At 36.0% G+C, this 144,179-nt stretch overlaps 1 protein-coding gene and 2 long non-coding RNA genes across 5 annotated transcripts; 2 read left to right on the top strand and 1 right to left on the bottom strand.

The window, feature by feature from the left end:
* Positions 1 to 42,019: 42,019 nt before the first annotated feature.
* On the top strand, positions 42,020 to 45,629 carry LOC140685486 (uncharacterized). Its single transcript, XR_012058730.1, has 4 exons — positions 42,020 to 42,175; positions 43,800 to 43,966; positions 44,326 to 44,434; positions 44,906 to 45,629. It is a non-coding gene; the product is annotated as an uncharacterized lncRNA (long non-coding RNA).
* Positions 45,630 to 56,525: 10,896 nt separating this feature from the next.
* UFM1 (ubiquitin fold modifier 1) lies at positions 56,526 to 67,103 on the bottom strand. The gene is made up of 6 exons (XM_015244321.3): positions 66,984 to 67,103; positions 66,853 to 66,909; positions 64,115 to 64,172; positions 61,158 to 61,197; positions 59,937 to 59,969; positions 56,526 to 58,572 (listed from the first exon to the last, which is right to left on the bottom strand). Coding segments are annotated over exons 1-6 (258 nt in total). The 5' UTR covers positions 66,986 to 67,103; the 3' UTR covers positions 56,526 to 58,504.
* Positions 67,104 to 67,401: 298 nt separating this feature from the next.
* Positions 67,402 to 130,413, top strand: LOC140701108 (uncharacterized). 3 transcript variants are annotated; one of them, XR_012079948.1, is made up of 4 exons: positions 67,402 to 67,517; positions 67,570 to 67,671; positions 115,406 to 115,502; positions 130,363 to 130,413. It is a non-coding gene; the product is annotated as an uncharacterized lncRNA (long non-coding RNA). The 3 variants fall into 3 exon arrangements; XR_012079947.1 differs by lacking the exons at positions 115,406 to 115,502; positions 130,363 to 130,413 and adding an exon at positions 105,706 to 106,131; XR_012079949.1 differs by lacking the exons at positions 115,406 to 115,502; positions 130,363 to 130,413 and adding an exon at positions 84,738 to 84,937.
* Positions 130,414 to 144,179: the final 13,766 nt, after the last annotated feature.

Raw genomic sequence — 144,179 nt, 5'->3', positions numbered from 1 at the left:
ATTCTGCTCCTCTAACAGTGTATCCCAATGCCGCTGGAGAAAAGAGAGCCACACTGCATGGACTCACATCAAATTATCACAAATCTCAGCTCCTTGCCTTCTCTTGCAATTTGAAACTTCCCCAAGATACTGTCCAACTTGACAGAACATCACTTCCTAAATTCTCGCTGCTCAAATCTCCAGCATGGCTTTCTCCCTCCCTTCTCTCAAGGCATAACCTTTGTCCAATCAAGAAAATTTTGAGGTATATTTTGAGGCTCAGCACTGTCCTAAACCCTTGGAACACATAGGTGAACCAAACAGGCATATTCCTTCTTCAAATATCTTGTACTGAAGAAAGAAAATAAGCAATAAACATGATTAATTGTATAGTAACTTAAAGGCATGATCAGGGAGGGGGCTATTTTTTCCCCTCGATCCTTGTTGAATTCTTGTGGCTGTACTAATAATAAAATTGACACAAGACAGATAAACAGGAGAAAAAGAAACAAACGTTAATTCATGCACGTGGAGGGCTCATAGAAATGAGACCTAAGATGTGGTCAAAGCAGGCAGTTTTTATACTTTCTAGACAAAAAAAAAAATAACAAATTTGTGAGGAATTGACAGGACAAAAAACATAGGCTTTGGGTGCTCAATTAGTGAAGAATCTAACCAGAGTTTGACCTTGGGGTAGCAAATCAATCAAATAACACACTTTGTTTTTATGGACTTTGCAGCCAAATTCTCTATCTCTGGTGATATGGGTAACTTTCTATCTCCAGATTCTGGGACTGTACCTTTCACATGAGAGATTTGTTTTCTGCTTTCAAGGAGACAGACAGGAGGGTCAGAATGTCCTTTGTGCATTGTCCATTTCTTAAGTAACTTAATTTCAAAATAATTAATATGCCATTGGACATATTTGGGGGTGGCCCATCCTGAGTCCCAACAGTATATTTATCTAGGTCCATGGTTTTAAATAGTATCTATATGCCAATGGCACCTAAATTTATATCTGCAATTCAAATTTCTCCCTTAAGCTCCAAATTCTTATATATATAACTTCATCCCTAACGTCACCACTTCGATATCCAAAAGATGTCTTAAATTTAACTTGCACAAAACATATATTTTTTTTGCTAATAAGATATTCATAGCACAATCAGGATATAGCATAACTTTCCACATATTTAGAAAAAAGATCAATGTGAAATGTATTCTTCGCATGGCCTATATTTCCTTAACAGCCAATCATCGATAAACAAAGTATAGATTGAGGGCCTGTGGGGTTGGTCCACCATACAAGCCTCCTCAGAGCCTCTTGACTTAATGTGTTTGCAAGAACCTCAGGCTCTCAGCCCACTCCAGCTGTTGCCCTGGTAGATTCACGCTCTGTGGGCCCAGAAGGTGCTGCCCCTCCCACGGCCCTTGGCTGCTCCATTTTATTCTGACTTGGATGAACTGCCACATCACAGGTGCAGGATTTGGCTTCCTGAGCAGCTTGTGAAGGACTGGATGATGGAAACTCAGAAGTCCAGGGTAATTATCTTCCCTTAGAGCCAACTTTAACAAATGGCAGAAAGGAATTCGAAGGGGACCGTTAAATCCCTTCTCCTTCTTCCTTGCAATGGTTTGCTTTGAGGCAGACCTTGTAGAGACGCCCCACATCCCTGAGCTCTTAGCTAAGAGCTAAGAGCAGGTGCCCCTGCTGGTTGCATGGCTGTGTCTTTCTACAGCTCCTTGTGAGGCAGCAACAAGCACAGGACCACGTCATAGTACCACCTGGTATTACTTCCTAGACCCGTTTCCTTTTTCTCCCTCTGCTCCTTGGGGTTGCACTTCCTTAATCACTCCCTCCCCCATTTTTGAAATATTGAATGCTATGTTTACTTGGTTAGCAAACATATCACATAATTAAAATTTGGAACTGTGTGCTAAAGATTAAACACCTCCTTTAACAAATGAACAAATCAAGACCCAAAGAAACTGTGTGATTGACCCAAAGTCGGAGAGTTTTGTTTCTGGCAAATGGGGGCTTTATTTCTTGCTCCTGTAGGGAAAAAAAAAATCACTTCACTAGAGCATGAACTTGGAGAATTCTGGAGATGCATAAAGTGTTTGATTGGTATAGCTTTGCTGTTCTGCACAATACTATCAGAAAATATCCGTGGCCATCCATCACCAGATAACAACAAGATCATCCCATGTTTAGATTTTTGTGCATTGAGACCCAGATCTTGATTCAAAGAAATTAGTTATTTCAAACCAAAAGCAAAATTTTCAGTACTTGGCCAAGTAAACATGTGTACACAGAAATTAACTCATCTTTTGACATAAAAGGTTGCTTTTGAAAATGTTCAGTGCTCGGCTATTTCTTTTCTCTGAATTCAAAATTGTTGAGGGAAAAAGAATAAACACAATAGACTCTTCCTCATCTGTATTTATTAAACCAAACACCCATTTATAGGCATGTTATGTATAATTTGCTATCTGGGCTTTTCAAGTTCTGTTTTAAAATAAAATACGTGTGTGTAACCAGCATTCTTATACTCCAAATCACTGTTTTTCTTAGATCATATATATTAAGTCAAAGGGACAACAAAGAGCCTATGCCAACATATAGATATTGATTCTCTAACATTATATCCTATAGAAAGAATAAAATGCAAACATCAATTTCTAAATAAGTGGGCTCATAAGGGCCAAGGAATGCAGTTTCATTACAAATATAAATATGATAATGAGCTCCTTATCTAGAACCACTGAATATGCCTTTGTCACATATCCTTCTCCCTTCTACCTCAATCTTTTGCTGAGCCACATGCAGAGGGATGCAAATATCTTCCGGCCAAAATGGTATCAGGAAATGGTTTAAACCAGGGGCACCACTTTGAGAGCAGTGACGCTTACAAAGTAGGCTAAAGATTTTAAATTTAAAGATGCTCTTTAGGGAAAAGTTGAGATGCTCAAAAATCCAAGAACGGTGATTAATACCAGTGTTATAACAAGGTTTTCCTAAGATAGAATGGGTAGATTTATAACTTTGAGAGCTCTCTTTACTAGAAGTGAACTGGATAGTTAATTGGCATTGATGTTGCAGAGAAGATTTAAACACTGATCAATGGATTTGACTGATATTTTTTTCCAGTCTTGATTTTTGCTTTCACCTAGATATGCATTTTTTTCACCTAGAGATGTATCATTGTATATTCAGTCATCATAATCAACAAATGGCAACCAACAGTAAAATGATAGGAAATCTGAGTGTTTGTAGTGCGTTTTAACTACATTTCTTTTTCACAGTGATTTATGGTCAGTTTGTTATGTTTGTTGATGTTTAGCACCAAGGTTTTCAAGCATTTATAATTTTAAAGCAGAATTTGAATTGTAATATTAAAATGTTGGAGTAAAGGCATCTCTAAATCATTTTATTTTGAACATCTTCCAAAACAGTAAGGATAATGGGAAAAATAAATATATTTTATTACTGAAAACCTATGAGATAACTGTTTCTCCAAACTACTAAAGTGTGAATATCAAACAGGAGTACAGAAAATGCTTAGAGAGTATGTCTGCAGAGACAAATGTAAGAGCAAACAAGGAAAACATTCTTATTTAAAGTTTGTAGAAAATCAATAACTACTTACTTGGAACAAAGAGAAAAGAATGCACAGACTGATTGTATGTGTTTCCTAGAACCATTTTTGGAACCAACCATGTAACAAGGAAGGCAGGATTGAATGAGGACAATCAGATATGCCATCTGGCAGAAATCAATTGTTTGATAAGGCAGAGCAGAGAAGTGGGACTCTGAAATGCGAGCAGTTGTCAGTTTCGGTTAGCTGGGAAGAAACAAAGGTTACAAGAACTCACACACATACACAGCTCTGCATCCAAACACTCTTCAGTGGTTGGGAGAAATTCTTACCAAGCCCTTTTTCATATGAAGCTCCTATAAACACCAGAAATGAGTGGTATCATTTTAAAATTATGTGTGTACATGACATACAGAATAATGCCCTGCAAAAAGGAAGAATGGAAACACAGAACAGAAACATACATGGCGGAAGCAGGGCACCTGACTAGGAACACGTTTTTTACTGAGCAGATAAAAATAATGATCAACTATTTTTATATTTTATTTTATATTTTGTTGTGTTTCAGTAGTTCCATGAATTCAAAGAAATGTTTTTTCAAAAGATACAAAAGCTCATGGATGATAGAGTGCAACAAAAGAAGGAGATAAAATACAATATGCTAGCAGAGTTTGAGAGAAACAGAAATTAATAAGAAAAATTAAAGCCTTATCTGAAGCAGCACATATGAGAACAGAAATTGTGAAAAAGTATGATGAGGAACATGGATGAGAGAATAATATTGATACATAAGCAATGATTTTTTAAAAAATAAAATATAGTTAGATATGAAATATTAAAAAAGGGAACATACTCACAACTGATGACCCTGAAAGAAAGTAGCAAAAATCATAGAAAATTAATATGTACATATGTAATTGCAGACAGTATTGCAGTAATAAGGACTTCGCTGCACTTACCAAAATATCATTCTAAAACTTCCACTCTGGTTGTGATGGGGTAACAAGACCCTGGTTTATTCTTCCTTCTTAAATGTGCATAAAAAATATGCAAAGTATCGGAAACTGTGGGTAGCACAAGAGTGGGACCATGATCAAAGAGTAACAACTGATGTGAGCCTGTCACTGAGCTTGAAGTATCAAGAGGAGAGAGTCAAACAGAACTCAGGTGTCCCTCCAAGTTAAGGGCACAGAGAGTCACAGTTTACAGAGAGTGAGCTGCTAGACCTTGGGTGGACAATGAGGTAAGAGAGAGATGAACAGAGAGGGCAGGGAGCCCTCGAAAGATCTGCACTGAGGCCCCAGAGTCTTCGGCTGAGGATTCAGATAAACAAATGTTAGAAGAAACTGCACAAGACAAGGGGAAGAATCATTAGGAAGAAGAAGCTAGAGCTTAACAGAACTGAGGATTGACTGTGTTCTCATCAGTTTGGTTCACCTGAGGCCCAGGACAGACTCCTGTGAAAGGTAGCTCCTTAGTCGTTAGGTAAAATCAGCTTTAGACTAAAGGCTTCTCTAGATCTACTGAAGGAAGCTTTAATGAAATTTGAAAGGGTCCGACTGATTCCAAGAAACTTAAGAGAGTGCCAGAACAAAGTCAAGCAGTGTTTAAGTAAATACAACAAATCCAGTGACCAAAACCCCAAAATTCATCATCTCTGGCATCCAGCAAAAAAATTATGAACCACGTAAATACGTAGGAAAGTATGACTTTCAATCAAGAGAAAAATCAATCAATCAAAATTGCTCCAGCAATAAAAGAGATAGATAATAGAAGCAGCAGAATGTCAAAGTGATTATTAAATCTATGGCCATTATTCTTCAAGAAAGTAGAGAAAAAACATGAGCACAATAAGGAGAGAAAGGGAAAGTAAAAATGCTCCCAAGTGGAATATTTAGGGATGGAAAATACAGAGGCAAAGAAAAATCTGAAAAGAAAAATACAGAGGCAAAAGGCATTTAGACATTGCAGAAGTAAGGATCATTTAACGTGAACAGAAAGCAGTAGAAATGGGGGAAGAGGCAAGATGGCGGAGTAGAAGGACGCCTGTAAGTCACCCTCTCCCACAAATACACCAAGATCCACATCTACAGACCCACTCAGCCAACCAGAGCACCTGTGGAACTCCGACATAACATCGCCCTCTTCCAAAGATAAAGACGCCAAAAATCTGCCCACCAGCGGAGTGCGGCCAGGGCGGAGCGCGCAGCCGCACAGAGCAGCGGAGCTACCGGGGCGCAGGCAGAGGGAGAGCGGCCCCCCGCCTGTCGGGCAGGAACACAGCCCCTGACCGAGGTGCTGGGAGGGGGCACGACCCGCCCTCCTGCCTGGCCAGTCTGCAACATCTGACTGCGGCATCCGGAGGGGCAGTGACCGGCCCGCCCGCAGCAGAGGAGAGCTGCATCTGACCCCGTGTTAGGAGGAGGCGCGATCTGCTTGCCGACGGGTGCTGGGAGCAGCACAGAAGAGGGCGCCAACGGAGGGCCTATGAAAACAAGCTGAGCTTCCAAAACAGGACGAAGACAGAAGGACATCACATTAAAAGCACACAGACTCCAGGAGAACACCGACAACCCCCCCCTTTTTTTTTTAAATCTGTTTTTACCTGTTCTATTTTCAATTACTCTCTTAATTTTTACTTCTTAATTCATTTCTATTTCTCTTGGGTTTTGATGTCCTGTTATTGATTAGACACAGGCTTCAAATACATCTATTCATCTCCCCACCCCTTTTTTTCTTTTCTTTTTAAAGGTTTTAAAAGGACGTCTCAACCCGATTAATACTCTGCTTCAACTCGCTCTTCTATTATTCATTATACACTGTTTTCAAACCCTCTTTCTCCCTTCTTTTAAAAATCTTTCTCTCTCTCTCTTATTCTTTCTTTCTTTTTTTTTTTTCCTAAATTCTATTCATAAACAGGCATTAGATAGATAAAATCCTTAAGATCCAAAATAGACAACTGATACTCCATAAACCACAGTGCCAGAGAGGTATGAGCAAGATGAAGAGGCAGAGAAACCTTTCCCAATTAAAAGAACAAGAGGAATCCCCTGAAAGAAAGATCAATGAAATAGACATCGATAGCCTACTAGATCGAGATTTCAAAAAAGGAGTGATCAAATTGCTGAAGGAATTAAAAGAGATAGTGCTTAGAGAAATAAAATATGTCAAAAATGAAATTGAAGCTATAAAGAAGAGCCAAGCAGAATGGGTAAATTCATTGACAGAGATGAGGAATGATCTAATAGCTGTGCAAAGCCAACTAGTTAATGCAGAGGAACAAATTAGTGATCTAGAAGACAGGGCAATAGAAAGCACACATTCAGAAGAACTACAAGATAAGCAAATAAAAAATAATGATAATAGCATTAGGGACCTATGGGATAATATAAAGCGTCCCAATCTTCGCATAATAGGGGTCCCAGAAGGGGAAGAAGGATCAAAGGGGATTGAAAAGGTTTTTGAAGAAATCATGACTGAAAACTTCCCAAACTTAAAGAAGGAATCAGATATCCAAGTACAGGAAGCTCAGAGGGTCCCAAACAGGAAGAATCCAAATAGACCCACACCAAGACATATCATAATCAAGATGGCCAGAGTCAAGGATAAAGAAATGATTCTAAAGGCAGCAAGAGAAAAGCAAAGAGTGAATTACAATGGAACCCCCATAAGGCTCTCAGCTGATTTCTCTACGCAAACACTACAGGCCAGAAGGGAGTGGCAAGATATATTCAAAGCCCTGAATGAAAAAAAGATGCAGCCTAGGATACTTTATCCAGCAAGGCTATCCTTTAGGATAGAAGGAGAAATAAAGAGTTTCACAGACAAAAAAAAAGCTGCAGGAGTTTGGCAACACTAAACCCATGCTAAAAGAAATATTGAAAGGGCTATTCTAAATAGAAAAGCAGCAGGATGCTACAGAAATGAGAAACTCACAACTGGAAAGGTGATAACTCATGAATTACAAATAAAGAAAACACGAAATTATAAAAGAAGAAATGCAAATCACTGAGAGTGGGAGAGGGAGGCAGGGAAATATAGAATTTTTTTTTCTTTCTTTTTTAAATTTTTTTAACAGTAGGATGGGTTTGAGATCATGTTATTATCAGTTTAATAAAAACAGGTATAGGTTAATAGATTTACAAAAAAGAGTAACCACAGGTCAAAAATTTACAAGGGAGTCACAAAAATTAAATAAAATCAATGATAATACAAAGGAAAATTACCAAACCACAAAAGGAAGAAGAAAGGAACAAAGAGGATACACCAATTCAACTGCAAAGATAAGTTCAAAATGGCAATAAACACACATCTATCATTAATTACTGTAAATGTTAATGGACTAAATGCTCCAGTCAAAAGACATAGGGTGGCAGACTGGATAATAAAGCAAGAACCTTCAATATGCTGCATACAAGAGAGCCACTTTAGGGAGAAGGACACATATAGATTGAGAGTGAAAGGATGGAAAAGGATATTCCATGCAAATGGAAAAGCCAAAAAAGCAGGTGTTGCAGTACTGATTTCAGACAAAATAGACTTTAAAACAAAGGCCATAAAGAAAGATAAAGAGGGACATTTTATAATGATTAAAGGAGTGATACAAGATGAAGACATTACACTTGTTAATATATATGCACCCAATATAGGAGCACCTAAGTACATACAAGAATTACTAACAGAGATAAAGGGGGATATTGATGGGAATACAATCACAGTTGGAGATTTTAACACTGCATTAACATCACTAGACAGATCTTCCAGACAGAAAATAAACAAGGCAACAGTGAAATTAAATACTACAATAGAAAAACTAGACTTGGTGGATATTTTCATAGCATTACACCCCCCAAAAAATAGAATATACATTTTTTTCAAGTGCACATGGAACATTTTCCAGGATCGATCATGTACTTGCGCACAAAAGAAACCTCAACAAATTTAAGAAGACAGAAATTATCTCAAGCATCTTTACTGACCACAATGCCATGAAACTGGAAATCAACAACAGAGAAACAAAGGAGAAAAAAAAGGAAAGCATGGAGATTAAACAATATGTTATTGAAAAAACAATGGATCAATGAGGAAATCAAAGCTGAAATTAAAAAATACCTTGAGACAAATGATAATGAAAGCACAACCACTCAAAACCTATGGGACACAGCAAAGGCAGTGCTAAGAGGGAAGTTTATAGCGATACAGGCCTTCCTCAAAAAAGAAGAACAATCTCAAATAAACAAGTTAACCCACCACCTGAATCAATTAGAAAAAGAAGAACAAAAAGCCCCAAAAAGCAGCAGAAGGAAGGAAATAATAAAGATCAGAGAGGAATTAAATACAATAGAGATTAACAAGACCATAGGAAAAATCAACCAAACCAAAAGCTGGTTTTTTGAAAAAGTAAATAAAATCGACAAACCTCTGGCCAAACTCACAAAGAAGAAAAAAGAGAGAGCACAAGTTAGCAAAATAAGAAAAGAAAATGGAGAAATTACAACAAACAAAATAGAAATACAGAATATCATACGAGAATATTATGAAAAACTATATGGAACCAAACTGGATAACCTAGAGGAGGTGGACAAGTTTCTGGAAACATACTGTGCACCAAAACTGAATCAAGAAGAAACTGAACACTTGAACAATCCAATCACTAGAAAGGAAATAGAAATAGCAATTAAAAACCTCCCTACAAATAAAAGTCCAGGACCGGATGGCTTCACTAGGGAATTCTACCAAACATACAAAGAAGAACTCATACCAGTCCTTCTCAAACTCTTCCAGATTGAAAAGGAGGGAATACTCCCAAACTCATTCTATGAAGCCACCATCACCCTGATACCAAAACCAGGCAAAGACACTACAAAAAAAGAGAATTATAGGCCAATATCACTGATGAACATAGACGCCAAAATCCTCACCAAAATTTTAGCAAATAGAATCCAACAACACATAAAAAAGATTATACATCATGACCAAGTGGGGTTCATCCCAGGGACACAAGGCTGGTTCAACATACGCAAATCAATCAATGTAATACATCACATCAACAAGAGAAAGGACAAAAACCACATGATCATCTCAATTGATGCAGAAAAAGCATTTGATAAAATTCAACACCCATTTATGATAAAAACTCTCGCCAAAGTGGGTATAGAGGGAACATATATCAACATAATAAAAGCTATATATGACAAACCTACAGCCAGCATAGTTCTCAACCGTGAAAAACTCAAAAGCTTCCCACTAAAATCTGGGACAAGACAAGGATGCCCACTATCACCACTCCTATTCAACATAGTCCTGGAAGTTCTAGCCACAGCAATCAGGCAAGAGAAAGAAATAAAAGGGATCCAAATTGGAAAAGAAGAGGTAAAAGTGTCATTATATGCTGATGACATGTTACTATATATAGAAAACCCTAAAAGGTCCACACAAAAGCTACTAGAGCTGATTGAAGAATTCAGCAAGGTAGCAGGTTACAAAATTAATGTTCAAAAATCAGTTGCATTTCTTTACACTAACGATAAATCAACAGAAAAAGAAAGTAAAGAAACAACCCCCTTTAAAATAGCACCCAAAGTAATAAAATATCTGGGAATAAATCTAACCAAGGAGGTGAAAGAATTATACACAGAAAACTATAAACCATTGATGAAGGAAATTAAAGAAGACTTTAAAAAATGGAAAGATATTCCATGCTCTTGGATTGGAAGAATCAATATTGTTAAAATGGTCACACTGCCCAAGGCAATCTACAGATTTAATGCAATCCCTATCCAATTACCCAGGACATATTTCACAGAACTAGAACAAATCATAATAAAATTTATATGGAACCATCAAAGACCTAGAATTGCTAAAGCATTACTGAAGAGAAAGAAAGAGGCTGGAGGAATAACTCTCCCAGACTTCAGACAATACTATAGAGCTACAGTCATCAAGACAGCATGGTATTGGTACCAAAACAGACATATGGACCAATGGAACAGAATAGAGAGCCCAGAAATGAACCCACAAACCTTTGGTCAACTAATCTTCGACAAAGGAGGCAAGAATATACAATGGAATAAAGACAGTCTCTTCAGCAAATGGTGTTGGGAAAACTGGACAGCAGCATGTAAAACAATGAAGCTAGAACACACCCTTACACCATATACAAAAATCAACTCAAAATGGATTAAAGACTTAAACATAAGACAAGATACAATAAACCTCCTAGAGGAAAACATAGGCAAAACATTATCTGACATACATTTCAAAAATTTTCTCCTAGAAGAAATAAAAGCAAGAATAAACAAATGGGACCTAATGAAACTTACAAGCTTCTGCAGAGCAAAGGAAACCAGAAATAAAACAAGAAGAAAACCTACGGAATGGGAGAAAATTTTTGCAAGTGAAACCGACAAAGGCTTGATCTCCAAAATATATAAGCAGCTCATATGACTCAATAAGAAAAAAATAAACAACCCAATCCAAAAATGGGCAGAAGACCTAAACAAGCAACTCTCCAAGGAAGACATACAAATGATCAAAAAGCACATGAAAAAATGTTCAATATCACTAATTATCAGAGAAATGCAAATCAAAACTACAATGAGGTATCACCTCACACCAGTCAGAATGGCCGTCATTCAAAAATCCAAAAATGACAAATGCTGGAGAGGCTGTGGAGAAAGGGGAACCCTCCTCCACTGCTGGTGGGAATGCAGTTTGGTGCAGCCACTATGGAAAACAGTGTGGAGATTCCTCAAAAGACTAGGAATAGACTTACCATATGACCCAGGAATCCCACTCCTGGGCTTGTATCCAGAAGGAAATCTACTTCAGGATGACACCTGCACCCCAATGTTCATAGCAGCACTATTTACAATAGCCAAAACATGGAAACAGCATAAATGTCCATCAACAGGTGACTGAATAAAGAAGAGATGGTATATTTATACAATGGAATACTACTCAGCCATAAAAACTGACAACATAACGCCATTTGCAGCAACATGGATGCTCCTAGAGAATGTCATTCTAAGTGAAGTAAGCCAGAAAGAGAAAGAAAAATACCATATGAGATCGCTCATATGTGGAATCTAAAGACTTAAGGACAGAGAATACAGACTTGTGGTTACCAGGGGGGTAGAGGGTGGGAAGGGATAGACTGGGATTTCAAAATTGTAGAATAGATAAACAAGATTACACTGTATAGCACAGGAAAATATACACAAAATGTTATGATAAATCACAGAGAAAAAAATGTGACAATGAGTGTGTATATGTCCATGAATGACTGAAAAATTGTGCTGAACACTGGAATCTGACACAACATTGTAAAATGATTATAAATCAATAAAAAATGTTAAAAAAAAGAAAGCAGTAGAAATTATCCAAAATGCAGTGCAGTAAGAAAATACACTTAAAAAAAATGAATAGAGTATCAAGACTAAGGCTGCAATATTAAGCAGTCTAACATAAATGGTACTGGAGGCTCAGAGGAGAAGAGAGAAGTGATACCGAAAAATGTATTTTAAGAAATAATAGCTGAAAGTTTCCCAAATTTGATGAAAAATATAAATCCACAGTTCAAAAGAGCTTAAGGAATAAACCTATAATGGAAATCATGTCCAGGGACATCAAAATCACATCACTGTAAACTAGTAATAAAGAGATATTCTCAAAGCAGTCATAGGAAAAGGGTGAATTATTTGTAAACGGACAAAGGAAAGAACGAAAAGCGATTTCTCATCAGAGACTATGCAAGCTGGGAGATTAGCCATGCAGCATTTCACAAGGATAAAAGAAAACATAATCTATCAACCTTCAATTTTATTACCAACAAAAATCTCCTTCAAAGTGAAAGCAGATAAAGACAATGTAAGTTGAGAGAATTTATTGCCAGCAGAATGTGCCATAAAGAATGCTAAAGAAAAACCTTTTGGCTAAGAAAGATAAAAAAGATAAGTGAGGTCAAAAAGATAAAAATTTATGTGTGATTTTTTTCACACCTATATGCTATTCCTCCAGTGATGAAAATAACTCAGTATTGATGGGAAAATGCACATACAGATTAACGAGACACAGTAGAGAGTTCAGAAATAATTCCACACACACATGGTCACAATTGTGGTGGGAGAATTCCATGGGTAAAGGAAAGTGTCTTCAGCAATTGGTGCTGGAACAATTAGACGTCTGTGTGGAAAAAAATAAACATCAACTTTCACCTCAACCCATGCACAAAAATTCACAATAAATGGATGATAAACTTAAATGCAAAAGCTAAAACTATGAAAGATCTAGAAAGAAAAAATATAAAAGCAAATCACTGAGACTTTCAGGTAGTCAATGTAATAGATAGAAACCCCAAAGCAGAAAAAATTAAACATCGATAAATTAGAATTTGTAAAAAATTTTAAATGTTAGCTCTTTGAAAGACACAGTTAAGAAAATAGAAGGGCAGACTGTACATTGGAAGAAACTCCTTGCAAATTATGTATCACATGAAGGACTTGTATTCAAGATATTTAAATAACTCATTTATATAACTCTTAAATCTCAATATTAATAACAAACAACCTAGTGCAGAAGTGGATAATAAAAGACTTGAACAGATATTTCACAAAATAATACACAGATGGCAAAAATATACACATGAAAAGATGATCAATGTCTCAGGGAAGTGTAAACTATATCCACACACCTATTTGAAATTCTAAAATAAAAAAGACTGAGGCTAATCAGAGTTGGTAAAAATATTGAGCAGCAGTTGTACCGGACTGGTGCAACTTCTTTGGGAAATTGGCAGTTTCCTAAATATTTAAATATACACCTCTAATATGAATCAGCTATTCCACTCACAGGTAATTACTCAAGAGATGGGGAAACACGTGTCTACACGAAGGCTTGTATATGAAAGCTCAGATAGATTTATTTGTAATTAACAAAACTTGGGTAAAACTATCAACTGATAGATAGATAGACAAAATATGGCATATCCATACAGTGGATACTACCAAGCAATAAAAAGGAATGATCTACTTACACATGCAGAAAAATTAACCTCAAAAGCATTATGCTGAGTGAAAGAAATTAGACACAAAAGTGTATATATTGTATAGTTCCATTTGTACAAAACATAAAAGTCTAAAGAGGAGAACTAATGTATAATGTCAGAAAACAGATCTGTGATCACCTGGAACCAGGAGTGAAGGGAGTAATGAATTATGAAGAGGTGTGGGAAAATGGTTCAATGTGATGTAAATTTTATATCCTGACTGTGATGATGGTATTCACAGGTGCGTACGTCTTCCAAAATACATCGAGTTGTTTATTTTAAATATGTGCAGTTTCTTGTATGTGAATTTTACTTCAATAAAGTTATTAACAAAAAGAATACTATCCCATGGCCAAGTAAAGTACATACCAAGAATGAAGAAAATGTTTCAATATTTTGAAATGTACTTTTATCATTTTACATAATGCTATATTTAAAAGGAAATCATTTCCATATGTTGGAAAGTAACTTAATATGATGCAGTGTTCAGTCTCAGTTTTCAACTTTTATAATATAAAGGAATAGATGCATACCTAATACTGCTATATAAACTCATTCATACATACGCACATAAGGACATATATGAGAGAAAGAGAAAAAGGGAGGGAGAGAGAGAAATAGAGATATTATTGAGAGAACTCCTAAAGTCAGCATCGTGCCTAAAATGAAAAGCAAAAGCATTCCCATTAAAGTCAGATACAGGACAAAGAATCTTTTTTCACTATAATTTAACACTCTCCGAAAGTATTAACCAAGAGAAAAAAAATTACAAGTATAAATATTGAAGGGAGGAAATAAAATTATCTTTAAGTTGATATTATACAACCAAAAAATTCTAGAGAATTATTTTATAAAAGTCATGAAGAGCAGCAGAATCCAGCAGGTTGTCTGAGTAATTATTTATACAAACTTAATAGTTTTCTTATGTAAGCATCAATTTTTTTTTTTTTAAGTTGGGAGTTGTGTTTTATTTGGTGGACATTTCTGAGGACTTGAACCTCTTCAAGGCCGGGATGACAGCCTCTCAGATTGCTCTGAGGGACTGCTCCTAAGCACCAATGTTTTAAAAAGGAGATTAGAAGGAAAAAAAAGCATTATCAGAAATTCTTCCATATATATATAAATTTAAAAAAAGGTACAGAACACTATCAGATGCTAGTCTTTGTGTTTCAAACTTTATAAATATTTTTTTCCAGGAATAATTTATCTCTGGAAAAACATACAGAAACTTTGTAATAGAGATATTATGGGACTTGTAATGTCTTCCCAAGATATGTATATCTTTTTAAAAAACATTTCTAATGAAGTATAGTCAGTTTCCAATGCTGTGTCAATTTCTGGTGTATAGCATAATGTTTCGGTCATACATATACATACACATATTTCTTTTCATATTCTTTTTCATTGTAGGTTACTATAAGGTATCAAATATAGTTCCCTGTTCTAGTAGAAATTTGTTGTTTATTTGATATATAATAGTGTGTATCTGCAAATCCTGAACTCCCAGTTTATCCCTTCCCACCCTCCTTTCCCCTCTTGTAACCATAAGTTTGTATGTATGTCTTACCATAAAAGGGAAGTTCTTGGATCATTGATCCTTTAAGTCCTTGCTACCTGCCAAGTTGGCATCACCTGTGAACTTGTTAGAAATGCAGACTCTCGGGCCTTGCCTCAGACATATTGAATCAGAATCTTTACCTTAATAATTACTTGGTTACTGCCATGAACATTAACACTTTTGAAGCACTGCTCTAAGTAATCAGTTTATACTTACTTAGTTGAGAGTCTTGAAAAACTTTTTTAAAAAAGCCAGAAAGAAGACAACCCCTTTTTGGAGTTCATATAAACCAAAGAACACCCAAAGTCATTAGCAGAGAGTGTTAAAAAAAAAAAAAGGATGAAAAAAGGAAAATAGGAAGAACCAAGCTCCCTCTTTGATTGTGTATTTCAAAGAATTACTATATTTTCTTCCCTGTCAACAGCTATTCCATCTTTCATGTTGATGTTTTGAAACAGAATAGACCATTTTTAAACAATCGCTTTATTTATTTACTTTTAGACAAGTCTTTTCCAGAGAGACCATTTTGCCTCCAATTAATTGAACCAACATAAAGTAAAAACACAGTGTGTGTTCTATTTTCCATTCTTTTGAAATATCCAGAATCATGAATTTCAATGATCTATTTGCATAGTAAAGGGTAAATTATTGTTTTCAGCTGTATTAGTAATCTATAAATATTTGGAGATGATAAATAATTATCATGCTAAGCAAAGGAAGTAAAGTTATTTTCATTATATGGGTAAGAATGTCCTAGGTCTCCCCAGTTATAAACAGTATTTCCATTTCCTCTAGAAATAATTTTAAATCCAATAGATATACCTTTAAAATCTGACATTTTTCAGAGTTAGCCAATATGAGAAATAGATAAAAGAATCATGTAGTACCCGATTTTTTAGAACATGAAACTAGGCTTAACAAATCACTGACTAGTTAAATACAAACTACAGGAAAATAATAAAGGGCATAAGGAACTGATCTGGAGTATCTTTGAAGAGAACTTGGGCTCTTAAAAAGCGTAGCATGTCTGGCAGTCATGTTTTCTGTTTGATAAAGTAAGAGCCTAGTGGGGAAAAATCAGGTATGAAAGATATTTAATATAAGGATTAAGGGATAGATCAGTTATCTAAAAATCAATCTTGATTACTTGGAAACTAATGTAAATCCTGCAGGGCTAACTCATTGTATTTTCTGTTAAAGACAGGCATTGAACTGGATACTCTGGTCAAATAAACCTTAGGAAGTACCAACCGCCTTTTACTGAATAACAGTTATTCAAATACCGTATCAGTTGCATACAAAATTAATTTAAGTTGTTTGGCGAAAGTAATAGGGAAATGCAAGGGACCTAGAACAGCCAAAACAATCTTGAAAAAGAGAGCCGATTTGGAGGACTCACATATCCAGATTCAACACTTACTGCAAACCTTCAGTAATCAAGATACGGCAGCAGTGTGGAATAAGGATAAATGTCTAGATGGGTGGATTAGCATGAAGATCCCAGAAACAGCCCTTTACAGTACAGTTTATTGATTTTTACAAGGGGACCAAAACAATTCAATGGAGAAAGAAGAGTCTTTTCATCTAACATTGCTGAGATAGCTGGATTTCCACATGCAAAAGAATGAAGTTCATCTCCTCCCTCACATCTTACAAAAAAATTAACCCAAAATGCGCTATGGACCTAAAAGTAAGACATAAAACTATAAGACTCATACAAGAAAATATAGAAGTAAGTCTTTGTGACCTTGGGTTAGTCAAAGTCTTCCTAGCTATGACACCAACAACATAAGCAACAGAGAAAAAAATGGATGAATTGGATTTGATTAAAAGCTTTTGTGCTTCAAACAACACAATCAAGAAAACAAAAAGACAACACACAGAATGGAAGAAAATATTTGAAAATCATCTATCTGACTTGTACCTGGAACTGTACCTAAAATATGTAAAAAAAAAAAAAACTCCTATAACTTCATAATAAAACAAATCACTTGAAAAATGGGTGAATGATCTGAATACATATTTCTCCAAAGAAGTTATACAACTGACCAATAAACACATGAAAAGATGCTCAACATTAATCATTAAGTAAAGGCAGATCAAAATCACAGGATGCTACTTCACACAGACAAGGATGGTTCTAAACAAAAAGACAGCCAATAACAAGTGTTGGCAAAGATGTGGATAAATTGGAACTCTGCTATATTGCTAGTGGGAATGTGAAATAGTGTAGCCACTTTGGGAAACAGTATGGCAGGCAGTTCCCTAAAATGTTAAATATAGAGTTATGATATGGCCCAGCAATTCCACTCCTAGGCAATATACCCAAGAGAATGGAAACAAAACAAACACACAAAAATTTTTGCAGAAACATTTACAGCAGCATTTTTCATAATAGCCAAAATACAAATACAACCCAAGTGTTCATCAACTGAGGCACAGGTCAACCAAATGTGGAGCATCCATATAATAGATGTTATTCCACTGTAAAAATGAATGAAGTACTGATTATGTAAGAACATTGATGTACCTTGAAAATACTATGCTAGTGAAAGAAGACAGTCATAAAAGACTACATATTATATAGTCCCATTTGTGTGAGATATTCAGATAGGCAAATATAAAGAGCAAACAGATTAATTGTTGTCTAGGGCTGGAGGCATTGAAGGCAAATAAGGGATAACTGCTAATGTGTTCCAGGCTTTCTTTCTGGGGTAATGAAAATATTCTAAGACATTTAGTGATGGTTTTACAACTCTATGAATATACTAAAAACCAATAAGGTGTACACTTTAAATGGGTAAATTGTATGGTGTGTGTGAATTATACCACAATAAATCTGTTAAAAATATTTTGGGAAGCTTATGTTAAATCGTTTATGCTTGTTTTATAGAAAATTTAAGAAAAAGAGGATTTTTTTAAGACAAAGGAGAAAATAGTATGAGTTTCTAAACTTAAAACTGCCAAGAATTTAAAATCTATGCTACAAATGTAAAATATGATCAGTGCAGTCACTGTGACAATATCTTCACCCTGCATAATTTAATTTTCAAATATTTACACATTCGTTAAAATGCAGGAGTGTTGAATCAATATATGGAGATACTTTAAACTCTTTAGAGAATTGCCATCGTATAAATCTTCCACAACATTCAGTCTCAAGTAACTGCTTCAGAAAATAATCTTTGAAAAGTGTTTCTGTTTTGATGATTTCTAGTAGAATGTGAATTTCCATTCCATTGAGTTTATGGTGTTTATGTAATTAACATACTGCCGATTGCCCTGAGAGACTATTACATTTCTGAGGTTTGAGGAAAAATAAGAAACAGTAAGATATTGTAATACATTCCCATTTTTAAATGGGTACCAAGGGAAAATACATTAATATTTTTTAGCCAGAATTGTGTTCAGTACACACAGATGTTGTAGTGTCCAAAGGAAGAATTTGACTCCTAACCAAAAGGAATTCACATTTGAGAGAGAGAATTTCAGCTGAAGTTGAAAAGTTGAAAAGGAATGGGTATACTGTGAAGTCAGATGACTGCCAATCATTTACAAGATCACTGCCAGGTTCAGGGCTTGGTACCTGGGCCTGGGTGGTTATTGCCTGAGGTTTCCAGATGGTCGTTGAACCCAGTTCTCTTCAACTCAGACTCAGAGACGGGGAATGATGGAGGAAGACCATTGGAGGCTTTAGCTCTTCACTGGGGAGCTGGGTGTGTATTCAACATTTGGAGAAACACTGATGAGCACTGTGCACCAGGCACTGTGCAGAGTTCTGGCAATACAGAGTCGTCATGACTTTTAGGAGCTCTTAGACTATGTCAAAGAGAGATCAGAGGAGTAGCAGGACCAAATTAGGTAGGTCTTTGTAGGCTCCTGTAAGGATCTGCTTGGAGGGAAATGAGGCATCCTTGCAGGGTTGTAAGCAGAGAAGAACATTAACTGTCTTTCACGTGCAAAGGAGAGCAGGCAGCTTGACTGGGAACACATTGTAGAGGAGCAGGGGCAGAGCAAGGAGATGACTACCATGATCTAAGTGGGAGATGGTGTGGACTTGACTAAGGGAATAGCCAGAGAGGTGGCTTACAGACATATGGATTTATATATTGTGGATCGTGATGTATCTGCAGTTTGATTCCTGTGGATTATGGCTATGAAGGAGATGGGAAGGCCATTGCCAGGCAGAGAAGAGGGTCAGGGAGTCACTTCATTCCCACAGCTCAATTTCAGAATCCACTGTCAGGAAGTGAGCCGAGAGACAGCAAGGACAGGTGGCACGGCTGAAGTGTGCTGGGGTGCCAGTAACAGCTTCCAGATGTACAGAGGCCCCAAGATGAGACAGGGCAATGGAGAAAGTAATGGGCCAAGAAATGGTACAGGCCCCTGACATCTAGTTTCCATGGGAACATTTAGTCACTGATTCACCAAGTCTGGGAAAACAAGAGTGCTCGTGGCTCATAAAGACCAAGAGGAGTTGATGGCCTCTCCTGGGAATAATGCCTAACTCCCGCCGCAAGCCCCTCCCGACACACACAGCTTCCTTTCCAGGAACCACAGGAAACTGGGTTGACAGAGACTATCATTCCAAGGAACCTGCTGTGTCACTGAGGTATAGAAGAACAGATTTATTCTTTTTCTGCTTTCTAACTCTTCCTCAGGCTTTTGTATTTTTAATGAAGAACCTCAAAGCCTTACATTTTGAAATCACATCTCTAAGTGCTCAACAGTCCAGGTTATATTGTCCATTTATCTATGCAGAACACATTTTTGAGTATAATATATGCCTGACATTATGTTGTGCGTAGAGGATGAAAAAAATAATCGCAAAACTCAGACTTGCCCTTGAGAAACTCAGAGTTAAGCTATGAAGAAATATTAAATGGTATATATTGGACATGGAAAATAAGTTTACCAGTCTATGTCTGGGCAAAAGTCATCCTTGGTTTGGTATTTGATGTATATAAGATTGGCAGTAGGAGAGGAGGGCGGCCAAAAAAAAGTAATTTGTAACAATTTTTGAAATCAAGAAAGCATAGGAGGGAAATAATCACCGCTTAAAGGAAAGGATGGTAAATGTTTTCCTGAACTTCAAAAAATGTTTTATAAATGAAGGAAGGAGTTGGGAAAAGAATCTAAAAAAATTAAAAGAAGGAAAAGGCTTAAGACATTAACATCTTTAAAAGATCACCTAAATTTAGCTATCTCAGTCACAGATTTTAGGGATCATGACTAGTATCTTGAAGCAAAAGACATGGAGGGCTGAACAACCACGCCTAGTTATTACAGGGAGATTTGTCCCAAAAGTGCATTTTTGATACCATGTCTCTGGTAGGCAGAAAAATGGCTGCCCAAAGATACCCACCTTCTAATCTCTGGAACCTGCAAACACGTTATGCTATATGGCAAGAGCTACTAAAGCTGCAGATGGAATTAAGGTTGTTATTTAGCCTACCTTAAAGCAGACAAAGTATCATGGCTTATCCAGGTGGGCCAAATGGAAATCACAGGGTCCTTGAAAGATGGAAGGCAGAGGTATGTACAAGAGTCATGCAATGTTCTGGCTATAAATGTGAACAGCTTCTAGAAGCTGCTTAATGAGGCTGCCCTGCTCACACCTTGATTTTAGCTCAGTGAGACCCATCTGGGACTTCGACCGAACAGTTAGAGAATCAATTTGTGTTGTTCTAAGCCACTAAGTTGTGGCCATTTGTTGCAGCCGCGATCAGAAATTAACACGGATAGCAGTGAAACTGCCTGTTCTACATCCTCCACTTTCACTCCTTGTACCCCACCCTGAATGCATAGGTCTTTCCGATCAAAACTTAGCCCCAGCTTTGTATCTTCAGCATCCATCATGGTGCCGAGTACACAGTAGGCACTTGGAAAATATTTGTTGAATCAGTAAATGAACTAGAGGCTATTTCAGCTTTACCTTTACTGTTTATTCTCAGTTTATTTTTTTTCCACTACATAATTTTTTTTATGACCTCATACTCTGGAATCAACCGTGCTCCCACTGAGAGACAAAACAGAACAGCTAATTTGGAAGCTTCATACCAGTAATCAGATATTTAAGTGGATATCCATTAGAAGTTCAGTTCCTGGCTGTCTTGCTTTTCTTATTCGTCCATATGAGAAAAAAATACAGCTCTTTTAAGTCACTCCAGTTGCCTTTTTAAAAGACTCTAACAGAATGAATGGGTCCTGGGACATAAGCCCTAAAGATATTCTGAAACAAGAGCCCGGGAAAACCTGGGGCAGGCCTGAGGGGCTTGAATTTGGAGTCACAAATCTTGACATTTTCTTTTTCCTTTTCCTACCAAACTGTTCAGCTCCAACTTAATGGTTTTCAGTTATTGCTACTTATAATCATATATCTGCAGGGCCCCGTGCCTCCTACAGTCACATTGAAACACCTTGTCTCACAGGCAGTGGGACTATGAAAATTGGTCTTGCATTCATTTTAGCTGCTTTTCATCTAAAATGATTCAGACACTGAAAAAAGCTCACTCTGTTTACTAATCACAGCCCTGGAATTATTCATAATACAAATAATTCTGAGTACTCTGAACATTTAACACCTTATTCAAAGCATTTCACACACTTAAAAATATTTTTCATTAGAAAATAGAGAAAAACCTCAGAAAAAGAATCTCATTATGCCTCCATATATTTTAAGTTATGTAAGTAACCGATTTTTAAATTTTTGATGCTCATCCTTTCAGACTTTCTTCCCATTTCAAGATTTTAGCCAATTATCTTCAAAGTGTGCCTCGAGGTTGGCGTGGAATTTGAAGTTATTGTGTTAAGTTAGCTACTGAAAACACTTTAAAGAAAAAACTTTAAGGGATGAAAGTCACAACCGAAAGAATAAATACCAGATTCATGTTAAAAAAACAAAAAACAAAAAACAAAAGTTGTCCTGGGCAGCCAGGGACTTGCCAGGCACTGTCGGCCATGCCCTGGTGTTGTAAGGGGCTGGCCTGGCACCTTTAGCTGGTCCCTGACATTCTCCTGTTAAATATCAACAATTTTCAAAGCACCAACATCAGAGGAGGCCACTCCATGACCATATTGGATGAAGACAAAAATAAGACTACTCTGTAATTATGTCTGAACACATAAGAAAAAAAAATGTTCCAAGCCACAAAAATTCCTCCATCTTGCCTATATTGCTAAATGTAGCTTCTTTTTTAAACAAAGCTTTAGCTTCCTCCTCTAGTTCACTCTCATTCGAGATAAGATTTATTGAAACATTTTGTGATAGAACTGTCCCTGCTTCCTGACAATGCCTGATCCAGAGGGGAGCCCTGCCTCCTTAAATCCTCCATAAAGCCACTGAACCAAAGCCCAGCTCCTCCACTGTGTAAGCCCTTAATACCCTCTTACCGTGACGTCTTGTGTTTTGCCCGTGGTATGTCTCCTCTCTGTCGCTGCAGTTAACAGTAAATTTGACTCACTCAACTACATGTGCATTTCCGGTGGCCTCTGGTCAGAGAGAAGAACTTCCAATAGACCATAGCACCTGTTTGTTCAAATTGTGTGCACTGTTTATATATTCTGAAATTTTTTGAGCATCTACAGTGTCTGGCTTAATGCTAGCTGGCAAGGATTCTGCAGGGAAAATGAAAAACTTCTAGTTCTTATGGTCTTTACATGATACAGTACTGGGTTTAACAGTCATGTTTTAAAGAGATCAAATGTTTCCTCAAAATATGGAGGAAGAATTCATTGAATCTCTGTAACAAGTTGTTTCTTCTGGATACTTGTTGTGTGTAATTTTTCCACGTAGCTCTGTCCCTAGGCTTTCTTAATAAAGAAATGTACACTAGGAAAAAATTGCCCTACAACGTACACAGAGTCGTATAGAGCAGGTGTAAGCCAGATGTGCATTAAAGAAAGTGTCTATATACATCCTGTACATGGCAATGCACTAATGTGCTTGTTATATTTATATATTATATATTTATCTGTAGCACTGTATCACTGCTTTTTCTGTTCAGAAAGAGATTTTCTTGTAAATTCTCTAAGGTTCTCATCATCCAGGCATCTATGTATCAAAATGTTGGTAATTTGCTCATCTTCAGTATCCAGACTCTGCAGCCTTTTAGACATAGGTTGATTTTTTAAATGTTTACTGTTCTTTAATGTAATTTTTATTGTAGGCCCTGCAAGTTACAGACATCTTAGGAGTATAAACTAGGTCCATTGCTTTACATACTGAATAGGATTTAGTGGGTTGTCGCCTCTCAAATATTCCATGTTAGACAAGCCATCTCCTTTGCCACGGTTACTTCTCAATTGCATGGTGCAGGCCTACATTCTCTATATAATTTTATCTAAGGATAAATATCGTGCTATAAAATATGGAACAATAGTTATCTGTCATTTCAGAAGAGTGGTCTTTAACCGAAATCAATTAGTGGGAAAAAATATAACTGAAACCCCAAATCCTCTCCACCTGCCCCCTAATATCTAGTAAATAGACTACTTTCTGGAGGAATTTGCTACTTTATTTCCGAGCCATACCTCCAGCTGATATTCAGGTCATAGCAGTGTCACTGGGATCGAGTGTTCCTGAATTTACAGAGCGGGGCCGACCAGATGGATGCTCTGCTGAACATCTTTTACCATGTAATCCATTCATTTTGTCAGTCCACCAACGTTTTACTTTGTGGTTCCGCAGCACATAAAGGAACGTGCCTTGGTTAGGGAGGTGGAGTCTGTCATACAGAAAACTAGCAGCCGGAGGGCAACACACTTTCCTTTTCCACAAAAGAGCTTTGGTCTGACTCAGAAACAAACAGGATTTTCAAACCATTTTCATTTAAACATTCTATTTAGAATTTGGGGCTCTGCTAAGTAATCTGGTATTAGTTTTTCACTTACCAATGATAAAAACAGTGAACAAATTAATTGCTGACGTGAAGGTGCCATAATCCCTCATAATTATACTGATGTTAAAAGTCCACGTGGGTGGACTGTTATTAAGTATTGGCACAATTTGTTCCTGAGTAGGTGGCAGTGAGGTGCCTGATGTGTCAGGAAATGAGACTAGATCCAAACTAATGCAAGAAGCATTTTTTAAAAGTCAAAATGTATTGAAACATTTAGGAAGATGAGCTGCAGTGTCCGACTTGCTTTAGGAGAGAAGTCGAACTCCCCAGCCTGTGCAGGAATAAAGACGTTCACGAGCTCTCATTTGTCTGCCTCCCTGCCTCTCAGTTTTCACACGATTGCTCTAGCCTTAGTCACTGATCACATCCCAAGGCTTCCTGATTTTTCATAGTTTTCTTCTCAGCCAAGACAACTTCCTCCCTGATTCTCCAAAGCTCTCAAGAGATGATCCTACTTCTGTTTCCAGATTCTGTTCCAGTATCATCTTAGGAAGCCTGAATTTCCTGAATCTCTTAAGGGCCTTGCTCTGTGTTCTCATAGTGCCCTGAGGGTAGTACCATTTTAATAATCATTTAGTTGTTTGGAGTACTCACTTCCTTGCCTGCCTCCCCAATTAGATTGTAAGAAATTCGTATTTATATCCTTGCCCTCTCAATCATTTGAATGATTGATTTAATTAGTAAATCCAAATGAAGGAACTCATCCTTATTAATAAATGATTTAATTAATTAATCCCAATAATACAGCCAGAAACTAGTTTTAAATAAAAGAGCAGAACAGCATCTGCCTAATTTTAATGGATCTAAACACATATATTTGTTTTCAGCTGAAACTAGGATGGGAGCAGATTTCCACATCCACTCTCCTGGCAGCTTTACTCACAATAGCCGAGAGGTAGAAACAACCCCAATCTCCTTTGACAGATGACAAGACAAACTAAATGTCATCTGTACAGACAATGGAATACGATCCAGCCTTTAAAAAGAATGAAATTCTTCTATATGTGCTATAATATGGATAAAGCTTAAAGACGTTATGTAAGAGAAATAAGCCAGACACAAAAGCACAAACACTGTATGATTCTCTTGTATCTGGAGCAGTCAATTCACAGAGACAGAAGGTGGAATAGTGGTTACCAGGGGCAGGGGGGAGGGAAGACTGGGGAGTTATCCTTCACTGGGGACAGAGTTTCAGTTTGGGATGATGAAAAAGCTCTGAAGGTGGATGGTGATGATGGTTGCACAACGATATGAATATAGTTAACATCACCAAACTGTACTTAAAAATAGTTAAAATGGTAAATTTTATATTTATGTGTATTTATCATAAGTAAAGAATTGCATTACAATGTATTGCACACAGTCTCCAGACGACAGAGTTGTACATGCATTAGAACATTGTGGGCTGGATAAAGTTAGAAGGGAGGCTAGAAACATCACCCTCCTGGAGGGCCTCCTTCCATTGCAGGAAAACTTGCCTCTTATTGGCCACAGAAAGCTTGAGACTGAGACAGAAGTCCTGGGACACTCCTTAATTTACGTGGAGCTCAAGGAGCTCATGAGGAAAAAAACAAAAATTTGTTTGTAGCCTATAATTGGGATATAGACTTATTTTTAACTAGGAATAAGATGCAGAAAGACAATGGAGCTCTTGGCCCAAAAGAAGCCTGACAGGACAGGTAAGACTGAAAACAGGGATCAATGTGACAGAAGCAACACCTGCAGGTACAACGCACTGCAGACTATACCTGGCGATCTCTGTTTCCTTCCCAAAGTATCTCAGTGACCCAAGCAGTAGAAGGCTGTGGTATAGAGGGAACAAAGAAAATGTCCCAGTGGGGTCAACAACTCTCTGAGAATCAACCTAAATGAACCGGTCAGGAAACGTGAGAGGAGCTCTCCTACCAAAAGGAAATGGAGATGAGCAGAGGTCAATGGCCTGATGGCATGAAGTCGGTTCATGTTGGACCGTGGCAGTGGCCGGAGGCATTAGGGATAGAAACCAGCCCAGCCAGCAATATATAGGTTCCCTTATGATATTATTGGGTCCATTCAGGCTTAGAGATTACTAGCTCAGCAACTCCTGAATGCTGTTTTGAACTTGTGCATAGTAAAGATTAGACAGGTGAGTTAGGCCCAAAGGGACTGATCAAGAGGGAGATTTCTACAGCTTGCAGGCCCTGCTAGTCTGAGCTGTAGCTTGGCTTCTGGTTCTCGATGCACTCTTCTGTTCTAGCATATCAGCCTCCATGACTCTAGGGGAGCAGAGTTACGATGATCAAGAATGTCAAGGGTAATGGATTCCATGATGCAGGACTGGAGAGCAGCTGGCTACAACTAAGATCATGTACAAGAATCAAAAAAATCCCGGTCATCTTTTAATCAAGTGTAGAGGGTCAGAGCATTGCGCTCAAATGTGAGCTATCTGACCTCACCAGTGTGTAAAATCAGACTTCATGAGGGTTTTAAATAATATGAATATATTTGAAATATTAAGGGTAGAGCTTTAGTTTTCATAAACTGTGATTTCATAGAAATGCTAATGGCATTTTCTTTTATTCACTGATTAATGCTCAAAGCATTAATTATTTCAACCTGCCACCTCTAACCTCAAAGCCTAAGAACCTCACAAGGAGCCCTAGGAGTTAAAGACTATGCAACACTTACAGAAACCCTCTCTCTTATATTCAACTGTGGAAATTAAAACATCTATTTGAATTACCATCTTCATCTCTTTTGCAACTAATTTTGCTTTGAATTAAATGTGTATGTCAGTATAAATCCAGCAAAGACTAAGAATTAAGAAGAAGGCTTTCTTCTGCATAACAGACTTTAGGTCAGCCCTCCGGAGGAGGTATTGCATTCTACCCCAGGATTGAAAAGGCGTGGAAATCCAGAGATTCTTGCAAAAAACAATCCTGTAAATATCATCGCCAAATATATTCCACTGGAACCCCGCACAAGAGAGAGAGTAAGTAACATTTTCTATCCCCAAGAAGAAGAAACAGTAAACCATTTTTGCTCAGGATAAAGATGTTTCACTCAGGGCAATGCCTGGGTTGTTCAAAGGCAGGAAGAGAGAAGAAAAAAGACAAAACATACAGTCGCAGCAGGGAGAAAGAATTTAGAGCTGAAAACATGTATGGGAAGATAGTAAATACCTCTCAGGGTGGCTATTCAATAATTTCGTATTCTCCTGCAATTGTGCTTTATGATTGATCAGTCTGGAGACAGACAACTGGTCTAACGTGGATCAAACAGATGTTTTCTTCCCAGACTGAAACATGGACCAGAGAATGACAACTATTAGTCATCGAGGCCAAGCCTAGTGAATGGTCATGTTCAAGGACAGAATGTCCGCTCTTCCTGTGATTATGTCCCCACAGCAGTACCAATTCTTTCCCTTCCCAAGTCTTTGTTATTCAGCCTTTTCTGTTTCTTTGAGAGACGTCAGTATCTTTCAAATAAATTCCTTCCCTCCTCCTTTTCCTCCCCCTCCTCACTTACGATGGCGTGAATGGGTTTCTGTAGTTCTAAGGTTCCAAAAGAACCTCAACAAATATGGTAGTCATGGCATTGAAACCCCGGGAATGTGGAGGAAATCAGGAAATCTTCTCAGTTAGCACTGACAGGGATAGAACTTCTGCAGAAGACATTGGTCTAAGGGTCAAGAAGAGTATGACTATGAAGACGAATGTAGGCACGTGTGTGGATGACTGAGACATGATGCTGTGCCCCAGAAATTGACACAACACTGTAAACTGACTAGACTTCAATAATTCTTTTTAAAAGAGGCTAATATGCTAGGACAGAAGAGTGCACCGAGAACCAGAAGCCAAGCTAGAGCTCAGATTAGCAGGGCCTGCAAGCTGTAGAAATCTCCCTCTTGATCAGTCTCTTTGTGCCTAATTCACTTGTCTAACCTTTACTAGACACAAGTTCAAAACAGCATTGAGATGCTGCTGAGCTAGTAATCTCTAAGCCTGAATGGACCCAGTCACTGTCATAATGGTCACACAATTCTTCTGGTTCTTTTTTTTTTTAAGTGTAGAGAAGATGCTTTACTAGTGACCCTTCTGATTAAATCAGCTGACATTCAAACTGGTTACAGAAGTAGAACCAGAAATAAATAATTCTTTCTCAAACATAAAAAAGCTATGAAATTGAGCTATAACATCTTTGGCGTTAAGGAATAGTCAAGAGCAATTACTGCTGAATTAAATCTGCACAACCAATGACAGTAGCTTACACTCACACAATTACTACTCATTACATTAAAAGGGATAGGAGCTACAAGACACAATAGACTGTCCCCCTGGAACTGGGAAACTGTCTAGAAATACCATCTACCAAAAATGAAACCAGAAATGAGGAAATTTCAAATTTGTTGGAAATACATAGTATTCACATAAATTTCATGAAAGGTTCCCCACGCCCCTCCCGCTATTTTATAAATAAAGAGGCCCTCAGAGACATTAAGTAACTTACCCAGGGAAACAAGGCAGGTAAGTGATGGGGTGGGATTTGACCAGATCTGTTCCAGTCTAACTGCCATGCTGTTCACATGGGCTGCAAGAGTTTAGTCATCATCAGCATAGTAACTGAAGCTAAATGTTGACTCGTACATATTTAGATGATGAGACTAAAATACTTACCATGTGTCTATTTTGGAAGTAAGTCACATCCTCAGAAATACGGGACTGGAATGCAAATGAGATTTTTTAAAAGCTATAATATAAATACATCATGTTTTTTTTTTGATACAGTATCATAAAGAAGTACTTTAAAAGAAAGATTGGGAGAAAAAATCTCTATTTAGGATGAAGCCTGCATTTCTGATTCTAGGGTTAAAACTTTGTACCTTCTCTGCATGCTTCAGACTTCCTAATGGCTGGCAGTCAACAATAAACGTTTGTTAAGTGAATGCAAGTGGACTTCTAATCATTATTTTAATTGTATCTTCAACAATATAAAGTCTTCAAGATGTAGCAATAACTTTTATCTTGGGATAAACTCAGGCTGAATGTTGAGTTATTCCATCTACAACGTAGGGCTCTGTTTCAAAAGCAGCATACAGTCATCATGGATTCTCAACCTGGAAATTTTTCCGAAAGCCAGGGGCAAAAAGTAAAAATGTTCTTGCCTGAGAAGTGCTTTATTAGATTTTTCAGGTTATTCTAGTGACTGATCTATATTGAGAGAGCACTTTTGATTGATTATACAGAAAAGCAACAGGACTGGATGAAGATTATTTTCAAGTCAGTTCAGGGTTTTTATATGAATCAATGTTGTGGTAACAAAGTCATTTTCATTTAAGTTTTTATTAAATTGAAGTATAGATGACTTACAGTTTTGTGTTGGTTTCAGTTGTACAGCGGAGGGATTCAGTCATATATAAACATTATCTATTCTTTTTCAGATTCTTTTCCATTATAGGCTATTACAAGATATTGAGTATAGTTCCCTGTGCTATATAGAAGGTCCTTGTTGGTTATTTATTTTATATATAGTAGTGTGTATATGTTAATCCCAAGCTCCTAATTTATCCCTCCCCCCTTCCCCCCTTGGTAGCCATAAGTTTGTGTTTTATGTCTGAGTCTATGTTTGTTTTGTAAATAAGTTCATCAGTATCTTTTTTTTAAGATTCTACATATAAACGATATGATGTTTGTCTTTCTCTGTCTGATTGACTTAGTGTGATAATCTTTAGGTCCGTCTATGTTGCTACAAATGGTATTATTTCATTCTTTTATGGCTGAGTAATATTCCATTGTATACATACCACATCTTTTTTTATCTATTCATCTGTTGATAGATATTTAGGGTGCTTCCATGTCTTGGTTATTGTAAATAGTGTTGTTATGAACATTGGGGTGCATGTATCTTTTCAAATTATAGTTTTGTCTGAATATATGCCCAGTAATGGGATTGCTGGATCATATGGTAAGTTTATTCTTAGTTTATAAGGAAACTCTCCATAGTGGCTGCACCAATTTACATTCCCACCAACAGTATAGGAGGGTTCCTTTTTCTCCAAACCTTCTCCAGCATTTATTATTTCTGGGCTTTTTGATGATCCTTTAAGGTTTTAAAACCACATTTCCACTTTGTTGTGAACTGAAAAAAAACTTATATTTCATAATTTAAATGTCACTAAATAAAAACAGAATGTTTGTTCATACATTTATTTTTAAGTAATGCATAAAACTGTACACTAGTGTATAGTTGAAAGTGCAATATTTTGATAAAATATAGCTGTACACATGTTTGTTTAAAATTTAAAAAAAATCTGTTTACACTAAATTAATTCTTCACCCCAATGCCAGATCATTGAAATAAAAGCACTTCCCCAGTGTAACACATTGGTCTTGCAACAAGTACAAAAATTATTCAAATTGCCTAGCAGCGTTGAACATATAATTGAGTAGTCACATTCATGAAGTCCATTCATAAAAAGGACTTCTCCTGTGATAGTCATAGATCTCTGGGACTCTGTGAAAAAAGAAACTGCTTCTTCTGCCCACTCTTGTAACACATTAAGTACTCCCGATTTTTATACAAGTAGTGCTGTATTACCCACACCCTAACACATGCTTGCTTTCTTTGATCTTTATTTTCCTGGTAATAACCCACTGTTTTCAAATCTTTAGCATTTTACACCAAAAATACACGTTCATGACAAACTTTGTGAAATGGGAAAAAGCAGAGAGGAAAAACAAAATGTGTCAACCAAAATTGCATCATCTAGACATAAGCAGTGGACAGTTACTTCCCTGCAGCAATTCTGTGCCATAGAAGTGGGGCAGGCATCTCCCTTAGACAGCTGTCTCTGCCCTAATTGTCAACCTTTAATCTTATACCTAGCTAAAGTAACATTAAAGAATGAGGGGACAATAAAGAATTTTTCAGGCAAACCAAAACTTGAGTTTATCCTTAAACCATACTGGAGGGACTTGTGTAAAATGTACCTCTGTAGGAAAGAAAATTATTTCAGATGGAAGATCTAAGGTGCAAAAGGGAGTGAACAAGAATAAATTTAATACATGTTTGGGAAAAATCTAATCATATACTGATTGTATATACAGCTCTAATAATAGCTACTTTTCCATGGGAAAAAACTGAGGTGAAATAAAAATGTTGCTTCTCATCTATAAACAAACAAACAAAAATAACAAGGATGAATTTCTAAAGCATTATGTTTTGTGAAAGAAGGCAAACACAAAAGGTTATGTTCATCCATTTTAAAAAATCCAAACTTGTAATGGCAGAAAGTGGATCAGTGGTTTCTAGTGGCCAGGATTGGCAGAAGGAGATTGACTACAAAGAGATGCAAGGAAACCTGGGATGATGGAAATAGTCTGCATCTTGACAGGAGTAGTTTGCATGCCTGTATCGTGAAATACTGATTCACTGATCCTTCTCATTATGCAATGTTGCCTTACACCTTAACGCTACACTTTGTTTATAAGGTGGGCTGTTCCTGGTGTGACAGAAATGCACGGTACTCATGAGGAAGATTAGGTAATCTTGCCTGTAATTTCTACTGATGAATGTTTGAGGCTACTCTTTCAGACTTGCAAATTGACACAACATTGCAAACTGCCTATAACTCAATAAAAATGTTAAATAAAGTTGATAACACAAATGATAGTTTCAACACATGTAAACCTGGGACCTAGATAACAATACATATGATGGGTCTCTGATTTTAGCTTTAGGAAGCAAAGCACAGCTATGACTACATTGTTTTTCATTTCAAGTTTGCAGTTTTCCAGGGTCATAGAAAGAATAGCATGATTCCAGATTCTTACTAAGTAAACAAATGTTCAAATATCGTAATAGAGAATACTAGCCAAAGGATACTCCAGAAAGGCTCAAGTAATAAGATTTAAGTGAGTGAGATTTTAATGACAGTTTATTTTTATTTGATTGCCTTAATAAATCACTCAAACCATTAGTAAATAGTTGACAATGATTACTTGATTTTACTGCCCAGAAATAATATGTAGCCCTTTTTACGTCTAAAAAAGTCTTACATTCATTTTTGGAGACAATCAGGGATCTGTTAGGCACTACTTCTATAAGCGGTAAAAGAAAAAAAAATCTCTATTCGGGTTCTCTGGCTGTTTTAACCATAGAATTTCTCATAACCAGGGTGACGGATGCTGTTTCAAACAGGAAATTGTGTGGGAAAAATAGAATATGTTGAAGTGGCCTCTTAGTCACCATCAAAAGAGTGACTTCGCCACTCTAAAGTCAGAGAAAAAAAAAAAAAACTTCTAGATTGAAAAAAAAAAAGAGCTCAGAAAATCTAGTATAGTGCAATACTATGAAATATTGCCATGAGCCCCCCTCCAAAAATATGTGCAATAAGAAAAGATGACTAAAAGAAGACATTACCTTCCTCAAACATTTGTCTTTTTTCCATCTTTCATTTTTTTAAAAAAATTCATTAATTTTTTTATTGAGGTATAGTTGATTTACATTATATCAGTTTCAGGTTCATAACACAGTGATTCAACATTTTTATAGATTATACACCATTTAAAGTTATTATGATATATTGGCTGTATTCCCTGTGCTGTATAATATGTCCTTGTAGCTTATTTATTTTATGCCTGGTAGTCTGTACGTCTTCTTCCTCAGGTATTTTGTATTCCAGCACAGAGCATACTATATGAAAAAGAGGAATGCACACACTCTATCAAAATATTTGTTCTGTCAATTATTTATTTTACACTTTTCCATGTTACAAGAAGAAGATCCTGACCAGGCTGAGATTAGGGGAAGATTATCTAAGCAGAAATAAACAAAAATTTTCAGTTTTATTTTAATATAAAGTCTCAAACCATTTAAAATTTTAGTTCAATTCTGTTATTGTTCACTGAAGACTAGTAAAGAATGGAAAGGTAATTTATGATTAAGAATTAAACCAGTTTTAGAGTTCATGGCATTGCTATATATCTAGTTGACTCATTGCTGAGTTTGCTACGATGTTTGTTCATTTCCTCTGCTTGATGCATTTGCTCATTTGCTGCCCCTTCTCAATGAGGAAAAAGGTTTTTAAAAGAATCACTTAATTGCTGAGAACCTTCTGAGATGAAAAAACAAATGGTAACTTCAGGAAAGGAAGTACTAAGTAAAAATCATCATGTATGTTTGCAATTTAAATCATCCTTATGAAATTGGACAAAATTTATTCAGGGAGAGATGGCATGGATCTGTATTATATACCCTACCAAAAGTTCTAAAGCCAAAGACTCTCCCCACAAGGAGTTTATCACACATAATCATTTATGTTCATTGCATATTTAATATGTGCCAGTCGACATGCTAAGGACTCTATAAGCATTATCTCATTTGATTCTCTCAGTAATCATAGGACAATTTCCCCAGAATTACCGTTTAATATGATAGAAAGAAAATAAAGGCATTTAAGTCATCTGTATGCAAACCACATACACAGGCTAAAAATTAGGGTGAGGAGATTAAAAGATGGAACAGAGTAAAATTAGAGGGATTGTTATTAAGTACAGAAGATGAGAACTGAAGTTTGTTACATGTGGAAGGAAAAGCACACCATTTCTCAGAGTCCATCATTTACAGACTATCTCATTCCCAGGCATCAGATGCAAGACTTAAAAATGTTAGCCTCATTGGCACGGACGGAATTTCACTTCTGAGGTGTTGTGACCTGCTAATCAGGATACCAAGACCTCTCAACTCATCAGCAGGTGAATTGATGGACTGCTTTCACTTCATAATATAAAATCCACTCAATGAGCACAAATTAGTGGGCAGTTTTATGATGAGATAAAACTCTCATTTCAGTTGGCGTAAGCCAAAGAACTTTCTCTGTCTTTACGAAAAAGAATAGATGGTAAGATCAGTCTCAGTTTAAATAAATTTACTAGAATCAGGGAGATTGCTCCAGCCCCGGGAAGACCAGTAAATTCTTTCTTCATTTTCTTTAGTGAAACATGTCAAGCGCTGTATATCCAGTGCTGACAATGCCCCTGGGCAGAACAACCAGAGAATCTTAGGGAAAAAAAGCCTAAATAAAAATCCCTTTTCTCCCTGATGGCCATATTGTTTTGGTTCATCATTATTCGAAACTCCACCTTTGGATAAATTATATCTTTTGAAATCTGTGTGTCAGAGTACCTACTTTCCCTTGAATAATGAAAAAAGGTAAATGGAAATTTCCCCTAATCTCTAGCTAATGGTATTTCATACAACATAATTTTAGATGAAAGATTATAGAATTATTTTTATTAAATTGGATCACAGAGTGAATACCTAATGATGGATTCAAACCCTTTAATGAGCTGCAGACTTGGCCAGGCAAAACTGGTAATATGGGAAGATTCATTTAAGATCTAAGAGGGAAAATAAATCTTTTTTATTTTTAAAATTAGAGTCAATTAGCAGAATGGAGGCAGAATTTCTGCCTCTAAGCTCCCCAGTAGGGGTAAATTGAAGCTGTGTCTCTTGAATCTCCGAGAAATTGGTGTGGATGCTGCAGGTCCCCAGCTGTGAAGCACAGCTTGGAGAGAGGGACTGTGTGCTGGCCTTGTCCACGTTTCCTACTGGAATGATGACAGATCTTCATGGGGTGAAGACAGGGTTGATAAAAATTCAAGACTTATAGTTGGTAGATTGCTCGGAGGGTAACTGTGAATCACACGTCTAGGCTCAAACTTATATGTCGCACAACAGTGTGGTGATGCCTGCACACTCAGTCTACACTGCTGTTTTCCAGACATTTGTTTCAAAACAGCTTTCATTTATTCAGCCAAGCCTTTAATGTTATGTTCTTTACTTACATTACCTCATTTAATCTTTCCACAACCACAGAGTATAATACCTAAGAGCAAGGTCAATTTCTAGAAATTGACATGTGACGGTGTAGACAGTGAACCTCACAGCTTAACGACTCCATCAGTTGAGAGCTGTGTTGTAAATATCTTGCTGTTAGTTACAATTGTAATGCCGGTTTGCATATCATTAATACTTATTGATTTATAATTTGTATGTATTTAAATGTACCCATTTTAAGTATAGAGTTCAATGGATTTTCATAAAAATATATACCTGGGTAACCCAAACTATTATTTATATACATAAAATATATTACATATATATAATTTTTAAAATATTTTACATAATTTATAAGATTATATATATTCATACATGTATATATAATATGTGTATAATATATATATATATATAATTTCCATCATCACAGGAAGTTCCTGAGTAGCTTTGTGGAACTGAACTCCTTACCCTCAGCCTAAAAGCAGTATCTCTTCTAATTTATAATATTATAGCTTAGTTTTGCCTGTTTTGGAATTTCATATAAATGGAATCACATATCCTCTCTTATGACTAGCTTCTTTTATTCAAGATTATATTTTTTGATATTCATTTCATGCTGAATGTTTTTGTATGAATATACCAAAATTTGTTCATTCTCTTGTTGATGGAAATTTGGATCGTTTCCAGTCTGGGTTCATTATGAAGGTATGTGTGTAATTCTTTGGTGACATGTATCTTTAGTTTAACTTAGGTAAGTGTCCAGGAGTTGAATTGCTAGATCATAGGGTAGTTAGGTCCTAGTTTAGTTATATAAGCCACTGCCAAACTGTTTCCTAAAGTGTATCATTTCGCAGTCCCATCAGCAATGTGGGAGAATTCCATTTCCTCTGTATCCATGCCAACACCTGGTCTCAGACTTTTTCAGTTTAGTCCTCTGTGGTGTATGTGACATAGCATTTCATGCTAATTTTAATTCCTCTGATAACTAATGGTGTTGAGGATTTTTTCTTGTATTTATTGGTCACTACAATGTCTTTTTCATTTGAAGATTCTATTCACAGCTTGCTTACAGTCTGTGTAAGAAGATATCGCTCCTTAAACCAGGGTCACATACATAGTCTCTATTTTTCCCATAAGCTTTGCATTTAGCTTTACGTCTAGGTTTGTGATGTGCATCAAGTTACTTTTTGTGAGGTGGTGTTGAGACTCAGCTTTACTCATGATTCTCCAGTCGTTCTAGCATCATTTGTTGAAAAGACAATTCATTACACATTGAATTACTTTGGTACCTTTGCTGAAAATCAGTTTACTACATATGTGTGGTTCTGTTTTCAGATTCCATTGACATCTTTGTCTGTCTTTGGGTCAAGACCACATCGTCCTGATTGTAATAACTTTATTATAAGTCTTGAAATCAGGTAGTGAAAGCCTTCCCAACTTAGTTTTATTTTTTTAAGATTGCTTTGGCTATTTTAGATCCTTTGCACCATTAGTATTCAGACAAATACTGAAATGTCCAGCCAACATGAGCAGCCCAGTTCCCTTCCGTAACTGTTTTTCTCATCTGCAAATGTACCCCTGTCAACCACCCTCGCCAGCTGGCTTTTCCTCAACCTACAGACAAATCTGTTTCACAAGTCCTGGCTCAGTTGTGGACTGAGATTTGTACTCACTTCATGGATTTCACACGCAATCAGTTATCTTGGGCATTTCCAGAAATCGTAGGACTTCTGGTTACTCACTAACTTGGGACTCAGCACACTGAGATTTGGGGCATTACTGTTAGTAGTAAACGTGGCCACCACTGTACTTATGATCCAATGGTTCCTTGGATATCTAACTTACATCTTTCCAGGACCGCTGCATGCTTTAGTCATCTCCAATCCCACATCTTATACATAGTCAATCACTGATTCTCATAATTCAGGGTTTATTTCACTACATTCTGGAACAGTTTGGTATCTGGCACAGAAAAACTTGCCCATTTTCTTCCTTTTCTCTGAATGAGTGTTCTTTTAAATGAACTAAGCTAGATTTAAGGTCAGTTCTTAACAGTATTGCCTTTGAAGTTTTTCTTCTCATCAGCATAATGCTTTTACCTCAAAGATGCTTTTAAAGGTAATAGTTCCTATCCATTTGTGACACTACCTTGGGAACTGTCTTTGAAGCACCACAATATCAGCCTTCTATGTGAGAAATAATCAGAAGTTTTAAAATTAAATGATTTAATCCCAAAAGTACAATGCAAAAAGATGTTGTTGTTTATCAATATGAAAATAAATTAACGTGGATCCTTTGTTTGTGCGTGTGTGCATGTGTGCGTGCATGCTGGTGTGGGAATGGTGTGTGTGTGCATTTCACTTGATTTTGACTTTAAATAAGCCACCTGTCAAATTTCAAGCAAAACACAGTGGACTGAATAAATCCATTCCTCATACTTAAATTCTGTTGTTTCCAATACCACTTGAAAAATATGTGCCGTTCACACAAACTAGAATTTTTATATTTTCCTATCAGGTAAAAGACTAGATAGAGACTGGATAGATGCATATAAAATTAATATGACTGTTTAGATATGCTTTATATTAGCTTTATATTAATTGATCTGACTATGTATACACACATATTTAAAACATTTCTTCTGTCTTATTTTATCAAGCTTTCTTAGTACAGCTTGAGTAGTGAAAGCATCATTTCAAATGTGACTGTTAGATGAATTAGTCAGTTAGATATACTGGATGTTCTGCAGTTTTATCCAAGCAAAGTGCGGCTGTATTGTGCATACTTATAGGGTTCCCTCTTTCAAAGGGTTGTAACATTGATGGAATCATTACAGGGTTAAGTGGCTTCATGGATTTCTCACTGTGAGAATTTAAACCACTAGAGTGTAGTGAGATGACAAATGGAATAATACCTCGTGGATGGACCACCTTCAAAGACACAGAGGGGCACTGGGGATCTAGGTGGCATAGCCATTATATGTTGGGAAAAAAAGCAGTAGATAGACCTGTGGGATGGGGGATGACTTCATAATCTGACAGTTGCTCTAAGGGCAAGATCAAGTCTATATGACCCCAAAATATCAGATAAGAATAATAAAAAAAAAATCAAATATCCAGATGTTTAATTTACTGGAAACTGCAATTTCTGAATGTTTGTCCTTACAGAGAGTTACAGACTAAACATCTGGAAAAATTGTGCACTGTTTGTCTTTTTTATATATGTAATTTGGTGTCATGCCAGAGACGTAGGAGCGCCGTCAACATCATCTTTCTCCCAGATGGTGAACAATCACAACACATCTCTCTTGTTTCCTTTTCAGATAAGCTAGAATATGCACTCTCTGGTCACAGTCGGTAGTGACTCTCACTCGAATATCGTGTTAATTGGGAATGAAAACATGTACCAACTTTGCCAGCAGAGGCAGCTCATTTTCTTGAGAACTGAAAACACTACATAGAATTTTATTCTATTCTTACATGCAATTTCAGTTGTTTCCCTGAACAATTATTCTGTATTGTAGTGTCTTCAAGTGCTATCCTTGGACCAGTAGCATCTACATTACTTAGGAACTTGTTAAGAAATTCGAATTCCAAGCCTCACTCCAGATCTACTGAATTAGAAACTCTGAGATTGGGAACCAGTCATCTGTGTTTTAATAGGCCCTCAGGTGACTCCAATGCACCCTAGAATATGAAGACCGTTGCTGCAATAAAAAAGTCTGCACTCCCAGAGCTGCTTCTCATCTTCACATTAATTACACTTGTAGCTCTTTGAACCAAGAAAAATCATTTATTTCTTTATTACCTCTTTTATGCCTCCAGACATAGGCTGTCAGGCGTTTTACCCAATTTAAACTTTTATGCCTGGCTAACAGCCACATAATAAGACAATTTTTTTCCCCTTTTCATTCATCAAGCGTTTCACTTCCTTCCACAATTTTTGTTTTGTTTTCTCACATCTTTTGGACATTTGGGGAGTCTGAGCTTGAAAGTATAATTCCAAATGTAGGCTCTTGCTATAAGAAAGTGCTGAAATTCTGTCAAATATACTTCTATTTTCAGCCAATCACTGAATAAACTTTTAAACCAATTTTAATGTCAATATTTTATCTATCTCACTGTAAAAATGTTCAAGAAATCATCTTTCTCAGAGAAGAAGTTGAGAATTCTCATGCTGAATTTTGAGCCCCATTCTTGGCTAAATTATTCATAATTTCTAGAGTTGGTCTCAAAAAGATGGCCACACCAACTACAAGACATAAATTCTTCTATCCTTCTAGAATTGTAGACTTACTCATCCTTGGTGGTCCCCCCAGATAGTATTTATTCAATCATTGAAAATAAATTAATCTTGATCTAAAATCTTGCCCTGGATAGAAGATATGTGTATTTAATACCTGAGTAATGATGTACTTAGTGCTTTCTTAATAAGAAGACAATTAAAAACACTGTAAGACTTCTGGTAGCACTCAGGAAACTAGTTTCGGATTTTACCTCCATAGACAGAATATTCACAATAGGAGAACTATTATTAGTGCTTCTTCCAAGATTATATTTAAACGAATCTGGCAAAATGAGGGCAAGTAGGCATAGTCTAGTGGTAGACACCATTGCAGCTCTACATGATGAAAAGCAAGGCTATGTCTCATCCCCTTTTGCTGTTACTGATATGACAACACACTGCAGATTGACCGTGAGATAAGAAGCAAGACAGCCTGAGTTCCAGTCCCCAGCTTCTGACTTACTTGTTATGAGGTGTTACATGTATCAGAGACCAGAAGTTGATCCTTGATAGAGATTCATTCTTGTTTTCATAGTAACAGAATCATTTTTGGCTAGATACACTGAGCCCAGAATGGGAAGATTTCTCAGCCCCTTTTCAGCCAGGTGTGGACATGTGTGATCCTATCAGCTGAAGTAGTACATGATTTCCCCAAACTACTCTTCCCTTTATTTTTCCTTCCAATTTTAAAATGTGATCATAATTGCTGGACCTCCAGCAGCTCTCTTTAACCATGAGGTAACCTTGAGACTGAAAGCCTTATATCATAGGGTAATAAGATACAAGGCTCTGGGATCCATCACCTGTAAAGCTCCATAGCAGCCTTGGAATTGAGAAAAACATAACAATAAAGGCTTCAGAAAGAAAGGCATTTTATCTTGTTTAAGTCAAAGCATTTTGAGTTTCTCTTTCAGTCAATCCTAATCTCAACTAATAAACTGGGCATAGTATTTAATCACCTTGAGCCCCACAGTCTTACTTGTGAAATGCAAATAATACCTTATTCACAGAGTGATTTGGGGATTTATCAAGATAACGTATGTAAAAGCACTTCAAAGCAATACACAAATATACTTATAGTAGCAATCTGATGGTAGTAGAAATTCAAAGCACTGATACTTTTTTTTAATGTTGATAATCTTTTTACCTAAGTAGAAATATATGCAAGAAGATTCTTGGCCAATAATTGTTAAGAGTGGTTTAACACAAAATACATTAGAATTACAGTCTTTTCATTTAATTCATGTTTTCCAACATTTCAGTGGACAGTTTTCATCAACTATTATCTGAAGGTAGGTTCTAAACCTTTTATGAGATTAATTTTTTTAGATAACTTATCTGGGGATACTACAGATGCAATTCAAATCGTCTTTAGTGGCCCTGCTGATTTTTTTTTATGTTGAGGCTGTTAACTGATAACAAATGTTCTTAAAAACATTTGGGGGCAAAAATATTTTATGCCATGATAACAGAACTTTGGGGTTTTGATTACACATTGCTCAAAGTGCTTGAGAAGAATCAAAGTCCATATGGGAGAAAAACTCTGTATTTAATCAGAGGCACTCCTATGACCTACCCCTACCGAAACAATGCTTCTGTGGTTGGACTCCAGTTTTCATGAAACAGAATTTCATGACCTACAAAGCTGCTTATGAAGCAGAGGAAGCTCTTAGTAATCAATAATGTAGCACACAGGCACTTATGGTATTCATCACAGAAATCATCTTTGATTTGATTGCGAAAATTTCTGACTCATTAAGTATACAAAATGCCCAGATTCATATCCTGTGACTTGCATTGCTGCATTCAGTGAGATCATAAGAGCGTGTAGGAAGAGGAAGAAGAATTTCATTGAGTTATGATCCAAGATTACAGTCTCTTTTTTTATGGGGGGAAACTTTTTTTTTGACATTTGTGCTCTGTTTTGGTTACATCGTTTTAAAAGATATTGCTCATTGTTTTATCAAGAATCCATGAGATAAATTTCTTATTACATTAACTGCTATAAAAGCATTTTTTCCTCAAGATAAGGATAGATGTATGTACCGATTTTATAATAAATATTGATTAAATACATATTTTAGTTATAAAAAAAGGGAATTCAGCTTATTCAATATCTTTTCTTTATTCTTAGATGCCAGGAAACTCAGAAGTTAAGGTTTAATACTAAACTGACAAATAACTCATTTCAGTTTCTAAATAACATCTAATTTGTTGTTCCTTTAAATTAAATTTGCTTTCTTTTATAATGACGGTATAGTCTTATAACTTAATTAATTTTACCTATAATTTAAATGTCCTCTATAGACAGAATATGGATTAAAAATTATTTGTGACTGAAGTAGACTGAATAAAGATGTCATGCAGATTATTGACCTTGAAAAAAACATATTGATAAGAAAAGGGCAGAGATCATTGGGATTTAGTTTCATCTGAAATTGAAAGAAATATAAATCTTAAAAAAAAACCAGATTTTAAGTTCCTAATATAGAAACATATAAAATTGCTTTGGTTTTACAAAGATAAAAATTTAAATGAAATATAAAATTCTTACCTAGGAGGAAAAAAAAGGAACTGACAAATCCTGACGTATTTTCAACTAACTGTGTGACCCTGGGGATGCCAGCTAAGCTCTCAGTTTCCTCAACTCCAAAATGAAGGGTTTGTACTAAATGATTTCTGATGATTTCTCTACCACCAAAATTCTCTAACTCCATTAGATTATGTATTTCTGTAAGTCTGTGATAGAACAAACGTCTCTAATTCCATGACACAACAAAATTCTATAACTCATGATACAACAAACTAGAACTCCATGATACATACAGTACACTTCCATAATAGCATAATTCAACAAACTCCTCTAACTGCATGATACAAAACAATTCTAACACTCCATGCAAAAATTGCACTTACACAGGGATCCAACCAGATCAAGTGTTAATGTTTCTTTCCTGTAGAGATCTAAGTTTCTCCTAATGAAATGTACACAGTAAGTTGCTTCCCTACTCACCAGTATTATGGTTAACTGCTGTTCATTGCCTTTGCTCATGTAACGATGAAAAAGAATTTTTCATGCAGGGAAAATAAGATACAGTTATTTTCTAGTTTGAGCATTACTTGGAAATAATAGCTAATTAATCAGATTGTCCAAGATTAAACACTAGGAACAATGATTAGTCAGCCTGGATTAATTTAATTTTCTGTTTTTACTTCTGAAAGGTTGCACCTGTCATCATTTTACAACAGTTGCCTAAAAATCCTCTTTCTCTAGATGGTGGAAAATGCATTCTTATATGTAATTCACTTATTTTTTACAGGGCAGAAAGATGAAAAGGGATCAAATAAGCACACAAACCAAAAAAAAAAAATACTGTCTATAATAGAATTACTTTCAAATATTTAAGTTGAACTTTTAAATGGAGATTGAGAGCCTCACATTTAAGTTAATCTCTTTATTGTATTTTCTACAGTTGCTCCACCTCATACCCTTTTCTCTTTTGTTTAATGTTTGTTTCCCTTAAAATATGATCCACAGTGTTCAGCCTCCAATTACTCTCCAAGTGAATCACAGGGGTGGTTCTGATACCCCTGCTTGCTTTATTTATTTATTTATTTATTTATTTATTTATTTATTTATTTATTTATCATTTATCGTGTACTGATTTAACAAACAATTACTGAGAATTTGATAGGACTTCAGAATATATGTGATAACAATGTATATTTTCCACGCTCACAAGTTCATAATTGTGTAGGCTTTGTATCTTAGAAAATATTCAGTTACTGTAAGCAGCTTTTATTTTTAATACAAAAACAAGAATACACATATATTATAGTGTCACAAAATGACTTAGCAAATAAGTCTTGCATATTAGTAAGGACTGCTAGTTAGTAGAATGATGAATACATTATATAATAACTTAGAAGAATTGTTCATCAGTGAGTTTCAGATGTAAATTAATCACTTAAATGCAAAATATAGTATAGTGTTATATATATTTAATTAGAAGTTTACTTGCCAAACTTCCCTCCAGCAGTTCTATATATAATGTAATCAGAAGTGAAGTTGGAGCCCTGGTTCTTAGATGTCTTTCTTGTTCCTCTATACCCCAGTTAACACATTTTTAAAAAGCTTCATTGTTGCAAACAGACATTTCTTGTGGACGTTGGGTTCACCTCAGTACAGTTCCCAGGTGGCGGAATCTCTGAGATCAAGCACACTTGCTTTGACCAGCAGCCTCTGCCCACCACACTCTGCTTCTCCTTCCAATACACCCTCCTCCAGGGCTCCAAGACTTAGCCTCAGAAGACAGTTCCCTCATACAGAAGCCTAGAATTTAGTTGAAACATCTGAACAGGCAGAAATCAGAAAGCCTCATGCAAGTCCTGGTTTCCCCACTCAATTATTTTATGGATCTGGGTCCTGATTTACTCATTTGTGAAACAGAAATAGTTGTAGGGCTGTTTTGAAGATCATGTGAAATAAGGTGTATAAAGACACTTTGAAAGACTATGAAGAACCCAGTGAAACTTCAGACAGGTGCTGCTATTCAACCATCAGCTCCTAAGAGCCAGGGTCTACATTTTGTTCCATTTTCCTTTTATCTTCACAGCCTCAAGCACAAGGCCTGGCCCAATATAAATGATTAGTAAGAGCTTCCTGAGGGAATGAATGACCTCCCCAAATAGAATGGATTTCTCCAACTGGAGCTTCAGTCAAGAGAGATAAGGTCTTGCTGTGATGTGATATGATCCCAAAACTCTTAATAGTTAAGCTAATGTGAGTCTATTTCTTTCTCTTGTAGAGCTTTCTGCTCATTGAGTGACTCAAAGATCGCTTTCCTCTGCTTGAGTGGCCTAGAAACCTATGCTGTTTATAGCTTGTGATTCCTCCATCTAACAAAGGCCTCCTCCTGAGAAAGAATGGCAATCAAAGGGGCTTTTTCTGTGCCTCAGTTTGGAAGTGACAGTAACACATACCACTTCCACATGTACACCACTAGACTGTAACTAAGTCACGTGGACCCGCGTAACAGGATGGGGGTATAATGTCCTATATACCAAAGCAGAGAGGACTCACAGTGGTGAATAATTAGAAATGTCTGGCCACTAAGAATGATGTTCATGACAATTTTCTAGGAGTCTTTGGAAGAAAACACATGGAGTTATGAAGAGGCCTTGCTCCAATCAACCCTAGTTTCCTGGAATGATTGTTTTGTAGCTAAACATATTTCCACCATAACTGATGGTACGTAGTTTCTTGGCTCCTGAGAATAGGGCACAGCATTTAAAAAAATCAAATAGGAGAAATAAAAAGGGATAAAGTATTCATCTCCTTAGCCAGGGAAATGAAAAAATAGCATCCCAGAAAATTTAATGTGATGCAAAGTTTTTATGGGAGTGCAGACAGCAAAGGAATGAAAGCTGTTTATATGTTTTGAAATGAGAATATAAATGTCCAATTCTCTTCTGTTTTTACGAGACAATAAAAATGTGATCCTCGTTCATTTCATGGGGAAGAAGATGGGGCAAGGAGAGACAATGTTAGGACAAAAATGCAAGTTAACTTTTACTGAGCACCTTTCCAGCTACTTCCACAAGTGCTGGTTTTTGCTTGGTGACATCATTTTTCATTTTATTTTCCTTCAGAAGAAACAAAAATAATCTAGGATTTGAACCCAAATCTGTCTTTCAATTACGCAACATTCTTTCTCCATAGAGGGTCTAGGATGACATCTCCTGCCTGGAAAGCGACACTGATCTGGTAACAAGAATTGTCCTCCAAGTTTCGGAGACAGCTGAGTCATACATAGTTGGCCAAAAATCAAGGATATAATTCAAAGTAAAGACACCTTGGATCAATTGTACTCAGTAAAATTATAAAGGATAAATCCATATTTGGAATGAAGACTGATTTTTACAAAAGAAATTTGATTTTTATTTCTATATAAAATGCATGTGCAAATAATGTACAATCAAGGTAAAAAAAAATTCACAAAAATACACAAAGCTGATAAATGCTCTGACAATCCCCCTTCAGTAAAAAGATAAAGCCATCCCAATCTGTCAATAAATCTGTAAGAGAAAGAAAGGATTCACAGTAGGGTCAAATGTTAACTGCTTCTGTCAAGTACATCTTAATAAACATACGCCTTACTTCAAAAGCTAAGGCAACCAGATGTTCTCACCTTCTATTATAAATCACCAGACAGACAGGACAACCCGGGCTCATTTTAACATTTCACTTTTCTAACTACATGCTGATTAGTTCCAGGATATGGATTTTAATGTGAAGAATTTATTTGGGAATTCAATATACAAAGAGAATACAGAGCTGAAACTATTCAAAGACTGCCAGCATCTCTGTAGGCCCTCATGTATTCCTGATGCGTATGTGTCGTATACACATGTATGAATATCTGATAAAATTTCCGGATCATGAACTTAGTGGTACTCAATGCTGTCTCCTGTTTGAAATACTAAATCCCATTTTTGGTAGTATGAGCCCGTTTCAAAAGTCAAAGATACAGGACTCAATTCTTCACTTAACACTAGGAAAAAAGTTCCCTAAAGACAGTCTTTCTAACACCATCCATTCCCAACCAATTTTCTTGATCTTTGGCCCAGACCAAAGTGAAGTCTTATCTTTGTTGTCATTCTTTGAGTAACTAGCATAAGAAATATTTTCCTTAAAAATTACACGGGAGAGTCCCATCTGTAGGGCCATAGCTAGAGATGGAGCATGAACTTCAGAATCATCAGTCTAATAGATACGCTTCTGGTAGCCTTTAAAAACATTAGCAGGATTATTTCCACACCAGACAAAGATGGGTTCCCATCCCAGCCCAGAGGAAGGAACGGGTGACAGTGATCCTTGCACTGAATGATCTTGCCAGATGACTAAGTCAGGACGGCAAACCATTGGCCGGCCAGCAAACCATTAAATTGCCTCTCTAGGAAGATTTTAGACCAAGAATTAGAGAGCAGAGAGGGCAGGGTATCATAGTGGCAAAGAACAGAAGCTCTGTTGTCAGAGTTTCTGGGTGCAAACCTTGACTCATGATTAGCGTGCGGTGAGACCTTTAGCAGGTTGTTTAGTTAACTTTCTGTTCCTTAACTTCTTCATCTGTAAACCATGGATAAACATAATATGTAGTGTGTCAAATGGTGAAGAGTTTGATAGTCAAATGGTGAATTTCAACCAATACCAGTTTTACTAATAAGGTAAAAGACAGAGGCGATAGAGAGCAAGCATGCGTTCTCTCCAGGGAGATGTCTAGGATGGTTAGTGTCGAGTCCCAAGTATCTTCTCTCTCCCATACATTTCAGATTTGTCATAGGAGTCACCACTGATTCATCTCGTTTTCTCAACAGATTCTGCTGGGGCTACATTTAACATATTTAGAATAAGATCACTTCTCATCACCTTCATTTCTAATCCAAGTGACATCGTTTTGCCTGCACTGACGCAAGAGCCTCCCAGCTGGGACTCTTCCCTCCTTATGCTCTTCCTCCTCTACAGTCTAATCTCCACACGGCAACAAACACATTCTTTAAAAGTGCAAGTCAGATCACATCACTCTCCTACTAAATCCTCCAGTGCCTTCCTATAACACTGAAATGGAATCCAAAGAACTCAGGAAGCCCTCCCTGCCCTGGGTACCCAGTTCTGACCTCACTTTGTCCTGCTTTCATCCCTGTGCCCTCTCCTACAGTACCCTGGCCCTTCTGTGGTCTGCCAGCAGGCCACGTTTGTTTCTGCCTCATGGTCTTCGGACCTGTTTTTCATTCTGCCTGGCATGCTTGGCTCTCCATCATGAATGTGTATTTCCTTCATCTCATTCTTGTTTATGCTCATATGACACCTCCTCCAGGAAGCTATCCCTGACTACCTTAAGTAATACCGTCCTTCCCTTCACGTATTCTCCTGTCTTTCTGTATTGTTTGTTCCTAGCATTTACAACTCCCAAATATTATTTTATGTACTTTAAATTTTTTTTTTCTTTGTTACTCCACTAAAACAGAAAGTCTCTAAGGCTCAGGGATATACTTATTGCCAATGTCTTCTCAGTGCCTAGAGCAGGACTGAAAATATAGAGGTATTCAAAAAATATTTGTTAAAAAACAATTGTCAGTTTTTTGCAAAAACATAGAAAATTTTGAAAATAAACATAAAACACTGCTAGCAAAATGACTTGCAATGAGTTCATAGGAAATTTATACTTTGTTCTTTACACATCTCAATATTTTTAAAAATTTATTTGAGCTTGTATTAGTTGATAATAAAGAATAATTCCTTGGTTAAAGGCCAAAAAAGAGGGAAAAAAAAAAAGATCAAGTGGGATTTATCCCAGGAATGCAAGAATGGTTCAGCACCTGCAAATCAACGTGATTCACCACGTTAACAAAAAGGATACAAATCATATGATCATTTCAGTAGATGCAGGAAAAGCATTTGACAGAATTTAATATCCACTCATGATAAAAACTCCCAACAAACTGGGTTTAGAGGGAACGTACCACAACCTATAAAGGCCAGATATGACACACCCACAGCTAACATCATACTCAATAGTGAGAAACTGAAAGCTTTTCCTCTAAAATCAGGAACAAGATAAGGATGCCCACTTGTACCATTTTTATTCTACATAGTACTGGAAGTCCTAGCCAGAGCAATTAGCCAAGAAAGAGAAATAAAGTCAATGGAATCAGGAAAAAAGAAATAAAAGGCTTATTTGCAGATGACAGAATGTTATATACAGAAAATCCTAAAAACTCCACCCAAAACTGTTAAAGTTAATAATGAATCAGTAGTTACAGGATGCAAAATCAATCCAAAAATCAGCTGCATTTCTACACAGTAATAACACACCATCAGAAAGAGTAATTAAGAAAACAATCCCATTTGTATTAAACAGAATAAAAATGCCTAAGAACTGAAAAAAAAAAACCCAAAATGCATCTAGAAGTAGCTTTCGCCATAATGAAAAATACTAGCTGATTGGATACTCAGCAAACAACTGAAGCATTAGGGAGCGTGCAAGAAAGGGAAGAAAATAGAGAACCTCTGATATTTTCCTCCTGAATAAATATGTATTAAAAATAACATTTCCCCCTGCCTAACAGTTACTCCTGGAACTCGTGCTAAGGGGAGAATCAGTGGCTCCAAAACAATTGCCAGAATTTGGGCTGATTTGATCACAAGTAATTCAGCAAATTTTGATCTCTTCCTGGATGCCAGCCGCCACCCTGGGTACGGAGTGAGAACACATGGACCCTGAGCTCCAGTCAGACTCAATGCACAGGGGGACGCAGGTGCATAAACAGCTATGAAATCCTGCTAAGGCTTCAGACATTCACCTCCTGGGTGGCTTCCCTGAGGAAGTGAGGGGACCCTTCCAATCCTTATTTTGCTCTGAAGATAGACATACACACTGTGCAGACATCACATAGACACCCATCACACAGACACCCGTCACACAGACACACACCACACACATACCCACTCCTTACTGTTTACAGAAAAGGCAGCGTGGCAGGCGAAGATGGGAAGAGAGAACAGGATGGGTCTGTTAGAGTCATTATTTCCCTCATTAATTCCCCTTTGGAATTCACGTTGCTGAGACACTGTTCGTGCAAATACGATTCTTTGCTTCCCAAGTTCTCTCTGGCCTCCTGCCACGCTAATCACACAGGAACACAGGCCAGGCTCAGCTGTGAGCTAATCATTCCACGTCCCACTGACTTCCATGGAATTTCCAAAGAAGTGAACCAAGGGTACAGCTTGGCTAGTTGGCAGATGAAAAAATAATAACCATAAAGCTTGTTTCAGATGAAATGATGAAATGGAGGTATCTTTGGCAAAATAAAAAATGACATTTAAATGCTTCCTAGAATTAAGATAACCATCTAGTGTTCAGAAGATAAGCAACATTTCTCCCTGGAAAAGGTGGAGGCGCCTTCTTTTCTGACGTGCTCTGGCCTTTGCAAGTTACCCTCATTTATGCAGAAAATAGAACACACTCAGAGAGGCTACATGGCACAGGTAATTAAAGCAACACTGGAACTGAACCCAGATTTTAGGATCCTAAGGCTAGCGCTCACGTCCTGCACATGCTGCCTCCCCACTTCAGTATATGATGTACAGCTTTGATCTGCAGTCCACTTACCCAAGAAAAGGCATATGGGCCATACGGGGGTGTATTAGGTGGATGCTGGAAGCTGAGTGAGAGGCAGGGACTTCAGCGAGGTCTGGAGGGGAGAGTCCACAACAGTGATGTCCTGGTTCAGACAGGCCTCTGTCATCAGCATCATCGTCATCATCGTCATCATCGTCATCGTCATCATCGTCATCATCATCTACACACACTGCCACAGCCTCTGTCACTTTTGTAACCTTATTCTCCTCAGATCATCCACCCACAGGTGTGAAAGTGATACCTGTAGAACTCTTATTTGACCGGGTGACCCCTTGTTTAAAACCCACAACCTACAAGATTAAGTTGAAGCTAACTGACAGGGCTCCTCCGCGGTCGGCCCCTGCTTGCTCTCCAGCCCCTCTTTCTGCTGCCGCTTGTCTTGAACTTGATGCTGTAGGTTTAGTTCACCTTTGGAGGAGGCCTCCCTTATCCCCTTTGCTGTGGGACACGATGCAGAGGGCCGGTGACTCGGGGTGGTAAGATAATTTACCAGAGACCGAGAGAGGTTCAGGAAGGTTTAATCGGTGCGCTGCTCTAGGCCACAGCGGACCACACAGAGGAGAGGTGCCGGCGTGAGCCCCGAGGGTGGGCGTGCAGGGCCTTTTATTGGGAGGAGGGGCGGTGCACACCAGGAGCAGAGGGCGCACGAGCAATTCCCGCACAGGCGCCTGGCTGGCTGTGAGATCCGCCAGGGCCCTCTCCGAGTACTAGGATTTACAGTGCCGGTAAGGGCAGGGCGGGAGGCCTGTCGGCCTGGGGTGCTGTGAGACAATCTGTCTCCTAGGACGGTGAGCCCTTCCAGGGTAGACACACATCAAGAGATTATTTTTATCTTGCAGAAATGCAGGTGTGCGAAGTGGTCCCATAGTGGGGAGTGGGGTTAAGGTGCCAACGGCTCCAGGCACACAGAGAGCCCAGAGGTGGGGGTCTTAAGAACTTCAGAGTGGCTTCAGAGTGCCAGCGGGCTCCACATCCCCAAAGTTTACAGTAAGTGGTTACAACATGTTAGGAACAGCTACTGAATCTGGCAGTTAAGAGCATCAGACTCTGAAGCCAGACTCCCCAGGTTTGAATTACAGTCCTGAGACCCATTAACTGTGTGACTACTGTGCAAGTTTCTTAACCTCTCCATTCCTCAGTTTTTGTATGAAATAGTAATATTCTATAGTGTTTTAGGGAGGGTTAAGTGAGTTAAATGACTGTGTTGGCTGTCAACCTGGAAATCTCATGGGTTGGAACAGACTGTTCATCTTTCTTGCTATAGATCACACTGGTTAGTGTCAAAATATCTTTGGATATTATTTTATAATACATACATACATACACACAGCACTTAAAAGAAGAGTGGCTGCAAAATCTGTGTTATATAAGCTATAGAGATATTTGTGATTGTGACTATAATTAAAGGAACATATAACATGTATCTGACCTCAAGGAGCATTAAAAGAACTACTAAATAGCCAAAAAATATGTGTAATGAGAAAGGATAATAATTGAATTCAAAACACGATAGCACTAAACGTACAGACTAATAGATAAGAAGTCTTTCTGCATTCCCGAAAAGGGGCAGACCGTTTCAGATCCAAGGGTGCAAGACATCAAAAAGTTCCTGGAGGTGATGGGGCTGGAGGGATGAGCGAGATTCAGGGTCTGTGCTCTCGATGGGGCGCTATGGGCATTTGGCACAGAGCAGTCCTCTGTCCTCCGCTGGGTAGAGCTAGCCATACATCATGGCATTGCAGACTGGGAGCAGTCCCAGCTCCCGGGCACTTGCTGCCAGTAGCACCCTAACTGTGACAACCATAAATGCTGTGCACATTTCCAAACACCCCCTAGCAGAGTGGCATTGCACCTGGTTAAGCCTTGTACCTGGAGAATAAAAGAAATGAGCAATCCAGGCAAGAACAGCATGACCAAACGGACGAACATAAGAGGGTCTGCAAAGGGTTACAGATCAGGGGATAGCAGAGGTATACTCTGATGAAGACAGCAGGGACCAGGATGTGATTGTGGGTTGGGAAGTTAGCTTGGCGCGCTCCGCACATTCTCTCCCTGTCTCTCAGCGGCTGGAACTGAGTGGGAGGAATAGAAGCTTTAGAGTCAAACCACCAGAGGCTTGAATCCTACTTCTACTGTTTTCTTGGTGTGTAAGTCATTTCATCTCTCTCATCCGTAAAATCAATGCATAAATGGATCAGCGTGAAGAATTAAGAGGTACATGAGTTAAAGCTCTTAGCAAGGTGACTGGAACGTATGATGTGCACCAAAAATGTGAGTTTGCTTTCTGAAGTTCCCCTTGTTCACCATCACTCCAGGTTAATAACTTGCACCTGGATAACTTTCCTCTTCATTTTATTTTTACCTCTAACTACACACACCTAATTATCAAGTTTCGAGATGGGGAAAGGATGCATTTTGCTCAGAGTGTCTGCAACAAATTATAGTTTCAAGTCTGAATGGTAGATTCCTAGGGGGTGCTGCTCTTAAGGGGGCCACTTGAGAGCGGTTTATTTAGAACACTCATAACAAAGCATCACGGAGAGGCAATTATCCCGCGCCTTGAGTCTGCTAAGAGGAAGAAAACGATTACTTTGGCAGGCTCTTTTTTATATATGGCCTATCATAAATTTTTTTTCTTCAATTTCACTGAAAAGAAAATCTTGAGAGGCAGATTTTTAAAACCTTCTATTTTGAGGTCTTCTCAACAAGTAGAAATGTACCTATAATTGGCTGTGCAGCTTCCACCCCTCACTTAATGCGAAGCCTCCACCTCAAGTGCGTCTCCCTGCTCTTAGTGTGTTCTTTTAGAGGATGCTTTGGGCGCCCACACTTTTCTTTGTATCAAAGGGGAGTTGAATGATGGGTACAGCTTGTTGAATTCTGTAAGCAGTGGAGGCAATGGAAAGCAACCTGGCTGCTGAAAAGAAAAACAGAAAACAGCTCTTTATTTATGTGAGGGATGCAGTTGTATCCAAGCAAAACGTCCAAGGCTAAGAAGTCTCATAACATAACCTTTCTGTCACTGTTGGAAACTCGAGCTGATGATTGTGCGGGAACTAATATTTCAGGTTTCTGAGTAAGTGGCTGGAACTTCTGTGCCTTTCAGCTGCCTGCCTGTAGGGTATCACTCTGCTCTGTGTTTCTAGAAAAGAGAAACTCAGTGTCATTTGCTACTGAGCAGCACTGGGTAATGGGTTATTGGGAGAAGCTGAAGTGGAACTTGGGGATTAATAATGCCTTTCATTTTCCCTTCTGTTTAATCCAATTCATTCAACTGACTTATTTAAAATTATGGAGCTTTGTTCATAAATTTCTGATTGGATTTGTGAATTGTATTCACACATGCAAAGCTTATTTCTAGGATACATTCTGTGATTCACATATTTCATCTATAGCCTTATCTGGAAAGCCACAACTCATTAATAGCAGCAAGTGTGCTGTTTTGGGTTGAATTGTTTCCCCTGCAAAAACTAAGATATGTTGGAACCCTAACCTCTAGAACCTCAGAAGGTGAACTGATTCAGGAATTGGGTCACTGATATAATTAGTTAAGATGAACTTTTTAGGGTGGGTCATAATCCAACATGACTGGTATCTTTATAAAAAGGGAACATCTGAACAGAGAGACACACAGAGAACAGAAGGTGTAAAGAGATACAGGGTTATCACCATCTCTAAGCCAAGGAAAGAGCACTGGGATGGATCCTACCTTCGTAGTCATCGCAAGGAACCAACCCAGCTGACACCTTGCTTTCCAGGCTCCAGAACCATGAAACAATGGGCTTCTGTTGTGTAAGCCACTCAGTTTCCGGTACAGCAGCCTTAGGAAATGAATGCATAGGCTTATACTTTCAAACGGCTGTTTCTTTCTTTAGAAACCATATTGTATCATTGATATTGACTTTGTCACTATAGATACTTATTACAAGAACAGCTTCAGTTGAAAAATCAGAAGACACCATTATTCTACTGATAGCTTAATTTCAGTAGGTTTTAAAAGCAAAATTATTTGCCAGCATCTGTATCTGTTCTTACTGACCCTACACTGTACCACATTCAACCTGTTTAAGCATCTTCTAATGTGGTTCTTTAGTTTCCACCAGGAGGCACTGACTTCAGATTTCCTTCTGCTTCTTGGCTGGGACAGTAGTTGTGCCAAATTAGATTTCAGATTTCTGAGCACCCCTGAGATGCATCTGTACCAATGTGCCCACCTCTCTTGCCAAATCTGACCCCAAAATACCCACCATGCCTTGACTTTTCTGTTACCCATGAGATTCCTGACCAGTCTTCCAATTTAGGATTTTGAATTCCATCTTAATTCCTGAAATCTAAGCTCTACCTATTTGTCCCTCTCCTTTAGGTCTACTTGCTTCTCCTTGCTTTTGCTTTACACACAGCTGATTTTATCTCCAGATTCACCAGTCTTGGCCTCAGGGATCCTCTCCTCTAGAGTAGGTACCATACAAATGATCCAAGTAGGCTAAAGTTTGTGAGTAGGAAGCAGTAATGGGGCTTTGTCAGGCATTAAACAAGGGATGAGTATTTCCAGTGAGACCTACAAAAGATGGTGGAAGGAGGTAGGTACTGGCCAACACACCCTGCTTCCCATGCCTCAGAGCATGGAACTTAACTATGAAGGGCAGAAAGCAGGTCTAATTCATCTCTGTACCCTTAGTAGGTCAATGCCTGAATAAAGGATGGACGAATCTCAGATACACAGATATGAAGCAGAATGAAGAAACAGAGAGGAAACTGTAGACTCTTCCATTCCTGTCATCCTCCTTTCTTACTGGGTTTAAGATCTACGCAGGGTGAGACAAAGGTCATGATGAATATGGAAGTGGAGAGAGGCCAGAGAAAGTGGCACAGTGGGAGGTACCAGCTTTTTGGGTCTTGAACTAGACTAACTTCCCAGGGCCCCAGTCGGCTGTGTAGTGCTTCCTGGGACTTCCTAAGTATGGTTTGAAATACATACACCTTTGCTGCTTACTATTTGTGTAACCTCCAAAAACTCACCAAATCTCTTTGAAAGTTTCAGCTTCTTAATCTAAAATCTGATGGAAAAATAGTCTTGCCTTCCTAGACTATAATGAGGGCTAAATAAAAATGTAAAACATAAAACATAGCGCCTGATACAAAGTAAAATCTCAATAAATGACCTGATGTCCATGTGCACTTTTTCAGGAACAAAGAAGTTAACAGGGTTCATTCCTTTACAAGACTTTAGGTTTAAGGCTCAAAGTGCCAGCTGAATCCCTCCCAAATATCAAAAGAAACAATAAATTATTTACTTGTTCAATAAATATTTTTTTAAGCTGCTTCTAACAGTATGCCAAAACTGAGAACGTTGAATAAAACAGTCTGGCAGGTAATATGGATTTCTTGCAGTGGTCACAAAGGATTAAGACCTCTGCAATTCACTCATTTGTTTAGTCATGATCTCTTATGTGTCATTCCTCCATAACGTGCACAGCTAAGGATAACTTAGAGCCCTAATCTGTCCATACACTTATCTAGAAAGTCACAGAAGTTAGCATCTCCACTTAAAACACCAAAATGTTTGTGGCGCTGACATCAGCTTTTTTTTTTTTTCTCAAACAGCTCATCAGTTGTAAATTGTGCATTTAAGAATTTATTAAATCCAGGGTTACTCAGCCAGACAAATACTAACATGACGTAGCATCATCATATGCACTTAATAACAGCTTTACAATGCTAACAAGTTCTGCCAGAAAATCAGATTTATGCCAAAGGACTGCTCTCTGCATTTGTCTGCCAACCTTGGCCAGTGTTCTGCATCCAGACAGAATTATAACACCCGTCTATATAGCAAAGTTGGTAATAGGGCCATAAATCTGCTTTTCAAATGTTCACGATTCTCTTTGTAGTTCTAAGTACATATATTTACTAAAAGAGTCTGTAAGTGTGCTTATGTAGTTTATTTTTTATTTAATGTTCAGTTCTTCAAAGTGAGATTACAGAAATGTTCAACAGCAAGCCAGGAGACCCTTTCCAGAGATATCTTTTTTTCTTTTTGGAAAAATATCCCAATATAATTCTAGGGAAAATGGTGGCCAACATGCAATGACTTGGTGTGGATTCCAGTCACCTAGATCTAGGAGCCAATCTCACTGTAACTCTGGACACATTAACTTAAATCTTGCCCCCACCCTAAACGGTATAAAGAGAAAAAATGAACATGGCAGTTTATGAAGACTAAGGATTAAGTGAGATAATGTATGCAAGTTTCCTAGCGCCACGCTCAACACTGAAGTTTTGACACGCATTTCACTTCCATGTAATTACGTCAGTTGGTAGATTTTGCTGTTTTTGAAATGTATAAATTTTAGAGCCCAAGGAAAAGAAATGACTCAATCACACCTCATCTCCAGTATTTACCATTATCCATAATATAGCTAAAGATTAATACGTATTTGTTAAAAAATTGGGATAATGTTTTACACCTATGAAAGTGATTAATTCATTTCTGAGCCAGGGCAAATTCCCTGCTATAGGTGTGGTGAGGAATACGGGCATACTGGCTCACCCAACATGCTGGCTGAAGAAGTTACCAGGTACGAGACACAGAGCTGAAATTGTCGAAGTTTTCGTTCTTTTACAGTCTTTCAATTATACTTACTATCTGTCACAGGCAAGGCAATCTGGAAGCCCAGTTTCAGTCATGATCTTATGCTTTTATAAAATTTACAGTTTAAATCAGAAATGTGCTTCTGTGCTTAATAACTGCTCTAATGTACAAAATGCTTAGACAGCTGAACACCTAACTCTGCCTGGGAGGGGTGAGGAGAGGCTCAAAGGCTTTTACACTTGAAGGAACCTGAGGTTTTGCAGGCAGAGAAACAGAAAGCGAAGACAAGGAGGCATAAGAACATGGTGCCTCTGAAAATGGACTGGCATTTGGAAATACATTCTCATTTCTAAGAGCTATAGCCATTAACCATCTTTGCCCTTTGCTGCTTTGTTTTTTGCTACATTTGTTATACACTCGCTCAACAGATGTGCTAATTAAGTGCTTTAATAATGAGTAGACAATAGGATTTATGGTAAAAGAAAATGTATTTTCATAAGATATTAATTATGTATCAATAAAACATTTAAACTGAATACTTCAAAACGTTCTGCACAAAGTTACAGATCACATTTATTTAATAACAAAATGTCTAGTTCTTTAAGGAAACGTTTTTAAGAACTTACCGCAATAAAATTTTCAAGCCAAAGAACAAAAGCATTAAACAAATTATGGTACAGGACATCATAAAACTTATCCATATAACACAGTGGGACAGGATTTTGTGCTAGAAACAGAATGGAGGGAAATCTAAATAAAGCATACAATTCAAGGAATGGATATTCATAAATTTCTGGTTAACTGAGTTTAATGTTGTGAAGGACCAGGGATCTTTAAGCATCAGATCTTGTATATAAAATTAAAAAGTTCCCCAAGCATTAGCAGTATACTTTTCTTCCTCAGCACATTTTTTTTTTGCTTACAATTCAGAACCCTGCTGTTCATCTGTCAAATATATGAACAATTCTAGTTAGTTTCTTAAACTTAACCATCACCCTCAGATACTGATTCTGCTGCGTAATATTTTTTCCCAATGAACCAAGGGCCTATGCATGCTTAGATAAAAACTGATCTTAGAGATACTTTACTCATGAATAATTCAACAAGAATTTATCGAAAGCCTACATTAGCAGGCCTAGGAAGAGCCAGACAGACACAGGCCTGCCACCACAGCTCACCATCTCGAATATGGCAAGTCAAGCACTGGTTCTGAATCACTGTGAGATGTCTGATTCACCTTTCAAGATTTGCAAAGATGCTGATGTCTTCTCTACGGGCACAATCTTCCCTTATGCATATCATTCTTTGGGTTCTCCTAAGGGGAGTTTTGAAATCTGTCTGTTGACAAGGCTTACGCTTCGCTTTCTCTCAGTGCCTTCTGCTCCTTATAACAACATCAAGAACTTTGCTGTCCCTCAGTTCTTCCGAAAGCAGCCCTTGCAGTTTTGTCTGCAGTCTGGCCTTTTCTGACACTGTTACAGCTTTCGGCTCCCCTTCACTTTTGGGTTTTTTCTTTCCTTCCTACTAGAAGACTGGGCAGCTGGGCTTCCCCATCTTCCCTTCTGGCTTCTCATTCCTCCAGTAACTAATCTTAACGCCTCCTTAAATGTTGGGTCTGCACTAAGTGTGTTTAGTTAGCACTTCAATTAGCGTTGCCTTGAGCTCTGCTGTGAACTTCAGATCCTCCTACAACACCTCCTCCCTGAAAGTTATTTAGAAATATTATCCTCAAAGAGATGAAGGTTTCTTGAGGATTCCCGTTTTCAAGATTGTATTAAAAGAGATCGATAAAGGAATGCGTAATTCAGCAACCGATGCTTCTACTTTACTTTCCATTCTCACCTTCACAAGCACTGGATTCTGCAAGATCACAGCTAAAGCTCTTCGGTGTGGGATATCAATTCTACACATATCGGCCAGATCAAACACTCAATTCTTGGCTCTTAGATATGAAATTAGAATTTATATGAACACATGACATTTGAAACTTAAAAACAAGATAAATGATAAAAACTTCACATCGTTAAGTATTCACTGACACAATCCTTTATCATCAACGATATATAATGAAGAATCAACTATTTTTGTGTAAGTCAGATGCTCTCAAGCAAAATGCCCTGTGCAGATCCATAATCTTTTCACATTTTTAACTCAAAGACAAATAGAATAATATTCAGTAAATTTTAATTTTCAAATTTTCCCCCAAACAATTTATCAGATGCATCCTCCAGTTATGAAACACAGCTGGATAACCCACTTCCCCCCAGCGAACCACCTGCGTGTGCTGTGAGGCAGCAACGAAAGCCCATGAAAGCCCATGCTCTCCTGTGGCGATGACACCTCGCTGCCGGCTTGTCTCCTCTTCACGCAAGGAGTGTGAATCACAGGAAGGGACGGAGAGTCACCCTGCATTCCTGTATCTACTACCAGTGTTTCCACAGTGCTTTAAATCCTGATTCCAATTTTACAATGATAATAACACCAATATTTATTTGGAAAGGTAACCGTATATTCCAAGCAGCAGATATTAACAACTTCCAACACGATCCCTAGGAATTATTCGCAGTTCTGAACCATGCTTTAGAAAAACATTTCCTATACAAACAAACGAAACAAAAAGTTAGGTATTTAAAAAGTGACATGTTATCTTAACATTCCAACAATTATTATACAAAGGAAACAAAGCAGTGTAAAGTAGGTACAAAGCTTAAATATCATTAAAACCCAATTGCAGGCTTCTTAAGTCTTGTTCCTATTTCTCTCACATAGTCAACAAGCCAACAAATGTCTGAAAATTTTAAATAAGAACACTACCCAAGGAAATACTAACAAATACAATCATCAAATGGCAACATAAATTACTTTAACCATCAGTCCTTGTTTTCATACACAATGAAACATTCAAGGACAGAAAAAATAATAAATCTAAATTACCACAAGTGACAACAGTTGAGAAACCCTGAGCTATTTTGGGTTTGGATTCTTCATACCCCATGATGCACACAATTCCATTTTCAAGGGTAATACAACAGGCATCATGTTAAAGTCAGCAGTAATTCAAATTAATACAGACTTCCGAACCCTTCTAGAATAAGAAAAGGCAAGACCTATGAAGCTAAGTTTAAAGACATCTATACAACAAAATGGCTCATAATTTTCAAAAAATAGCCCTTTGGATTTAATAAAATTATATATTTTAAAACCACCAATCAATGTGAAAAAAAATTATTATCTGAAATCCCTCTTTATTTGCTCTGTGGCTAACTTTCAATCTCAGGACCTAAGAGGACAATATAACTTTGTAGAAGTATTTTAAAATATAGTAACTTAAAAATAACTACTTCTCAAGATTGAGGTAACGTAATATTAAATCATGCTTACTTTCAAAATATTATAATCGGATTATAAGCTACGGAAGTACATCTAAAGGAAATACACAACTAGCTGTTAAAAAGGTTAAGACTGCTTTCCCCCTTCCCGCTTGTTAGCACTGTATCACGTTAACAGTTTGAAAGGCTGAGTATAGACTAAGCCCCTTGAAGTTTAAATGACTGTGCTGCTTTAAAATACTGATAGCTAGCACTTAGTGAATGCTGACTGTGAGAAATGCCAACTCTGAAACACTTCTCAGTCCTACCTCACAACTACCTTACGAGGGAGGTCAAAATCATTCCCATAAGAGCACACTCTTACCTTCAGACTTTTTGTTACACGTACTAATTAAATACCTTGAATGTGTATTAGTTAGGTTTTCTCTCTCTTGTAGCCAAAAGCATACATAACTGATACATACAATGAAACAAATTATTCAAACACATTTGTAAACACTGCTATGTAATGTCTCAAACTCGGCTGTTATCCTGGCAAAATCCTACCAAGTCTAATAAGGATGAATTAAATATTTAGTATTAATTGACATACAACCTCACCCACACCTTCCATGGGTTTCAGACACTCACCGGCAGTCTGTGCAGGATTTATTCCTATTCCATCTAGAAAATATGTTGTAAAATCATCTAAGTTATTTCTGAAGCTAAAGTGCTTTAATAGTAACAAGAAATGGGCCAAAATAGTGATACAAGCTAAACGATTCAACTGAGAACATAAATGACAATCTTTCAGGTAAGTTATGCTGAAACCTCTATTGCACATTTACACACATTGCTGAATTAGACAAGGACATCTGTCAACACAATGATCTTGACAGAAGATAGTTTTTTATTCTATTAGGCCACCCCAGTGAAAAATGAAGCCAAAACACCTTAGGTATGTCATTAATCATTTAAATATTGTTTTGAAGCATTGAATCTTATAGCTGGAGAGCCCACAAAGTCATTAACTTTCACTGACACTTGATACAGATTTACAAAGCACTTTCCCAACAACTATCCGTTTGTAAATCTAAAACTTTCCAGAAAAGTAGGCTAGCTCTCTTCCAAATACAGACACACTTCAGTGTGACAGCTAGCACGCAGAATGTCGGAGAATTCCGAGACACTCTCATACGTCTAAACAAACCCACACTACTGCACATTTAAGGCCGTCTTCTTTCCTTAGTCCATCTTAACTGAACATGAACCACTCACCAGGACCTGTGAATAGTCCTTTGTATTCTTGAACGACAGTTAAGCCCTCCCTGCAATCTTTATTCCTTGTCTTACTTCAGTATTTTCTCACAGGGCTAGTACCATCACACCTAAGTAGTAGTAATATCATAAGATATTCAAAATTTAATGTATAAAATACTCACTATTGCAAGCCTATAAGAAATTGTTTTCTATCAGGAAAGCAGTAAGACAAGGTACAGCAAAGGTACATTCCTGCTTATCTGCCTGTATTCTAAAAGCATTTACCAATATAATTTATTAAAAAACAAAACAAAACCCCTGTTACATAAAAGTTGTTATTTTCAGTAATAATTTGGCATGAAGTTGTAAGGACACAAGATATTATAAAGTGCTGTACTATATACCAAAAGCCCCCACCTCCCCAAAAAACAACAAAACTGAAAGAGACAATTATGGACAATAACCCTGCCTTAGTGTTTACAATTGTGAGTAACATTCATGATGAAATAAATTTTGGCCTTTTTGTATTTAGATCAGTTTTAACTGATTTGCTTTCTTTGAAACAATTTCTGTAACTCGAAGGTAATAAACAGTTTTAAAATGAATTCTTACCATTGGTAATAATTGCACTTGTTGCTGCAGGAACTTTAAACTAGAGTAAAAGAAAAAAATATATACAATAATGCTAATTACAAAAGGTGGTCAGCAAGGATAGGGCACATATAATCAATTCTCTAATTCTAAAGGTGATTAATCTTTTAGGATAAGTAGCATCATCAAAGAAAGTACTATTAATTTGCTTTATTTTAAAAAAACATTGTTCTCTAAATATGGCATTTCATTGCATCTCGGACACCACAGACTATAAAATGGACTTATTTTATGTACTGCAAAAAGAGAAAAATGGTCAATAAATCTCTGACTCAATTTTACTCTTTCACACTTAAGACATGATTTACTTTTGTCGTATATAACACTCAGGCATAAGCAAAAATAAAAGCAAAAAGCTGCTTAGAATATTCCTAACATTTCTTTGTAGAAATAGTACTGTTCAAACAAATGTTCTCTCGTGTTTAATAAGAGGCCAACCGAGGCTCATACTCCTTCCTCAAATTCTCAAATGGTATGTTGACTTAAATCTCGTGGGATTGTAACAGTCCAATTATGCCACCAGGAAATAACTCTAAGTACAAGTGGGCGCAGGTGATGTCAACCAGACAGTTATGTGACGGCCACAGTGCCAGTCCTGATGGGCAGCCCATCTGCTTTCAGAGGTGTAAAAAGCAGTGCTTTGTGAATCAACGAAACGTGGTATGGGACTTATTGGAAGCTAAAAGGTGGAATTCTCTTAATGCTCTAGCAACTGGCATTTGTTGAAGTGTGTTCATGTCCTCATTAGTTCATTCAGTTACTTGTTGCAGGCTCAGGTACCTAAAACACAAATAATTCTACTGTCCATACAACTACATTCTTAACTGTAAGTGTCTTCTTACAGTTTTAAAAATTTTAAATAAACCTAAAGTAACTTCAAAATGTACTTCAATAAATAAATTTGAAAATACTTCAAAGATCTTATAGAGGTTGTAATACTTATGAAAACTTTGATTAAACACCTAAATTAATTATAGGAAATCTCAGATTTCTAAAATTTCATCATTACAAAGTTTCTAGTTGTTACTCTTAGTTATGTCCATTTTACGATAAACTGTGCATTTTCTTATTGGCAACGTATCTTATGACATTAAAAATCAAAAGCAACTGTAGACAACTTTTTCTTTAACCAGCAGGGAGAATCAATGGTTAAACTCAAGTGTGGGGAAGCATCACTAGTGATGTCCATGCAGTAACAGCACTTCTGTCCTACGTCCAGTACTGACAAACTTGCTCCTGGACGCAAGTATATTGGGTGCTCCTCAGTTTTCATTTATTTCTACCTCAAATCCCATGTGTCTTACAATTTAGGAGATTAAGAGGCTCTTCTCAGGCTTTGACAACTCATTATTGACATAAATGCCTAGTCATGTTTTGGAGAATTTTATTTTACTTTTTATTCAGAGAATTTTATTGGGGATTTATAGCCAAGGACTTCTTTTCTCGTCAACTCCTGTTCTTACTAGAAGATTCTACATTGTCATCTTTGAAAAGCCTTCTCACTGTGGCCTTAAAGTCAGAACCTTTCTAAGTTTGTTAACACTCGTGACTTATAATTAATAAGGTGCGTTAAAATCTTAATCGATACATGTGGTTGTATGAAATTCGTTCATTTTCCATTGCACGTCTGTTAGGATTTTCATAGGTTTTTATTAGAAGAACAAGATCACAATGCTTTTGCCTTATAAAGGACACACTACAAAATCATTACAAAATTTAATAATAAATATTAATTATAGCATAAATGGATCTACTTCTTCAATTAGAATCTGTGCGATCTGCTGGGCCCCAAACCAGGGTATTTCAACCAAGTGATCCCTGTAGCGAAAAGTAATGATGATGCTGGAAAGAGATTTGTTCCCCATCTCTTTTTACTTATTCTTTCTGCATGAAGGATACATCAAAACTGACAATAAAGCAAATGATACCACTTTTCAGTTTAATCCTGAATGAGTGATGAATGATGTCAGTGGTCCCTGACAATAGTTTACAAGGAGATATGAACACTGGCTGGCTATTTTTCCATTAATCCCTTCAATACAGAGCAGGATTCTTGGGTAAGCTGGTTTCTTCTGTATTTAATTACATCTTTTCTATGACTATAAACTTTTCTGAATATTTCAAACGAAAATATTTGGAGTTGGGTTACTCTGCACTGTATTGTGCTTTTAACTCCACAGCATTTTACTAAATGTTTATATATTTTTACTCAAAATCACTTAATCATACAGGAAGGGTAGGCATTAACCATTTCCATTTTAAAGATTAAGAAATTTAAGGAAGAGAGAAATTGAGGGGCTTGCCCATGTCACACAGATAATTATGACAGTTAAAAGAGGTACCCCAAGTCCAAAGTCACAGTTTTGGTGCCATTTCCACCAGACCAAGCTTCTCTTCTAATTGTCATGTCCAAAGAGTTACTTTATAGATGTCTCTGATGAAAATTTTAGACAGAAAAATTTTATTTCTTAAAAACAAAAACCCAAATATATTTTTAAAAACACTTTTAAAAACAATGGATTTTACTGACTGTCCATATGCTTATGGAGAAAAAAATGAAAAATTATAAATATATAGTAAATTCTAGAATCAAAGCTAGTAAAAATATAAGCATACAGAATACAGTGTGATATAATGTTGTTTTTGAAAAACTTTGTGTATTACCACCTTCTCATTTTCAATAAAAATTCCCCTTATAGTTTTTAATGGTTACAATAAATTCATGTGTCAACTTGTTTAATTCACGCTTATCTCTGTGAGCCTCAACTTACTTTTATCTATAAAGTAAGGCTTAATTTTTTGACAGTGTTCATCTAGTAATGAGCCCACTTGGAAGTGGTGGGTCAGGATGCATGCAGATTTCTGAGATATACTGCCAGAGTGCATTCTCTACAGGTTGTTCCAATTTCTATACTTACTTCTTCTGCTGCAAACTTTAAGACTGCTGTGAAAGGTGTACTTTCGGGAACACTGAGTCTGCAAGAATTAAAAAGAATTTTTCAAAAGGCTGATATACTACAAAGTCTTTTGTTACTTATTTCAGCTATTGTAGCAGACCTTGCCAAAGCGGTCTTTTGAGTCTGAGGTTGGCTATTTTGATTGCACACTATGTTCATTACCTCTTAAAAAAATAAATAAGCAATCAGCCTTATAGCCGAGAAGGTGCCCACAACTCCACCTGAAAATGAATAACCTACACACCTGTGGATTTGCACAAGTTTAACACTTTGATACAAATAGGTCTAGTGTGTAGGTTGCTACTTGTTTTCAGAGATGGCTTTTATTGCAGCCTTCAGTGCACTCTGCCACCTCCAGTTCCAATGCCTTTTCATCCCATGAGGAATGTGACCGTTTTCATTAGAAGAGGCTACCTGGGGAAGCATCATTGAATCATAAGCCTCTTCATGAAGTTGTGTACAGTAGTCCAAGTTGATGTAACATTTCCCTTTGAAACTTTCCTGTCATCACTGTATATTCTTTAATGATTTAATACCAACCACTACTGTGTAACATCTACTACTAGGTACCACCTCTTCACTTAAGTCTAAAAATTGATTACTGAATGTAAAAAGCATTATATCTGACAGCACATTACAAGGGCTTTCAGTAAGAAAAGTGTGACTACATTTCTTGGCTACCCTACTCCACTCCCCCAAAATATTGTTAAAGAATAAAAATGGACGCCATTTTTTCCCTTTCCTTTTTCATAAGAATAAAAAGAGAGAAACAAAATTCTAAAGGATAGCCATTTGTTTAAAAATTATCTAATAAACTCACAACATGAAAGTTTACAAAGCAGGGAATAGTACTTTGCAAGTATTTCTGCAGTTTATTTAGTTTAGAACCTGAGAGTCATTGCCCTAAAACCTGCATCTAAAGGGGATCTTTGAAAACCATGGGGTTTCAATTCACTTTTGGACTAGAGGTCAGAAATGTCCTTGTATCATATAATTAAATGTCATCTTGATATTCATAAACATTGTTATCTACCTATTAAATTTGTGACTGTCCAAAGAAAATCCAATAGAACATAAAATAAAAACATATAGTGCATGTTCTAATTGGCAGAAAGTTTCAGAGGGACTGGGAGTTACTGCAACATCAGAGGCCTTATCTAGATTTGAAATTCTTGTGTTACCAGTCGTATCATTTTGTAAAACTAGCACTTACATATTGGTGTTTTGAAAAAATGGGAACTAGCCTGTATAACAAAGTGATTAAAGTAGATAACTGGCAAAATTTTTTAAAGAAATATTTCACATAAATGGAACTATGGCATAACTTGACAAGTGTTATAAAGAAGAAAAACGTTTCTGTAAGACAGGAGAGAAGGGTGAGATGAAATTCCTGGACCAGCACAGAAATCTTCAGAGTTGAAATTCTGGTTATTAAAGGATGCTGTCAAGAAGTGGAAGTCACAAAACTGTATTCCAAGCACAAAACAGAACGTGTGCTAGAGCTGGGAGGATTTAAAAGCCTCGCTTGTTGATCTGGGGAAAGGATGGGTGAAACCTGAATTAATTGATGGTGGTAGTAAGGAAAGGGGGAGGAGAACAAGTGGGAAGCGAGGAAGATGAGAATCAGACTGAAAGAATCACAGGTCTTTTTAATGTTTTCGGTATATAAAAGAAATTGTTTGATTTCACCATTTCTATAACCAAAGAGCAATAGCGACAAACAACAAAACAAAAACAAGAACATCCTCCAGAATCAACCTAGAACTGAAATATACTTTCTAGAGTTTAACTATTAGTAGCTTCAGGGAAGTTTCTCTATCAAAGTACATGTTTACCTGCCTTACAAGTGAAAAGTGGCCTCGAAATGTTGAAGCAGGCTTTCCCACAAATCTCAGCTGCTTTTACCGGTACCCAAGGACTGGTTACCATTACTTAGAACAGGAAACATAATTATCCTTACACGAACACAAACATATGCTTTGCATATTTTATATACACAAACCCATATAGAGATTATACGTACACGGAACCACACACACACTGAACCACAGGTGTGGCTACTAAATTCAGTCACTACAAACGAAGTGAACTGAAAGAAGGCCCCAGGCACTCTTAGAGCCGCCGGCGCTCTTCCCCTTTCTCCCTCCCTCCTTCTCAGTCTTTCTTTCTAGAGGCAGTTGACACATTGATGGGAATAATCCAGTGTAAAGGAAGAAGTCAGAGATGAAAAGACGGGGATAATCTCTTCACTTTGAGAAGCCAAACTATCGCGTGAATCACACTCAACGAGAATCAGGTGTCCGACGGTAACAAGCGTTCTAGTAATGACGGAACCTGGGCTGGAACGATTACCTTCCTTCCTCTAACAGCTGGTCCAAATGGTGAAAGGCTTTTCTCGTCACGAACAGATACAGACTGTTTCAAGCACCCCAGCAAACCACCAGAGCCCGGTCCCACGTCCTCCCGCTCCATCACCCCCCAAATGAGCTCCGACGGGAGAGCAGCAGCAACGTTCCCGTCACACACCCCCGCACACCCCGCGCCCGGGTCAGCTGACACTCAGAGGATCTGTCAGATCGGGTGGGATCGGGGACAGGCTCCGGGGAGACAGGAAAGGAATGCGGGCCGCAGAGGTGGACGCTGTTTGGAAGGCTCGGCCCGCTCAGCCCATAGGAAGCCCCCGCGGCCGAGCTACTTACACTTTGTACGGCAGCCGCGGGTCCGACGTCAGTGTGATCTTAAAGGAAACCTTCGACCTGGCGAAGAGAACGAGAGAGTTAAGGTCGGGCTGCGGGCCCGGGACGCGGGCGGGTGGAAAGCAAACACTTACATGATGGACCAGGTCCGGACCGAGACCGCACGCCAAGGCAGCCCAGCCACCCCACTTCCTCCGCGGCGCTCTGCGCGTCTGCGCTCCACGTCTCCCTCCGCAAGGGGGGCCCTCCCAGGTTGCTGTTGTCCAAGGTACTGCCTGAAAATCGGGCCCAGATGCGCACGCTAGGCGGAGCCTGCAAGTTACAAATAGCTACTGCTTTTGCACTTATATCTCTAAAATAAAATTACAGATAGTATGGTAAGAATAGTTTTCTAATTGCAGTTATTTTCTTCCGTATTTTTAGTCAGGCAGCACAAGGGCAGGCATAGATAGTAGGGTGCCAGGTCCCAGCTGGCAGCTTGAGGCGGAAGTAAGGGCCCCGGGAGGCGGGAGAAGAGCGAAGCGGAAGTGGGCGGGGCGATGAGCGGGGCTGGAGGAGGGCGCTCTCCTAACTCGCTGAGGAAACCTGCGCGCGAAGCTTGATTGACGCTCAAGAAGTTGGAATCTTCGCTGAGCTTTAGCGTCAGTATTTTCTGCCTGTCCAGCAAAGTAATTCTGTTATTTCTCGTACTTTTTTCTTTCACATTTTAAATTTCGACAGATAGGACACTTACCAAGTTGGTGAGAAAGACAAGATCCCAGCACTTGAGGATCTTGGCATCCAGTTGAGAAGTGGAATCCGTGGACAGATTTCAGCAGTTTGGTAAGTGGTGTAATAGGATTAAACCATGGAACTAGGTTGCCGATTATGGGCCACATCTATTCAGTTTAATAACAAACTTTGTGTCAGGCACTAAAGCCTGGTGTGCCGGGATGAGGAAGACAGGTAGGTGCCAACCCTCTAGGATCTAACAGTCCGAAGTTCTAGTGCGGGAAGAAGACTGTATGTCCTCTAAATTTTATTACAAGTCTAAGCACCTGCGTTTGGAGAATAAACATCCTCTTATGTTTATTAAGGTCTGTCATGCCGTTTTTAAGAAACAGTGCAGGGCATAGACAAAATGGAAAACAGGTAGGCCCTAAAATAGGGAGGAATGGTTAATATTTGGAATAGTCTGTTTATTACGGAGAGATACCTAGAAAGGGAATAGGGAAGCAGCTGTAGTGGGAGTGCTGAATACCAGTTTCATCTTTGCCATAATTTTGTGGCAGACTCCTCTTCTATGGTGACATCTCCACGCAGGTAGAGAGTGATGATTCTGACTGTAGGAAAGTAAGGCCTCAAAGTTCTCATAACAGTCGTCGTCTTACTCAATTTAAAAAATGTAGGTCTTGCCAAATACAGAGAGAGGTAAAGGTCAGGGGTTGGTAGTTTTGGGGATGGAGTTATAGTAATAGCTGGAACTGTGGGATTTGTTGGTATCACTAAGAATTTCGAGGCTAGCAATAAGGAGAAAACTACTGATGGGCCTGGGGGTGAGCCAGAGGACTGCGCTCAACTTTGAAGTCAATAGAGAGCCCCTGAAGTAATTGTCTGTTGTTGTCTTGTTTAGCAACTCTTAAGAGAGAACCTGGTGTCAGCTAGCCAAACAATAGATTTAGAGTGTAAGCCTACAGTCTCTATTTCTAAGAATATATATTATGTGTTTTTAAACAATATTTGCATCTTGATATTTATAGTTTTTTTCTGTTTATGTATGAAAACTTGTGGCAAAATCCTGAAAAGAAAAACATGTTTTGATTAACATTTTTATGGTATGTATAAAAAGTGATGAAGACAGAAGTCAACCCCAGGCAGTAGAACTTCAGTACTCACATAATGCTGCCTCTCAGAAAATATATTGATATAATATATTATATCAAAAGAACGCTAGGAAAACATTGTGTTCCCAAAAGATACTGAACATCTATTCCTAAATGTTTAGAATTTGTTCTCACCTCTCTCCTCTCACTCTTCCCCATCAGTTAGCCTCCCAAGAGTCATGGTAAAATTTGTTTGTTTTTTTTTTAATTGAAGTATAGTCTGTTTACAATGTTGTGTCAATTTCTGGTGTACAGCATAATGTTTCAATCATACATATACATACACATATTTGTTTTCATGTTCTTTTTCATTATAGGTTACTGCAAGATATTGAATTTAGTTCCCTGTACTCTACAGTAGGACCTTGTTGTTTATCTATTTTATACATAGTAGTTAGTATTTGCAAATCTCTAACTCCAAATTTATCCCTTTCCACCCACTTCCCCCCAGCCTGGTAACCGTAAGATTGCTTTCTGTGTCTGTGAGCCTGTTTCTGTTTTGTAAATAAGTTCATTTGTATCTTCTTTTTTTTTAGATTCCACGTATGAGTGATATCATATGTTGTTTTTCTTTCTCTTTCTGCCTTACTTGTTAGAGTGCCATTCTCCAGGTCCATGCATGTTGCTTCAAATGGCATTATTTTACTATTTTTTATTACGGAGTAGTAGTCCATTATATAAATATACTACAGCTTCTTTATCCAGTCATCTGTTGATGGACATTTAGGTTGTTTCCATGTTGCCTATTAAATAGTGCTGGTATAAACATTGGGTGCATGCATCTTTTTTGAATTAAAGTTCCCTCCAGATAGATGCCCAGGAGTGGGATTGCTGATCATATGGTAAGTGTATTTTTAGTTTTTTTTGAGGAATCTCCATACTGTTTTCCATAATGGCTGCACCAACCTACATTCCCACCAAAAGTGTAGGAGGGTTCCCTTTTCTCCACAGCCTCTCCAGCATTTATGGTTTGTGGACTTTTTGATGATAGCCATTCTGACTGGTATGAGTTGATACCTCATTGTAGTTTTGATTTGCATTTTTTTGATAATGATATTGAACTTTTTTTTATGTGCCTAATGGCCATTTTTATGTCTTCATTGGAGAATTGCTTGTTTAGATCTTCTGCCTACTTCTCCTTATTTTTGGATTGGGTGTTTGTTTTTTTGTTATTAAGTTGTATGAGTTGTTTATATATTCTGGAAATTAACTCCTTATCAGTTGCATCATTTGCAAATATTTTCTCCCATTCTGCAGGTTGTCATTTTGTTTCACTTATGGTTTCCTTTGCTGTGCAAAAGCTTATAAGTTTAATTAGGTCCCATTTGTTTATTTTTGCTTTTATTTCTATTGCTTGGATAGACTGCCCTAGGAGAACATTGGTAAGGTTTATGTCAGAGAATGTTTTGCCTGTGTTTTCTTCTGGATGCTTTATAGTGTCTTGTCTTATACTTAAGTCCTTAAGCCACTTTGAGTTGATTTCTGTGTATGGTGTGAGGGAGTATTCTAACTTGATTGATTTACATGCTGCTGTCCAGTTTTCCCAACACCACTTGCTGAAGAGACTGTCTTTTCTCCATTGTATATTCTTGCCTCCTTTATTGAAGATTAATTTACTGTAGGTCTGTGGGTTTATATCTGGGCTCTCTACTCTGCTTCATTGATCCATATGTCTGTTTTTATGTCAATACCATGCTGCTTTGATTACTGTAGCTCTGTAGTAACTGTCTGAAGTCTGGGATGGTTATTCCTCCAGCTTCTTTCTTTTTCTTCTGTATTGCTTTGGCAATTCTGGGTCTTTGGTGATTCCATATAAATTTTAGGATTATTTATTCTAGTTCTGTAAAAAATGTCCTGGGTAGTTTGATAAGGGTCACATTAAATCTGTAAATTGTTTTGGGTAGTATGGCCATTTTAACAATATTAATTCTTCCAATCCAAGAGCATGGAATATCTTTCCATTTCTTTAAGTCATCTTTAATTTCGTTAATCAATGTTTTGTAGTTCTCTGCATGTAAGTCTTTCACCTCCTTGGTCAGATTTATTCCTAAGTGCTTTATTTTTTTGGATTTAATTTTAAAAGGAATTGTTTCTTTGCTATTTTTCCCCTGATATTTCATTGTTAGTATAAAAAAGATGCAGTCACCGAGATAAGGAAACGACATAAGTATTTGTCAGTGGATGAATGGATAAAGAAATTGTGAAATGTATGAATGGGTATGAATATATCTCACAACTATATATGTAACTATATATAGTTGTATATTTATAACATAACATAAATAAAAACTATGTGATATGTTAATTAGCTTGACTGTACTAATCATTTTACTGTGTATATGTATATCAAATCATCATGTTGCTCACCTCATATATTCAATTTTTATTAAATTAAAAAAAATTAATCACCCAGAGTGCTTATGAAATCTCCTGACTCCTAAAAGCCCACACCAGACCAATTAAATTAAATCTCTGTGGACACAGCTCAGGTTGAAATAAAATAATTGCATCCTAACTTGCCATATTATGAGTACATTACTCAATTACCATTAAAATGTTAATTATTTTCAATTTGATATTGTTGGTATTCGATATGTATAAAAATTATTAATAGCTCTCCATCATGCCTAACCAAAGCAAGAAATTGTCAATGTTAGTATCTCTTATATTTTTATAGCATTTTGTTTTTTTTAAAGTGTTTTACATTCACTGTCTTATTTGATGTCTAAAATAAAACATACAAAGCACTCAGGATGTGTATTATTATCCTTGTAAAAAGTGAGAAAATGCACAAAATAGATTTTGAATATTGTCAAAACATAGTTATTGATCTTTATTTGCAAAATTTACCTAATTTGATCCTATACAAAATTTACTTTTAGTATTTACTGTTTAAAATGCAAATAATTGAGTGATAAATTAATTTGTTGAGCATCACAGGGAGTTCTTACTCAGGTTTTATTTCCCAGCATCTAGAACACTGCCTGGCCTGTAGCAGGTACTTAGTCAAAATTTGTTGAATGAATTAATGTTACTTTAAAAATGTTAGAGATTGGTAATGCTTCCAAATTGCAGTACTGTTTTTACATTCTGTTAACTGCAGTCTTAAGTGTTCTTAATGCAGTAGATTATACACTTTGATTCTTGCTTTGTTCTTGTTTTAAGGCTTATCTACTCAAAGGACAGACTGCTCACTCAATTTACTGCTGCTAGTGAAAGCAGAGGTTAGAAAGGCTAATTAAAGATTCTTATCAAATTTTATTAAATAAAGAAGCCATTTAAATAAAAAATGATGTGATGCTCCTCACATTATTTCTGTCACATGTTTATTCTGAATCAGAGACCCTGCAGTAGAAATCTCATTAGCGATTTTTCTAAAATTATTTAATTCTTAGGGATGAGGAATTGCTCGTTGATACTAACTCTTCTTGGATGATGATGGTATGTAAAGCAGACATTGTGAACTGGTGACACGTGGCCCTGGGGAGTTGGGGTTCGTTCTGTAAGGTGCAGCTAAGTGACTGTTACATTTGGTGTAGATACAAATGGCTCAGCACCTGTTGTCCTAATCACACGTTTGTGTTTTCCATTGATCCCCTGCAGTCATTTGAGCTTATGAGCCTTTGTGTAAATGCTATGATTTAGGGAAAGCAACCCAGATGCCAGGCAAGCAGAGACCACCCCTGTAGCCCAAAGCGCACCAGAATTATTGAAAGTAGCCAGTTTGGTGGTATGCTGTTTCCCCGGTACTGCCTTGCCTTTCCCGCAGGAATCCCAGTAAAGGCTCTGGCCTGTGCTTTCTCCCTCACTCCTCCTCCTGCCTCTTGACCAAAACCTGGTGCTTTCCACTTGGCTCTGTGTGGTCTGTGTGCCCCCTTCTAGTGAGAAATGTATGTAATAAAAATCTTCCAATGGCATTAGCCTCTTCATGTCATCACTCAGTCATCTCTATAAATTGAAATCCCATGGATACAATACTTACATTATTTGGTAAATAGATGAATTTACATTGTCTTTAGTAAAGGAATAACATAATTGATTACCTGGTAAAATTACCAAAATGGCTTTCTGGGTTAAGAAGGCATAATGCCAATAATCTCTTAAGGCAGCCTCTCTAAATTTCCTTTGAAAACACTGATGAAGTCATTAATCAAAGCATGAACAATGGCTGCACAGTGGTAGGAATAAGCAAACTTAGCTTCCCAAGAATCTGAAGAATTAGATTAAACAAAAATGTCATTTTAGCCCTGAAAAGAAGATAATGCATTATGAAAAGGGGAAATTTTGAAAAAGAAAAATGATAAATTCTGAAAATAAAAATATAATGATTAAATTGAAATTCTAAAGGGCATGAAAAATAGAAATAGAAGCAGTTGGAATCATAATTAGTAAGCTAGAACTTCTGAGCATAACGGAACAACAGAAACCAGATCTACTCCCCTGCATTCCATGACTAGAAAACTAGATAAAATGTATGAGACAACTATTTTCAGGTATTGAAAAAAGGAGAAACTGAGAAAAGAAAAACAAATGAGATGAGCTCTATGAGAGCCACACCTTGCTTCTCCTGGGCCAGAGCACATGGAGAGGAACTCAGGCAGAACCCAGTGACTTCACTGGGCTCAGGAGACCAGAGATCAGAATTGAAGGAGTCACAGAGGAATAGAACTTTCAGGGCAGAAATCAGAGAGGGGAGAGCTGCAAAGAGAAAGTCTCTGAGATAGTCAGAGTCTTTCATTGAGTTTGATATGCACACGCGTGAGAGGAAATTCCTGAAGGCTAGGGATAGAGGCAGAAGGGGTTGGAGCTGAAAAACAGTAAAACCTGACAACCGCCAATGCACACGAAGAGCTGGAAATAATCTGTGTTTCCACCCACCAAGTGGGAAGCCCTTCATACACAGGCCACCAGTTAGAATCTTCTAAAGTATTTATGCCTTAGTAGTAGTTCTATATTAACTACAGACTAGCTAGTGTACTTTATCTACACCAACAAGCCTGAAAAGCAGGCCTTAAAACTTTCAACCTGATTCCAAGTAATTTAATTATGTGTCATAATGTCACCCCTTATTATCTAAAGGAGCACAACAAAATCTAGCACCCAGAAGGTTCAGCATCCAATAAAAAACTAACAGGCATTCAAAGAAGCAGAAGAAAAAATCAGTCATTAAAAACAGAACAAAATGACAGACATAATGGATTTGGCAGATGGTGATCTTAAACAGTTTTTATAATTATCTCTGTAAGTACAAGAGGATGGAGGAAAATATGAACATGATGGGAAGAGAAATGGAATATATAAAAAAGACCCAGAGGGAACATCTGGATGGAAATGATAATATCTAAAATGAAAATCTTACCAGTAATAATTAACTGATTAGACACTGCAGAAAATTTAGCAATAAAAACTCCCAAATGAAACACAGAAAAAAAATGAATAAAACTCCAATGACCTCAGGAAAAATGTTGAATATATTTCATATATTAGAGAGAGGAGGATATCCAGAAGGTGATGGACACAAATATGTATTTGAAGAAATCATGACTGAAAAATGTTTCAAATTTGATGGCAAATTTAAGTACAGAAATTCAAGAGGTTTAATCAACCCAAGTAGAAGAAACATTAAAAAAAATTCAACAAGGTACATAAAAATCAAATTGCTGAAAACCACTAATAAAGAAAAAAAATCATAAAAGTAATCAGAGGGGAGGAAAGGCACATTATATTCCGAGGAACAAGGACAAGACAGACAGCCCACTTCTTATCTGAAAGTCTGCAAGCCAGAAACTAGTAGAATGACATTTTTAATGTACTGGAAGAAAAAATCTGTCAGCCTAGAATTCTATAACTATAAACAGTATCTTTCAAAAATGAAGATGAAGTAAAGATTTTTCGCAAATAAACAAAAGAGCCTTTGTGGCCGACAGTCCTGAATTAGAAGAAATACTAAAGTTCTTAACGGGCCGAAGTGAAAACATCCAGATACCAGAATGAAATTTGCATCTACACAAAGGAATGAAAGTGCCAGCAGTGGTGATTATGCCGATAAATACACAAGAGAGTTCATCTAATTTTTTAAAAGCTCTTTAAAACATAATTATTCAAAGCAAAAATAATAAAAATGTCTTGTGGTGCTAAAACATATACAGAAACAAGGTGTATAATATCGCTAGGACAATGATCATGAAGTTGGTGGGGAGCAGAAATGTTAATTGTAAGTCTTTTTCAATATAAGTAAATGATACAATATTAGTTGAAAGTAGACTATATGTAAAACATAAATATTGCAAACTCTAGAGTAGCCACTGAAACATAAAATAACTTTAATGATAAACCAATAATGGATATAAATAAAATTAAAATTCAATTAGTCCCAAAGGAGGCAGGAAAAGAGGGGGGAAAAAATACAGGACAGAAGTGACAAATGAAAAACAAGCAGTAAGATGGTAGATTCACCCATTTTACCATGTTAATAATTACACTGACTGTAAATGTTCTAAACACATCAATAACCATGCAGAGATTAAGATAACCCTTCAGTGAGCGTAAAATGCAAAATTTTGAGCTAACTATACAGAAACCTGCTTAAGAGAATATATATTTCTTCATGTAAAGGAATTGCTAAATTCTTGTGTAAGACTATACAGCCCCAAGACATGCCATTTAGCTCATGCATATGGGTTAAGCTTTTCTTTGGGAGGAATTTACGCAAATGTTAGAGAGTAAGAAATCTGAAAATTTGGAAGGAGTGAAGTTGTTATTTTGTTTTGTTATGATTTTCAGGATCATAATCTGTTAAGAATTGGGCGGTAATCATTTTTACAATTTTAGATTTTGCCTGTCGCTAAGCAGGAGGGAAAAGAAATAGTTCATCTGTTCCACTGTTGGGATACTTTCCAGATACGTCGAATTCCCAAGGCAAGGCTGTTGACTGAGAATAGCTTCTAAAATTGAAGTTTTTTGGACTATTGAGCATTTCTTGACCAGCTGCTTGGCAGCTAATGGGTGATAAATTCAAAGATTTGAGGATTTTTCTAAAGGACTTTTTTTGTAGCAAAGTAAACAGATTTAAACATTTGGCTTAATAGTATAATTTAGACTAAATATATATGACACAAAATGAATTTTAATTGATTTTATATTCCACAGGCTTTGGAAGTGTGGTCTAGCAGTCTGAGATTAGAAATGCAAGCCAAAATTATTGAAATTCTTTGGCTATAAACATTAATTGCTTTGCCTTCTAACACTTTCTTATTTTCTTTCAAAAAATTTTTATCTTTCCTGAATATTACAGAATTTAATTTCTTAGTAGTTTATCTGCCCTGAAAATAGTCACCATTCATAAAACACATGCATGGTTGTTTTCTCTCATATTGTAAGTGATATCCTCAGTGTAATTCTTATTTGATTTTTTTGTTCTTCTGGAAAACATAAGAAGTTAGAATACTTTAAATATTTTAGATGTCTTCTGTGATTTCTTCTCTCTCTCTCTTTTAGAGATTTAAATATCAGTGTTTCTGATAAGTTCAGCTTAAAGAAGGTAAAAAGGAAACAGAAGGACAGGAAGCCATCATTAAACATACAAAATACAAATAGATTTAAATGAGTGGCGACTAACATAATTATTTGCTAACTTTTCCCCCTAACTGCTAACAAGGCATAATGGCTAGTGAGTGTCTTCCAAAAACACTCTTACTATTTCTTAGTACATGAGGAATTCTGGCTTGAAGTTTCTGACTTCTGTTTAATGTCTAGTTATGGCTGAATTAAAGAATAAAGTTGCTAAATTTCTCTTCCATGCTGTACTGAATATGACTGCAGCCTTTGGAGCCAGACAACTAATTTTCAAGTCCTATCTCCAGTGCAGGAGTTTTCAAAATGTACTAGCAGTCACATGAAACCTATCTAAGAATAATGCTGTAAGAAAAACGTTGAAGACATTTAGATACAGGCAAGGTAAAGTTAATTTTATTTACTTTGTTGATTCATAATTTACATGTGAAATGCATAGATTTTAAGTGTACAATTCAATTAGTTTTGGTAAATATATACATGAAACTAGCACTCATATAGGGATATAGAAAATTTCCATCACTCCAGAAACTTCCTTTGTTTTCCTTTTCAGCCAATTGATCTCACCCAGAAGCAAACATTAACATTTTGAGATCATCAGCATAGCTTAGCCTTTGTTGTTGTAAAATTCATATAATTGGAAATATAATAAGTTATCTTTTGTATCTGGTTTCTTTTGTTCTGTGTAATGATTAATCCATGTTATCAGCGTATTGCTGAGTAGTATTCCATTGTTTGGATATACATGATTTGTTTATTTTTTTGTTCATTTGGGTTGCTTCCATTTTTTTGACTATTATAAGTAAGGCTGCTATAAACATTTTTTTACAAGTCACTTTGGTTGTATATATTCTATATATCCTGAATTGGAATTGCTGGATAGCTGTATGTTTAGGCTTAAAATAAATTGCCTAAGAGAATTCCAGAGTGATATTATGTTTTACAATTCCATTAGCAACATATGAAGTTCCAACTGTTTCTTCCCCTCCTAAATATGTGGCATTGTCATTGAAAAGAAACTAGCCATTCTAGTGGTTGCATAGTGGTAATTTACAGTGTTTTTAATTTGTATTTTCAGGATGACTTATGGTGCTTAGCATTTTTTCATGTGCTTATTTTCAGTTACATATCCACATTAGTGAAATGTCTTTTCAGATCTTTTGCCTATTACTTTGTTGGGTTATTCAAGTCCATTTTTTCCTTATTTTAGCACTTTTTAACCTGGTATAAGAAATCATTGCCTAATCCAAAGTCATGAAGATGTTCTCTTGTATTTCCTTAGAAGCCTAATAATTTTAGCTTTTACATTTAGGACCATAATCAGTCTCAAAGCAATTTTTGTAAGTGGCTTAAGGCCAAAGTCTAGGTTAGATGTTTTTGCATAGAGATATCAAATTGTTCTAGCAAGATTTGCTGAAAACAAAACAAATGAAAAAAAAAAAAAAGCCAGCCTTTCCCCATTGTACTACCTTGGCAACATGGTTGAAGATCAGTTGAGTACTTGTGGAGGTCTCCTTGAGGTCTCTCTAGCCTGTTCATTTGCTTTTGTATCTGTCCTGATGCCAGAGCCACACGGTCTTGATTACTATAGCTTTAGTCCCAAAATCAGGTGATGTAAGTATTCTAGTTTTCTTTTTTTCTTTTTTCAAAATTGTGTTGTCTATTCTAAATACTTCGGATGTAAATTTTTGAATTAGCTTGGATATTTCAACAAATTTTCGCTGGGGTTGTGTAGTTGTTAGAAGAATGAAGGAAGGCTTGCGTCTTAATAATATTGAGTCTTCCAGTCCATGAACATGGTATAGTTCTCCATTTGTCCGTATTTACAATTTCTCTGAGAATTATTTTGTAGTTTTCAGTATAGAGAGCTTTCACATTTTTGTTAATTTATTTCTAGATGTTTTGTTTTGCTGTTATTTTATATTTTATTAGTTTAATTTAATTTCTGGGTGTTTTTTGCTAGCAAATAAAAATACAATTGTTCTTTGTATACTGTGACTTTGCTAAAGTTGCCTGTTAGTTCTAGTAGTGTTTGGTTTTTTGTTTTTTGGTTTTTTTTTTGATAGGTTCCTTGTGATTATTTTTATAAACACCAAGTTCTTTTGTGAATAAATATAGTTTTACTTATCTTATGATTTTTATGCCTTTTTTTTTCTTTTTGAAAAATTTTATTGGCTAGGACCTTCCATAACATGGTAAATAAAAATACTAATGGTGGGCTTTCTCACCTTGTTCTCAATCTTAGGGGGGAAAAGTCAGTATTTCACCGTGAACTTTAATATCAGCTATAAGCATTTTACAGATATATATATAAAATATATTTTTTTTTACCTAAAGCAGCTTTATGTTTTTAACCTAAAGATTGGGCATACAGAAAGCATTTATTCCCATTTAAAAAATAACCCAATTGATGACATTTCCCCTTCTGTTCCTATGTGAGGAAATTTTTTTTCCTGAATAGGTGTTGCTTTTTCTGCCTCCATTGAGATAGCTCAATGATTTTTCTTTTGTTCTATTAAGCTGCTGAATTATATTAATTTTCTAATGTTGAATCTGTTTCTCATTCCTAAGAAAACCTCTACTTGGTTATGAGGTAGCACTCATTTTATTATAGTTTGATTCAGCTTGCTCACATTTTGTTAAGCATAACTGCGTTCTTGTTCATAAAGTAAATTGGTTAGTAATTTTCTCTTCTTATAATGTTCTTGTTAGGTTTGGTGTCAGAGCTTTTCTGGCACTCACAAAACGAGTTAAGAAGTGAGAGTGCGCATTAAACATTGAGGTAGTGGTAAAAAGCCACACATATGTCTTATTGGACATCCAATTCATTTTGGTTTTGTATTTTGATGATTATGTGTTTTGAAAATCCAAAATTTCATTTTGAAAATCCAAAATTTCAAAGATACATTAAGTAAACTCTTTATATTGTGCAATGTAATCCAAACACTTTTTTCTCTAGTATAAACAAATATCTTTTTTTTTTTTAACTGTTAGGAAGTTAGGTGTTGTTTAAGAAAACAAATACATTAGAACACTGTCTGAAATATGATGACATCTGAAAACATACCTTGGACTGCTGTTTAATATGTAAATCTTAATCTGTGAGTTTTCTGAATATAGTAATATTAGATTGATAGGAACTAGGCAGCGAGAGGATTTATGAGAGAGCAGATTCACGGACTCTGCATTCATTTCAATGTGTGTTCCATCCTGGCACCTCTCCTGACCAACTGGATTGAGAGCTAGCATTTTAAGTACTCTAATTCATATAGTCCTGGAGTAAATAGATACCTGCACCTCTCTTCATCCAAAATGGCAGTCTGGGAATCTGAAGATAAATACAGAATGTCGGTAATAAGGATGAATATGGCAGATGTAAAACAGATACAAAATATATATATGTGTGTGTGTGTGTGTATATATGTATGTATATGTATATATATATACACACACACACATAGAAGTGTAGACATTATAGAAGCAAGCCAATTTGAAGTTTTAAATAGAAGCAGTTAACATAGTGAGATTCTATATTGCTTAATGATGGAAAATGCCTAGTTTTTCTTCAGTATACTCTGAATAAGCCATACATAGTTTATAAAAAAGAACCAGAATTTGAAGTTTTCAATATCCAGGGAAAAGCAAATGAGAGAACTGACTGTGTGACTTAATCATTCATATTCAATCACATTATTCCTTTGTTTTTCTCATTCAAACAATAAATAGTATGTGAACACTTGCTATGCTCATTTTCTGGGCCGCAATTAGTAAAACACACAAACACACAAATAGAAACAACACAAACTTCTCTTTATTTTAGGTTCCTATCAAGGAAGTTCTTGAGCAAACTCACTACTTGGCTTCCTATACATTTGGAATAAGATTTTATAAAAGAGTTTTATATGAGAAGAGGGTGGAGAGAACAGAAAAGTTCTGATTGAGAAAGAAACTTATGTCCAGAAGCTTTGATTTTTCATCATTGCACTGAATGTAGGAGTATTATTAATTCTTCACCTGTTAATATAATTGTATTGGATAGAGTATATATACTGTTACAGTATAGTTTTTTCTAGTCTTTCAGATCATGGACCCTAAAAAGAATGTTAAAACTATGTATTACACATCTGTTTGTAGCATGATTCTCAAATGAAAATCAGAATGTTTTAGGTAAGGTTCCTGGCCTTAAAAAATTACTACTAGTTGAAGATTCAAAACATACACCTTAAATGTAGAATAGAACATGGCTTTTAAAATGATGAGCTAGTTATCATAGTTTGACATTAGAGTATCTCCCTCACCTTTTCCCACTTCCTGAATTGCATTTTTTCCCTTTCTGTTCACATTTACTTGTGAAATTGTTTCCATCAATCAAATTGAGAAAGGTGACTGTCACTCTGAAAACGGTTCTAGTGCCTTCTATCAGAAGTTGCTGCCTCCAAAAAAGCCTTTCTTGACAATATAAATGTAAGTGCATCCATCTCCCTTTCTTTTCTGCACCTTCAGTCTCATTTTTTTCCAGTCCCTATCCTCAGTCTGCAAGTGTTCTCAGATCTCTTTTGTTCTTAAAATTTTTTTGTTCCTAAGAAAAAAATTTGTTCTTGAAAAAACTCCCAGAACATGCTGTTTGCTTGCTTTCTCCTTACAATTTCTCCCACTTATTGCCCAGAGTCTTTAAAGAGTGCCATATTCTTGCTAGTTCCATTTTCTCTCTCTTTGTTAATTATTCAGCAAGTGTGTGAATTTCATTCTAGCCACTGTGTTGAAACTCTTCTCTTGAAGTACAATGATCTATTTTACTTACGACTTCTGCAGTTACAAGTGACAGAAGCTATATTCACTCATTACAAATAAAAAGTATGTTTACCTTAAAAAACAAATAAAGCAAACAAACAGACAAATTTAAAAAAAAACAACCTACAAAGCTGAAGTTACCATCAGAGTTAAAATGTGTCCCTCTCAGAAAATCTTTCTGCTGTGGCAGGGGGACCCCTGCCATCTCACAATTTACAAGGCTTTTTGCGATTTTCAAGTCCCAGAGAATGAAGAAGTCTCATTCCTGATAGCTACTGCTATCATGTACAAGGGAGAATCCCATTGGTTCAACTCAGATTGTGTGTGTTTCTGAATAAATTGCTGGGACCAGTGGCATGCTTTTAGGGTTGAAGTGAGAGATGGAGTAACTCCTACTTAGAACCACATGGATCGATCAGAATCACTGTCATGCGGGTCACTGAAGAAAGCGATATGTGGTAGGGGTGGGGAATTTATGTCTCGTATTCCTACTGAGAGCCCAGGTCTCAGCGTCACCTTTAATCTCTGTCCAGCACTCAAACCATTGACCACATTTACCTTCTTAGAAACATTCTCCATTTGTTTCTATGACAAGAAGATTTTTGGTTTTCTTCCTCTTTAACACATAGAAAATATCTGAGGGTTTATTTGTACATTCTATATTTTCTTTTTGTCTCTGTCTAAAGTTATCTACACCACATTTCTATTATCAACTCAATGTAATTAACTGCCAGATTTGAACAATTCTGTGTTTGCCAAAAGCTAGAAAGTCTCCTAGGCTCTTCAAACCCAGAGTTATCAAAACAAAATTCAGAATCTCTTCTAATGTTTGCCTCTTTTCTATATTTTCTTATCTTATTGAGAAGAGTTTCCAAACATTCAGTAAGAAATTTTCAAGCAGTCTTAGGAATACTCCTCCTTTACTTTGAAGTCATTAACCTTACACATCTGTGCCTAGCAATGTTACATGAGCTTTTTTTTTAATAGAAGGATAAGTATTTTTTAAAACATATAAAAGTGATTTGTGACAAGAAGTGGAGGATGTTCTAGGCAAACTAATCAGCACGAATAAAGATACTGAATTATTCATTATGCTCAGAGAATTACAATTACTCCATATGACAATCATGGGCTGCTTGTGGTTGAGGCCAAAAAGATAGGCATGGAGCTAAACTGATGATCTGTGCCTGTTACACTAATGAGGCTGAGGTTTATTCTGCAGGCAGTACAGGATGAATGTGATAAGAAAGTGTTATTAGATTTCATCTCTTAGGATACCTTATAACAGCCTTATAACAGAGTATGACTCCCGATTACTCCCTCCCATCCTGTGGAGCATTGATGTCATTCATTTCACCTCTCCATATTCCATAATTACCTAATACATTGTTATTTTTCACTGTTACTTTACACAGTTATTTTTAGATCAGTGAAGAATAAAAAGATGTTATTTTTGCCTTTTCCGGTATGCTTCCGTTCTTTATAAAGATCCAAGTTTTTGACCAAGTTTTCCTTCTGCCTGAAGAATTTCTTTGCAGATTTCTTGTGGAGCAGGTTTTGAGTAATGAATTTCCAAGAAAGTCTTTATTGTCCTTCATTTTGGGAAAAATAATTTCCATGAGTATAGAATTCTAGGCTATTGATTTTTTTCTTTAATGCTTCAAATGTTTCATTTATTTTCTTCTTGTTGGCATGGCTTCTGCTAAGAAATTGGCTGTAATTTTTGATCCTTGTTTTTATTTACATAAAGTATTTTTCTTCTCTGGTTTCTTTCAATATTTTCCCTTGCCTTTGATTTTCTGATATTTGATTATGATATGTTTAGGTGTTTAAAATTTTTTGTTTGTTTATTTTGTATTTGTCTTGCTTGATGTTTTCTGAATTTCTTAGATCTGTGGTTTGGTGTCTGTCATTGAGTTTTGGAAAGTTCTCAGCCATTATTGCTTCAACTCTTTCTTTCACTCTGTGCTCTCTTTCTTCTCCTGGTATTCTGGTATTCTAGTTACATCTGTGGTATGTATATCTTTTGAAATTATAAATCTTGAATCTTGGATGGTCTGTTCTGTTTTCATTATTTTCTTTTTGCGTTGATCTGTCTTCAAGCTCACTGGTTTTTTTTCCTCTGGTGAATCTACTGCTAAACCCATAAAAAGCATTCTGCACTTCTGTTACAATGTTTTAATTTTGAGTATTTTCTTTGATTTTTCTCTTAGAGTTACCATTTCTGTTTACTTTACCCATATGTTCTTGCACATTGTACTTTTGTGTTTGTGATCTAAATTTGGAAGTCAATATGAATAGTGTGAAAGTCAAGGAGGTAGATAAGTTTTGTTAGGACAAGAGTGAAGACAGAGAGAAGAGGACTTAGAACAAAGCAATGCAACCTATCACATTTAGAGATCAGACAGAAGAGAAGCTGCCTGAAGGTACTGAGCAGAGATATTTAGAGAGGTAGTGGGAGAATGACTCAAGCTGGGTGCCACAAAAGTCAAGCTAAAGGCAGGAAAATATTGACAAATATGTCAGATGTTGCTAAGAAGCTCAGAAGAGATTTGTGAGTGCTTCACTGAATGGCAGCTTGAAGACCATTGGTGAGGCTAACAAGAGATGTTCCAGTGGAACGGTGGGATCAAAACTCACATCGGAGAAGACTGAAGAGCAAATGAGATGTGAGAAAAGGAAGGAAAAACAGTAACTGTGCAGCCAACTCCAAAAGTTCTCCTTTGGAGGGGAGTAGAAAGATAAGAAAATAGCGAGGAATGTATTTGGGCTCATGAATTTTGTTTAAAGAGGGAAGTGTTATAGAATTTCTGAATCGTGGAAGGGATCGAGTAAAGAAGAAGAATTTAAAAAGCAAGACAAAAATATGTGGGCTCTTGAGAGAGAATGAGATTATGGAACCAAGGATGGCAGGTGGAGAGATTTTCTTTTGATGGAAAGAATACTAATAAAAACATCATAATGAATGGAACAAAATTGATTACAGTTTGCAGGGTTCAGTATACTCTAAAAATAGTTCATATTCCTTAAGGAAGGAGGTTGGATGGGGGCTAGCTTGTTGTAAGGAAGCCAGTCATAGTTAAAGAGCTGAGATAGATGTGCTCCTGAACTAGAAATCGAGAAATTTGGAAATTTAATATTTATTATGACATCAGGATTTCAGTGTTCGATGTTTCTACTTCATCTCAACACCGGGAGTTCTTTAGTATTTTTTGAGCATCTGCTGTATGCCCCATCTTGGATGATAGCTAGATACTTATTTTGGCCTGCTTACAGCTTACAGCGCCAGAAAGCAGAGCTATTGATCACTTTATTTTATGGAAGAACGAAATATGGTAGAGAGACAATAAGTTACCTAAGGTCGTCGGGTTAAAAGGAGGCCAAGAGGATCTAAAAATGAATGTGTGCATGATTTCAGCTCCCCTTCTGGATTGCAGGAGTGTTGAAAAACAGAAATATATCATAATCAGTCAAGTGCTTTGTACTCTTTACTGAATAAAGTCCCATTATGTGTTTAGGATGATTTTTTTAAAATATGATAATAGTGGAGCTATCATATATATCTTGAAAATTTATGTAACTGGAAACAGGAGTAAAAAAAATTTATCCGCAAATATTCAGTATTTCTCACAGAATTTGCATGGATCCAACTTTATTTTCCAGAGCCATCCCTCCTCCTGTTCACAGCCATCTGGTTTCCTTCTACATGCTGCTATCTCAGTAAAGCTAAAGGAACACACTGAGCTGCTGGGAGCAAATCAATGTCTCATTATCCTTAATGTGTGAAGACGAGACTACTGACAGCGATCGCATTCTTTGTCTGCTGAGAGGGTTGAAAACTCATGTTTACATAACAGAAAATGTTTTCATGTAGAAGAGAAGCGATGGGCATACATGGCTGTGGATGCTGTGTCTTAAGATGGGGACTACACTTCCTCTCAACATGTAAACTTAGCATTTCTGTATATAGAGGCTGGGGGTCTGTTGCTGAGAATACGGGGGGATTTGAAAGAGGTGTGTATTTATCAAATTCTTCAGAGTGTTTGATAGAATCTGGGGGAATTTATAGATAGGAAAATAAAAGCAAGGAGGGAAAGGTGCACAGAGTAAAAGTCCCACTTTTCCTTCCTCCCTTCCTTCCTCCCTTCCTTCCTTCCTTCCTTCCTTCCTTCCTTCCTTCCTTCCTTCGTTCTATCAGTACCCACTATGCCAGGCACTGTTGAAGATACCATTGCTAGACCAGTGGAAAAAAGAGATAAGGTTCCTGTTCTCATAGAATATACATTCTAGTGGAGGAAGACATAATAAATAAATTTTAAAAAATGAGAAGATGCCGGTGGTAAGTACCATCCGGAGAGGTAAAGTAAGTCACTGTGATTGAATATGACTGGGTGACTGTGCTCTTTTGATGGTTAAGAAAGACTTCTCTGAGGAGGTGACATTTAAGTAAAGAATGCACTTACAGGAATACCTCAGCTATGCACAAATTAGGTAGAAGAGTGTTTCAGGCAGAGAAAAGCACCAGTGCAAAATTCTGAACAAATTTTGGAGCTGGGAAGGATAGAGAAGATAAGTGAAGATGCCCATAGCTTGTAGATACTGGCTAGATGTGATGAGATGAAGTTAGAAACGTTGGCAGGGACCAGATCTCATGGGGCTCTACAGGACAGAGTAAGATGTCTGCTTTTTTTTTTCTCTATGTGCATAACAAACCTATTGGACAGTTATAAGTAGACAAAGAAGGTAATCTGATTAACTCTGGGAGATATATGTAGAATGAGTTCTTAGGAAGCAGGAATAAAAGCAAAAAGAACCTAGGAAAGTCTCACACACTTACCTCTCATATAGTGGAACTGTATGTAAATTTTTACAGAAAATTTTTTGAAAAGATTATTCTGCTAAAGATAAAACATGGTCACAAAAAATCACAATTCTGATCTATATCAACAGTATATAAGATTATTAAAACATTGATCAGGCCACCCAAATATGTCCTGCTTTGCATTCCCATGGGTGTCTAAGTAGTTCTAAGGATCAGATACATGAATATTTGCTAAGTTGGTCCACAGTATTCACACTGTTATCATAAAATCTCCAGTTCTCTGTATTTCTTAGATGCATCATAAATTTCCATTTGTTCCCTTGCCTGAGGCTGTTAATATTTTAGTGACATGATTTTAAGAATGTCGGTGTGCAGGACACACTGTATGGCCTGGAAATTGTGCCCAGCTGTAAAAAGGTGTAGGCTATTACATTTTTGTAATTCATAGTGAGACTCTTCTATTTTATAAGAATGCCTACCGAGAAATGTCTTTGTTTAAGACACATGGACACCTGGAGTCTGAAAAAACATAACAAATCTGGAAACTGGAGCCAGAAAAAAATATGTTTTGGATATTGTTAGAATTATATAATAATTGTAAGAGACAAAAAATATTTTTAGGCTTTTCTTTTATGTTTATCCTTGACAATCAGCAAACATTTAATCATTGCCAACTATAATAATAAGCAAACATTTACTGAATATTCACTATGTACCAGACGCTGGTTTTGTAGTCATTATCCTAATTGATTTTCCTAACATTGTGCTTCTAACCACTATTCTAATCCCGGTGTGCCAGTCATGTGCTGTATGCTCTAAGATGTCAAGAATAAATGAAGTTGTCAACCTTACTGAGCTCATACTCCGTAAAACAGATGATAATTACATTGCATTTTGCAAATACTCTAATAGCTCTCTATAGCAAGGATCTGGGTTTGAGTTTAGTATATTCCATGGCTGGTTCATGAATGTTTGAAAAATCTGGGAAAATAGAACAAATCTGACAGAAGTTACTATGCATGGGAGATTTGGGATTTTTAGCCTAGGAAGGACAGAAGCATGTGTGCGTGGATGCTTGTAGGAAAGAACAGGGCAGTAGAGTGGGATAGTCTAGTGTGTGTTCAACATCCAACATCATGAGTTAGAGATGAGCTTTGTGGAGAGACATGCCATAGGCAGAGGGAAAAATCTACATTAACAAGAAGCTTAATGAGAGCCAGAAACGAAGAAGGGAAGCTTTTGAGTCGAATGACAAAGATAGTTGAATACACAAAGGCGGTTGGTAGACCCCGTGCTCAAGGCTGCTGCTGAGAATTAGAAGAGAGAACTCTTGAAGGACTTAGATGCACTAGAACTATCCCTGTTCAACTTTCTTCCCATCCTTGATCACATAATTAGGGAAGGCAGGAAGGGAACCTTGTGAATCACGTATCGGCTTTCTGGGAAAGCAGTGTTTGCTGTTAGAAATGGTCACTAACTTTCTCTTTTCTCCTTGTGGGAAGGGAGGAAGAAAGGGATACTTTTTTCCATCTTAGCAATTCCACACCCTCCTCCCAAGCCAAGCACAGGACGCTTCTAGTTAATCATTCACAGATTTGGGGAGTTTGTGTGAAAATCTGCAGGTCCATTCTGGAAGAGAGGGTACTTATGGGAATGACAGCTAATCCAGGCAGAGGATAGAGGTGAAAGAAGGGAATTTGGTAAGGTTTCATGGATAATATGATGCCTAAACTCCTCTTGAAACGCGAGTTTAAGGTGTCCAGGTGATGAACAGAGAGGGCATATCCAGCAGGGAGAATGGTTTGGCTACAGCAGTGAAATTACCAGGCAGTTAATCTCCAGGAACTTAATGTAGATCAAAAGAGAAGAAATGATGGGTGGCAAATCAGAGACTGAAGGATGAGGGGTGTTCACATCATGACAGACCTTACATGCTGCACCAAAGGTTTTGAATTTTCTCATACAGAATAGGGTCACAACAGATTTCCTTCTTTGTAATTATTTTGGCAGAAGTTTTGAGACTAGGTTAGTGTAGGAACCATTAACCCAGGGTCCAGGAACTGCTAGGAGGATTAAGAATGGGATTCATGGATATATGATTATTTTTAAATCATAGGCAAATTGTCCTGTGTAAGAGCATATGTACATTTTTGTAGACCGAGTAAATGTTCCTATGCTCATCAGAGAAAAAGACTCACTGGATTAAGGGGAATGCTTTGAGAGTCAAGGAGACACTTTAGGTGGCTGTTACCATAATAGAAGAAATAAATGATCAGGGTCTAAACTAAACAAATGAAAATATGGAGTGCCTTTTTGGGGGAGAGAGACTTGACAAGGTAACAGGTGAAGGATGCCAGTTTTGACACACTGAATTTGAAATTCCTGGTGAGGTCTGCTATTAGAATATTCAGTTAGCACTTGGATTTATCCCTTGGAGTCATTTACAGGGAGATCTAGATCGGGAAAATATATTTTGGATTTATGAGAATATCCAAAAAGTTGGGCATGCGAAAAATAAGTGATACAAATGATCTGATATTATATCCGAGGTGCTTTGTTAGGCAAACGTATTGTTTTCTTCTGCTTCCCTCTTAAGAGCTGGTCGTATTCCGGGCCGTATTTTGTCCCTTCCTCTCCTTCCCCACCCTGCAGATTTTTACTTTTAAGTCTCAACTTAAGACTTATTTCCTTTATTGATGTTCCTTTCTCTCAAAGTAGATGAAACCTGAAGAAAATAAATTTTATTTTCCAGAGTACCTTGGGATTTATTTATTAACTTCTTACTTTGACAATAGCATTGAAGTTCTCACTTGCTTTTGCAGCTGACATGTGAAACTGAGCATGAACATCTCCAAATACCCCTCTTTAGAGATGTGAGAGAGAGTCCAGACTCCCCCAGGGAGCTCATCTGCAGAAAATTGTTTACCACCTCTGTGAATAAGTTTTGTGAGCACACATAATACAGATTTATTATTATTTTTGTTCATTATTGCACAAGGATAAATTTCTTAAAAGGGCGTGAAAGAAGAAAACATGTGCATATTTCTTTAGAATTTTGCAACAAGAATTTTCAAGAGAAAATAAATATAAATGATTGAGTAATTTGACAGCAATGACTAAGAAAATATTTTAAAAATTAAAACATAGATATATACCTGATTTTTAGTACCCCTTCATGTCTTGACAGTAAAATTGAGTGGTATATAAAATATTTGGTTAGGATCATAACTTGAAGCATCAGTTTTTAGATCTCGCTTTGCCCCCTGCCTTGGGACCATTTCTTACCGGATCACACAGGGCAGAGACACTAGATTACCAAGACAAGGGTGATTGGAGATCTTCCTAAGGGTGATGAAACTTGTGTTGGAAGATCTATATGGTCTCTTTCTACCCACGAGTCAGTACAAAAAGTCACTTGTCCTTTTCTTCTTATTTCTTATTTGTCCTTTTATCCATATTTTTTATATTTATATAGATGAGGGAGATTCAATATGTTTCCCCATGATAGAGAATCCCCAATATAATCCATAATAAAGATGAAAGATGAGTGTTATCTTCCCTTCTCATTTCAATCGTGCTGAGTGGCAGAACTGAGAAATACATTTGAAATTGCTATGTGTTGTGAACAACTGAAGAGATATGACAACACAGCACAGGAAATCAGGAAAGGCTATGAATTATCTTCTTGTTTTATTTAATATTTGGGATTTTTGGTTTCTTCTGTTCTTACTCATAACTATAAATGGAATATAACCTTTAAAAATTGTGAATCACTGTATTGTACACCTGTAACATATTTTACAACTCTCAATAAAAAAGAAAAATAAATTAAAAATAGAAAGTGATATTTTCAGTATATCTTTGTCATTAAAATATTTACTTTTATCTCATGGTTCAAATGCATTTTTAATAGACCCTCAGAGCTACAGACATGTCTTATTTTATTTATAGAAAATATCTACCATATAATCCAAGCAGGCAAATACTTATTTTCTGAAATAAAAATATAATTGCATTTACCATCACAAATAAACATGTTCATACAATTTCAATAAATACTATAAAAACACTAAAAACTAAACTATGATATAAGTCTTTTGTAGGAGAGATTACCAAAAGCAGTTGGGATTAAAATTTTACAAATCTAATCTAATCTATTACCCATTTTGTAAGTTATAAAAGGTAAATTCATATGACTTTTTCTCATTATTTAATTTTTAAAACCATATAGTATGTATCTAAAAATAGTAGTTAATAAAGCTGATAGCATGATAAAAGGCATATTAACTTCATTAAGCAAGTATGAGTGTGTGTGTGTGTGTGTGTGTGTGTATGTGTGTATGTGTATGAAAGTATGTGTTCTGCATTTGAGAAAAATGGAAACAATTATGTATTAAAATTAGGAATAACTATAATATTTTGTTAAATATGATAAAATTTCCCTGTGTTTAATGAAATATATATGTTTACACATATGCACATATAATATACATATATTGCATATGGATATATTGTTACTAAATCTAATTGATCCATAAGCTATAATGTGACTTTTATTTTGTTACAAATTTACAGAAAATATTGAACGTTTTATAAGAAATGAGATTAAAATATGACTACAGTTGGAATTAATACTTCATAATATGATTTACTAAAAACAGGTTTTAACTGTCTCATTGAGTAATGCACATCAAATAAGAGCAGTAGTCAAAATAGCTGAAAATAATTGCATATATTTAAATGTGTTTTAAAAATCAAGTTTTAATGTTTGATGGTTTTACCCATGCTTTCTTTGTTTTGCACTCTTGGGGCTTTTTTTTCCTTCAATATTGGTACACAATCTGATCAGGCAGTTGAATAGGCTATGTCATTAAGTCCATCCTTTCATTTGACATTTTCCCATCTTCCCACTCTCCACTCTGAATTCACAACATACCAACAATAGTCAAAATTTGCTATCTCGTGATAAGTTTCCATCTTTAACAGAATATTTATTAGAATGATTTATTTTATGGCTCGTATTCAGTCTGTTCAACATGACTCATCTTCTCATGACCTCAACCAACATGTGGAGAATGCATTAAAAACACAAATGCTAGAAATAAATTCCTTGAACTCCTCCCCTTCAATTACTATGACCTCCTTCACACCACCTCAACCATTCATCCCCATAGCAATGTACTTGCATAGACCCTGTCATGACCGGTAAGTGCGACTGCATCATAATCTAAAAGGGTCATTCATTGATCTCATTATCTTTTCACTCCTTCTCACTTCTTTGATATTTTCTTTGCCTTCCTATCTGACTCAAATCCCACTGTCCATCATAATAGTGATTTCATTGAGTTACTGCTCAGTTTCCTTGATGTCTTTCCCTTCATTAGACTTGCTTGTCAAAATCACAACCCTAGTTAAACCCTATTTTGCATTTGCACCCAAACAACTGAATGTGACTGGAGAAAAGCACACAACCACAATGACCTTTCTCTGCTCAAATCCATCACTATAGACATCTAATGGGATCTTTATGTCCCAGACAATTATTCTAAGTTTCCTAGTCCATTGACTCTCCATTTTTCTTAAAGAAATATTTCAAAACCAATCTTCACATGTCATTTACAACACCATCGCCCCAGTCCTCACTCAGCTGATGATCTTTCTTCTTACTTTACCCAGAAAATACAAGCAATCAGAAGACAACACTGATCTATGAACATTTGCACATATATTCTCTGTCTTCCTGCCTACTTCAACTAGAGGTGAAAAGATTCATCGTTCTATTCAAAATCAATTCTCACATTTTGCACTGCGCTCTAATACCGTACTGCATTCAAGAACATTAGTCCAGCAATCCTCCCGTTTTTCTCCTAATATTAACTCTCTCGTGTTGGATTAGTCCATTAGTATAAAAATATGCTGTTATCTCTCCGTGTTAAATAGAACCTTCTCTTGACCTCACTTCTCATACCAGCTGTTGCCTCATGTGCTCCAGCCACACAGGTTTTCTGTTCCTCAAACAAAACACGCCAATCTTTAAATTAGGGCTTTGGCACTAACTGTTCTCTCTACCTTGCATTCTCTTCCCCTACAGTTTACAATGTTTGACTCTTTCTAATCATTTAGATATGCATTCATTTTAAAGGTTATGTCAGTAGAGAGGCCAGTCATAACCTTCCTAATTTAAAGCACCCTCTCTGTTAATCTATTAAAACTCTATTTATACACCCTTTTTAATTTGGGACATTTTCCACTATCTTATGTTGCTTGTAGAGTCGTGTATTGGTCTGTCTTCTCTCTCTACAACATCTACTGAAGTAGGTATTTTATCTGGCTGTTCTCTACTGTGTGTCTAGTATAGTGTTTCCCAACTTTTAAAAAATTACACTCCATGTAGAGTCTTTAAAGATATTTTTCCTTAGTCGTCTACACCCTGTGAATTTTTAATATTACAATGTATTATGGCCCTTTGGAGGTTTACAAACTGCATAACACCCATTTGCCCCCCTCCTTTGGACCAAGTTTGTCTCCTTGGGGGCAATATTGCCTTCCTTGAGCATGTATGATCTAGAAGAATGTCTGATATGTGCTTTGGTGTATATGGTATATACACACACAGACACACAATGTATTTTACAAAATCCATTTTAATTAATTTTTAAAAACATTCCCTTGAAAGAAGGGAACTCATTTCAAAAGCAAATAAAGGATAATGCATTAAAGCATTATTGAACAATTATAACGGATATAGTACTGAGGAGTAGGAGCAGGAATGCAAACAGTAAGGCAGAAATTTTGTGGGAGAGAAGTGTGCACAAGCAACTGAGTGCAATACAGGGTAGGATAAAATCAATGCACAATAGAGGCTGAAACACGGTTCTGAGAGACCACTGGGGAAGAAGTGATTGACTTAGAAGGATAGGGAAATACCCACTGGAGGGAAGGATTTCAGCAGACAAGAAAATGGACTTTGCCTAGACAAGAAAAAGAATCCTGAGGTCCTTAGATTTTGGCTTGAGAAACTGCACCAGCAAATGATCCTGGAAAAGAGAATGGAGGATTTAGTGATGGCAAGGATCTTTTTTTGAATGTTATTCTGTTCACATTAGTAAGTCTTTGAAAGTTAAACTACACAAAGATTCAAAAAATAAAAGGAGAAATTATCACTCTAGTTTTTCTAGCTTCTTTTAGAAGGAGAAAATCTGTTGCTGTTTAGCATTTCATATTTAGGTTTCCACGTTGCCACCAGATTAATTTACCTAAAATGCACATCCAACTATGGCGGTTCTCTATTTAAAAGGATTCAGTGACTTCACAGCACATGCCAGATAAAGCGTTAGTTACTGAGTTGAGAAGAGGTTCTTGATCTCCATAATCAAGTTGAATCTTATCTCTTATCATTTCCTGCCTCAAATGCTATTCACCAGGAAACACTAATTTCTTGTTGTTTGCAACATTGGAGCTTGCTGATTTCCATCTAATTTTCCAGGAATGACAGCTCTGGTAAGATCTATTTAATATGGAAAATCAGTATTTCCTTCTGGCCAAATCTTCAATACAATCCTTCTCCAAATAGTAACTTTGGTAACAAGAAGACATTTTATAACTGTATCAGAGAATTGGAATAAAGATTAATACCTGTTCTCTGATTCGCACTGGAATAGCTTTCAAAGACATTCAAATTTTTCTTTCATATGCTACTAAGATGTAATTTTTGCTTTGAAAATGTATAAAGTATGACTGCTTTTGTAGAAGATTGTTCACTTTCTTAACATTGTTTTTAACAGTGAAATATACCATACTTGTGAAAGAGTAAACAGTATTCGAACACTTTAAAGAACAATTTGAATGCTACTAAAACCACCACCGAGGTTGGTAATTAACATCATATTAGCACTTTGGGCACACTGAGTCTCCCTCCTTAACCGTCTTGGATGTTATAATATTTCATTTAATTTTCTTAAGATTTTGGTTTCAGTGTGTGAACATGTAAATACATACTGTTTAGTTTTGCTGGATCTTGCAGTGCATATTTGCAGTCACATAATAAGTACTCCCTTGTGTTGGGTTCCTCTTGTTCAATATTATGTTTATGACACTCATCCTGTTACATGTTCATGCTGTTTCATGTAACTGCGTCCATTCATTCTCAGTGCCCTGCAGTATTCTGTTGTGTGAATATACCATAATTTACTTATGTATATTACTGTGGATGAATTTTCGTGTTATTTCTAGTCTTTGGCTATTGTAAATAGTGCTGTAATGACATTTGCCTATGCTTTTGTAGGGAAATATAAATAAGCATTTTTCCTTGATACTGACATTGGAGTGAAATTTTCTGGATCATGGGGCATGCCTTAGTAGGTGCTGTCAAACAACTTCCCAGAGCTGTTGAACCAATTCCAGTACTCCACATGGTCAAAATTAGGTACTATTGCCTGCATTTTTTATTTCAGTTATTCTTATCAGTATGTGGTTACATCACATTGTGGTTTTAATTGAATTTCACTCGACTAAAAAAGTTGAGAAACTATTTATATTTATGGGCTATTTAGATATCCTTTTTGAAGTTCCAGTTCAAGCCTTTTGTTATTTTTTCATATTGAGTGTATGTCTTATTTTCTCTATTGTATGCTTGTTATTTTTATTAATTTGCTTTGCCATTCTCTACTATTTCCTGTTTTTATTTATTTATTTTTTTGAGTTGAAATTGCTATACTTTGACTGTGCTTTTTACAATGGAAGCTTCTATCACTGATTTTCAGTATTTCTTCTTTATAATATATCCTTTTATTTTTGAGTACTCCTTTAGATACATTCCACAGTATTTCCTTTGCTATATTCTTATTATAATGCAATCACAATATTTTCTTTTATCTATTGAGATAACTCTTTGTGACCTATTAGTTATTTAGAAACGTGTTATTTGACATACAAATATTTAGGGATTTCCTAATTGTCTTTCTATTCTTTACTTCTAGATCAATTCTAATGTTTTCAGAAATTTCAGTTGTTTGAAATACATTGTCTTGCTTTATTGCCCAGCTTGTGGTCTATTTTGGTCTATGCTTCATGTACACTTGAGATTGTTGCTTCTTTAGAGGTGAAGTGTCTTTTTTTCTGTTTGTAAATAAGATTTTCTCTTTATCTTTGTTGTTAAGTGGTTTGCTATGATGAAATTTATTGTCATGTTTAGATTTATTGAGATTTTTGAACCTGTTTATTGGTGTATTTAATCAATTTTGAGAAATTATTGCCCAATATGTAATCAATATCGCTCATGCACCATTCTGTCTTGTCTTTCCTTCTGGGATTTCAGTTACACATATATTAGACTTTTTGACTGTATCTTACAAATCTCTTAGGCTATATTCTGTCTTCTTTATATTTTTCTTTATCTTTCAGTTTTTATATTTTCTCTTAACTAGTATCTGATTTCACTTCTGTTTTTTGCTGTGTTCAATCTGCTGTTTTTAACTCTAAGTATTGTTTATAGTTTCAGATTGCCAATTTGATGCTATTTTGGAGATTCTTACCTTCTGTTTAGTCTCATTTTATTTATTAATTTCATCCATCTCTTTCTCTATTTACTTTAATGTATTAATCATATTTATTTTAAAAATCCTATTCTTCTAACACAACATTTGATACTCTGTGGGTCTGTTTCTGTTTTCTCTTCTTTTTTCTTTTTCCTGTCCCTTCAACCTGACCTGTTAAATATATATATTTAACACATGCCACACATATTGTTTAAGGAATTATAGAGACAGTAGTCAATGTTATTTTGCCCTAGAGATAGTTCACAGCTTCCTCTGTTAAGCAGATATAATATTGTGATTACATCAGTACCATTATAATTGAACTGAGTCAGGGCTAGGTGGTGGCTTTGGTTAGACTCAGATGATACCTGTCTTTATTTGCCTCAGGTCCCTCCATCTGGCAAGAATTTGTCTCCTAAGAAGTGCAAGATTGTGAGAAATTTTATTCTGTTTTTCCTGCCCAGCCCCAGCTTGGTCATGGCCCTCATGGGCTTCATAGAAAAAACAGAAGTTCCTGCCTCTTCCACCATGAAACTTGTGATCTTTGGCTATTTTAAGTTAACTTTTAATACAGTCACACAGTGACTGTATTTAATACAGTGAATTCAAAATGGGACAAATATCTTGATGGAGAGAACTCTCATGTATTTGTTGCATTTCATGCTGGCATAACTGTCTCAGTAGCATGCTCAGACTGTGCCAGAGGACTTCTTTTTTGGCTGTAATACCTGTAATATTTCATGCTGTTAGAGAGATCTATGGCATATAAAGAAAAAGTAGTGAATCTCTGGAAATACTCAGAAGACAATTGCAGCACAGACACTTAGAATCCTGCTGAAAGGTTATGCCTCATGACTGTGAGAAATTTGGTCTTCTCTTTTAGGCTCAAATTCCCAGTCTCCTGTGATGCCCTGGATTCAGCAAATGTCCTAGTTGATAAAACAGGCAATGTATTTGAGCATCCACCAGATTTCAGTACAAATGACCATTGAAATTTCTCCTGGTTTGTTTTCTTTTTAGAGCTTTTCTCTGTCTACAAAAAGCTTGATTAAAGCTCGTGTCCAGGAATGGCAAATCTGCTCAGGAAATAATAGGGCCAGCAGTTACCTGCTCATATAGGGAAACGTTTTCCCTGTTTGGTATTTGGAATCATCTAGTGCTTTGTGACTTCACAGCTCTATGATGGCTTTAAAAATAATATTAATTAATTAATTATGTTTTTAACTGTATGCAAATCTGTACAAGTTTGTTGTTACTCATGGAAAGGCTGCCACCATCAAGTATATTTTACCAAGAAAGTGAAATTCTAGGCCATTTAAAGTTTTAAGCTTTTAATTTAAAATAATTTTACACTTACAAATAGCTGGAGATGGTGTGCATAGTTGTCTTACCTTTTACCCATGTTTCTCTAACAGTAACGTCTTACATGACTACAGTAAAATGATCTAAACCAGGGAATTAACATTAATCGGTGTATTAATAACTACTCTATAGTCTTCAGATTTTGTCAGTTGTCCTACAAATGCATTTTCTTGTCCAGCATCCAGAACTTGAAAGGCAGTTGTAAGATCTCCTAGTCTCCTCAAGTCTGTGACAGTTCTTGAGAGTTACTCTGACATTCATGGTCTTGATATTTTGAGGAGTTATTTTGTAGTAGGCCCCTCAACTTGTCATTATGTTTTCTCATGATTAGATTAAGGTAACACACTTGGGAAGAAAGCTACAGATGTGACGTACTCTTTTCAGAGCATCATACCCAGAAGTACATTCTCTTAAAATGAAATTTTTTCTTTGTTTAGTCAGATTTATAGAAGTATAATTTACACAAAGTAGAATTCACCCTCTTTAGTAGCGTACAGTTCTCTGACCTTTGACAAATGTATACCATTGGGCAGCCAGCACCACTTTCCAGATTTAGAACAATTTTACCATCTCCCAAAACTTCTCTGTCCCTCTATCGCCAAATACTTGACCTCACCCCATGTTCCCTAGCAACCATTGATATGTTTTCTGATCCCATGTCTTGCCTTTTCTATGATGTAATATAAATGGAATCATAAAGCATGTAGCATTTGGGTTTTGCTGCTTTCATTTTGCATATTGTCTTGTAGATTCATCTATGTTGTGTGTATCACTAGTTTGTTCCTTTTTATGGGTGAATGCTATTCCATTATGTTGCTGTACCACAGTGTATTTATTTGTTGACTAGTTTTTGACTAGTTGAAAACCTTTCAGTTGTTCCAGTTTTTGTTGATTATGAATAAAGCTGCTGTAAACCTTTGTATATATCAGATTTAAATTTAAAATATAAACGTTCATATTTTTTAACTTTGAATGATTCTACTGAAGTTACTTGTAATTTCTACAAAGGACATTTTCTCTAGCAGACTTAGAGATCTAATTCATGAGTGCATAACAGATGACATCTCTTATACAGATCTGTGCAGTCATGCAATTGAAGTCAACTTAGAGTTATGTTAATCATATCCATAACTTGTAACAAAATACCTATTAAATGATTTCACTGGGATACAAGACATACAAAGCAAATTTTTCATGATAATATTGCTTTTAGGGACCCCATTGAATAATCTGAGAACCACTTTCAGAGAAAGAAATGTGAAAAAATAGTACTAAAGTTGATAAACTGAAAAATCAATGATTTAAAGAGCTATATATTGGTTCTCTGGAATTAGACTGATATCCAGAAGGTGACATTTAAATTGTTTTGTGACTGTTCTAGTTAAGAAAATATATCTCTGTTCTTTTGTAAAATGGATAAGTACTTCATCTTAAATTAAGAAAAATGCATTCTTTGGATAATTTACATTCGTAAAACATTTATAAGTGAAGAACAGAAACTAGAATTACGGATGAAAATAAATAACACATTGTATCAAATCTCTGAAATAGACATTGTATTTGAGATTTTATCAAAACTTGATAAAATCAAATAAAAGGCATCAGATGAGTAGCAGGGTACTTATCCCTGTGATGCTCAAGTTATACTTGGAAGTTTGTCACCATTAAAGCCATTTTACCAATTTTAAGCAGTGATTTCACATTTTTCTAAATATAAGCCAGTATTTATGATAGATCATCAAAACTGTTCTTTTAAAAATATTGCTTATGGAATGAAATCTTTTTCCTTTGTTTGTTAAAAACAAAAACGTGACTTCGTAGATTCTTGACCTAATCAGCTCATTTACCTGCCCTCTATTTCATTTCACCCTCCAATTTGATTACAATAACATATTTATTACCATATGAAGGTGTTTCACATGTAGGATATCAGTCTCCACCCACAAGATCTTCAGATTTTTCGCTTTCCAATTTCTTCTTTCTCCTCTTGCTGTCTTCTGACTTCTTAGGTTGGCTTGGTCATTCTCTCTGCCCAGTTGGCAGTTTTTGAAATTTCAACTGATTTCAAATGTAGCATTTGATATAATAAGTATTAATAGGCAGTGAGTATAGTTCAGTTTGACATTTACTAAAATCTAAGAATACCTTATTCCCTGAAGTTATAATGTGCTACACCTGGATTATCTGTCATCTGCTTTGTCTGCTTTGCTAAACCCAGTCCTGAAGTCAGAAGGAGTACTTTGCCTGTGAGAGTCATCCCATGCTATCAGACCTAAGGTAAACTCTTAGTGAACTTCAGTAATCCTTAAAATCACATATTATTATTCATCCATCTCTTTATTGAAGTTATTCCAAATCTCCCACTGTTCTTACACCCTCAGTTCCACCTGTGACCTCTGTTTCTCTTGGTCCATGACTCCACATACTGCTGATAAGAACTTTTTCAATTTACCTTTAACTAAAGCAACAACTTAGGTCCTACTCACAGCAGAGATACATCTTGTTACGTAAGATATAATACAAGAAAATGGGCATTTGTAATCAGACCAATCTGATCCGAATGTGATCGTACACTCTGATCCTTACTTCCTAAATACTTTGTCAAGTTGCTTAATCAATAGCAATTATGATATATTTCAGTAACAAATCAAAATTTAATCAATAAAGATATTCTGTATTTGGTAACTAGAGGGAAACTCAAATTGCACTATCCTTACTGGTGAAAATAATTATCAAATGGACAAAATATATTTTAAAAAACAACTGTTTGAAGACAATGAGGAGCAAGAAACACAAGTAGGATTTGAGTGATTAGAGTCCTTGATTGAAGGACAGTGTACCATGTCATTTCCATATCTATCTAAGTTTTTTCCCTTAGGGAAATTTCTGGTTTACCCACTGGGAGAAGAAATGTACCAAGCAGCAATCAAGAGCCCTACTTGGCTGGGAGGAAAGAGATTGGAGTTTGAGGCTTTCAGACTGGCTGAAAGTAAAGCAACAGAATTCTGGAGAGAAGGGGGCTGCAGAGAAATAAATGCCAAAATCTGTATAGAATTGTTCTTAAGTCTAAGGTTGATCCTCAGTTGTGCATCCATAGTGAAAGACCCTAGGAAACTCAGCAAAGAAAAACAGCTGGACAGCTGTAAGAGTTGGACTGAGATTTTAGCAGCTGTATGGTCCATCTTTGACTTTAGACATCAGGCAAAACTTGAAGTAAGTGCCATGGTCTAAAAGTATGACAGCCTGGAAGTAAATATAAACCTAAAGTATGTATCAGCTACTACAAAGCTCAGATTGATGCCGATTCATTGTTTATCTGCCTACCAAAAGAAAAATTTAAGCTTTTTGGAAGTAGTTAACATCAGCCAGAATTTCTGTGGTATTATACACAGAATGCTCATCTTATCCAAAATTACAAATCACAATAAAGCACAACAAGCAAACATACAGGATCACTGACTGAAAATGAAGAAAAAACAGATAAAAGAAACTGACTGACTCGTGGTTGAGATTTTGAGTTACCAACAGGGATATTAAAATAATTTTGATTAATATGTACAAGATCATAGAGAAAATTATGGAGGATTTCAGTAAAGATCCCAAAATTCACACACACACAAAAGAATAAAATGGTAGAAGTCAAAAAAATAATAATAATTGAAGTTAAGAATTCAATAGCAGTAATGAAAGGTTAAAAACATCAGAAGACAGAATCAGTGATCTGTTAGCTATATCAATGAAAAAGTATCAGTATGATGCTGAGAGAGAGAAACGAGATCTACCAAAGAACATAAGAGACATGCAGATCATTGTAAAAAGTTTTAACAATGAGCAATGAGTTCCAGAAGAAGAAGAGAAAATTGAGTAGAAACCATATTTGAAAATATATTGGGTGAGAATTTCCATAAATGAATGAACACTATCAACATATATTTAAGAAGCTTTATGATTGCATATTTAGAAACTCCAAAAGAATTTACAAATAAATTATTAGCATTATTAAGTGAATTAAATAGAGTTATTGGACACAAGTCAATATACAGAAATCTACTCAATGTATTTCTCGATGTTATTTTAAGGAATAGAATTTATATTGAAGTGATTTTCCTAAAGCCCTATTTAACTTTTCCCCTTTTTTAACACCTACTGTCCTCTGATCCCTATTCTTACTCTTTTCCTCCTTTTTCTTTCCCTCCGTATCTGTCTTTTTCTTTCTTTTTTCCCTTTTCTTTCTTTCTTCCTCCCTTTGTTCATTTGAAATTGACTGAAAATGTTAAAGTTCTACTTAGACATTTATTTAGTCTTATAACATGTCTTGATTAGATAATTGCTAACCTATTATCTTAATTGAACTCTGATTGTCACCCGTAACCTTACAGATTATTTTTAACCTATTTAATTCTTACAATGGATAATTGAAAGATTCTTATATAGCCTTAAATGCATTTTACTTATAACAGTTTATTGTTTAGTAATCCATAAGAATATTAGAGATATGATTCTTCTACTGTTCTTCAATAAGGTGAATTCTGGGACTCAAAAATATAGATAAACTGGATGGCACCAGAGGAAGGTCTGGTTATATCCCAAACCACTTTGTTTTTTTTAATTTTATTTTTACTTTTATTTTTTGTTCTCAAACCACTTTCTTAAGCACTATGTTTGGAAATAAAAAATCAAATATGAGTTAAATTGTCAGTTACTAAGAATTTGAAGAGAAAACACTGTCCAATTTTTTTGTTTTGTTTTGTTTTAAAAAAATAACACTCAGCCTTTCTCAGCCATTAAGGAACATTGCTTGTTTTCACAGTACGGTTAAATTATACTTTTTCTCTTTTGATCTTTCCTTTTCAATTCTCATAGTTCTTCCTGTGCCACAAAATTTCAAAGCATCCATAGATTGCTAACCACTTCGTATATATAAATGTTCTGCATACATTGCTACTAGGAGAACTGTAGAAAGTCTGAACAACAATGGATGTGGTAAAATGCTGCCATATCAGAATCTCACTTTTGCAAATGTTAATGCCTTGCCATTAAAAATTACTGGGAGTGCTAGTCTTGAGTTCCATATGTTGTTAGAAGTTTTCCAGATGTCTGGTAAATATAATACCATTCATTTGAATCTCTCTATAGTTAAGCCATCTGGTACAGTTAAGTACCAGAAGCTTTACAATTATTCACAGTTCTGTTACATAGAATGCCATTTTTGCTATTGGAGAGTAAACAGATACCACAGATATGCTATTAGTAAGTCTGAAAACGTTCCCCCATAATGGAGATAGCTGTTTTTCTTCCCATTAAACTGTTGCATTAGTCATTACTGTCCACATTCATCAACACAGAGGTGTGATAAATGGGATGATACTTTAAACATCCATGATTTCACTGAAATCTGAATTACATAAATTTTGTAATATGGTCATCATATTGTACTAGGGCTTGTAAATTCATATCCTTTTATAAATATCAAGGATTTACATATAACCTGTTGTGTTATTACCAGAAGATTCAGGAGTTGAGAGGGTCTTCAGAAACTTTCATGAGTTGTTCGTTTTAATGGCTTCAGCAACTTGGAAGGTACAGATCATCAGAAATTCAGGAGAGGTGGAATAAAATATTGAAATATAGCCTCTCTATTTTCTAGCCCGTCTTCACTGGCAAGGGAATACCTTATATTTGGTGCTGATTTTTCTTCACCTCTGAAATTGTAATGGTCAGAGTAGGATTTAAAATCCACTTAGTAAATCTTTATTGAGCACATACAGTATGCCAAGAACTCTTTTAGTTCTGGTGAGAGTTATAAAGTCGAAGTATAATTCCATTTTAAGGAGCTTGCTTCAATCTCACTATTGTTACTGATCACTTCATTTGTTGGCTCTGTGGACTTCTGTTTGCTTAAAGCGTGACAGATGCTTCTGAGAGAATAAATACCCAAAATCAGGTGGTAGAAGTTTCAAACTTCCATATGTTCTTAAAATACACATTTGATAAACATTCATGGCACACTTTTAATGTGAAATTTCCCCAACATTAAAAATCAAACAAAAAACAAAAGGGGAAAAATATCTTAACAATTTGTTGGGCTAGTGACAATTATGGAAATGTAAATAAACTATATAATAAAATGCTAGTAAGTTTTATAACAGAGAAAGGTAACGTGTTTGGGGAGCATATTGGAAGAAACAACTAATTATGAAATGATTTGAAGATGATTTTTCAGAGAAAGAAATATTTGAGCCTGTTCTTGAAAAGTGACCTCATACCTGTTTTCAGCTGAGATAAGAATCATTTCTGTGTATCCAGAAAAACAGAACCTTCTCAGAAAGGTGTTATATATTCTGAACTGTGTGATCATTTTGGTGATGTAAGAACTACAGTAAGCTTTGAATTTTTGAAACAAAGTGGAAGATAGTTGGCTCTATCCCCAAGAATGTTACTAGAATTTGCCTAAAACCTCATAATGAGTTTTAAAATGTTTTTAGCAAACATGATCACATTTGGAAGAATCTGAGTTACCATATGTTATATCCTTGTGTTGACACTTGATAAGGGTGCAGTTCAGAACCTTGATCTGCATTTTAAAAGTTACGACTTTTATCTTGGTGACCCCCTCAATCCCATGGCTTCTCAGCTATTCAGTACCCCCCTCCGTATCTCTATTACATACAAATAATCAAATACCAGTAGGCTTTTTATCTACATATAATTTAGATTCCTTGAACCAAATTGTAAAGTAGTTGTCATAATCATTCACAAACTTCTACTGCGAACCATTTATAAATAAGGCTATGTGCTATGGATTGAGAATGCCAAGAGGGTAAGGTTAGAGTCCCCATTCCTGAGGGATTTAGAATGTAGTTGGGCAGGTAGTATATTTACACTGAGAAGAGAAACCTACGTTTAAAAAAGCAAACCCACGGTTCACTCTATGACAAATGAAGAATAGATTATCAGTGCCGTAGAATTTCAGGGAAGTATTAATCCATGAAATCTGAGGAAATAAGATAAGATCTTCTTGCAGAGCTAGAAAGATAGGATTTAGAAAGAAAAAGGAAGAGTCCAAGCTTACTTGGCAAGGAAACTATTTTGATGAGTAGAGGTAGAAATGGATGTTGATGTATGTGTATTCAAGGAATTGTGAGTAGACATGTTTGACACTAGTGAAGACTTCGTTAAAAGTGCAGTGACGTTGAAAAGATTGGTACAGACCATGCTGTGGAAGACTCTGAATTTTAACTTACCTGTGATATAGACAAACAAGCTTCAGAGCAGAGTGATGACATACGAAGTATGTGGGGTTAATTGAAGGGGAGGGGCTGGATGTAGGAACCTATCAAGAAAGTGATATAAATGGCATAGTATGTTGATATATGTGTCAGGTAGGAGGTATTAAGACCCAACTAAGGTGTAGTTGAGAGAACAGGAAAGAAGTCCGTGGCAGAGATAGTAGAGAGACACGGCAGTATCCCGAGCCTGGGCCTTCCCTCCTCTACTTCATCATCATCCAGAATGCATAGGGCCTTCCAGCTGTCTACTCAGGACCGGCTCTCTGCTCTTTGCCAGTATATTATGGTGATATGCAATCAGTAAACTTCTTTCAGGGCAAAATGATTGCCTTTTAATAAGAGTTTACAGAAGAGGATTTTTTTTTTTAAATCCAAAGGAGTCATACTAACAGTAGAAATACAAGCTTTGTGGCAAGTCTGGGAGCTGATTTTGAATTTAGATCATGTCTGTTTGCTTTTAGAAATAGACTCACAGACATAGAATATAAACTTGTGGTTGCCAAGGGGGCAGGGGGTGGGAAGAGATAGACTGGGATTTCAAAATTGTAGAATAGATAAACAAGATTATACTGTATAGCACAGGGAAATATATACACGATCTTATGGTAGCTCACAGAGAAAAAAAATGTGACAATGAATATACACATGTTCATGTGTAATTGAAAAATTGTGCTCTACACTGGAATTTGACACAACGTTGTAAAATGATTATAAATCAATAAAAAATGTTTAAAAAAATGATGTCTGTTTGCTTTTAAGTAGACTCTGGTGTCGGAATTGTTTCACATGAAGGAATAGTATGACGTAAAGAAAGAGCACAGTAAATCTCAGAAAGATGACAAATAATACAGGAAAATACTAATAAATACAAACAATGCATAACAAGTTTTTGTATCTTTCTCTTTTTCTTTGCTTTGACAAAACTAAAATATTGAGAAGAATATATTTTAATTAAATGAAAAAAGTTACAAAAGACTAAATAAAAGTGCCATGAACGAGGTGATGACAGAAGAAAGGAAAAAAAGCAAATATACAAAATAATTTTTCATTTTGTTTCAGAATGAATAAGGTGGAAAATAAAAATGCATGGCCCTATCCAAATAGAAATGTAAAGCTTTGATTAAGCTAAACACAAGATGTTTAATGACTGTCTCATGCTTGAACACTGCCATGCACCCTCCGGAGGCCTGATAAATATTGTTTGACATTCTCATCATAAGAAAAGAGTTTTTTGTAACTATGTATTTTGATGAATGTTAATTAGACTTACTGTGGCGAGCATTTTGCAATATATACAAAGACTGAATCATGATGTTGTACACCTGAAACTAATATAGTGTTATATGTCAATTTTACCTCAAGTTGAAGTACTCATTTATGCATGAATATATATGTAAAAATGTAAATATATATTTATGTGGTTGGAAGAAGACTCTATAGAGATCACATAGCCTGATACCTTCATTTTATATGTGAAAAAATGGAGACCCTGAACATTACAGTGACTTAACTGAAATCACAAAAAGTAGTTAGTGAATGATACAGTAGCCATGGCTGCACACATGGGCCACTCTAAATAATCTCTCAGTCTCTCACCATATCTCGTCTGAATGTTTCCTCAGATTATAATGTTCTGACCCAAACTCGAACACTCAGTGTCAAAGTCTACATACCACTTTCTTCAAGAAAGCCTTCCCTGAATCTAATAGGCAAGATAATGGACTCCAAGGATGTTCATGTCAAAATCTCCAGGACCTGTGAATACATTACTTGACCCGACAGAAGATACTCTGAAGATGTGATCTAGTTAAGAATCTTGAGATAAAGAGATTATCCTGGATTACCTGGGTGGACCTCAAGGAATCACGTGAGTCCTTTAAACGTGGAAGAGAGAGGCAGGAGTGTAGAATGATGTAGCATGAGAAAGACTTGACCAGCTATTGCTGCCTTTGAAGATGGAAGGGTCGTGCACCAGGAATAGGAGCCTGTAGAAGCTGGAAGAGGGAAGGACATGGATTGTCCTCGAGACCTACAGAAGGAACCCAGTCCTACCAACACCTTGATTTTACTTCATGGACTCATTTTGGACTTCTGACTTCCAGAATTGTAAGATAATAAAATTGTGTTATTTTAAGACACCAAGTTATGGTAATTTGTTGCAACAGCGGTGGGAAACTACTACAATGACTATTCTAGTGCCCTGGTCATCTAATCAGACATAAGCTTTTCACTGTCTGTCACTAGTTTTTAATTCGAGTGTCTTTCTACAAATAGGTAATAGGTTCTTTTAAGCTGATGCCCTGTCACAGAGACTTGGACACTCATATTAATTCTAAAATTAATGATATGTGCCCTTGGGCAAGTTACAAAACCTTTTGCAGTTTTAATTTTCTAACTGCAACAATGATTACAAAACCTAATCTTGGGGAATTTTGTGAGGATTAGCAATAAATTCATTCTAGGCAAAATTTTGTGACTAGCAGAATGAAAGTATTTATTTAAACACATCCATTAATATCAAATCAGTTGTACTATTGTGTAATCCAATAAATAAGTAATATTTTAATAAGTTAAAAATCATACTATTTATGAAACATATAAAATCTTAAAAAAACTAAATAATATAATATTAATTCTTCAGTATAACCATAATCATTCTTCTATTTATGGCCTGTAAATGTGATTATCATTTTATAGTATGGCCTCATCCCTGAGGTTGGAGAGCTTGTGGGGACAGAGTTTGAAATTAAATGGGATTATAGGAATAAGAAAAAGTGTGTTACATATATTTTAACATTTATAGAGCTACATACTGGCAGTTATTTTCTGTAGCACTATTCCCTAGCTCCTAACAATAGCTACCTTATATTGCTGCTCATCATTACATGTGAATATTCTGTGTCTGCTAGTAGATGTAATATATGTGTGGATGCTATGCTATGTAGGCTAATAGATATGGCAAGAGCTTTAGGTTGACAAAACTGAGTTTGAATTCTGACTCTTACTAGGTAAACTCAGGTCACTTAATTAACACATAAATTACAATGAGAGCACTTACTGAATATGCAAAATAAGTAAGAAACTTTATGTGAAAGCGTCTCTAACTCAGAATGTTCCCATAAACATTGCTTTATTTTCTCTTTGAGGATTGAGCATTATGCTTTTGATTCCTCACTGTCCCTTCTTGGGATAAACCCCTAAGAAACTCTTAAGTACAAATTTGTTGCAGTTGAGAATTATGAAATGTCTAATTAAGATAATAAAATAAATCAAAGAAATCCACCATGGACTATATTTTGACACTACGAAAGAGTTAGTGGAAAGTCTATATTTTGTCAACTTTCAATTATTATATATTCAGGGTCAGAAATATTTTGAAATTCTCATATATCATACTTTTTCTCAAAATGTATTTCAAGACAAGGAATTTACATATGGCCTAGAAATACAGTGTTTAGAAAGTCTGCTTTTTCATTTAACCTTTAAAAGAAATTGCTTAGAATAAATATTTAATAAAATGTAGCTTTCAACGAAGAAGCAGAGATATTAAGGCATTTAATTTCAAAAGGTAATTCAAGGTAGCCTTATAATTGGTTTCTATCTATCTAGATGCTCCCCAGTGTAAACTACCTCACTGGATTAAAACTATCTTTTCTGTTAACTTCACTTTCATGCTAAAATATCCCTAATGACTTCCCATTACCTGTAGAGTTAAAACCAAACCTCTCGGCTTGCCACTCAGCATCCTCCACATTTAGACCCCCAGTTAATCTTTCTAGTGATATTTACTCCTCTTCTACTATGAAATGTACACACTGTAACATGTGCTCTATGCAGCAGCCACATGACCGCTTTTCTTCGCCTGATGCAGAAACGTTCTGTCTCAGTGGCACTGGCAATGTAGCTCTCGCCTGTTGAAGTATTTACCTCTTTTCTTCCTCAGAATCAATATGTTCGTAAAAAATTACAAGTTCCATTTTCTTCCCTGAAGTCTTTCCTGATTGCTTTGAGACGAAATTTATACCTCATCTGTAGTTCCTTAAAATCTATACATCTATCTTGTAGATGTTACAGTCTTCCCTATGTTATAGGTTGTTCGTGGTTTTATCTCACCACCCCCACTCCAGTGGGCATTCACCGGAAATGATATAACACCTTGCTCATAGTTACAGTCCAATAATTCATTTAAAGATGTAATAAATATTTCTGAGTGTTCACTATATAATAAATTAAAAAGTAAATTTATGAAAGTTTTTGCTGCTCTGGCCAGATCTCCTTCATCAGGCCAGAACATTCATCCTCCATTGCTTAGTGATGGCTGCTAAGGACTTACAGCTCCTCTCTCCTCTTGAGACTTGCCCCGAGTTGAACAAGAGTGCCCAGCCTTGTGCAGCTCACAGGGAATGGCAGACTGACCTGGATGCCAGTGGCTCAAAGTGAGACCAATTTTGTGCTGCAGGTTCTGCTCCAGAGCCCTCTGTGGGATCAGCTGGCAGGAGGACGCCAGGCTCAGAGGACATCCTTAACTTAGCTCTTTCCTCTGTCCTGTCCTGCTTCCTTCACATCCTTTCTTCTGAGTGTTTCCTTAATAAATCAGGAGCATCTGACTTCCTTCTCAGGCTCTCAGATGATCCAAACTAAAAGTTGCACTAGCATTATTCACAATGGCCAAAACATAGAAACAACCTAAATGTATGTCAACCAAAGAATGGATAAAGAAGATGCATACAGGGTCATGTGTGTGTGTGTGTGTGTGTGTGTGTGTGTGTGTGTAGGCATCATCATAATACAGTACTACAATGTGATTGGAACAAACAAATACAATTACATTCATGGTACAGAAAGTGATTAGCTCTTATTCAAACCCCAAAATACCACTTCAATGATCTATTATGGTACCTGAAATCATTCCATCAGTGACTACTTGCTTTGAAAGCTTTCTGAATTTTTAGGGTGCCCTTTTCATAAAAAAAATAAAAGTTTTAACCATATTCAGCTAAATTTATTGAGGATGAATTGACCCCTGCATGAAAGCAAGTTTTTTAGTTTGTTTGTTTAATAACTGAAGGACTCCGGGATAGATACTGCAGAACAAGAGGGAATAGGAATAAGGAAAGAGAAATTTTTTTTTAAAGGGGGAGGATGTACAAAATTCCCTTTGCCATCAGACCTCCTGTTGTACTTTTGGGCTGTGGCACCTCTCAGCTGTACCGCATCCTCACAGCAGCTCCAGATTTCCATTAAGTAAGATTGGGGATGAGTTGTATTTAAAGGATCCTCAGTCACCTTGAAGTGTTTACTCTAAATCTGGGTAGTATCGTGTTCTGTACAATTTTGAATGGGAAGGTGAAGGTGCAGAAGGGCAGCTTCTTAAGAACATTGCTTTATTTTGAACAAATTTTCTCTTCCTGTTTGGAAGCATTCTCTAGAAACACTGAGAGTAGTCTGATCCTAAATCTATCACATAATGAATGCAGATCAAACTGAAGCCCCCACCTCATCTAAGATCCACACTCATAAGAAGAACTCTGGGGTGTCACAAAACAGTCTGTGGTCTGAAATGTAGTAAGAAATCCTAATATCCCGCAGTGGCCAATACAACCCAGTATCACCCTCTGCCCTTAGGGCACAGAACTTGTTTCTAAATTTGACTTCGAGCTTGAAGCATTCAGCATGCTGAACACATGCAGAACTCTTAGAAATTAAGGCAGGGGAATGATGAAAAAATTGAAAGGGGGACACTTGCTTTCCCCTTTTCTCACTAGCTGACAGAATTCTGTTAATTTCATAGGCTCTCATCACAAATCAACACCTCCCATGAAGCTTTCCTAATCCTTCACACAGGTAGGATTAACCATTCCCTTATTTGCATTCTCTAGCTTTAAGTCAGGGTTTATGGCTCTGTAGTAGGATGTCCCTCGATGTACTGTAACCGTTTGGGTCTGTAGCACTGTTTATGAACCTATTTGTGCATGTTCTTGATGTTTATGGCTCTATTGCAATGATTTGTATATGTACTGGTCTCTTCCATCAGATTGTGCTTTGCTGAAGGGCAAGACATAAGCAATGTAGCATTACTCATTTGGGCATGTCTGTGCTCAAAACCGGCAGACAGTAAACATCTCTAAATAGACGAATATGCATTTCATTTTTAATACTATTTATTTACTGAAAAAAATGATGGATGCTCAGACTTTCTCCAGAATAAAATTTGGTATTCAAGGCATTCAAAACATCCATTCATTCTAGAGTTGCAGGTATGGTTCTGTAAGTCTCAATTACCATTTTAGAAACAATATGACCTTACAAAGACACTTTCCCCAAAGTAAACACCATGTTCTATCAAGACAAGCATTCTCTGGTCCTTAAATGGAACAGCTCTGCACTCAACTTCTAACATCAGCCATTGTCCCAGGTACAATGGCTTCATCATCTCCTAGTCACGTTCTGTAGAACTTATTAATCAAAGCACATTTTGATTATCACAGTTGTGATTATATCTTCCCATAGATGATAAATTTCTGCTTTGTGAATAACTTATATTCCAGTATTAACTCCTTCAGACTAAATGTGACAGAAGAGTAATTACTTAAGATAATATGTTGAATGGGAACAAATGAGATATTTGGTATTAAATTAAATCACAACTCATCTTCTTAATAGATCTATGCATAACAATAAGCAAGTTACTTAATCTAAGACACAACTTTCTTCTCTGTAAAATGATTATAACAACACAAACCTTGTGGAATAGAGGATAAGACATGTAATAAGACCACACTTAGTTGGTACTGAAGAAATGCTAAATATTATTACTGTCATTACACGTTTGTTATAGTCAGTATCTTCTTTGATCTTTAAGAACATAGAAATCGCATGTAAGGTTTTTAGAGGAAAAACAAATAGCAAATTCAAGACTCAGAAGAAAACATTTCCTCTAAAAGTAATTTTCTGCAAAATAAAAATTTAGAAAAAAATTTATTATTCTTTTTGAAATAATCAAAATCTACAAGGAGAGACTTAGTTGATATAAGAAGGCAATTGGAAAGATAAGATAGTAAGGATACCAAAACTTCAGTAGCAGAATTGAAATTAACATTGCAGGGAGTGAAAAGCAGAAATGACACCAATACTAATCAAATCACTGAATCAGAAATTCAGTGCAAAGTAAGATCCAATTTCAAGTGAAAAAAAAGAAAAGGAAACAATAATCATAAAACATATGCAGGAACTTATGAAAATACACATTTTATAAATACACATTTTTTGAAAATTTTGAAAAAGTGAAATGTTAGATTCCTAAATAAGGTGTTTTTCCTTGACTAGAAGAGATTCCCAAATCGACAAAGAATAAACCTCTGAAAACAGTGAAGGTGAAACTTTTAGGAAATTACTCGGGAGAGAGTTTTGTAAGTGCACTTGCAAGATAAATGGAAAAAATGATGATCATAATAGAAAAATAATTACCAAAATGAAATGATGAGGCAATTTCCAAAATGAGATATTTGATAAACATTTATAAAAATAGCCAAACTTGCTGTTTAACTTATTTAAAATGTTTTTTTCTTTTCAAATCGGTTCATATTAAAAATAATGATAATACTTAGTGTTGGTGGGGGGGTACAACAGACATTCTGGTAAATGTAATGGTAGGAGAGAATATTAACAAAAATTTTTTGAAGTACTACTTAGAAATTTATCAGAAGATCCTAATATGTAGCTTCCCTTCAACTAAAGAATTTTTTCTCCAGTCTTATCCTAAGAAAATATTTAATTGTGCAATCATCTTTTATAAAGATAATCATCACAGCATGACCGACAGTAATGAAAAATTGGGAACAAATGTTAACAAATAGAGATTAGCTTATTAAATTGTCAAAATGATGAAAATGAGCAAATATGATGAAAGGCTTACTATATATAGAGCCTTTCTAAGTTTTATACATGTATTATAAGATTTAATTTTCATGATATAGCAATATATCCTGTTACAATTTTATCTTATCTGTCATTTTATAGATACAGTTTTATAAAAAACTAACCCATGACACGTCAGCAGTAATGAGACAGTTCAGGCATTTGGACATCAGAAGTGACATTCTGTTTATTTTATATTGTCTTTCCACATCCACATTCCTTGTATTGGAATATTATGCAAATGTTAAGTATGGTAGTTTGGATTATGTACATTTATTGATATGGATATGAGATTATAAAATACCATGCATATATCCATGTATCTATACATCTACCTATATTGTATTTGTCCAGTCAGTCTGCTATAACAAAAATACCATAAACTGAGTGACTTATAAATGACAAAATTTTATTCCTCACAGCTCTGGAGGCTGGGAAGCACACAATCAAGGTGCTGGCAGATTCTGTGTCTGGTGAGGACCTGCTTCCTCATTCACAGACAGCTGTCTTCTCACTGCATCCGCGTGTGATGAAAGGAGTGAGGATGCTCTCTGGAGCCTCTTTTACAAGGGTGCTAGTGGTCTCACTCATCAAGGCTCCGTTCCAGTAAACGTTCAAAGTCTCCACCTCCAAATACCATCACAGTGGGAATTAGTAACAACCTATGAATTTTGAGGGAAGCACAAAATCCATGGTATAATATATGCCTCTATCTGCACATCTGTATTTATACACACAGATATATACATATTTATATCTCAAAGGAGAAGGAGTAACTATAATCCAGAATATTAGTGTGTCTCTACATGGTGGGATTCGTCATGATTTTTAATTTTTTCTTTTTGCGTATTTTCATTACCTGATTTTGGTGTGATGAAAATTAATTCTTGTGTAATAAAGTTATTAAAATAGTTCTGTTAAAAAGAGAACTGAAATTTTTGAAATGCAAAAAAATTATATTTTATTGAACTATGTCAAAATATTATCAGCAGTAGAAATTGGGTTAATTTCATATTTATGTTTATCTTTTGTGTTGATATCTCTATATAGTATGAAATATGATAGTGTGATGTAATGAAAAATACCTTTGAAATTAGCACATGCTCCTAGAAATATAGCATTTACTCAACATCATTAAAAATATATACATAGCCAAAGAATTAAAGGAAACATGGCAAGATGTTGAAGGAACTCTGCTGTGAATTTTGGATAATTTCTCTCTTCTTAATATGTGTTTTTGAAGCATTCTAAGAATTGTTAGATATTATTGTGATAAAAATGAGTATTTTTCAAACACAATGAATTAATATTGACTTAAGTAGTATCACTCTTCTATTATTTGCATTTTGTTTTTCCTATGATATGATAAATGGTAGTGTAAACTTGTTTTTTAGATATTTACATTATATAAACATTTTGATTTAAACCCTCCACCAACCCCTGCATTATCTGTACAGTTGTATCAGTGAGGGTATTCTGGCTTTAGCTAATGCCTTTCAAGTGTTCAATAGCTGGGGTCTATCTATTCCTTTGAATACTTAATGCTCTTAACATTTACTAAAATCATAAAATTCATTTTTCATGAACCATTTCATAACACAAAGTTTTGGAGACTTTTGGCATCGCACTTCTAAAACGTAGGTATTCAAAGAGCAGTAGAACAGTGAACTCATTAATTTCTCCCGGAGGCCTGGGAGGTAGATGGCAAGTCTGACGTGGGAGATGGATTAGTGAGCATTTGCATTAAGTCCGTGGCAGACACTTAGGGAGGTGGCCAGCACTTAGCCAGATGGAATTAAAAATTAAAGGACACTTTACAGAAGTGACTAGAATGGAATTTTAGAGAGATTACTTCTGTGCAGTAAGAAGCATAAATGTGTACTAAAAATTGGGGACAAAAAACAAAATGAGAATTGGAAATTATAAGTGAAAGACAAAAAAGAAAAATCCAGACACACTTTAGTTTTTTTAAATAAACAGACTAAATAAACAGACAGATATCAGATTTTCATGAGGCAAAACTTAGCTTCCACAATATATTTAGTATTTGATACATTCCACCTGAAAGGCATTTTCTAGTTTTTCTCCAACCTGAGAGAAACCAGGAAAAGTTCAAATACAGAAAAAGAAGAGTTTCTGATAGAAGAAAAAGATTGAAATACAGGATGTTTTATAGGAGGTTAAAACACTTTGTGCTGATTTTGGGTGGGAGAGAAAAGTCGATATTTGTAGTACATTTTAAATATGAGAAAGTTTCTAAAAAGATGGAGACTATAATTTCATCTTCTACAAAGGTCAAACAAATGTAAGTAACTTTAAAGGGCAACCTTAGTTATTTAAGACAGAAGGGAGAGCTTTTAAATATTACTAAGTGAGTGATGCCAGAAAGGCTCAGAAGAGCTGGGGGGACAGGCCTGTTTGTATTTTTTCTCTATTCTTGTAATATATACGTAACAAAATTTACCATTTTAACCATTTTTAAGGGAACAATTCTGTAGCATTAACTATATTCACAGTGTTGTTTAATCATCACCACTATATCCAAACTTTCTTACTACTTTAGCAGAAACTCTGTACCCATTGAGCAGTAATTCCCCCTGCCCCTCCCTTATGTCCCACGTAACCTCTAATCTACATTCTGTTTCTATGAATCTGCTCATTCTAGGTAACCATATAAGCAGCATCATACAATATTCATCTCTTACATCTGAATTATTTCACCTAGCACAATGTTTTTAAGGTTCTTTCATGTGATAGCACGTATCAGAACTTCCCTTCTCTTTACGGCTGGATAATGGCCCATTATTTGCATATACCATACACTGTTTATCCATTGCTCATGGACACTTGGGGTGTTTCCACCTTTTGGCTATTGTGAATAAGGGTGCTATGAACACTGGCATACACGTGTCTGAGACCTTGTTTTCAATTCCTTTGTCTATACAGCTAGCAGCAGAATCGCTGGATCATACGGTAATTCTTTGTTTAGCCTTTAGAGGAACTGCCAAACCGTTTTCCATAGCAGCAAACCATTTTAAATTCCCCCAGCACATGCAATTTCACAGATCCTCGCCCACATTTGGGTATAGTGTGCCCTTTAACATAGATTAAAAATAATTGTTTGACACATTTGCCTTTTAAATAACGTAGGAAATAAAAAGTGAAGTTACAAACTAAAAATGTTATAACACTGGATTTTATACCAGCTTACCTCGTTTAACTGTGCTTTAATATATGGTGCTTCATGGATATTGTGTTTTTCACAAATTGAAGATTTGTGGCAACCCTGCATTGAGTGACTCTATCAGTGCCATTTCTCCAACAGCATTTTCTCACTTCATGTCTCTGTGTCACATTTTGATAATCACCTCAATATTTCATACATTTTATTATTGTTTTTTACAGTGATCTGTGGTCAGTGATCTTTGAGTTGCTACTGTTACTCACTGAAGGCTCAGATGATGATTAGCATTTGTTACCAAAAAAGAATTCTCTAATTAAGGTATGTACACTGTATTTTTTTAGACACAATGCTTTTGCACACTTAATAGACTACTGCTGAATGCTACTAGTGAATTTTCAAGTATTGCATTTCTCAGTTCCCAGAATTGCTACTTGGTTCTTGTTAATATTTAATATTTCTGTATCTCTACTGACAATATCTACTTGGTGAGACACCATTGTTATATTTTCCTCTAATTTTTTTAGATGTGGTTTCTTTTATCTCTTTAATAGCTTATTTAAAGTCTTTATCTTGTAAATCTGGGCCCCCTCAGGGATCGTTTCTTTTGACTGCTTTTATTTTCTTGAGCGTGAGCAACGCTTTCTTTTCCTTTTTCTTTGCCTGTCTCATATTTCTGTTGTTGTTGAAAACTGGACTTTTTAGTGTGGAAGTTCCAGAAATCAGATTTCCCTTCATCCCCAGAGTTTGTTGTTGCTGATGTTTTTGTTGTCATGGTTGTTGCTACTTTTTATTTGTTTAGTGACTTTCCAAGAATAGTTATAAAATCTTGCGTTCCTTGTAGACTGTGGGTGCTGATGTCTTCACGGAGTTTAGTGATCATCTACTGATCTGTCAGAGACTTCATTTAATTCCTTGAGATGTTACAGACGTCTTACACCATTTGTTAAGGGACTCTGTACTCTGGGCTTCTGTTCTTAGGCAGTTAAAAACTCTGGTGTAGTCTTTTCTTCCTGTTTATGCAGGATCTCGGGGTTAGCTAGCAGTGGTAGACTCAGATCTTCTATTCCTGGCCTGTGTATCGTCCCACACATGTGTCCTGTCCTCTGGATCACCAGGAACATGTCAAGGCTTTTCAGAACTCCCTATGGACATCTCGTTTCACAGAGCTTCCTTTTATGTTTTGGCCAACCTCTTATTTGTTCCAACTCATATTGACAGCCTTGGAGAGTTGCATTGTAAACTATTGCCTTTGATATTTTTCAAGCAATTTCCTGGAGATGGGATTTTCTCATGGAGCAAGCTCCAAAATTAGGTCAAATAACAAAAACATCCTGCAAAGAGAGCTTTTCCAAGGAGTTGTGAGACTGGTCAAATACTGACAATGTTCTGGGAATAGCTTCCAAATTCATCTGCTCCTTCAGGTGCCTGCAACACCACTGGTTTACACAGCTTAGTGGTTGCAAGGCTACCAATTTTCAAGGCAGCTGTAAGTTGGGGAGTTGGAGACAGGAATGGTCAAATTCAAATGACATAAACTGCCATTCTCACCTACGTTCAACAGTTTTTCTTGAATAAATGCTCCTGAGATTGTTGCAAGGCATTGGTTAATATTCAGAATTCCAAAGAGTTGATTTCAACAATTTTTTTGTCAGTAGTTTTGCTGCTTTTAGGTAAGGACTCATTTGCAGAGGTCCCCAGTCTACCTTTTCTGAAAATAAATAATGTATTTTTTTTTTGTTGTTGGTTTTTTTTTTACCCTAGAAAACACTCAACTTTATTTACTTTATTATATATTTAACAGTTCTAAAGTATTTGCTTCTTGCTTTGACAAAAAATGAAAAATATAGGAGTACTGACTCCTTTTTAGGAGAAAAGGGTTGTATGTACAGCTATGGAGAGTTGTAATTCCTCCTTTAAATACAAGAAAAAATATTAATAAAAAAGTGCTTTATTGATCAAAAAAGGGCTAAGAGCTTCAAGCATGTGTTTAAATAATGTGTTTAATGGGCCTTTTGAGGTCCATTAAAACTCAGTAAACTATTAACATATATCCCCATGGCTTGCAGAAGAAAGAATCACATAAAGTTCTTTCAGCTAGAAAGTATAGTTGCAGAATTAGTTTTGCTACAAATTGGATCTCCTTATCAGTTTAGCACATTTTGAAGTATTACAACAACTGACTCTTTTTTAGTAATTAAAGAAAAGAGAAGTCCATTTGAGGTCCCAGGAAACATAACTCCTTGAATATGTGAAAGGCAGCATTTATAGTTGTCAAGAACCCAGATTCTGGATTTCAATTGGTTAGATTCAAACCTTGACTCTGTCACTCGCTAGCTGTGTGACTTCAGCTAATGTGCTTGATTTCTCTGTATCTGAGTGTTTTTATATGTAAAGTTCAGATAATAAGCATATTTGTATTATAGTCTTTTTAGAAGTTTTAAATAAATGGATGTTTTAGAAGAATTAAATAATAGGATATTGCCTGGCATATATAAAAAGTACGTAAGCATCTTTTACCTAAAACTTAAAGTGGAATAATGCTATGCAGAATTCATAACTCTGCACATGAATCTTTCTATAGTTTTCTAGGATCAGAAAGAAGTCTTTGGTCTACTTTCCATTCTTTTAATTCCAGTGACAATAAAAATGTGACCTCACACTTTCCCAACCATTCCAGCCTCCTTAGTGGCTTAAACTAAATGAAAAGTTAGGAGTAGAATTATTTATCTCTTCACTGTGGGACAGAAAGAAGTGACTGCATTCCCTGTGTTGTTTGGCATGATCCTGGAGTCTGAGTTTCTGTGCTTCGGGCCGAAACTATACAAGAACTATTCAGCAACTTCACATAAGCGGGGATCATGCTGTCTTCTTCATTGCTATATGTCAGCACCTAAAATAGTACATGAAGGATATATTTTTGCCAATGAAAACATATTTCAAATGAATGAACAAATTAGTGATTCATTAAATCAATTGGTTAAAATAGTTCCATTTGGCAGTTCAGTGGTTAGAGACCTGGGGTTGTCTGATTTTAGCCATGTTTAACTCATCCAGCCAACAGAGAAATGAAGAAGTTAATTACACAATCAAGTTTATGATAAACAATATGAGAAACCAAAAATCATCGAAGACAGAATAAAAATCAATTATTCAAAGTTTGATTCCAAAATTTTGTAACTTTGATTTCAAGAAAGTACAATCCATATACAGTCTTCTGTTATAGTCAAATTTAAAGCCTAGAAAATTTAGTGACGTGTACAGAATCCTTGAATAGCTTCCACTATGTTTACTTCCTTCCTTTTTAATGATAGGAATTTTGCAGATGTTAAGCCAGATGGGTCTTATGTTTTAAGAAAATGGTATTTTAGAAAAATATATAATTAGTTTGTGAGCAGTGTTTTCTCTCAATTACTCTTTTCAGTTCCAGAGCAAAAACTGGGGTTACATTTATAGTTTTACTGCGTCATGTAAGCTCTGTTTTGGGAGAAAGACTTACTTTCTTTCTTACAGACAACTCCTTATATTCTCCATTATTTTTAATAATGAACAGATCAATTTGTCAAAAATATATTACTATACTATATCTTGGACAAGTTTATATTATCTATTATTTTAAGAATAAAAATTGTTCTTAAACGATTTAAACACACTAGAAACTTTGCATATGTAATTTACTGTGTAATAATACCAAAATTGTAATTCTAATAAGAATTTTTGAGATACCTTATTGTAACTGTGGTAATTAATTTTTGATGCTTCATGTGAAGTTTTAAAGGAAAATTTAAAACAGAATTAGTAAAAAATTCCGAACAACTTAATGGTTTGCAACCAAGATCTGTGGAAGTTAAGGAATCCTCTGCCACTGTTGGTAGCTTTTTAAACATTTCAGTATTTTCAAAGTTAACTTGAATTATTTTTGCCCTGATTATTTCTTTTCATTTCTCTATTTTTTTCGTTTAGAATTGAAGGTTAACAATAAGTATCAGTTTTATAGATGATCAATAGAATAACTTTAACTTTGATTGCTCTTTTTTTCTGGAGACTGGAGAGAAATCTGTTTAAAAATATAATTAGATGAAAAAAGAAAGATAAAGTTGATTCACATCAGTACTGCATAAGCTTGTGGCATTAATAAAAGGGTTACACTGTCTTTATTTTCCACCATGATGTAGTCAATATTCCTTTATTATCTGTGCTTTTAAAATTTGAATCAAGAAAACCTTCTCACTGTCTCATATTTTTTTCCCTAAAGATGTAAAAGATTTAACTTTTAAACCTAACAGCTTTATGTATTGGAATGGACTTTTGTTAGTAATGTAATCTAAGATATCTATTTTATATCAATAACAATTTTCTGTACTTTATTAATAAACAGATAACCCCCACCGATTTGTACATCTGTCACATATAACATTCAAATATATTTTGGAGTAAGGTCTCTTTCTAAACAGCTTTTTTTGTTTAGGTTTTTTTTTTCCCCTCTTGTTTCCATAGCACTCTGGTCTTAAGATTTATTACTAAATTTCTCACAAGTTTGTTACAATTGTAAATGTTATCTTTTAAAAATTCTATTTTCTCTAGGTGCCTCGTTAGCGCAGTAGGTAGCGCGTCAGTCTCATAAAAATTCTATTTTCTCATTGATTACTATTGATGTAAAGGAACACTGTTGATTTCTGTAAGAAGGCTTTATTGTCTGGCAATCTTATACCTAGCAAACCTGTATCCTAAAATCTGTTATAATTTCTAAGAATTTTTTTCAAGCCTTTTGAATTTTCTTTGTGGAGAGTCATACTATCTTGAAATAAGAACAGTTTATTCTTTTCCTCCTCACAATTTAAACTTTTTCATTCCTTTTTATTTCACTTAGTATATTAGCCAGGGATTTCTGAACAAGTTGAAAGTGAGGCTGTCATATCTTAGGTTTTTTGCAGTTTTTTTGTAAGTATCAAACAAGGAGTTTCTTTCATATTTCCAATTTGCTCAGAGTCATTTTTAAACCATAAATGAGTGATGGTTGTTATCAAATGATTTATATGCATCTATTTACAAGATTATATGTTTTTTCTCACTAATCTTATAATGTGCTCAGTTAGAATAATTTTGTCATTAAAATGTTAAAAAAAAATCTTGATGACTATGGCCAAATAAGAAAATTGGCAAATTCTCTTCCCCCAAAATAGGCGTAAGTTTCCATTTCAGAACCCTGGAATTAGACAAAAAGAATACGCCAATCTAAAAAGCATTTTTCTTGAAAAGTGGCTGAAGTTCAGGAAAGAGCAATGAGAATCTGAGGTATTCTCTCCTGAGGCTGTTTCTCTTTCCCCTGGCTTGGTCTACGTGGAATACATGGCAGAATGGGGCAGGCCATGAGGTCCATTAGTTTCACTGTCGCAGTTGAAGAAGAATTACTTATTTTGGAGTATTGGTGACCAGTGGCCAGAAACAAGGTTAAAGTCATGATCTCAGGTATGGTTGAGCAAGGAAGGCCAACACCTCTTTTATTCTGAGTTGTGATTGAGGCAAAGGAGTTCCTGGCAGGTTTTACATGTATGTGCACAGGGCACCAGCACAAACTAAAAGTAAAACCTAGGGTCTGAAAATGGTCTGGATGTTTAATTTTTAACCAATCCACAGATCTGTTAACAGAAGAAGGAAATCTTATTGGCTTGACTTGCTTAAACATAACCTCAGTCTAACAACTGGACGACAACTGAGACACACAGACACAGCAGTGGCCCCTAAGAAGCGAGACCTAAAAATAAAAACTAGATTATATGTTTTAAAACATAACCTGAGCAGAAATAATATTAGTGGTTTCACAGTACAGCAGAAACGGATTTCACAGATTTAGCCCAGGCATACAAACCAAGGAACCATACAAACCAAAGGAAGCATACAAACCAAGAAGCAAAGAAAACAAAACAAAAACAGTAATAAAATCCCAACAAGAACAGCAACTTATAAGAGAAAAGATAAGAAACTAGAATTGCAGCATTACATAATATGTCCCGTTTTCAACAAAAACAAAAAGATATCACACACACACAAAACCAGAAAAGTGTAACCAATATTAAAAGGAAAAAGTCATTGGAATTATATTTTAGTATCCTCAGCTGTTGAGTTTTACAGAAAAACATCCTATAGTTACTTTAAACACGTTTAAAAATTTTTAAACGTGTTTAAAGAATTAAAGGAAATGAAGTAACAATAAATAGAGATTCTCAAGTAAGAGATAAACGTTATACAAAAGAAAAAAATGAACATGATAGATTTGAAAATCACAATAATTAAAATAAAAAATTCACTAAAGGGGTTCACTGGTAGATTTGGTTTGGGAGAAGAAAGAAGGAATGAAATTATCCAGTGTGAAGAACTGAAAGAAAAGCTACTGAAGAAAAGTGAAGGCTCAGAGATCTGTGGTATAATGTTAAGCTTGACAACATTATATAATGGGAGATCCAAAAAGAGAAAGTGAAATAATATTTGAAGAATAATAGACTAAGACTTTCTGAAGTTGATAAAAATTAGTATACAGATGCACAAAGCTCAATAAAGTAGGATAAACAAGGATATGTACAACTAGACACATTGCAATTACGTTGTTGAAACCCAAGAACCAGGAGAAAATCTTGAGAGCAGTAAATGAAAAAAGTGATTGATTATAAATAGGATAGCATCTCAGTGACTAATGCCTAACTTCTCATGAGAAACAATGAGTAAAAGATAGTGGGTTGACATATTCAAAGTGCTGAAAGAAAATAAATCTGTACTTTGATGTCCATGTCCTTGTCCTTGAAATCTTGTATGTTGTATTACATTGAAAAATAGAACTAAGGTTGCAGACAGAATTGAATGTCCTAATTAGCTAACTTTAAATCGGGAGATTATTCTTGACGTAATCCAATGAGTTTATATATAATCACAAAGGTTCTTAAAAGTGGAAGAGGAAAATAGAAGAGAAGGTCAGAATGAGGTGATCTGAAAAGAAGTCAACCAACATTTCTGGCTTGAAACAAGAAGAAAGAGGACCACCAGCCCACAGCAAGCTCTAAAGGATGAAATAGGCAAGGAAATAGGTTTTCCTCTGGAGCCTACAGAAGCAACTCAGGCCAGCAACTTTATTTCTGGGCATGTTTACCCAGGAGAAATGAAAATATACATCCACATAAAAATTTGTATATTAATATTCTTAGCAACCTTGTTCACGTTGGCCAGAGATTGTAAATCACCTGGGTGTCCACTGACATACTGATTGATGGACAAACCCTACTGCATCTCTGCAGTAGAATGATGTTTAGTGTTGGGGAGTGGGGCTGATTGCTGCTGTGTGTGTAACATAGATGAACCTCCCCAGCATTGTGTGGGTGAAGGAGGTCAGACACAGAACATTTGTTGTATGATTCTATTTTTTGAATCATTCAGAGGGAGGAATTTTATAAACATGGAAAGTATAGTGTTTGCCTGGAGTAGAGGGGTCAGGTGATTAATGGGCATAAGAGATCTTATTGGCGGGATGAAAATGTTCAGAAATTGTTTTGTGATAACAGTTGCACAACTTAGATTTATTTTTAAAACTTTGAATCGGGTACTTGAAGGGATTGAGTTATAAAATATGTAAAATATGCCTTAATAAAAAAAAAATTTAATGAAGGCAAATAAAGATATTCCCAGGAAAAACAGAGCCTGAGGGTATCTGTTGCTAGGGTCGTGCTTCCCAAGATATACTAAGGGGAAGTGTTCAGGCTGATGGGGAACAATTCCAGTCAGTGACTAAAATACATAGAGAAGAAATACGTACAACTGAATGGGAAACTTGGGTGTAAACATAAAAGACTGTATAGACTTATTTTCTGTTTTCTGTTTTAACTACTTTAAAAGCATGTAAGATTGCATAAAACAATAATTATGGCATAATATAAATTCTGAAGTTATAGATGCATGTAATACATATGACAATAGTATCATTTAAAAAGAGAGGAGGGAATGAGACCATATTGGAGCAAAATTTGTATATTTTGGTAGGATTAGCATTAATCTGAAGTAGATTATGATAAATGAAAATGCAGATTGGACTCAGTGCAGCCATTGAGAAGTTAATGTAAAACTGTGTAGTTAGAAATGATCAAAAAAGAGGAAAGGGACTAATCAACACTATAAAATACACATTTCACACAAAACAAGGCAGTTAAGGAGGAACAAAGGAACAAAAGACATTATAATTAGTCCTCCCCTAAACATATTCAAATGAAACACCATTAGGGTGGCATGCCACCAACCAAAGGCATCTTCAGGTGTAACCCAGTTTAGTAAAAGCTGAGATTAGGATCCTAACTCCATCACTTTCTAGTGGCATCGCCTTAGGCAAACGACTAATTTTCCAGTGTTCCATTTGTTGAATAGGGATAATAATACTTACTTTATGGAGCCAATGGGATGATTAAATATAATTAAAATTTAAAGAGAATGTAAAGTGTTAACACGCTGCCTCACATTTCAGAGGTACTTATTAAATAGACGCTACAGTGAGCATGTTAATTGTGATGATGAATACTGCTGCGGCTGCGGCTGGTCATTTAGTTGTTATTGTCCTGTTATTTTAGAGTCCTCGTCCTGATTTAAATTCCCCAAGGCATCATCCCAACAAAAAGGAAGGTGAAAGATTCACCTTCTCTCACCTGCTCTCCTTGATTCTGTGTTGGTATGAATAAGATCCATAGTTCTTCATGCTCTGAATATTTCTCACCTTACTGCATCAGTTTAGAGAATGAAAAATTAATATTTTGTGTGCAGTGAGAGTTGCTTTGTGTAGGAGCTTGGTGACATTAATAATTTTTTGCATTGTAACTCTGATCCCCCACTAACTATGTGTGGCTCTAGGATGTATTATAATTATAATTATAATTCTCTTCTTCCGTGAGAATTTGAAAGGGTTATCAACTGTTCTACAAGGAGCACCAGTGCATAAAGGCCCTCATGATAACTTTTATATTCATGAACCATCAAAGAAATAGGTGGGATTTTATAACCTACAGTCCTCCAGAAGGCACAAACTCAATTATAGTAAGTAACTAACCAAGTAAATAAGTAAAGTTACCCATTTAATGAACACTTGTTTAATATAAACAATAACAAATGCATGTAGATGCAAAGATGTGTGTTTATAGAACAGATTTATTCATTTAGCTGAATTGCTAACTGGGGGAAAACTGCACCTAAGTGTCATTTAGCAAATATCCTTATTATCTAAATTTTGATCAGAAGGACCTTAAGGAGGTTTCTGACAAAACCTTGTAGCTGAATTGTTGGGGACACTAAAAGGGAAAATGTATACAGGTCACAGAAGGGATCGTATCACAGCGACCAGACTGAAGACTTGATAACTGCTCACTCTGATCTGCAGATGTGAGATAGGTCTTCTGGGCCCTGGACGTCTCTGGCAAACCAGCATGCATGGTGGGTGGCTTGTCCCGGGCACACGTCCTCACAGACAACCAAGCTACTCTACGTGACTACTGAAATACCTTCTAAGTGCAGCAGACCCTCCCCTGGAGATGGTGGTGATTAGCTAGAAGAACGTGATTATTAATTAAATGGTTCGCTCTTTGATTCTCAGTTTGGTAAAAAAAAAAGAAATTTTTTTTCACTCTTTAAAATAATTGTTGTGACCATTTGCCATTACCCTTTTGTTGACTGGCTAATTCAACTGTAAGGCATTGCCAAAATTCACTTTCATTAAGGTCCTTTTTAGGGACATTCAGATGCATTGCTACAAAATGCAGCTGATATCTAGAATCATTTGTGCAGCTTTTGAAAATACCAAATCCTGGGCACCGCTCCAGAAACTGAACCAATCTAGAGAGGCTCTCAGGAAAAGGCACTGTAATTGTGATGATCAATAGGATTTGTCAGTGTGAGCTACAATGAAGAGCCCCCCAGGCCTCTGCAGTATTGACTGTTTTGTTTCATTGATACTTGAAGGAAAATTTCATTGCCTGAGATTTTAACTCTTATCTGACTCCTAACAATATGCCCTTTTGGAATAATTCAGAGGTGAATAGGGGGAAAATCAAACCTTAAAAAATTAAATTTGGGCCTCCTACTTGTACGGACTACATTTGAGAAATGTTAACTCTGTAATGATTATTGGGCCCCAATGTCAATTTTATTTGAGACCAGTGTCCCTTTTATAAAAGGGGACAAACTTACACTTCTTGTCTGTTAAAGCAAGAATTTTCAAGCTCTCTTCTGTGTAAATGGCTCAGAACCATAGCTAATACTGAGAAAGGTGCCACATAGGACACTAAGCTACTAACTACCATTTAAATCAAAGTCAATCTGTTCTTACCAGATTTTATGTTTGGGAATTATTTTAAAGAGTTATTTGGAAACAATGTTCAAGAGTTGGCTTGGCCTCCAGAGGCTTTCAAATCAGACTCCCAACATGCAAACATTCTTACCCGATTTAGAAATGTTAGAAAGAGCTAGAATTCTATCTCTAATTCATTCAATTTCTCTAGCTACACTTTTTCTCTGGGTATCTTAACCAGTCTCTGGCCTAAATCTTATTATCTAGACAGTTTCTCTATGCTGATGACTTTCAAATTCATATGAATAGTTCAGGCCACTTCACTGAGTATCAGGTTATCCAACTACTCAACATCTTCTCTCGGATTAATGTGTCTCACAGTATTTTCAGTTCTCCATGTCATCCAGCACACATCCAAAAAAGGCTTCTCTTCTCCAGAGAGCAGCCAGAGTGATATTTCAAAAGGAAATCAAATTGTATGATTGTCTTACTAAAACCTTCAAAGATCATAACCCCTAGAATGAGTTCAAACTCTACTTGTGAGCCATAGGCAGATAACGTCTGCACGCTATCCTTCTTGCAGGACTGGTTAATAAACTATAGTCTCTTGACTCCAAACCTACTCTTCTATATTCTGGCTTACTAATTACTTTACACTGAGGATGGGACTCTGCAAATTACATGTCCCTTTTGCAGGCTAGACTGGAGTACAGTGGGATAGTCATCTAAAAATTCCATTACGACAGAAGTTGGGGAGCATTTTGAAGCAGTGATGTCCTGTCATGGAATGCAGCTTATAAACCTCCTAGAGCCACAGTTTTCAAACTGCTGTCTGAGGATGCCTTTGTTGCTACCCAGGTACCCCAGTAGCTACAACAGTGGTAAAGAGGGTGCCCAATAGATGGGGCTTTAAGTCCACAGAGCAGATTTGTTCTTACTTTAAAAGTGACCAATTTATTCCTTCAAACAGCCAGAACACGTAGATCTGGAAACCAAGAGAGGGGAGCGAGAGAGCTTTCGCTTATTCATTCACCTAATTACTCATTCACAGAATTGATGCTTTCCGTTTTTCACAATATTGAGCTCTGCTGATTCGGGGGTCCTCATTGCCAAGGGAGGGATGATTCTGCCAACAGGCCAAACAATAGTTGAGTTAGAAGCTGATTTGGAAGCTGATACTGCCACCTGGCCATTGTGTTTTCCTCATGACCCTGAACCAAAATGTAAAGAAAGAGGGTGGCTCTCACTGGTTGGGGTGATGTATTTTAATTATCAGTGATTAAATGGCCTGTTGGTGAGCATGACGAATAGAGGTCCTAAGTATTCTCTGAGGTGGTACCTTTTATTACTTTCATGTCCTCTGGCAATCATAAAAGTTCTGTAGAGTCAGAGCACAGCACCACTCATAACCCTTACACTCTGTTTTGTGAAGCGGGGGTTAGAAAACCGTATTTTTTCTTTTGCCAGATGGCTCCCAGTTGGTTTCTAATGAAAAAAAGGCAGGAGAGGGAGACTGAAGGAAGAACTTGATCCTTTTTATTTTGTTTGCTCTTTCTTTCAGTATCACACGGCTACACTGCTCCAGCAGTACGAGTTAGATCCCGGAACAGTTGGAACTAAGGTCCATTTGTCCCAGACTCCTTGAAACAGCATCTTTGCATAATACTAACACCAGCAGCTGGGAATTACCCTCTCCTCAAAAGTCTGAGTCTCAGAACTGAGTTCTTGAGTGGAAATACTAATGGGGGTCGACTTCTGCTCATGATGGAGGAACAGGAGATGGATTTACACTCCCATCTTAAGAAAATCAAAATAAAAAACTGAACAGAGAATTCAAAACAATGTTTTCCAGACAGTGAAAAACAGGCCACACAAAAATAGTGATTTCTGATAGTGAGGAATTAGATGAATTCTATGAAAGCTCCCACTTGCTCTCTGGGAAGAGTTTACAGAGCCTGTGCAAGGTGGACACTGGGACAAGCAGAGCTGGTGGCCTCCCTGATTAAGGAAACTGAACAGAGAATTTCATATAAACCTTAGAATCAGTTTCTTAATATAAACACGATAACTTGATGGAATTTTAATCAGGATTGCACTGACTCTATATCAGATTGGGAATAACTAACATTGTGACAATATTGAGTCTTCATATCCCTGAAATACGCAGTATCTCTTCATTTATTTGGATCTTCTTGTCATTTTACTCATTGAGTTTTGTAGGATTTTTTAGATAGAACTTATACATATTTTACTAAATGTATGCCCAAGTAATCCTTTTTGGGGTACTAATATAAATAGTATTGTGTTTTTAATTTCAAATTCCACTTTCATTGTTAGTATATAGGACAACAATTGACTTTTGTATATTAACTTTGTACCCTGCGGCTTTGCTATGATCACTTACTAGTTCCAAGATTTTTTCATGTGTGAATTCTTTCAGATTTTCTACAGAGACATAATATCATCTGTGAACAGAGTTTTATGTCTTTCTTCTCAAGCTGTATGCATTTTATTTCCTTTTATTGGTTGCGTTAGCAAGGATTTCTAGTACAATGTTGAAAAAGAGTGGTGAGAGGGGACATCCTTGCCTTGTACATGTTCTTAGTGGGCCAGTTTGAGTTTCTCACCATTAAGTATGATGTTAGCTATAGGTTCTTCATAGATAGTCTTTATCAAGTTGAAAGTTCCCTCTATTCCTAGGATTGGATTTTGTTAAATACTTTCTCTGAAGCTATTGATATGATCATGTGACTTCTTTTTGTCTGTTGATGTGATGGCTGACAATTGCAATGTTAAGCCAGCCTTTCACATCTGGGATAAATCCCACTTGGCTGTGTTGTATAATTCTTTTTCTACACTGTTGGATTTAATTTCATAATTTGGGGAGGGGTGATTTTTGCCTCTATAGTCATGAGAGAACATTGGTCTCTAGTTTTTTTTTTTTTCTCATAACATCTTTGTCCAGTTTTGTTATGAGAGTAATGCAGCCTCATATAATAAGTTAGGGAGTATATTCTTTGATTGTATCCTCTGAAAGAGATAGGGAAGAATGAGTATAATTTCTTCCTTAAATATTTGGTAGAATTCACCAGAAAACCCATCTAGGCCTGGTGCTTTCTGTTTTGGAAGGTTATTAATTATCAATATAATTTTACTAATAGATATAGACCTATTCAGATTATCTAATTTTTTGTGTGAGTCTTGGCAGATTATGTCTTTCAAGGAATTGGTCCATTTCAACTAGGTTATGAGATTTGTGGGCATAGAGCTGTTCATAGGATTTATTATCCTTTTAATGTTCATAGAATCTGTAGTGATGTCCCTCTGTTATTTCTGATATTAGTAATTTGTGTTCTTTCTTTCTTAACCTGGCTAAAGGCTTATCAGTTTTATTGATCTTTTCAAAGAATCAGCTTTTGGTTTTATCTTCTCTATTGATTTCCTGTTTTCAATTTTACTGATTTGTCTAATTACTATTATTTTTTTCTTCTGGTTACTTTGAAATTAATATGCTCTTCTTTTTCTCTTTCCTAAGGTTGAAATTTATATTATTGATTTTAGAGCTTCTTCTTTTCTAGTGTATTTATTCAATGCTATAAATTTCCCTCTAAGCACTGGTTTTGCTGCTTCCCTCAAATTTTGATGAGTTGTATTTTTATTTTCATTTAGTTCAAAATATTTTTGAATTTATCCTGAGATATCTTCTTTGACCCATGTGTTATTTAGAAATGTGTTGATTAGTCTCCACATTTGGGGGGATTTTTTTCATCTATCTTTCTGTTATTGATTTCTAGTTTAATTTTGATATAAACTTAGAGAATACACTTTGATTTCTATTATTTTAAATTTATTAAGGTGTGTCTATGGTTTGGAACATTTAGGAATATTTCATGTGAGCTTGAGAAAAACATGTATTCTGCTGTTACTGGATGAAGCATTCTATAGAGTCCATTACATCCAGTTAACTGAGGGTGTTGTTGAGTTCAACTATGTCCTTGTTAATTTTCTGCTTTCTGGATTTGTCTATTTCTGAGACAGGGGTGTTTAAGTCTATAAATATGATAGTAGATTCAACTATTTCTCCTTATCGTCCTATTAGCATTTGCCTCATGTAGTTTAATGCTCCATCGTTAGGCACATATGTGTCAAGGATTTTTATGTCTTCTTGGAGAATTAGCCCCTTTATCATTATGTAGTGCTCTTTTTTGTCCTTGGTAAGTTTCTTACTTTGAAGTCTGCTCTGTCTGAATGTAATATAGCTACTCCTCTTTTCTGTTGATTAATGTTAACGACATATTTTTAGCATCCATTTACTTTTAACCTATATGTGTCTTTGTATTTAAAGTGGATTTCTTTTAGACAGTATACAGTTGGGTCATAATTTTTGATTCATCCTGACAACCTGTCTTTTAATTGGTATATATAGACAATTGACATTCAAGTGGTCACTATTAATATAATATCTAATATATTTATTACTATTTTCTGTTTGTTGTCCCTGCTCTTGTTTCCTATTTTTGTCTTCCACTGTTTATCTACCTTTTGCGATTATAATCGAGTATTTTATATGATCCCATTGTTCTTCTTTCTTAGCATATTAGTTACATTTCTTTTTTATTTTCTTTTTTTAGTGGTTGTCCTAGGCTTTGCAATGTACATCTTCAAATAATTTAAGTCCACTTTCAAATAATACTATACACTTTATGGGTATATATACCTAAGGTATATACTTATGCATGCATATTGGAATATATTGTTGCTGTTGTCATTTTGAACAAACTACTATCTGATCAATTAAGAATAAGAAATATAAAAAGTTTCCATTTTACCTTCATGTATTCAACCTTCAATGTTTTCCCTTTCTTTATATAGATCCAAGTTTCTGACCTATATTATTTATACAACCAACAGATTATGGCAAAGGTAATGGGCTATACTTGATTATGTGTATGCAGACACAGTGGAGTGTTTATCTTGCTAAAGCCTCTGTGTGCATGTCTATGTGTGTCTGCCTCCCTATCCAGTTCTGAAGATGCAAGCTCCCAGAAATCCAATAGCCACCAAGAAATAAATTCACAGGGAACTATACTCAATACCTTGTAGTAACCAATAATGAAAAAGAATATGGAAATGAATATATGTATGTATACGTATGATTGAACTATTATGCTATACACTAGAAATTGACATAACATTGTAAACTGACTATACTTAAATTTTAAAAAAATTTAAAAAGAAAGAGAAATTCTGCCAACAACCTGAGGCAGTTTGGAGGTAGCTCTTTCCCTAGTCCAGCCTATGATAAAATCCCAGCCTGGTTGACACATTGATTGCAGCCTTATTAAATTGTAATCAGTGACTGAACTTTTGACCCACAAAAACTGTGAGATAATAAACACGAGTGGTGTTAATCCACTAAGTTTGTGGCAATTTGTTACTCAGCATAGAAAATAAATACAAGCGCATCTCTCCAGAATCCACCTCAATGGAAAGCATTATGTAGGTAATCTCAGTAGGTCAATACTAATAACTTCCTGGAAGCTAATAAGTCCTTGGGAATTTAAAGATAATGACTCTGGTAACTGAGGTTTAGATAAGGGCTTTTTGCAATAAGGATAAACCTAGAGAAATCACAACTCTCCCTTCACAGGTGACTCTACGCTTGAGTTTTGCTAGTACAAATATCAATAAAAAGTCAAATTTTTAGACAGTCTCACGGGTGAAGACTATAATTATCATGCAAGATATTTGAATGATAACAACTGACTTTTTAAAAAAACAAAACTACCTCAGATGATGACTAGATATTACATTGAGTGTTTTGACAGCATCCTTTTGTTTTGCACAGGGAATCAATTTTCTTTGCTACCAGGACATAAACGGGCAAGAGAACTGTGCAGCTCAGGCCTTATTAAGTGTATTGTCATTAAAGATTCATCTTAGTCAGTCAGGCGTAAGTGCCTGCTCTCACGGAGCAGGTGTCCTTACAGATGTGGAAAGAGGGACGATTATGGTCTGTTAGTGACACAGTAATTATAGCATCGCTTGGAAGGAGTAAAAAATATCACTTTCTGGGGTACATTTTGTGGAACTTAGAGGATGAGGTACCCTCACACTATTGTTAGTGCAGACGAAACCTTAAAGACACACCTTTCCTGTTCTTTCTGGTCTTCAGATTTTGATGCATTAATAAAGAGTGGCAAAATAACTTTTTGAAATGTTGGAATACTCTGTATTCCTTTAACTTATCTCCAGTTAGTAGTAAACATTGCTGTTTTAGTATTTGCCAGCACATACAGGCATGAGATGTGTTAACCATACAATGAGTGAGTTTGAATGTATTTATTAACATTTTGCGATAGGCCTAAGTAAATATATCATAAAATACATAAGAAGTGCCCAATTTCAGAGAGTCACAAAAATAGCTGTCATTTAACGATATTTGACTTAATATTTTATATGGAAGATTTCCCCAGAATTGGAGACTTAGTTATAAGAAATAAAATCATTGAATATTTAAATCTTGCATTCAATCCTGGTTGCTATTGTATTGTATAAATAAACCTGGAGTCTAAATTTCACTGCCTATAGTAAACTTAGTAAGCATTTTACTGAGCAACACAGTCTATGTTTTTCTTAATATAAAATTTTATAATGAAAATGATCAAAAGTAGGGAATGGAAGGAAAAAAAAAACTGTTACATGTTTGAGAACATTCTGGTAGCTTCTGGAGAGGTGTCTCTGCTTCACTGAGCTTTTTTGTGATAAATGCCTTTATTAACTGACCTTCCTTTGTCATATTTGGCACCTCTGGGCTAATTGGCTGCTTAATAAGCTAGACGCTTGGTTTGGTTCTTTTGATTAACATCCAAATTCAACATGCTTATCAGGTACTTCTCAACTGTGCTGCTCATCATTTCTGATTCCTTTCATCTCTGTATGCTAGAGATTATTAGGGAGGTGTTTTGGTTATTTTGAATTTTTTACTGGAGAGGGAGATCTTAAATTGAAAGGGATTACCAAATTTTATGAAAAAATGCACAGACACCTGGGCATAACTGGGCTAATATTTTCCTTTCAAGGAGAAAAAAAAAACTCTTGGAAATATTTAGATGGAAAAATATAGACACCCAACACGTAAACAAAATCTGAGTTTTTCTTTGTAAACTTAAAGTAAGAGAATTTAATAAACTAGTAGAATTTTCTGAAGGGAAAATACTGTGACTGTAAGACTTACCATCTAGGCAAGCACCTCATTCATGCTGAAATTCAATGAAAAGTTATCAGTTTTTCAGCAGTTCTTTCACATACATATTTTGTTGAAAAACCATTACTTAAAGAAGTATTTAGCCAAGCAAAGAGTTGAAATAACTCAGTATGGAAAGGAAATATATTTTTTTTAAATGGAAGTGAAAAACCAAGAAAACGTAGCATCAAGTCTAAATTACTATTACTAATATGATTGTTAAGTACTAAAATTTATAACAATCCTTAACAAAATATGACAAACTAGGCATTGTTAATATGCTACAAACAAAGCAATTGTTAATATCCTACAAATATTATGCATATTATCTCTGACAATTTAATAAATACTCTTGGAACAAATGTCTCATAATAAAGGCAGATATATTTTTCATGTTTCTAAAGGATTTTTCCAGAGGAAATCTGCTCATTTTCTTAAGGAAGTCTTGGGTTGTGGTTACAGACACCAACCACGATTTTTGGTACTTTAATAAATTACTCGTTATTATCAGGTTGGGATTAGAATTAGACAGAGATGACACATTCTAGTTTTGCTTCACTACTTTGTAAAACTCTAGAACATTCTTGAGACAGCTTTCACACTTTAGTGAAAAGAGAATCTGAAAATAGAGAAACATGGAATGTTGTTTCTTATGTATTTATCCAAAGTTTTTACATCTTTTATATTTTCACTTATGTGAGTAAAAGAGACTAGAGAAATCCAAGGAAAGCATGCCATAAATTTAATCTCTGGTGATGTTCACCTCTGTTTCCTTTGCCTTCCTTGAAATGGCTTCATGGAATCTCCTCCATGGAGTCATTTTTCTTTTACATTTTGCAACAATTCGTTATTTTCATTACCAAGGGTGGAAGTTTCTAGGAAGATACTAATATAAATGAAAACACTAAAGACTCTCCTTTCCCATTATCCCCTTCTACAAATCTAGTAAGTGCCCAAGAAGGACAGTGGGGTTGGAACCGGCAAGAATGCCTCCTGACTCTAAAGGGAAGATTCATGCAAATTTTAGAAAAATGTAGAAATTTAAAAATTTTTCTCACCCATGCTACGGTATGTAAACCAGATTTAAGGCACAATTAAAGAGTCTTTGTCTAAACTGAAATGTCCTCTTTGTGACACAGGTAATTGAGGGCCAAACCTGGGGAAAGGCTCACATACAGCCTTCAAAAACCAATAAATTCCCATAAATAGGTCAGCAAAGACTAGGATGCCTAAAGTTATTGAATATAGAGTAATGTAAAGTTTTTCTTTTAATTCTGTGCTTCTGATAGTTTTAGAATTTTAGGGGCAGGAAAAATCAAGTCTTCTCTCAGTTCATGTGATGTATATTGGTGTTATGAAGACTATAACCCCATCAACTATTAGGACATTCTCCTGTTGATCTCTGTACGCTTTCTCCACGAAATACAGATTTAGTGACAATTTTAAATGGGACGTTAAATATAATGAAATTTGGCAAATGTTAGATTTCAATCTAAAATAAGACTTAATTTGTGCATACAACTGGTCTATTTTTAGACTCCTGGAGATCGGGGGGGGGGGAGTTAAAGAGACATAACAAGGTACATAATTGATGATAATCGACTGTTTATTAAACAGCTTCAATGGAATGATTTTCTGAAAATACAAAAACTGTCAACTTGTCAAAAGTAGCAGAAAGTCTGTGTATACTCATACTTAGGAGGCACATTTAGAAAGTTTATAAATAATTAGCACATATAAAGCTCAAAACATAGTTATAATTTGACAAAAAATATTTTAGGGGGAGAAAAATGACACGTTCCCCAATGTAATTAATATTGTACTTGAATCACTAGAAGAGACAGGTAATAGTTATTTCTTCTCAACCAGAGTCTCTCTGTACTAAAGCTTTATTTTTCTTACATTCTATCTTTGTGATGCTTTGCACTGTTGGTGATTATTTTTTACCAATAGCTGATTTCATGTCCTTTGACAGTTATGTTATATTTGGAACTGTTATATATATATTTCCTCTATAAAATAGGGAAGCATATGGCCCCTGCCTCATATCTTCCTAAAGCAACACTCATGAGATCTAACCCATCCTGTATTGATGATGATCTTTAAAATATATTCAAGAGAACGTTTAACACCAACATTGCATTTAATCTACGACGGTAAAAGCTGAAGAAAACTAAAACTTATTTTATGTATAACTGGTCTGAAATAGTAAATAAAACATGAGTGAGAAAAATACATCAAGATGTCAAATTAGGAAAAAAAAGATCATTTGAACTAAAGAATTAATTTAAGCTTTATTCTCATTCTAGATGTACAGATTCTTCTGGGACCTTCAGAGCAGCAGAGTAACAGGTTATTGTTTTTAACTAAAGCCCTTAGACTTTGTAGTCCTTTTGAGGCATCCTAGAAAATGCTGAGGCATTTGAAATAATACTACAGTCTTTCCTTTTAAAGTACCATTTAGATTTTATTATTTATTCCTGAATCAGTTACTTCTCGATGTATTGTAAACACTGAAAACCACCTAGAAACGTTAGACGGATAATTGTGAAACGTTAACCGGTAGTTCTCAGTGCAGGAATCCATCCCACCCACCTTTCCAGGGCTGTTGAGATTGGGAGGTCAGAAAATGTCTACTACTGGAAAACCAAGAACCAGCAATGAAAATGAGTTTAATAAAGATGTGGAAGTAAATGTCAAAAGAGTAAGTTAGAGAGTGTCAAGTGGTTGCTTTGGGGAGGAACATGAAAGAAATGGAAGACAAGGAACTTCTCTTTATTCTCCATTTGACCCCCATCCATTCTCTGTCCTCCTCACCCATCTGGGAGACTGACCTCTGGTCTACAAGACCCAGACCACTTTCCATATCAGAGGGCAGGGACAGTGGGAGTGTCTACCTCTAAACTTCCTGCCTTCTGGCTCTGTCTGGCTCCTAACTAGTGTCCCCAATTCAAGGCTTGACCTCTCACCAAAGTGGATTCAATGGATAATTTCAAATTTAGATAGAATTTGTAAGTTACAGAACATGTTTCCTTTTCATTTTAAATACTGTAAAACTGACTTTTAGGGCAGCTGACACTTAAGGTCTATTTAAAACAATTGCATGCATTGTTGCCTAATGGAATATATGCAAGTTTGAATATTTGTCCAGGAGAGCTAATAGAACTGGACTATTCCTAGAAATTAATTTGTAGAGTTGCCTCTGTGCTCTGGTGCTGTAGGTAGAAATGAGCATAGCTGAGGACTTCGGTCAAGATTCCTAAAATTGGACACTGCTTGCACCCAAGCACACATGTCTGCACACGCACTTGTGTGCACACACACACACACACACACATACACACACAGCTGGGGTAAAATGAGAACCCACCTGGGTCGGAAAGAAGCCTCAAGACATGTACAGCAAAAGGAAGAGGGGAAAGATACTGATAATGTTACAAACTGTATTGTTTAACATTAAAGAAAGCCTGAGGCTCTGTACAACATTCTTGAAGGATTATCGCTCATGCGCGTGAGCTGCTACGTTAGACTTCTTATGAAACTTACCTTTAGCTGTTCTCGGTTGGTGATGCTAGTGCTGAGCTGTCCACACATACTGGCACCTCTAGGTAATCAGACGAAATGTAGATTAGAATTACCGTTATGAGGGCTGCTGGGAAATACAGCTAAAAGAAGCTGCCATAAGAATCTCTGAAAATCATAGTTCACAAGAACCAGACAGGATGAGGTCAGGGAAGGAGGGTGGTGGCCATGATTATAGTTGACAAGTACTCTGGCACTGTCTTGATTTCACATATTGCATTGTGCACATTTCATTTACCCTGAGGAGTGATCTTTCACTTGCTGGATGATTCCTTTTTCCAATCAGCAATCCAAGAATACACCTGCAACTAATTTACATGTTCCTGTTTGGAAAATGTCCATATTATTAATGGATTGATTCCTCTTCATTTCCCTCCCAAGTCAATTTGCTTTAAGTTCCAGATCCTCTTCTATTATCAGGCATAAAGAGATAATTACTTTTAAAAGTATTTTCTGCACCGTGCATGTCTCATTAGATGCTGAATAATAAAACCGGATTCATTTTCATATTTCACATCTTCTTGCCTCATTATGGTTAATAGTTAGGAAAATCTATAAGTTGAGGGAACACTCAACTTAGGAAGCACACTATGTCTTAGTAGAGCTGTGAGATAACTGTGGCATCGCCTTTTTTCTTTTTCTGCCCTCTATGCTCACTTTTTTAAGAGCTCAGACTGCCTGACTTTGTGCTGCCCTGTGATCTCATGCAGGGCATATTCATTGAGCACTTAGTATTTCCAAGATGCAATGCTAAGGAACTCTCACTAAGCTGGGAGTTGGGTCCATGTCATCTGACCTCAACTCTGGTACTTAACCAACCACCATAGTCACCTTCGTTCTAACGGAGGTGTGATTAGTTGTCCAAGACATTTCATTATCCTGAACCTGTGTTCTGAACAAGGCTGTTGCGAAACAAACAAAACATGCTTGTCTTCTTACACACACACATGAAGTTATGTCTTCTCCTTGGTGAGGAACGGGTTTGAAGGTGTTTCTTGGGATTCTGAATTTGTACGATTTTTTGTAGACTGCTTTGTACTCTCTTTTCCACTTCCCATCCAGTAACATAGCACGTTTACTTACAACTCCTTTGCAATTTTGCAAATTTGTTGTGAGACTTAAATGAACACATATAAAAGTTTGAGACATCTAGCCCAGGGCCTGGCATTTGTGGGCACCTCACAGAAAACTACAGATGGGTAACTAGCTAGCTAGTTAGTTAGCCAGACGACACAGCCATAATGGATGGAAATGTCTAAATACATAATAGCAAGAGACAGTAGTATATACTTCTTTTAATTTCTTATACGTACACTAGTTTCCAGGGGGACACAGGAGGTGCAACAACTCAAAAAATCTATTTCTCTCTGTCCGTGTTTTCAGCACTACAGGAACCAACTGTAGCCAGATGTTAAGTAAAAACTGCCAAGAGTTAAATAGAAAACAAAGTAGGTAATTTTTTTAAAAGGTGAAAAGGAGTTAGAGCAATTAGTATATATGTATTATATTATTATAGATAACATACTATAATATATGGCATGTATAGTATATATAATGTATGTGATTATTTTATATATACATAAATGTATAAACAAACATATACACACGTGTGTATATATGTATATACATGTATGTATATATATATGCTAATCTCTTTTGAGATGTTAGATTCTAGTCTTTCCCATTAGGTGTAAACAACTCCTTCCAGACAATTAAGACATATGCTTGATAAACTTTTTTGCACTAATGTAATTTTATAAAGTCCATAGAGCCTTCAATTTTTCTATGAGAAGAAGGAATCTGATCTTGTTCTCCTGTATCATCAGTATCCATAAAAGGAGAAAAGCACAAAGACCAGGTTGTGATACTATCTGATTTACGCACTAATTACGCAAAGTACCTCCTGGAGCATGAATGGAAGCATTAGTGGTAGAATAACAACAACAAAAAAGCTCTGGGGGAAGAATTAGCAGGCAGGAGGGGAGGGCAGGAAAGAATCCATCGAGGTTGGTCCAGGCTGAATGCGTAAACACCACGTAGACCACCTGTGAGGATGTCAGGCCTGATCTCTGTTGCAGGTAATTCATTTAAGCCAAAATATTAGGAAGACATTTTTTTTAAAACAATCCATCATGTTTAAAGAAATTTTAGTGTATAAAATTTTCTTGATTGTTTTAGTAACATGGGACTTTTATATGTCATTTACGGGATTTAGTGACATAATTACCCTCAGGAAGAGTGATTTTAAAAGACAAAAATATATACATTGTTACAAGTCCAAAAAACATTGCCTAATTTTCCATCCAAAATGATAATATTAATATTATATATAAACATTTTTCTTCTCTATTTTTGATATTGTATGTGCTCTTTATACTACTGACTTTATCATTTTTGGAATTTTAAAGAGAACTTCTGTATTCTATTAGCATTTCGTTTGAGATAACCCTAAATACAACACTTCTTTATTTAAAATAGAATTTCCTTTTACAGAATCAATACTCTAATTTCTGAAAACATCATGGCACAGAATATCCTTGCCACTGTAATGATAATATCTTATATATCAATAAAATTTAGCAGCTTTTCAAAATGTGGTTTGCCTCAACTCTACAGAATTGATTATCTCCTTTTCGAAGAGCTATTTCAGGCAGCGCACATGTGGTTCATAAGTGGTAAAACCAGGTCTAAAGCACCACCTTGTTGGATAATTGTGTATCTTATCTAATACTTCATGTTCCTGTTTATTCAGCATAGCATCCTTGTTTTAGGAATTTTAGGTTCTGAAATCTTAACTACCTGATACGTGAGAATTCTATAGTAAGAGGTCAGAACATGTAAGAGTCACAAGATTACTTCATAGCTCTCAGGATTGGGGGCAGAAAATCATTGAGATGCAAGAAAACAGGAATTATCCAACTCAACTTATTAACCCTTTCTTGTACTTACATGTTTCTTAGTACAAGAGAATCTTGTACGAGCTATTTTGCTAATGTACAGACAGGCACACACATATGCACACACATAATTGTGTACAAACTTGGGTAACAGATGAACACCCTCAGTATTAACCATCATCATTATGCCATTAACCACAGAGTTAACTGTCATTTTTCACTTGTTCATACGTGTCACGTTCATTAAGTTTTAAGTCTTTAGAAGAGACAACTATGTTGCAGAATCTGAGAAGCTAGTTTTTCACACTGTAATTATGCCTGTGTGTGGTTTTTTTTTATATTTAAAAAATGTTTTAAAATAGTTTTAGGTTTACCAAAAGTAAAGATAGTAGAGAAAGTTCCTGTATAATCTGCATTGTTTCCCCGATTGTTAACATGCTACGTTACAATGGTACACCTGTCCAACTAAAAAGCAATATTGACTCATCATTATTAACTAAATGCCACACTTTATTAAGGTTTCGTTATTTTCCCTAATGTCCTTTTTCTGTTCCAGGATCCTATCCAAGTTACACATTACATTTAGTTCTACACAGCCCTAGGCTACCCTGGTCTCTGACAGAGCCTGGGGTTTTGGATTTTCGAGGAGTAAGTATCACAAAAGCAAAGTATCATTTTCAAGGGTACATGCTGTCAACATGACTTCATGACTTAACACAGTTGAGGTTAAATTTGATCACCAGGTTCTACAAAGTAAAGTTATTCAGCTCCTTCTTTCCACACTGTATTCTTTGGAAGCAGTTCCCATAAGGGAAATTATGCTCTGCCACCTCAGTGGGAAAATTATCTACATAACCATTTGGAATTCTTTTGTGCAAAAGAGTTATCTATTCTCTGTTGTTTTTAACTTATTCAATCATTTGTATCAGTATGGACTCATGGATACCTGCTTTATACTCTGGATTATAATCCAATAGTTTATTTATTTTGTTCCTCAATTTTTCCAGCTATTGGCCGTCACGAGCCCTTTCAGTTGGATCCCGTGTCCCTTGGGCATACCCCTCCCTTTATTTTTTGAATAGTTCCTTCTTTTCTAACACTACAAATGCTCTAGTTGACTTTGTTTATTTCTTGCTTCTGTCCTGGAATCAGCCATCTCTCTAAGGAGCCCCGATTCTTTTTACTGAAGAATGTGATTAGAAACCACGGTCTGGGCACAGCATACTCATTCCTGTTGGGCTATCATTGCGCCAGGCAGTCTTAGCAGACAGAGCTAGGAAATACATGTATGCATAAAACCCATGTGCACCTGCATGTCTGTTTTTTTCTCTGTCTATCCAACAGTATCTGTATTAATGAGTTCACTCTGATGTCTCCAGCTCTAATCCAGTCCCATGTGGTTCCTTCTAACGTCTCTCACCCCATTCATCTCTAACGTCCCACTCCAGCAGTGAGAATCTGTCTCCTCCACTCACCATCCATTTCCTTTTTCATCCAATTTCTATATACATACAGCTTCAGAATAATTAACTCTTACCCTTGCTAGCAACAGTATTACCAACTAAAGTGTTAATGTCCATTTTTTTTATCTCTAGTTTTGTAGCTTCCAATCATTTCCAAAGTTACTTAGATCAATACCTCTTTCCTCACCCACTTCAGCGAGATTATGTCATATGTTTATAATATAAGTAGATTATTTTGTCACAATCTACTATTCTATTTTATTCTTATTCTTGACTTTTTGAATAGGTACAAGATAAGTTTTATTCTTTGTGACTTAGAATAGTTTGACTTTTTGACACATGGAGAAAGTAAGATTTTTAAGCTCTGTGTTAAATCTGGGAATAAAAGCATGTAAAGCTACCATGAGATAGGATAAAACTGAAATTCTGCAAGGGAAAAGATCCTCCCTCTTCGCCTTTGGAGTTCTGCACCTAACACATTTCCTGGTTTATAGTAAATGCTACTATAAGAGATATTTGACGTATATGTATTTCTTTTTCTTTAACTGAAGTATAGTCAATTTACAATGCTGTGTTAATTTCTGGTGTACAGCATAGTGATTCATTTATAATATATATATTCCTTTTCATGTTATTTTTCTTTAGAGGCCATTACAAGATATTGAACATAGTTTCCTGTGCTCTGCCAGCACATTTTTGTATCAGTATTTCTTCATATCACACTTCCTCATCCAGATAATTTGAGATTGTACAGACAGAGCTATTGTACACACATTGATAAGCACACCTCCTTTCCTTAATCGTATTGTGTGTTGGGAATTTCAAGTTATTTTATGGTTTGCCTTTGCAAAGTGTACCCTACAAGTTAGCATGTCCTTTAGTTTTCCCAAATTAAGTGCTTAGGTGTTTCTGTTTCCAACCTGGCAAGTGCCATTATTTCTTTAAATGTTTTTACAAAATTTTCCCATTTGATTTAGAATGAGGTTCCACTAGTCGCTTATTCTGTTCTTGGAGAGAATAAACTATTACCACAGGAGTCAAAACCACTCTTAGCTGAAAAATTTACTAGCGGGAACCCAGGGCAACTTTATCTTGCCTCTGGGTCTACTATAATTTTCACCCTACTCTTATTATAATAAAACCAATGTTGCAGTACATTATTCTTCATAATTTACAAAGCACAGTACAATTTCATTTCATTATCATCATGAATCTAGAAATAAGTCTAAAATTCATTTTGTAGTTGAGTTTTAAAAGGTGAAAGAATTTGTTCATGATCATAATGCTAGTTAGTCATGATCTAAAATATGAACAGTTTTCCTATCTCTAAATTTTGTGCTCTATTTTATTTCTTTTATGTTGACATAATTTGAGACAGAGAAATTGTAGCAATAATTTTAAAAAATCCAATATGTCCATATGTATGTTTCTGTCTGCAAAAATGCAGATTCGTTTCCTTAACGGTTTCAGAATAGGTTGTAGACATGTTGCCCCTTTACCACTACATACCTCAGTGTGTATTTCCCCCAAACAAGTGCATTCTCTTACATAATTGCAGTACCAAATCAAGGAATTAACACTGATATAATATTATCTTTTAATCTACGGACTTACTGTCAGATTTTGCAACAGTTCTTCTGCTCTTTTGGTGACACCATTTCATTTATCTGGCTCAGGAGTGTATTTCTGTGAGCCATCTTCTGTTTCCCTTTAGAGTTAAGTCTTCTCCACTGTCTCTCTAGGCTGATTTCACTCTTAAGTTTATTGTTTTCCTACACATCTCTGTTTCTTGATCAAGAACTCAGTTCTCTTCCTTGTCCTTTTTCTGTGCATTAGCCTCTCTTCCACATATACACTGTTCCACTAATACACAATCTAAACTCATCTAAATGTGTTGATTTCTAGAGGATAATGTGACCAGAGCTGTGATGGACTCTCCAGTCTGTGTGTGATCCCTTCTCTTCCTCTAAGTATGTGAGTATCTAAAATTGAAGTTGCCTGTCTGTACTCAGTATAAGGGGATACTGTTTTCTTGTGTGAATCCCTAACCATCTCCTCCACTTTTTCTTGCCATGTTAAACGTACTATTTGCATATAGACGAGACTCCTGTGTTTACCCTGAGTGTTTTTTTCCATCTGTCTACAAATTCCGTTTAAAGCCCTCATTATCAAGCCATCTATCTCTGGAATAATACTTTTCCCATACAAATGATGTAAAATTATTGGCAAGGGATAAAGTGTATCAATCTGGTATCTTGAGTCATAATTTGGAAATGCACATTTTAAAAATTCCATTTTCATACCCAATGTTTTTATTCTCATGATTTCTTTCTCTTCCGAAGTTCCAACTGTCAGTGGGAACAATGACTAAAACACCAACTGTGAATACTTAACTTGTCTTTGTTAATTGCTAAAGAGTTCATAATCTCTAAGCAAATTCTTTCACTTTATTTTTTTAATAAAATCGTAAGGATGGCCAGCAACTGATGGACTATAAATATCTCATAAAGGATTCTTTCTCAAATCTATACACCTATTTAAACAATGTATCTATGGATTGACTATTCAGGGTCTTCACTCATTCATTCACTTATCCATGTGTTCAAGAAATATTTGAATTCTTAAATCCGTGTATCTGTCTGACACTTTGAAATGTGCATTACAGGGGTAATTAAGTCAAGTGATTGGTCTCATTGAGCTTATATTACAATCAGAGTTTCAGACAAGAAAGATGAAAACAAATAAATAATAAGTAGAAACACTGACATATGTACCTATTGAAATAAACACTGTGACAAGATAGAAAGTGACCTGTGGGGAAGAGTTTAGGTAGAGTGAGCTGAGTAGCCTTTTCTGAGCTGATGGAAAATACAAGCAAATATCTGGAGAAGAAAGTCAGGTAGAGAGGATTTAAAAGCATGTTTGGTGTTTTCAAATATGAGATCGTATCCATGTGTAGGTATTGTGATTTGATCAGATAAAGGAATGCCTATCTCTTAATAGCAGTGTGAAGATGGCGGTGAATGTATTATGGATAGACTGAGAAGCTGCTCATTCCTACTGGTGACTGGATAGACAGAGATGTGAGACTTAGGGACTTATTCTGATGACAAATTCTTAAGTAAGATTAGTCTAATATTCTTTTTTTTAAATAGATTTTATTTTTTATTTTTTTATGGAGGTACTGGGGATTGAACCCAGGACCCTGTGCATGCTAACCATGCGCTCTACCGCTGAGCTACATCCACCCCTCACCCGCTATTCTGAAGTTCTGGAATTATTTGCTCAATGACACAGGGTTTCTGAATATTTTCTCCCTTTCCATGGTAAAGTGGTGCTGTGAGGGGGTTGCTCTGCTATTTGTTCTACCAAAAGGGATTGACTATCAAAAGTGAATTGCCTGCTGTAAACACGTGGCTTCTCCTCCAAATTGCCTAAGGGGTTTCCTTACTGTCCTTCTCATCTAAACAAGACTGGCATTTCCTTAAGTGGAGTCTAGTC

This window comes from Vicugna pacos, chromosome 14 (assembly GCF_048564905.1).
Source record: "Vicugna pacos chromosome 14, VicPac4, whole genome shotgun sequence".
In the NCBI taxonomy this organism is placed as follows: domain Eukaryota; kingdom Metazoa; phylum Chordata; class Mammalia; order Artiodactyla; family Camelidae; genus Vicugna; species Vicugna pacos.
The sequence above is the reverse complement of the archived record's forward strand: the minus strand, read 5'-3'. Positions and strand labels throughout refer to the sequence as shown.

Coding starts and splice junctions, on each gene's coding strand:
- UFM1 (XM_015244321.3), bottom strand. Junction 61,198..64,114: donor TAAAGTTTGCAGCAGAAGAA/GTAAGTATAGAA, acceptor CTTTTACTCTAG/TTTAAAGTTCCTGCAGCAAC. Junction 58,573..59,936: donor AAATCCTGCACAGACTGCCG/GTGAGTGTCTGA, acceptor TTGTTTGTATAG/GAAATGTTTTTCTAAAGCAT.